A 121929-nucleotide genomic window follows, 5' to 3' on the forward strand; every position below is an offset into this window, starting at 1 on the left:
ACCTTGCAGTATTTCTAATTCGTCCTCAAGTACACAAGCGTCCCAGGCATGTTATATTTTCTATACTACGCAATCGCCCGAAAATAATTCAACAAGAGAGTGTACACCTTCACAAATGTCATTGATAAATATAAGAAATAACAAGGGCCTCAGCACACTCCAATGTCATGCTCCTGAGGTTACTATAGTCGACGAAGGTTTCTGGCCTTCCAGTACCAAACTTTGTTCAAAGGCAGACAAATACGTAGTCAGTTAACCAAGTTAACGAATTTTTGTTTGATACCTAGGCATATAACTTTGTCTAATAATAAATCATGTCGCACGGTATCGTAGGCTTTACGAAAGTCTCAAAATATACAATCTACGCGTTGTTTGTTGTCAAAAGCATTCGAAACAAAATTGGTGAATTCCGCCAGTTGTGTGACAGAGGAGTAACCGCGACGAAATCTGTGCTGGGTTGAAGAAAAGAAACAACGAGAATTCAAGAAACTGAGAAACTTACAAGCAATACACGTAAGTGACACTGGGCAATAATTTTCTACCGGGTTTCTTGAACCGGACCTAAAAATAGGAGTTGCAATTGCGTTCTTCCAGTCGCTCGGGACTAAACCAGTTTCTATACTTGTCCAAAAAAAAAAAAAAAGAAGAAAAGTAAATACCTATCAGTTTGTTCTCTGCAATCGTGAAAAAATATCGGCGAAAGTCTATATGGCCCGGGAACAGGCCCACTCGTCACAGCCAACAATTGTCACAGGCAAACTTGTCATAGGTCAACTGGTCAAAGAGGGCATCTTGTACTAGGTGAACTCGCAATAGGGAAAGTGGTCGCAATGACCTTCTCGTCACAGGAAAAGTATTCAATTTTTTTTAGTTCGTTCGTCGCATTTATTACTTTTTCTTTTATTTTGTTCGCTAAACAGTCTACCATCCCACAAGGGTGTATTGCCTTTCGCTGTGACCCCTCTTTTTCATTGTAAGCACTTTTGAGAGTACCTTTTAGAGAGCAGATTTTTGTAAGGGGGATGCCAAGGTTCAAAAGAAGTAAGTCTTTCTTAGTGACCCCTCTTTTCCATTGTAAGCATTTTTCAGAATTCCCTTTAGAGGGCAGACTTTTGTGAGGGGGATGATAAGGTTCAAAAGAAGAAATGCTTTTTTTGTTGTTTTCCGCTTCAAATCCGGGAAACCGAAGTGCGCACTCGGTAGAACGCTGGCTTGAAGGTATATATACATCAGGGTTGGGCAGAAATACTCAAAAATGTATTTGGAAATACAAATATTGGGATACATTAAAATAGTAGCTAAAATACTGATACTGCAATACATCTGAAAAAGTGTATCGCGATACGTATCGGAAATACATTTTAAAAAGAGTCAAAAAGTATTTGGAAATACAAATGCAGGGATACGTTTTAGGGAGGGCGGAAATACAAATACCGAAATACTGAAACTGCAATACATTTTTCACATTTGTTTGAGACGCCAACTAAGATGAAGCTTGAAGTGCAAGTTTTTGATCCCCAAATTACTTTCCCGTAGGCTTGGCACCTTGCCTTGAAGGTAGTGAATTCGGACGACGAGGAGTCTTCAATGGGCTCGAAAAAACGTCCATCAAGGACAGACCGCGGTCCCTTAGCTGACATCCTGTCTGTCTGACGAGGGATGCGAAAAGACTTTGACCTCTAAATAAATTTTATGTCATTCTAAATCACATCAAAGCGTCACCACGCCCTGTCCAATTGTGCAACTGTCAACATTTATCACATGACGTCACGGTGGGATGAACTGGCATTTTTTATCTGTACGTGTGGCCTTGAACATGAAACTTTACCACGCTGCTGTATGAAAGGACGATACGTACTTTCGTTGTAGGTTACCTCGTTGAAGATCGTGCAGGCGGTATCATTTGGAATTTTCGAGAATAGTAGACCACCTGAAGCATTCTGAAACACATGTCTTACCTTCTGTTACGGTTGAAAAAACGATACCGTGGCATCCTTGTTGTGAGGTCCTTCCTGCCGACCCTCCACCACCAACGCATGAATTGCAGTCCTCAAGTTTCGTCTTGCATACTCCGAATTGAAACCTCATGGATGGCGACCTGATATTGCAGGCACAGGTGCGAGCTCTCCGAGAAACGGCGCGCTCGAGACGAGTCGCAGGTGTATGAAGTCTGGGTCAGCACAGAGAGGCCACGTCTGAGCTCCTTCCTGGGTTCGGATCACCAGAACAGCAGGTCACTTTCTCGTCGGCAGAAGACGTACCCTTGAGCCGTGCAATATTACGGGCGCAGCCGCAGACGCATTCGAATATGTGTTGAACTTCACTGGGTAAGTCATCCAACTATTTCAAGCCAACCACCGCCAGGCTCGTGCTGCAACGGACTGTGACTCAGCTTTTCCGGCTGGGTGTACTGTGTATGCTAAGGCAAGAGAGACGGTTAGCAGCGAGCTTTGGGTGCCAGCAAACAATGACTCAAGAAACCTCTACCAAAAACCTGCGGCACAAGATGCTCTGACTCCACTCCTGGCACGCCACCTGGTTCGAGTCGCCGCACTACGCAACACTTCTCAGAAGAGAGAAGAGGACGCATAGAAAAATAGTTTGGAGAATCGGAAGGAACCTTGGTCAGCATGGTAACAATGCCCAAGCATCTCCCTGACCCTGGTGCCCTCAGAAGTAAAAAAAAGAGTTCTGATTTGTTTTGTTTTTTTCCGGAGGGGGGGGGGGGGGGATATTCCTCAAGAAATGCAACAAAATACATTTCACCCTGATTGTATCGCGATACAAAGGAACATTCAAAATGTATTTCGATACAGGAATACAGATACTGGCGGAGAAAATGTATCGCGATACAGAAATACAGATACAAAATGTATTTCTAAAATACTATCGCGATACATTTGTATCGCGATACTGCCCAACCCTGATATACGTATAAAAAAAAGTAAGCTAACTGCCAGACTGAACACCGGCAGGCTGTACGATGGAGCTAACGAAAACCCAGCGCGGAGCAGCTATGCTGCCGTACGAAGTCTATTCATATACGTGTAGCCGAGAAGACTCCGAGCGTTTGTACTGGATCTGCAGAAATAGAAAAGGCTGCAAGGCTAAAATCACCACGGACGAGTTGATTTCTTGTGTCACCAGGAGAACAGGGGAGCTCTCTCATCCGGGAGATCCAACCACCATCAATCTTCTAAAAGTCCGGAATACCATCAAAGAAAAAGCTGGTAAGTCATTTTGTTTTTGTTTCATCACTATCGGTCACGCTTTAACAGCATAAATTCGATGTAACCATTTACTTTTTTTATTTTCTGAAGTTGAAGGAACTCAAGGACGCCAGCAGATCCTGGTCGATGCGGGAGCGAGTGTGAGCGAACACACGGCTTCGCAAATGCCACCCACAACCACGCTGCGCCGAACCATAAGGAAACAGCGGCAGCAGAGTTGCAACCCATACTCCGTTCCGGCAACTCGCGAGGATGTCGTCCTTACAGGCGAATACACGGTAAAGAAATTTGTATTCACCGTTTAGTCTTAAAAAGCACTGTGCTTATTTCGCCTTTGTCTGCCTTCACTTGGAGTGCAAGCATTAATTGGTTTTCTGTTTGCAGGTTTCTCTCAATCAAGAAGCCTTCGCCGCCAACGATAGGGGATTTGGCGACCGCAACCGCATCTTAGTTTTTGCCGCTCAACGCAACCTTGATTGTCTGTCGAGGTCCAAAGCTTGGTTTATGGACGGAACGTTTAAAGTTACGCCATCCATTTTTGTCCAAGTGTACACCGTGCATGGAATGTACAAAGACGCAGTCATTCCTTTGGTGTACGCTCTCCTGCCAAACAAGGCCGAAGAGACCTATCAAAAGTATGATTTGTACTATAAAAAAATAGGACTAGTTCTGAAATTGGAACTTGGTAAAATCACGTGGCTGATTAGGGCGGCCGACATTTTTCCAGGCCTTTTGCAGTACTTTCAAGTCTTCTGACACAGCCTGCGGTGGAGCTGGCGTATTGTGACTTTAAGTCCGCCGCTGTCATCGCCACTGGCAACGTTTTCCCGCAAGCGCGTGTTCAAAGGTGTTTCTTCCACCAATGCCAGGCCGTGTGTCGCAAACCGTGCAAGTTTGGCTTCCAGACACGCTACGGAACAGACGAAGATTTCGCGGTTTCGGTAAGTTCGGACATTCGACTGCGTGGTATAATTACTATACTAATGAATATATTAAACTTCGTACGCAATCGCAGGTGAGGATGCTGCCTGCCTTGGCATTTCTGAGGTTCCAGATGCCTTCGAGGACCTCGTGGCATTGTTTTCAACGGGCGCGATGCCTCTTGCACTCTACTTCGAAGACACGTACATCGGACGTCGTCGACGGAACGGATTGTTGTCTGCTATGTTCCCGACAAGTGTCTGGTCTCTCCACGTATCTGCCCTGGAGGGCCTCCCACGCACAAACAACGCCGCCGAAGCTTGGCACCGAAGCTTCCAGGTTTGTGCTATTACTATACGCTGAGCAATTTTTTTTTTCATTTGTTGAGCTTTAGCCGCTAACCGCTATGACTATTTCCAGACAAGCATGAACTGCAGCAGGCCTAACATATGGTCATTCCTTAGTGCCTGCAAAAAGAGCAGTCTTTGCAAGAAATGAACATTGCGCAGCTGGACGCTGGTCAACCTCCCTCCGGCATGGCAGCAAAGTACCGGGCCCTCAATGAGCGCAGCTCACGAATCTTTTATGATCACGATGCAGCTCGGCCGCTCTCGACACTGAAATGCATCGCACGCAATGTACGTCCGTAAGTCAACTAGGGTCATTCCTTCCCAGCAAACCATTTGTCACATTTTGCAAATAAACAAAGTTTTGATTGACGTTTATTATAGTTTTCGTCATGTTCAAAACCCCTGCTGCTTTGTGCGCATTAAATGCACCACGTTTCCGAAAGGGTGCCGTCAAATTGGTATACTCGTCAGCCATGCAGACCCCATTTGAATGAACAGAAGCGAATAGCCACATACGGCTGAACAGAGAGCCCTAAGTCCAATACCACGAATTCGTTTTTCTACTTGTTATAATTTGTAACTAGTAGAAGAACGATTATGACCTATTATGAAATTGAAGCCTCGGAGAAGCATCCTGCGACAAACAAATTTTGACGAAATTGACCAAAGCCCAGTTCTCCGCCGATACGAGTTCCCCCTGCACGAGATGGCCTATGACGAGATGCCCGCTGTGACCAGTTCCCCTATGACGAGTTGGCTTGTGACGAGTTCTCCTAGAACCATATGGCCCACATGGTCTTGACGTGTCTATGTCTTTTAGTAAAGTCACAATCCCATTGACTTTGATTATCACATCCGACATAACCATTTCTATCGCCTGATCAGACACAAAGGATTAGAAACAGAAGGCGTGAAAATATTTCAAGAAGCGTCAAGAGAGACTCGGTTGATACCTTTTATAGGCACTGCGTTTACGTTTTATTTGTTTTTGCATATGGTAAGTAATCCACGGTTTATGTCTCTTATTTCCTTTGAGAATTCTGGATGGTATGCGAGTTTCTTAGAATAGAATAATTTTTTTTTGTTTGAAAATTTTCCACAAGTAATCAACATAATTTGAACTAACCCCGAGACTGGGGAAAAGACGAAGGACAACACAACATACAAAATCTCAACCACAGCTGAATTTTATTCCACAGTAGTTTGTGTTTATATAGGGTTTTACTGCTTCCACAAACTAAAAGATAAAGAGAAGAAAAGTGAGAAAACTCTTCAAACAAAGGCATAAGACCACAAAGAACTTGGCACGAAGCACAAAGTACTCAACATCGTCTTCCATGCCCAAATCTAAAAAGTAAGGAAGATGTAGTGGAAGTTTCCAGGAAATGCCATCAAAGTCACCTCGTCCGTATAAAAATCCCTTTTCGCAAGGGTATTGACACCTTTTGCACCTTACTCAAAATAACAATTCACAAACCACGGCACAGTGGTCGCTTATACCGGGAATTAGTGACGTTGGAAATAACGCTGGGATTATTAGCTAATAAAAAATCTAAAATTGAGGTTTTTTTTGTTAATGAAAGAATATACTGACACAGAGAGAACGAAATTATCGGGTCATTAAATGATTTATACAAGCTGGACAGGTTAGTTCAAGAAGAGGTATCGCCCCAATTAATATTGGCAGATTAAAGCCAAGCTTCCCCGATAATAAAAGAGTTAGCAGGAAATAAAGAGAGTATCTGACTAAGCTCAGCAATATTGTCTACAGTGGGAATATTTTATTGCTCAGCAAAGAAACATCGAGTCATGACTCGGTGCTCATGATTATGCTTGGGTTTATTGTCTTCACTAAACAAAAAGGTTCGTCAGCGTTATTTTCAATACAACAGAAATGTAACCACAATAGAATGGGGGGAGTATCTACATGTGCTGAGGCGCTACTAATACATTCTGTGGTAAATTAAATCGATAATTCCTGTAGCGTTGTACTTCTATTGCCACGTAAAAGAACCGCCTATTTTTACTCAGCATCCCCGATAAATGCTTCGCCGTTCACGACTATCATATCATCCGAAAGATAAACTTTCTGTTCTTTGTTTCGCATCATTTCTTGAGAAAAGTTCCATGGCATCTGTCTCCTTTCGCGCATTGAATCGCTAAAATCTTCGGACACATTGAATTTTTTTTTTCTAAATTTAGTTTTGCGAGTGTGAAATATCTTCTTTTTTACATCACGACATGAAGTTAACTATAACTGGCCTCTTGCCACCATCTATAAAATGACAAATGTGTTGTGCCCTCTGAATCGAAGTTGTGTTAATCTTTATGACTTCATCGCAAATTTTGAAGACATGATTCTTCGATTACTCCTACGATTCGTAGCGCTTTCATCGGGTATACCGTAAAACAGAAGATTAATTGATTTCAGTGGCTGCGCTTTTCGAGGTCGTCGACACGCTCCCCTAACTTCTTAGCGAGGCCCTCAAAACCTGCAACGCCTTTTTCTAAGTGCTCGTTACTTTTCATTATATTGTGAAGTTTCTTTTTTTTAATCATCTTATTTACTTTCAATCACTGTAAGCTGTGCCGTGATACTAATCATGCTGAATGTTAGCCCTTCCAGCATGGTTTCAATTTTAGCTATTTGTTCGGCTTTTGTCGGCTGGCCCGAATAAAGCCCCACATTACCCGACAATAACAACAACAACGAAAACAAGAACATCCGTTTTTTCCACTGAAACATTCGGAGCCTATGCCGCGACAGGCCGCTACATTTCTTACGACGTGTGCACATCATCATCAAAATCACATTGTTGGGTGGATCCGGCAGAAAGAAACAAACTTTAGGAAAGTTGTCATCACTGCAATCAGTACAAATCTGCAGAGGAAAAAAATTGCGATGAGCACATGGGTGGGTCCCTCCCATCTTCAAGACCCAAAGGTGTGGTGGCGTCTGTTGTCTTACATAACCTTTGGGATATTTCATTTTTGGTCGGGACGGTGGTCACGCGGACATGGAAGAAGTACCCCTGTTGTTCAGCCGCTGATGCCATGTGCGCGGTCATCTCGAAAGGAGCGACGACCAAGCTGCTGGTCGCAGCTGTCGAAGGCGCACCCTCTCCGAGGTCCGCGAAGCTGACGCTCTACCGCAACAGTTCGATGCCGTGGAAACCCGAGGTGACGAGCCGTTGGGCGGCGGCCCTTGAGAAGGGGCCCGAATCCCATTTCTCGCAAGCCAGCTCGTTGAGCGTGAGGCCGGCCACAGCTACCAAGACTTCCTGCTGGGTCAGTTTACAGGCACGAAGGTGCAGCTAACCCCTTCGTGCCTGTAAACTGTATGATAGCGAAAGGGGGGTAACTAGTATTGTGCGGTTACTTTAATTAAAGGTGAATTCTGCAGTCCATTTTTGCACGATTTTCATCGGTTAACACGTATTCTGCTTTAAAAGGAATTTCTCTTTAACGAAGGTGGTTAACAAACTGTCTTTATTTCCTATAAAGCTTTTAAAAACTGAACTATAGCCGAGAAAAAACAAAACAAAAATCTGGGGCCTTCCTCCGGGATAATAAAATATTCGATGAAGTCCTTTTGTCGATATCGAAAAAAAAATATCCACTAACACTGAATAGATAGCTACACTCACGACTCGTGCTCATATATTAATCACTAGGTAAAGGGCGGTACTTTTGAGAAGAGGCGCGGAAGAGACTGCACCTGCTGGAAGCTTTTATGTTCCGGATTGATCGCATTTCATGGAAGCGCTCTCACGTACACTCCAGAAAACTCAGAATCGAGGAGACACTTGAAGTGCCAACTGGACGTGCGAAGTGTACACTACAAAAATGCCCATGGCCCATGTTTGCACCGTGCTGCTCAGCTTTTTTCTCTGCCGGGGCTTGGCGCCGCGAAAGCTTGTAGCCAACTGGGAGGTGCAGGATCCGGTCAAAGATCCCAAGTACAAACGTCTGGCGATGTTCGCGTTGTCGCGCGTTTCCAGCGCTGACTTTCACTACGGCGTCCTACACGAACTCAAGGAAGGTCAGAGATGGGTACGTTCTCTTTCTGAATATTGCCTAACGTGGAGCCGTAGGAACAGGAGAAGTGACAGGGCACACGGTGTGGTACGCACGAATGACTGGGGAAGAAGGACGAGCAATACATTTTGTACTCGAAGAAATTCAACGACCGAGACAAGTTTCACTGAATCGCTTTAGTGACTAAGCGACGAGACGTTGGTCACTACGTATATAGCCAGTGGTAGCTTACAGCCGCAGTCAAACGGATCGTACATCACACAAAATTTCGGCGCTGAGGACATGATGACAAAAATTATCTGCGGTCAAGTATTTTCGAAACTTGTTTGCTTCGTACATATGTATGCTTCGAACATCTCTGCAGACAGCTTTTTTTTATATGACCAATGACGCAGGACCTTATACGAGGAAAATGTCAGCCTCATATAGTGTCTACAGACAACCTTTTGCATGATGTTTATAAGAAATGTGACCACGGCCTAAGAAACGCAAGGCGTGGTCTCAAGCTTCTTTTCGTGATTCGTTCTTCTGCATTGTCATCGGCTGGTTCCTATTGACTGTGTAGCGATAATGATATGCACGGAACTCGTCGCGTGATGTCAGTTAGCCATTTCATCGTTGGATATCCCGCCATGAAACCTATGGGCTCCGGGGTACATTACGTCCACGATGGTGCCAGATGAATCTTTCAAACGCTCGCCTTTCGAACGCGCCAAGGCAGCACCCTCCTAACAACAAACTGACGTACAGAATTAGACAATGAAAAACTCTCTACGGTCCGAGATTGAGCGGCTGCGGTGTTTGGTCGATTTAGGAGCGACAAAAACGGATTCTTTTGGCATGTGGTGCACAAACAGTTACGCGTAAAACACCCGGGCCCTTGAACACCCCTTTCAACCTCGATCGCATTCTTTCTCTCTGTGTCTTCGTCTCTCGGGCTTTGTGAAATCAGAGATATTACGATAGATCACTGCGCGCATTCCAATTGGAGTTGGTGACTATCATTTGAATGCGTGCCGGTTTTAAGCCTCCACCCTCAGAAGCTCGTGCACGCGTAATACCCCATCATGCAGTCAAACCGTAAATTACTCGCAGAGCCGCGGTCATACTTCAAGTACAGCAAACAAAGAACAGTCCGCAGATATCGTCTGAAGCGGAATTGTTCCTTGTAGGACGGTCAGATTGGTCATAGAGAAAAATTAAGGCTCAACCCACGAAGCTGTGATATCGCTTGCAACGATTGCCCACGGCACTATAGACCCTTTTTATAGCAAAGGCCACCAGGTGGTGCTCCAGTCTTTGACGTCCCAGAGCCGTATATTGTGACGTCACAGAGAACTTTCGGTTTATAAAATGAATGAACAAAGGCCACCTTAGCACTGCTGCTTGAAATGTAGATGAAACGTTCAACCACCAATTCTCCATGTGAACGCCAAAAGAACGGAGGAGTGCGAGATCTGTTAAAATGTTTCGAGTATTCTTGCAAACAAACTTGCTTCCTCCAATATGTAATATTGTACAGCCGAAGGCCCTCGTCAAATATCTAACTTTGTTGTCCGTGTAGCACTTATGCTTTCTAGCACTGGTGACATAAACAAGCTCAACAGGCTTGCAAAGACGGTGCGACCGGAAGTCGCTTGGGACGAAGGCGGCAGTTCATGTTTGCAAAGAGCAAAATGGTATATACTAACTGATTGACGAAAGAAAAGTAAATGCACTGTACCAAAACTTTTTTTTATATATGAAGGACTTCGCACGCTGCCGTTCCCGCGCCAACTTATGCAAGCCCAATATATACCGAGAAATGCATGCGGGGAGCGCTACGTGCTTCGCGTTGTTAGCGGGGCTAGTGACGTCACTCCACACTTCGTACTCTGCCGTTGCCACGGCAGCTTATGCAACCGCTATCTTTACTGCGAAACGCACGCTGGGAGCGCTACGTGCTACGCGATTTCAGGTAGTGCGTCCCAACCTGGGCGCGTCCTAACTTTGCTAGAAATTCGCGGTGCGGTTCCGCTTGGGAGACGGGGATTGGCTCCCCTGAAGCTCCAAAATGGTCGATTAAAGCCAAAAAAGAACAATCATAGCGTATGCTATCGATTGCAATACTCTCGAGCCAATACAAGCAGCCGTGCAGTTGCCCGAGTGGCCGCTGCGGCAGAAATAGCGGCGTTGCGATCGCCATTAGCTCGGTTCTCAAGTACGGATCGATGCCACTTTTTCAGAGCAAGTTTCTATGGCAGTTGTTCTAGTAACGTTGATTATACAACTGAGCTTTGATGGATCTGATAACGCGTATAAATACAAACTATACAAACTTTGCCCGAACCAAAAGCAAATAAAGGAAACAACACTTAAGAAGGACGACACATGTTCCTAGAGTCATTTGCGCGCACTGTTTACCGATATACAAAGAAACATGCTCTCCTTTACCGACAAGGCTACTAACACATTCTGACCATGCTTGTTCGATAGCGCGCGCTTCTACAATCTCCCGCGCGAGCTCGTTTTGTCTACTGATAACCGTGAATCTTTCAAAAGCACATCCGCAGTCGCGGAAATGCACACCAAGATTCCCCGACACAACCTGTGACACATTGTACCCGGCGTTTTTACGAAAGGTTTGATATATTCACCATTTAGCATTAGTGTAAGGCTGCAGCCAGGCTCCTCATACATGACCCAAAAGACATGGTGTCCGCTGCAGATACGATGACTGAAGTATATGCGGATACATTTGTATGACTGGACAGACAATTTTCCCATGACCATAGTGAAAAGATCTTTGTTCAAAGAAGACGTGTCTTCAGACTGTCTCTCGTACGGTAGCGGAGTCACCGAGGCTTGAGGCGCACGAAAGGTATTTCGATTCGACGCCCTGCCAACACACTTTCTTTATTTCTGCAGGTTGATCCAAGAGGAACGTCTGTGCTGTACAGGGTTGCCTTCACGACACTGCCCGCCGTCTGCTCTGAAACCGAGCCGTTCACCATCACAAACTGTAAAGCCACCGGGAAAGAGGTGCGCCGTCTGTTCGTTTGTCTATTACAGGCGCTGACATCCTAAGAAGCGTAGAGCGCGGCCAGCTTCTCATCGCTCTGCAGTGAAAAAAATGGCGGCTAAGTAAAAAAAAAAAAAAAGAAAAAGCCAAAGAACGAGTTGCGGAGCTGAAAGCTCGACCAAAAGAAACCACACCATGTGTTTCATAAGCTACCGGTGACTCTACTCTATGCGGAGCGTAAGTTCGTCTGCCTATTTGCAGGCGTTGCGATGATGTCGGAACGCCGAGCTCTTATTGGTTGATTGAAAAAAATAGTGGGTACACCTCAAGGCGTCTAGCATTGAGGTCTACCCGCTATCCTTTCAATCAAAGCCAATCAGACCTCTGCGTCGTTCTGACGTCACCACAACTCCTGTGCTAGAAGCAGACGACTTTCTCTCCGCATACTTGGTTTCACTTCAAGTACAGACGTAGCCGACGCTAACGAGTGGATGGGACCGATGAAAAAGCGTGAAAGGCGCTAGTCACCGTGTCTTTCCTGCACATTGTTGGTTCAGCGACGATGGAACACGTTCGACACTCGACAAACGCCATGACGTCGTACCTTTGACACTGTTTGATCGGTCCCATCGACTGGTAACGTCCGGCTGCGCCTTGACGCATAAGGTGAAACAAGGTATAGACCAACTCAACTCACCGACGTCACGCCCCTGAGGTGGCGCTGCTGTCGGTAGTGCTCATGCGCAGACGTTTCGCTCCTCCCGAATTCGGTTTCTGCGCACGCGCAGTGCCCACACCTGGTGTGGACAAGGCGGGCGTGTTTGGAAACACTGTGTTGGTGTATACCAACGGGTAGAAGGGCTTAGAGCAATATTCTGGCAGCTGAAAGTGACCCCCAACCGGCCGCCGCCATGTTGCACATTTTTGACCACGAGACACGTGACCTTATGAAGCCGTCTGCGATGTCATCACCCCTGAAATGACTCCTCGAACCGGTCAAAACGACGTCCCAAAAATACGAGCACTCTCGGACCTGCCTCTCTGTCCACCGCTCCCAGCTGATCTTGACACATAAATCAATGTTTTTTGTTGTTTTTTTATCAGTTTTTGCAAATTCTGTTAATAGGATTCGATAGCGGTGCTGTCTTAGTGGCAAAACGGTGTCACCCCATTTTGTCGCGCAGATTGCTTTGCCGTTAGATTATGATACCGATCGCCATTCTCGTATATTTTAACTGATTAAATGAAGACATCAGTCGGCGTTCCTGCTAAACCACGGTGCCGCATAAATGTAGGTACTTCTGTGAGTCCAGGCAGGTGCTGCATCACTTTAAAGAGAGGAAACTGTGACTGCTAATCTCAATTTCTGGCCTCAGATTGTCCGTCAAGTCCGTCATCGAGTTTCAGGCGGATAAATCAGTATAAACCTCATACAATCGTAGTACTATACCGTATTTACCCGAGTAATAGCCGCACTGTTTATGAAGAAAACCTGAGGGTTCGCTTTTCCGCGGAGCACGCGGATTGCCAATTACCACGATCGACAGCATGACTCCAGCTGTTTACAGGACAGAGATAACGTCTTCGCGCGAAGATACCATCTGTGAAGGTTGTATTTGTATGGAGACTCGTGTTCTTGATCTACACTCTAAAAAAAGCCCGTGCGTCTGCTTTCCCGCACAACAGTTGGAGAGCCAATCACCGCAACTTACGGAGGCAGCTAAGCGAATGACAATGCCGAAACATATGTTTAGACCAAAAAACGCAGCCTGAGTTGTGACATTAAGAAATGCAAGCGCGACGTTTTGCATTGCTTAATGTCACAGCTCAGACTGCGTTTTTCGGTCTAAACATATGTTTCGGCATGGTCATTCGCTGAGCTGACTCCGTAAGTTACGATGATTGGCTCTCCATGGGTTGTGCGTGAAAGTAGACGCACAAACTTTTCTTAGAGTGTAGTTATTCTATATGTTATTTATGAGCAACGCGATGATTGGCTGTATATGTGCTTTGCGGGAAAGTAGACACAAGGGCCTTGTTCATAAATAGTGCGGATATTACTCGAGTAAATACGGTATAGTCGGCCTGCGCAGAGTAGTGCGCATAACGGAAGGCACAGCGTAGTACTACGATTCCAACACGTCATCGTAACGGTACTAGAGCGGTGAGGTAAAATGCTTATTTAGCTGCCGTTAAATGATGTAGCGGATTTAATAGGTTGCTCGAAACTTTCCGCTTCAAAGAATAACGTTACGCTCGACTAACGTTTGGTATAGGCGTGGGGCTGGTCAACAACGTCTGGAAGACAATGCCCGCGTCTTTCCTCCTCTGACGTCATCACTATAGTCACTGACAGGTTCGGGGCGTGGCTTTTTAATGTTCCTGCATCCGGCTTCGTGATTGGCTCGTCGAGGTTCCTGTCGGCTGATGCCGCGATTTCATTGGTTGTGGAATGACGGCCATATGCTCGGCACGTATCGCCACGTCCTGCGTTGCTGTGGGCGACTATATACTGTGCAATTCACTTATAACGATATCGCGTATTACGATGCACCGCTTATAATGATAAATTTATAGAGGACCATGCGTCTTTGCCTGAGGTATCTATTCCAGATACAAGGTTATAACGATTGCGTTTTCGAGTTTTCTTATTATTGTCATAGGCGGATTGAACTGTATTGGTTCCACGGAGGGCTGTCCACCCCGGGTTTGCGTCGTTAGTGAGCGGCTCACTGGCGCCTTGGCGATGTCAAATAAAAACAACGCTAACTGGGTCTGTGTCTCGTCAGGAGTTTTATCTTTTCTACTAGCCCCTCTTTTGAACCCTGTCGAATAGAAAACAAAATGAAATAATAGAAAAAAAAAAAATAACTCGGCGCGACGCCATGATACCGACCTCTGGTCGATTCGCGACATGTTCTTGTCAGATTTAGAGTGTTTGAGACTCGCAGCTCGTTGAGAACCTGCTCTTGACGAAGAAGCGCGTAGAACGTTTCGTCAATATTCGTTGTGACATCAAAAAAAAAATATTCACACTATTCATGCGCGCTTCGAAGTATAGTTATTACACAATTTAGTTTTCGGAGGAAGAAACGCGTGGCGAGGAGCATCGAACCTAGAGTAACTGTGAAGGTTCTCCTTGCAGAGCCTATCGCGTTCCTTTTCCTTGTGCCGCCGAATCCGTATTTGACTGAAACTCCGCATTATGGTACGTTTACACTTGCGGATCCGCTAGCGAATCCGCCCAGCTTTCGCCGCTGGGTCGAAACGCTGGGCGGAAAACGCGGCGGCGAGCCGTTTTGGTCCAGGACCTATTTCTGCCGCCGAACGAGGCGTTTCGCAGACCGGAAGTGACATTCTGGCGCGGCGCGACGCTGCCTACGTCATGAGTACGCGTTCCTCCGGGAGCAGCAACGCCCGGGAGAGAGAGAGCCGAGGCGGGAACTCTCGCGCCTTCTCGTCATATTTGACGAGACGTTACGGGAACCGCTGCCGCAGCCGGCGCTGCCGCCACTGCTCGAAGGAAATAGATGTAAACACAACCAGCTCGCCGCCGCCGCCGCCGCCGCCGGGAGCGGATCCGCTCCCGCGGCAGCGGATTTCTTCTCAGGTGTAAACGTACCATTAGACTGACATTCAACTCCGTATTAGCGGAAAAGTGGTCACGTGCGCCAAGCTGGATCCAATTTCATGAGGGAAAGCGACCCTGCAGGCACCGAGTTTCGAGCGAAGCACCTTTCTCGCTTTGCGTTTGCGAAATATAAACCGCACACTAAAGTCGAACGAACTGCAAGGTTTCTTGACCATTGAACATTATGTGTAGCCACTGGGTACAGTATAATAGCGTTTTTTTTTTTTTTTTTTTTTTAACGCGAGCGATGTTTTAAAATATGTTTCCAAAGTCTGGGAAACAGACGACACAGAGGATGATCGCGTTGCTCGCGTCTGCGGCGCTCGCGGAGCGATACGCGACCTGCACATCCGGGCACCTCGAACCAGACAACAACGCACAGCTACGGCTTGCGAAAGGACGACGTTTTCGTCAGCTATTATGTCTGCCGAGGGCATAGAGAGAAACAGAAGACAAACGACGGGACGACGGCGCACGCGCGGTGTGTCGCTGCACTATGTTTTCTCTGCTCCGCACGCCGCAGCACGCCGCCTCACAACCACGCCATCCGCGCCTCCGGCAGTCCTTCAGAAGCGACGGTCGCTTCCCACAGTGCGACATTGGATTTTACATGGCCGCCCCGGGAGCACCATTGCGATACTCTGCTCAGCAAGCGGAGCATAGACGCTTTGCACAAGCGCCAGATTTTTGCCGTCATTGCTGACCTTGTCTTGGCCAGATGCCGAGCCAGTGAAGCAGGCGTTGACAAGCTTCTACAAAAGCCAATACTGAGCGAGGACATAGTATAATCTAAAATGAAATTAACCTGCCTCACTGTGTTTTTGATGAAGTGAAGTAAAAGTAATAAGGTGAAAACATTAATTGAAGGATGGTGGCTCCCATGCACACTTCTGCAAAACGTCTATATACACCAAGACAGTGTTTCCAGACAAGCCCGCTTTGCCCACACCAGGTGTGGGCACTGCGCGTGCGCAGAAACAGAATTACGGAGAATGAAAGCGTCTGCGCGACAGCAGCGCCACCGCAGTGGCGTGACGTCAGTGAGTTGAGTTGGTCTATATATTTACTCTACTCGAACCTAGAGTCCTATGCTCGAACCATACTTGTGGCGTCACGTCGAGGTGACTTTCGGAACCAGAGTGGATAGAGCGGTGGAGCCCCTTCCGATAAAAAGTTATAAGAAACAAGAAGTTTATTACAACTTGTTATGTAATGTTATATTGTACTTTTATGCTCTTTTAAGATTCTCATACGCTATATGATCTTATCTGATCATATGCTTCTATCGGACCGAGAAATTTCTTATACATATGAGATTTTCTACTGGGGATAGGATGCATCTAGAAGCGTTACTTTGTTTTGCAAATAAGGAAGAATGTGAGCTTTTTCTTGGTGGAGATATCAGTTTACTTGAGCAGTTACGTCTCAACGATCGATTTCATAATTTAATTATGTCTAACAACTTTTGTAATGTCACTCGTGTTACTCCGTCTTCAGCACTATTCGATGTGTTTGCGACGAATCACGAGGAAAGTCGCATTAGCGCTGGCGTTTTAGGTAATAGGCCTAAGTGAACACTTAGCGATTATTGTTTCTATAAACAAGACAGGGCCCCAGGTCACTGAGTTTGTCAACGAAACTAAGAAACGCAATATTATGACCCGAAGAATGAATGCTACTACACAAGAAAACTTTCATTCAATTATATCTTGCATATCGGCAACAAGACCTTTCCGTATATAGGGACCCGTAATCCCTGTCTAACTAGAAAGTGTTAAAAATTATTATAAAAAGAAACTATGTCCTTCACAACACTCTCCAAAAGACCTCGCTATATTACAAAAAAAAAAAAAATTTGAAATAATACATTGAAAAATGTCTTGAGTAAAGCAAAGTAAACATACCTTTATCATCTATTTAATGAGTCTTGCATGGATAGGACAGATGTGGTAAGGAAACAAACCAAATTTCACACCGGGATCCCTCTAAGCAAGCTACAAACATAATAAAGGAAGATGGTATAATAGTACAAGGAAAGGTTCTCGCTGAAGCTTTCAGTAGTTACCTAGGTAGACTTGTTAATAGCGTACATATTGGTTTATTGATGACGCATATGAAGGCTAAAAACAAAAATAGCGTTTTTTTTCTTTAGCGGATAAAAATGAGATATTTTCTATTATGTCATCTCTTAAAAATAGCAACTCCTGTGACCTCGAAGATTTGCAGATCGAAACATTTAAGCACGTTTAAGACGTGCAATCACTTGTATTAACAAACATAATAAATATTTTTTTGTCCAACAATATTTTTCAAAAAAAAAAACAAAAAAAAAAAAAACAGACCGCAACGTAATTATTTTTTTAAGGGAGGACACAAAAATGAATTCTCGATTTATAAACCTTTATCGATACTACCGTGCCTCTGTTTGCGAGATGCCTTAAAAAAATTATTCACAATGAAGAAACAAGCTTTTGTACAAAATTCGCATTAATCGCAGACTTTGCAAAGGCGTTCGACCGTATTACCGCACTGCACTAGTAAAAAAAAGCTCAGTAGTGTTGACGATTGGGCTAGTTGGTCATTCATATTAACGGAAAACAAACAGCGCAAGGACAAGGACAGAGTAGAAGGCGGTATACACACAGCGCTGACTTACAACTGAGCTTTATTGGCACTGACAACCTGTATAAATACACAATTTGCCCGACCCAAAAGCCAAGAAAAGAAACTTAGTCAAGGATAGCTTTAAGAATCAAGTAGCGAGGCTCACGGCCGCGGGCTACCCGTTACGCCTTCTAACGGCAGTCGCAGAAACTCTACTAAAGAGAAGACGCATTGAGAATGCTGAACAAGTTAACAGGAAAAACAGGAACATCACAGTACTACCGTACCTACACAAAATATCCCATAATCTGAAGAAAGTGGGACGTCGAGCTGGTGTTCACGTGGTCTTTTCGGCTCCAGACAAGCTATCTATGATGTGCAAAAGAGAGAGTCTCATGTAATAGAGAGACAGGTGTGCACCAAGAAACACCAAAGCCAGTTTGTTACATGCGTTGCGGGTGTTGTATACTCTATTCTCCTGCCCTGTGGCCGGAGATACATAGGGCAGACAGGACGTTGTCTTAACGAGCGTTTAAGAGAGCATCGTTATAATGTGTCTCAGGTTGTGTCGGGGCACCTTGGGGTGCATTGCCGCGATTGCGGATGCACTCCGTTTTTTGAACGATGCACGGTCATCAGAAAACAAAAAGATAAACTGACACGTGAGATTATAGAAGCCCGCGCCATCGGACAATCGGGCTCTGAGTGTGTTAGTGCCCCGTCACTTGCCTTGACGGAAAAGGAGTGTATTTTTCTACTCAGATCGGAGAACAACGGCGCCTGCAGATGACTCTAGGAACACGTGTAGTCCTCCTCTTGTGTTGTTTCTTTTCTTGGCTTTTGGGCCGGGCAAATTGTGTATTTATACAGGTTGTCAGTGCCAAAAAAGCTCAGTTGTAAGTCAGCGCTGTGTGTGTCTACCGCCTTCTACTCTGTCCTTGTCCTTGCGCTGTTTGTTTTCCGCAAAAGAAGCTCGAGTACTATGGAATTCGTGACGTACCATTAGTTCTTCTAGAATCGTATCTTTTTGTCAGCAATATATCATATTAAATAGACACAGTTCTTCTGCTCAACCCATTAGAGCTAGAGTACCGCAAGGTATCATTTTAGGCATTTTGTTATTTAATTTATATATAAATGATTTTGTTAACATCAGCAAAACCCCCTCCTTCATCATTTATGCTGACGATACCGGCTTATTTTTTTTTAAGATACCGAAATAGAAGGCCTTCTTAATAAAACAAATGTTTCATGACTGGAGTGAAGCTAACTCAGCAATAAACACAAGCAAAAGTAAAGCTGTCTTTTTTAAACCTAAGTACAGGCGCGTTTCCAATCCTGTCACTATCATCCTGGGCCTCTCAATTATAGAAATTGTCCCAAACGTTACACCACTTGGCTTCTATTTCATTGAACGAATGTCCTGGGATTACCACGTTGATAACGTCGTTAAAATTACTGTAACTTAGTGTGGGGTACCACAAATATGTCAAACATCAACATATTACATCTTCTTGAAACGTAAAGGCTGTTCGCATAATACTCAGTGTTACTTTTGATGCACATACTCCCCCACTATTTAAAGAGTTAGGTCTATTTGTCTCCAACCTATATGAGTATGCTCTACTGAAACGATACAGAACTGCACTCTGTTGTAGTAAGCCTTTCCTTGAACACATTTCAAACCTGACTTGTAAATTTAGGATATACGATGTTTATGATCGAGAGCGTTGGAAAATGCCATTATATCGTTCAAATTAGGGGTTCAAAATGCTTAGGCATAATCTTCCACTTGTCCTAAATAAACTTCAGAATAATACATTTTCAAATACTGAAAGAGATGATCCATGTGCAATTAGAGAGCTATTTCTACACTAAAATTTTGCATATATTGTGCGATTGAATATTGTGAGCATTATTTTCTTTTGTAAAAAGTGCTTTATCTTTACAGCGGCTTACGCGTATCTATTGTATTTTGTATTTTGTAATCTTCACTGGCCTGTTAACTGCAATACATCAGCACTTGAAATGTAGTATGTGTACATGTACATATATCTGCATATACATACACGTATGTGCGTACATAATATATATCTTTATATGTGTTATTGTTGTCATGGCTTTTTTTTTATTTATATTGTTTTGCTGTCGCCGTGTGGCAAATTGTAAGGCTGTAAGCAGTCTTGGGTAGTAACGCGTTACTAGTAACGCGTTACTGTAATTTTGTTACTTTTTTGGTAACTTGTAACTGTAACGAGTTACTTTTTTAAAATGTAACTTGTAACTGTAGTTCTATTACTTTTTTCTATGGTAACGATGAAAGTAACGACGTTACTTTTGTCGTTACTTTCCAGTGTTTTATGAATAATATATCACTGATCGAGTACCAATTTAGATTTTACTTGCACTTTTCAAATCGTCTATTCCGTCATTTCGAGTGTCAAGATGGCCTTGCACAAACTTGTGAATACGTTCTTTCTCACGAGCCACGACCCGAATATAGCCACGTGTAGATATCACGAAAAAAATCTCGTTATCGTTACGCACGCGCTTGTACTTCGTGACTGAACACTTACATCTTAGTGTCTTGAAGCACTATCTATTTTGTGGTTTTTCTTTATTCTGTGAAAACGCTTCTTAATCGGGTGAATCAACTGTGAAAAAATAATACACGCGGAGGGCACTGCGCATGTTTCGCATTTTGATTAGCGCCAGTACTCCACACTGCGCATGTTTCGTATTTTGATTTGCGACACTACTCTGGCGTGGAAATTTTCGAACACTAATTTCGAGAAGCAACTTTGCTAAGTTACAATATGAAGTAAAAAGCGTACTGTTTAATTTTATGGAATAAAACTTGGTGAGGGGCGTTTTCTAGTTTTTCCTATTTTTTGTGTTATAGAAAAGTAACTGAAAAGTAACGTCGTTACTTTTTAAAAGTAACTGTAACTGTAACGAGTTACTCTTCTGTTGCGGTAACTGTAACGGTAACTTCGCTACTTTTTTCTGAAAGTAACTGTAACTGTAACGAATTACTTTTTAAAAGTAACTTACCCAAGACTGGCTGTAAGGGGCTTGCCAAGTCAAAATCTTTTTGACTTTTTGCACCTGCAGCCTACACCAACTCCTGATGTGAAATAAAGTATTGCTTGATATATCTTAATCCATTACACAAAAGTGAAAATTAAAAACGTCCCGCGAGTAGTTGGGCTTCTTTAACTACGGTTCTAGAGGTGAACACGAGTGTAAGTGCTCTTAACAGGTCAGACTAACAGGCAGGAAAGTGGCTTCAGTGCGGCAAAACGGAACAGTGGGCTGATTATGGCGGAGACTGGCGCATGTTTTTTAACTGAAGAACAGAAAAGAAAATCTACGGGCAGTACTTCTGCTACGTCGTCTCACGCCAACGGGGTTTCATCTTAAATTACAACGTCTTATTTTCAGGAAAACTATTTGTGCCACGCCCAAATTTACGAGAATTCTGACGGAACCTTTTGGGACTCAACTTATCTGACATGCAAACCTCCCGGAACTAACATACCGTGGTGACGAGTTCCACGAGACCGTCCAGGTAATTCCGCTACAAACCATATAAAACTAACATTAGTGCCTTTTGAGTAGAAATAAAGAAAGGTATCTTTCTCAGTGCGACCCTGGTTTGAGACTTTCAAGGGCGCGTGTACTGCATCCCAATACATTTTGGAACGCAAATCAGTTTTGTCGGTGAGAAGACCTAGCGGAATCCATCTTCAATGGACATGCAGCGTGAGAGGCCAAAAAACGTAACTCCCCTTTCGGATGCCGAGTGCACATGGCTATACGGCAGTATGATGTCAATGACTCGCAGTAACCGGTCACTGTAGGGGTTTCTACTACATCGTGTAGCAGGATGTAAGCATCCGCTTCTAAGTTTGTACGGAAAACGTTACAGTCGCCGTCGCAATAAAAAACACAATTACAGAGTATGTTTAAAAAAAAAAGTGCCAGCACTTGTAAATTTTTTTTTATAGGGCATGTGGTAGGCTAATCAACGCGGTTTACGAAGCGGATCCAGCGAACGACGATGCTAAAAAGTGATGTGGCCGGAAAACAATAGTTTGCAGGACAATGACCATGTTGCTTCGCTTGATAACAGGTCCTTTGAAAACTTCAGTACCATCTGGTGGTTCCAATAGTAGTTTCTCCTTTGACAAGCTGATGGTGGTAATAAAACTACTTTGTCTGGCACCGTCACTTTCGCGTGCCAATAGCAGACGAGAATTGGTTCTTCGATCATCTTATAATTATTTCTTAATTTATTTGAGTTTGGATGGTGCGATTTGATCAGTAGAAAACGACGACCCGTAAGTGCCTCGATTAAATTTCCACCGAAGGCTTCAGGGCCAAACTTGTGCCAAGAGTTTGACTGGACCACACTTTGAAATAAAGGCTTACGCCCCTGTTGTATCTAGTTTGTGCGTCATTGTATTTGACCTGTCCAACGTACATGCCTCGAATATCATCTTATTTTCTTCCTCTTGACGTTCTTCCTTCACCAGCTTCAAGAGGGCCACCATTCATTTGGCACAGATGCCATACACTGTGATGATGGTACGGATCAAAATCTCTAGGTTGACTTTCAAAAAGGGTATATTCCTCCTGAACGAATGATATGTTTTTATTCTGACAGGTATTTGGCGCGTCGGCTTTCGTTGGAGAAGCTCCTTCGCAGACAGCACTGATTGGTGAACCACGTGCTCTATTGGAAAGAAGACGCAGGAGCACTTTTAGAGCAAAATCCACGACTTAGTTGCTGTTTACGTTTTCAGAATTAAAGAAATCATTGCAGCATTGAAGCGTTTGATTTGTGCAGGAGCTGCTATCGTCTCGATGTGTGTACAAAACACACGGTATTTGAAGAGCATTGCCATTTTATGAAGAAAGACAATAAATAACGAGAAGCCTTGCTCAAAATGACGCTGTACCTGAATTTTAATTTAAGAAGTTGTTATCCCGTTTAGAACAATCGTTCATGAGCCGGGAACGCCCAATTTCTGAACTTATATTTCTCAATAATAAATCGAATTAACGGGAGTTTATATCTATTGCTGGTGGAACAATGAGTTTAGATGGAGACAAAGTTGCGCCCCTTCTATCCTAGCAGCTTGGCTTAGAGTTTCTTGGCCAATAAAGCCATTCCTGGGTTTCCATGTTCACACGTTAGGCTAGTCGATTCAGTAGGCTTGCTTAACGTACAACGGCAATTGAATGGTAATAATAATAATATCAAATAGTAACCACAATAACGTTCTTAACATGGTTAGATTCATACTACAGAAAAACAGGCCAGTCAAAGCAAACTTGTGTTTCTTTGACCGCGTCTGGCAACACACAAATAAAGATAAATTCAGACAAAAGGTAACATCTCACAAGTAGTCGCAGCTAGAGAACACGTGCCGGTCAAAAAAGCTTATAAACATCTCCTGTGCTTGTAGTGGTCAACAAGTACAGAATAATAATAAAAAAAGAAAGAGTAAAAGCATTGAGAATGTAAAAAAAATTACCAATCTCCCAAGTTTCTTCTTTTTGAGTAATATAAGTATCTCCAGATGCCCTCAAAGTACACAGGCACTGTCAGAAAAAAAAAATCGAGCTTACAAAAAAGTCAAAATAAAACTACCATAAGAAAAAATAAAAATAAGGCATTCAATGAAAGCAACCTAATCAAAATGCCCTTGAACAATTCAGATTAGGACAGAATGCACAAATATGCACTCACCAGGTAGAATGTTAACAGAATGAAATCAAAAATAAATATCGAGTTCTCTTTCTTACTTTTTACTATACGAAGTAAGATTACAAAAGAATATCTGTTCTACATAATATGCTTTAGTGGTTCTGGACCACAGTGAGCAAGTTTCTAATTGAAACCAAATGTTTACTCTCGTTAATTAAAGATAATAGATTAACAAATATTAGTTAGTCATAAGACGTATTGTGACAATTAGCCCCCTATATTGCGTGCCCCTCGGTCGTCTAACTCTCCTGCACGAGCCACATTAAACTAACTTTTACGGCTTTTTCTTAAAGTTTGTTACGCCTAAAGAAATACTCCCATTATTGCCATTGTTCTCATCAGATCCAGCAATGAAAACGCAAGATGAATCGATTATTCAGTTCCAGTATATGCCCTATGCGATCCTTCAGCTCTCATTCCACATTGCCCGTATGGGTTCATTGCCCTCACTAACTAACCCCAGCATTTATATATGTATATCATTTTTCATTGTTGCAAACAATGTTGTTCATTGTTCCAAAATCCAAATTCGAGTTTTCCGCCAACGTCTGTGACGTAGGCCGCATAGTGGTACGCTCCTTGCCTTTTTCGATAACTTCAAACCGGAAATGTTTCAATTTCTCCTCCCATTGATTACGGCAATCACGAGCTCCTGCGTCTGCAACCGGCCAACCAAGCGCCGGTTCTGATGTGCGTTTGCAACGTGTTCTTTTTCCGCATACAGACGGCAAGTCATTTTACACTTCTATTTCCTTTTTTTAGCAGCGTCACCTTTAGAGAGTTTCAAACGCTTGTTAAATAGGTACAGCAGAGAAAAAAAACTGGCGTGCTGCGGACCTTGGCGAGGGTATGCGAGAACAAATATATCTCCCCAAAAGTAAAAAAAGGACGATTTTAACATTTCTTGTAGTAAGGTAGTAAGGTGGGCTAGTTGCTATGCATTAAACATGATGATAGACCGCCCACAAATAGACAGAAGAGACTAGGTAAGAAGAGAACGCGCTTCTCTTCTGTTTTTTTTTCCCTCATCTGTTCTTTTTATTTGTGCGCGATGCTTAATAATGTTTAACATTTCCACTTCCACTTGTCACTAACACTTCCGGGCTCTGAGCTTTTATAAAGTCAGCGGCGTAGTGCATTTGCCAGGGGGGGGGGGGGGGGGGAACTGGAGCAAAGTGCGGGATATCCTGGGCGCTGACATCACCGATCCCGAGAGAAAGAGCAAAACAGAGAGAGATACAGAAGGGCAGAAGAAGAAAGCAGGCGAAAGATCAGGCGTGTTCGGTTTTCCGCGACGAGTTTGAAGTTGGTCGAAACTTGATTGAGGTTCATACAGTGCGCGATTCCGGTGTTTTCCTGCAAAGCAAGCTGGAAAAGAAGCAGTTACAGACCTTATCAGTGACGTTTTGCTGTTTCCTTGTGCACATTAAGGCGTCGCCTGCAGTATGGACCACTCGGGACCACCAAATGGGACCGCCGACGTCAACGCCCACGCCCCGCCATTCCCAAGCGGCCCCGAAACATGGTCCTTTCCCTCTAGATCAGGAGTCTCAAGCACGCGGCCCGCGAGCCGCATGCGGCCCGCGACGCTTTGGGAAGCAGCCCGCAAGCATCCCACGTCTGCGAGTCCCCGTTCCCATGCCTCAAGAACCGCATGCACCATAAATAATAGTTTCAGATCGTGAAACTTTTTTGCGATCAATAGGAGCTCTGCTGATATAACGTGTTCACATATTTCGCACTTTTTTGATTATCTTATGAAAGACGTACTGCTTTGTCTAATAATTGACTTCTCATTCTCTCGCCATGCAAATCAACCGGAATGGCGATACCACTACTAGGCTGCACGCGCGAGCTCTTTGCACAAGGGGGCTGCCCGGTTGCACAAGCTCTTGCTCAGTGGGAGAACTGCCGGAAATAATAGTATGAACTTGGACTTCTAGCTGTCAAACGATACATTTAAAGTAAAAGGCCTTTCTTATTCGCGACTCCAACAAACTATAGGTGGCGCCACTCGTTTTCCAAAATGACGGTTATAGTGAGGGTCGGAGATGCGTGTCGCTGCTGAGCCTGTCTAGTGTGCTGGCTTCACAGAGCGAAACAAATTATATTTGGCAATACCAAGAAGCTAGGGTGTTATGAGCGCAGGTCACCATTTTATTCGGAAAACTAAAACGGTGTTTAGTGTAATACTTACTCCAGGAGGCATGTTTTTATTCTGGAGCGAAACCGAAACTAACCTCTATTTTGGATTCAATTTCTTGATGTGGGTCTTAATTTCGGATGCTTTCATAACTCCAGGTGTGTCTCATATCGTAATTATTTAGTTAAATAAGTTGTTGGAAACTTCATTTTGTGACATACATGTTCGATTCAGGCACTTCACAATATTTTGGAGATTTCAGTGTCCCTTTAAAGACGGGGTCTTTCATATACCTTAAAAGTAACATAGAATATTGTAGTTGATGAAAAAATCAGTGCTGATATTTGTGGGTTCTCGCTACCTTTTCTCGCTCAGATAATTGTAATGTGACTTAATGAACTGCGGGCCTTTTAATGTGTTTTGGGTATTTAAATTCCTAATTGCTTTAGCATTATTTCTAGCATAAAAATAGCAGAATAAATCCAATTTTTACAATATGTGCAGAAAACGTATAAATTAATAGGCGCTGTTGAGCCGCCTCGGTGGCTCCGAGGCGAGAGCGCTGGCCTACGGATCTCCATGTGGCGGGTTCGAATCCCGGCCGAGGTGCTCTGACGGAGGCTCATTGCGGAGAAGGGACCATGTAACCGAGCTTTCAGTTGCACGTCAAAAGATCCGCAGGTGGTCCAAATTAATCCCCAGTCCTCTGGGGCGTGCCAGATGGCCGCGGTCGGTATGATACGTAAAACCCCCAAATTTGAATAGGCGCTGTTGTCACTATAACAACCCAAATACGGAATTCGAGCACAGACAGCTGTGTGTTTTTTATAGCAACACGTTACTAATATGATTTGTTTCTTATGATCTAATTTCAAACGCGCGAACAAGTAGGACAATCAAAAGAGTGTTAATCATCATCACTTGTGCCAAATGCAGCATTTTTAATTGCCAAGTTATAAAATAAATATAGTCTAAAATAAATCAAAACATTCTCGCAAATGCGAGAAGACCATGTAAAATTACACTAATTATAGGTAAAGCATATTTTGCTATCAAAGTCGGGACTTTTGACAATCGGAAAAAGTGACAAAGTCGTCGCCAAAATCCTTCCAGACCAAACGCCGCCCCCCTCCCCCTCCCCCCCTCCCCCCAAACAAAAAAAGAAAAACAAAAATTTTTTTTTAATAACATTTAGCTACTTTCATTTTTATGCGCCGTCGTTTTGCTAATCTCAGCCTTTCCAGTTCGAGGGAACTCCTACCCGCTGGCACGTCTGCTCACTGCAGCACGCTTTGTTGGAGTTGGAAGCTGGTGAAAGAGTAGCGCGTTTTAACATTGCGTATACGAGCGAACGCAAGCGCTGCTGATTTCCGTTAACTTTCCGTGTTCGATACTGAGCGTGCATGGAGCCAAAACATTGCTGTCTTGAATTGGCGCAGGGCGATGAGGCGCGTGCGCTACGTGGAGCACGCAACTCTAACGCAAACTCACAGCAGTTGCTTCTATACGCAATGCTAAAACTCTATAATAAGGTACAATTCCATATCGGCTTCAGCACTACATTGGAACAGTGAGGAGTGTTGTTTGCATTCGGAAATGGCATTTCGGGAGCCATGATCGCGAGCAGTTCCGCCGTGCCCGAAGAACAGGAGAATCGGAGGACCCTCACTAGAGCGCTTCCCGTTTTCGCCGCGGGAGGGCGAGCAGCGAGCTGGAGACGCGAATAATGCTGCTATAAAAATAACCGGGAAAGCAAAAACTGGCGTACGAAGAGAAATATTTACATATGCCAGTTGTGCCTAGCGAATTGTGTGACAGGGCATGGAGACTGTTCTTGATCTCGTTCTATTGAAAACTGCCAGTAATGGTGTTGCTGTGTTTTAAATATTTTCATAACAGCAGGTGTGGGTTCAAAGTAGTCGTATATGCAAATGAGAGCTAAATATGCAAAACGGTGAGCTTACAGAAAGAAGACAGCACAAGGTTTTTTGTCTAGAATATCTCTGAAGCGTCACTGTAATAGTCGGTTGATTTGCAACGCGTTAGACGCATTAAAACTTTCTAAAGAAACTTGTTCAGGTTGAAGAGTACCGTTCCACAAACAAATTACTTGAGGCAGTTAACTTTTTTTTTTTTTTTTTTTTTTAGTGTCTGACCGCATTATACAGCTGCAACAGAGATGCTTGACTTGTAGCATCGCCTCTTTTGAAATCTACAAAGGCGAATATGTACACGCAAACGTTAAACCAAATATATGCTCCATCTTCCTAAAATTAAAAACTGACTTTTTTTTTTTTTTTCTTGTGCAGCGATGGTCTACGTAGAGCGCACCTTTGTCCCTCTGCATGTGATGTACCCCGATTAAAACACAGCTCATTGCTGACGAGTGTGGCGTTTAATGTCATATGCCCGACCTGCAGATTTCGCCAAGGAGTCTCTTGTCTTTATCCCAAGACCTTTTTTTAATATTCAATTGTCAGCTTTGTTATCATTCCCTTCACTTCACGCGTCAACTGTAGAGTAAGCCCCAAAGAGATAAGCATGAAGGCATCGAGCAATGAAGATCAAAGTGCCAAACAGGAATGAAAGACCGGTGCAGTGATGACGGGAATTTCGGCTGATGATACGGGAAATTTGCGACAGAAATTCTGCACTCGGGGCGGGCCAATTGTCATACACCACGTATGTATAAAAACATACTCGTAAAAATTTTTTTCTTGCGGTATTAGTCAAGTGGCGGAAGTCGTGAACATTAAGACCCCGCGAAATTTAGGTAGTTTACAGTGTTTTGTTTCACGCGCAACAGTAGGTGTATTAAAAACGCTCCCTTAAACATTTGACTTTCAAATGCTTTGGAACACTACTGTGCAGGTGGTCCGGGAACGAAAAGGATGTTAGAGAGATCCAAGCCGAATATGAAATAAATAAAATCAAAGTCTCTGACGTGGCTGAGTACGCAGCACTAAAATATACAGCTGCTTTCCGACCACCAGGGCGCTTCAGCTGTTAACAAAAATATCTCACAGACCGAATGCGTGCAACTCCACTGTAGAGGGGCAGAAACAGCACTCGTAGTAAGGAGCACTTCTTCGATCTTTTAAAATATAGCGTTTTAAGCTTCCTTTCGTACTTTCGTAACACAGGCACTTGCCTCGACTCTTTTGATCTAGGTGAAACTAAGCTTTGTTAATCTAGCTTAATCGTACCTAACCACGGCCTACCCCGCCAAGCCTGAACCGAAAAGGCCAATCTGACCGAGAGTAGTCTGAACGCAACTTAACATGGCAGTACCCAGTTCACCGGAGGTGCATGACATTGTGGTGACCTTGGACGACATCGAGCGTCTCGGAAGGGCCAAGCTGGACCCTGTGTCCGGAGACTACTTCAACTCCGGGGCTGACCTTGAGCAGACTCTAAACGAGAACAAGACAGCATACCTGAGGTATCGTGCCCCTGGAGGCGATCAGAACAACGACCAAAGGTTCTTTCTTCTGTTTCACCAGATGAAAGAGCTTCTACTCGTCGTTTAAAGGCCCGTTCACATTCTTGCGACCGAGTAAGACCGAGAGAGACCAGACCGGTTTTTAAGCCTATAGCGACGTCTTAGGGCCGGATGCGACGGAGCGGAGCTGGTCGTAAGACGTCATAAGAGGTTTAAAAACTGGTCTGGTCTCTCTCGGTCGCACTCGGTCGCATATATGTGAACGGCGCTTAAGTCGACAGCAGACCCTTACGTAAAATATTTACGGGCAGAATACGAGCATCGTAGCCAAGCGAAGCGGTCGAAGCTGGCGTCCCTCATGAGCATTATCTCTTCATTACAGAGTTTTAGAATAGAGGGCTCCAACGCTTTGGGTTCCCCAAACAGCTTGGGGTATTGCACTGCACATGCGCAAACTTTCTGCGCACGCTCTGTGCGATGCCCCAATCTGCTGAAGGTACCCAAAAACGTCCATATTCCAACACTCTCTATTTTCTTCGCTCCGCTCGAGTCTTGTTTCGGGTAACCTCTCCCTCTTCCATGTTTTCTAGGGAAGTTTTAACAAAGCATAGCGGCAATTTTCAGCACGAGTCCTTGAGCCTCCTTTCACGGCTTCGTCTTTAGACCACCAGCCGCTGCAGCTTCCTGTTTCAGCCGCTAGGTGCCGTTATATGCGCATGCGCTGCGCCGACATCGGCGCCACCGCAGCAGCGTGACGTCACGACCGCCACCGACGAGTAGCGCATTTCGTGCAACAACGAAGATATACTTAAAATGAACTCGTCTCGATCGTTCCGACGAACCCGGGGGGCACCGATTGTATTGCGCGTGCATCATGCGTGAGTGATGATACCCCATGCTTGGTTACGGGGGGAGCTTTGCGTGGTTTCGAATGCGCTGCAAACACGACACGAACTTTGTGACCTCCGGGTTCATCGGATGAATCCGGACGAGTTTAAATTTCTTCGGCAGCGGAGTGTCTCACGAGCAAGCTTTAATGGGAGTTTCCCACAGAGTCTGCTTCTTTTGTGGGTGCGTGCGGGGCCTGAATTCTTAGCGGTCTTGGGTGGCGAGAAACCCCTTGTAGTATGAATACTTGAAATAATAAAAATCGGGGCCGAGGACAGAAACAGGAGTTCTTTCGTCCTCAATGTTTTATTATTTCAAGTATTCATATCAATCCAACAACACGCTCACTTTCAATTATTACTCCCTTGTATTCACCGAAGTAGTCGCGAGAAGAGGAGATTGATTGCGCTCTTTATGTTGTCCATTGAATGCTGTCCAGTGTCTGATGATCGAACCTGCCTGATGTTCGCGAGTCCACGAAGAACGATCTATACGCTTCGTAATTCGCGTGCCAGCTGAGCGTGCCGACGGGCCTCGCCGCCTGGGCGCGGCGAGGCCCCGAGGAGCAGACGGAGGACAGCGATGAGCTCGTTGCGGTCCGTCATAATCATAACGTACGTCCAGGAAGGATCTACCAAACAAAACTCGAGGAGCGGACGCGATGCACGATGTGCCAGCTGTGCGCACCGTAGAACTGCGCTCGCTCTTTCCGGTCGGTATAAAAAGGTTAGATCATACGTATGTTCCTATGTTCCGCTATTCCTGCTGTTGAGACGTTCTTTTCCCCTGTCTTTCTTCTTCGACTCCGTTTCCTTGCTTTTACCACAGTCTCGGGTTTTCTACATTATGATCAACATCCACCAGCTCGCCTGCGCACTCAGTGTCTTCATCAATTGTATGTTCCTATATTCCTGCTAACTTTGTTTTAAGAATGGCGTGATAGTTTTGTGGATAAATTGATCTATAGGCGAGACCCTCGTATCCGCCCCATTCGAAGAGGCCGCCATGGTTGTTAAGTTAGTGACGTCGCTTGCCCACCGCGCGGCGTCTCCTTTCACGCACTCACAGACTGGGCTCTCTTGGCGTCTCGAGCTTAAACAGCCTCGTTTATCTTGCGCGTTTCGGGAGGATCATGTGTACGGCATGGCTCGCTTCGTCGGAGTCTTCAACTCTGATCGCAGAAGAGATTAGAGTGATTGTTATCAGGAGATGTTGAAGCTGGTCATTTTAACTGCGACCCGCTGGCAACCAGCTCCAGCGACGGGGAGACAGCCGTCTTTTTGCCTTTTAATGGCCGCCCCTCCCAGACCAAAACCTGGTTCGTGGCGTCTGAGCAAGCGCCTGCGCCCCGAACTTCTTCTCGTAGCTAAAGGTTCAAAGTCAGACATGTTCACCAAGTTTATGAGCTCCCTTCACAGAACAAACAGCGAACAGTCTCTAAGATGTCACATTTTGCTATTGCACGCATCTTTTGACTCCAGTCTCGGAGACGATTATCCTGCAAATAAACTATACCATCGAAACCTACTCGTAAAAGTACATAAAAAAACAAACAAAAGAACATAGCTTTGCTCAAAATGAAGAACATTGCTGATGTAAAAGTCAAGGTGTCTAGACACCACACGCTCAACACCATTTACAGAGTCGTCTCCGGAGACAACATTCTGCGCAACAGCACAGAGGAGATCCTTGAGGGCCTCCGTTCTCCTGCAGTAGTTTCTGTGAAGAGGATCATGTTCAGGAAAGATGGATCAGGGATTCCCACCAAACACCTGATAGTTATAGTTGAGCGTCATTCTCTACCTGCATCTGGAAAGACTGGCAACATCGATGGTCGTGTCCGGCGGTACATTCCAAACCACCAAAACTGCTTTCGGGGCCTGCGGTTTGAATACGGTTCACGCAGCTTCCGCTAAAGAAATTCTTGCGGAAAATATAGGAACAGGGGACACGTAGCCGATCTGTTGTTAACACCCATGTCTGTTGTCCTACCTGTATATGACCCCATACTGCACACTCACGGGCATGCCATCTGTGGAAGCAGAAGAAATATATCCTGACCATTAAGACGAAGGAAAGCATCAGCTACTGCAGTGGTTCTCAGCCAGTGATGTTTCGCGGACCCCTTGTGTATCGGCGGAGATGATGGAGGACCCCGTTCGGGGTGAGGGGAGGGAGAAGGTATACGTTAAATAGCATAATAATTGAATAAATGGATTTAAGTAAGGGCTAGTGTAAAGTAGATCTTTCTTATTGACATGCACACGAGGAAACTCGCCCAAAAACTGAAACATTTCTTTTCGACCAGTAAAAAAAACTTTTATTGCCGGGCTTGACAGATGAACGCGGACCCCTAGAATGCCTTCGCGGACCCCGAAGGGTCCGCGGACCCCTATTTGAGAACCACTGAGCTACTGACAGGCCAAGAAACGCTGCTTGTTTCAGTCCTTGGGCACCTATGCTGAGGCCTTGCGCAGCTAGGGACCTGCACGGCCAACTGACTCAAGGGGAACACAGACGTCCTTGATCTGTGCCTCCTTTTTTTTGTTCCCCTCGACCTGAACAGAAGCGGTGCCAGCAGCACCGCCCTCAGACCAAGAGGGGGATTCAGGTCCGTCGGGATCTACTCAAAACCAAGCACAGGGTACTGCGCCTCGTGCAGCCCCTGCAATCCAGACACTTAAAATCCGTGGCCTCCATCGTGCCTTTGGTGACCCCCGTTTACCTGGTAAGCTGCTAAGTGCAGGGACCCTTAAGGGTTCACCAGCGGCGGCTCCAGATGAACAAATGAACGAGTGAAGGCCCAAGTCCGAGAAGGACAAGCGTCACTCGGCCACCCGTGATTCTATATGTAGACCAAGAAGAAAATTGAACCTCGGATTAAAATTGACTTCAAAGTTTAGTTAGAACGGTTCTGACTACTACTATTTTACATACGGTGGACGAAGTCTTCCTGCAATGCTCCTGTCGAGAACTGCTACATCACTAAAATGTTAAGTGCTATTTGTTAGCCCATCATCACCCACTAGTCTTTTAGCTTCAAAAATCCAATTGAACGATAACCATTTTGGCGTTTTAAGGTACTTTCATGTTTTTTGTGAAGACCGTCTCCATTCTTGCCAAACTTCGCTACTCCAGGTATTGGTTACCCCTTAATACTACACTGGAGGCTGTTGCAGTTCGTGTTTTGTTTCCTTGAGTGTCTCTATCACGAGCTCCCACAAATTGTTTTGATCCCTGGAGATTTTAACGCTCATATTTTCATGTAGGGTAGTGGAAGATCTGATACTCGAGGATCACTGACTGAACGATTTATTTCTTTTACGGGTTTATGCGTACTCAACAACCCAGAGGCTACATACTTTCGCGCTACATCCCGCTCGAATTCCCGTCCATCGACCTCTGGCGTATACGACCGAACATCGTTTCCTCTTTCCTCATGGGGGGTCAACCGTAACCCATATAAATATTATATTCTTTCCATAATTTTAAAATACGTTGGTCGAACTGCTACTTTTCAAACACGAACTTCCCGTTGAAACTTTGACGCAGGTAGCAAACTGGACAATTTTTAAGCAAGCATCTTTGCTAGCCTATACATCTCTTCTTGATATCTACATTGATTACATAACCAAGCATGTCACCAAGCGTATGATAGAAACATCAATCATTGCACTAAACATGAGGTCAACAAATCTTCCCAATAAGTTAAAGCATGGTGGAATAACGACTGCCGCATAGCAAAAAAGAAACAGGACAAAGCATGGGAAAAGTTACGCCAATACCTACACAAATTAATTTCATTACCATCAAGATAATGAAATCTGGCGCACGGTCTATTTGTAGACGGTCAAAATGATAGACCTTCAGGGGATACACATCTTTTATGAACAGTAGTGCATAATGCAAGGAGGTATCAGACTGAGTGCATAATATCAATGACTGTTAGCGTGCATACTCTGTTCTTCTTTTAACTAGACACTGAATTTGCCCTGAAAGCATTGAAGAGCAGGCTAGTGTATTAAGGGAGCATGAGTCTGTATCGAGTTCTGATCATTATATACCAGCTTTCATCCGGCATAAACTCCATGCCGAGAAAAAGTTTGTAAGCACCTCAGGTAGCAACTAAGAGCCTTATAATGCACCATTTACAATACATGAACTTGAGGCGGTACTGCATAGTCCCAGGGATACTGCCCCTGCCCCAAATGGTATCCACTACATAAGATTGGGAACATCCCTCAACGCTCGAACTCATTTTGTGCTTATTCAACCGCGTTTGATCAGAGGGCTAGTTTCCGCCGTCTTAGAACGTAGCCACTGTCGTCCCTTTGGTCAGGCTAGATAAAGATGCTTAATGTGCTTCTATATACAGGCCGATAGCACTAACCAGTTGTATCTCAAAAACACTGGAGAAGATGATAAAGAAAAGGCGTATGTATCACATTAAAGAAAAAAAAAATTCGCCGAAGGTTATCAGTGCGGCTTCTGCTCAGCTCGATCTACGCTCGATCACCTGGTTCGATTCGTGCATGGATGTAGGAAGAAGAGGAAGCGACAGAGCGGCTCGAGCCAGAAAAACAATAAAAGTGAAGCCGGAAGTAGAGGTCGCGGTCAGTGGGAACGCCCCCGCTGGTGTCCTTGCCGTCCAATAGCGTCGTTTAGTTTTGTTCATTTTTGGTCATCGTTCGGGGTGTGTCCCTCTAAACCCGAAGTCTGCACCGGCTTCACCTCTGGTGGTGCCATGTCGCCTCCAGAAGCTTCCTACTTCCACTACTGCGTGGGAAGTATTTGTAAATAGGCAGCACTGTTTTTCAGTATTTTGTATGTAGATACAGCCTGGCGTTTTGGAATTTTGCAAGATTTGTTCAGACTTGGTGCCCGAGGTCGAATGATAGGTGCTATCCACAGTTACTTGCAACGTCGCACTTTTGACATGGGATTGGGAACATCCCTCTACAGAAAGTTTTTGCAAGAAAATGGAGTCACCCAGGGAGGTGTTCTAAGCGTAGATCTATTTAGAGAGCAGCTCTTAGGCTCCTGTTTCCGGCTCTAGCGGCGTCGCCGTCGGCGTAACCGCGCTTTGCATTGTGGGACGCTTTCCATATTGACGTCACACGTGACGTAACCGCGTGTTGCATTATGGGTAAATTTCGGTGCTAAATTTAGCGCAAAAATTTCCTCGCTAAATTTAGCAGATAAATTTCCCCGCTAAATTTATCGAAAAAATTCCCGGTTAAATCTAGCGGGAAATTTTTTCCGCTAAATTTAGCGGGGAATTCTTTCTGCTAAATTTAGCGGGAAAATTTTCTGCTAATTTTAGTGGGAAAGTTTCATGCAAAATTTATCGAACATTTTTCCGCTAAATTTAGCGCGGAAATTTTCCCGTTAAATTTATCGTAAAAATTAAATGTCACTCGTGACGTCACACGTGACGTCACGTGTGACGCCAATATGGAAAACGTGCCACAATGCAAAGCACGGTTACGCCGACGGCGACGCCGCTAGAGCCGGAAACGGGAGCCTAAAAACTGCGCTCTAAATAGATCTACGCTAAGAACACCTCCCTGGGGGACTCCATTTTCTTGCAAAAACTCCCTGTAGAGGGATGTTCCCAATCCTATGTCAAAAGTGCGACGTTGCAAGTAACTATGGATAGCACCTATCATTCGACCTCGAACACCAAGTCTGAATAAATCCTATGTAAAACCGATGTTATTACACAAATATAAACACATAAGCTTGCCAAACCAGCGGTTCATCACCAAGTAAAATGAGTAAGTGAAGTATGTTTTATGTCTTCAAAAAAGTTTTAAAATAATCTAGGTCGTACATGGGGCACTCATGTAGGATATGCAAAATGGAGTAGTGTTGCAGTACTCGCATCTGGGGCATCCTCTCCGCGCAACAGGTGCCCATGAATGAGGCGCGTATGACTAATTCGTAGCCGCCACAGGAACACCTCATAAGTCGGGAACACATGGGCACCAAGAGGTGCCCATGTGTTCCCGATGCCCGGCATACACTCATCACATAAAAAAAAAGGTTTTACAGCATGCAATTTGTTATGGGTTTAATTATTCCACACACGTTGCAACTGTGCTTGAATGCAACGCTTCAAGGAGGTGTGGCAGTATTTGTATAGTACTTGATGTATATTCACTGGTCTCTCATTAGCAGAAGTTGCAGCACAATCGGCCTTTTAATGTTCTTGCATGAAGCAGCCATAACCTTATTTTGTAGTTTTAGAACAAGGGGGTTTGAGATGCGCTTCACTGATGTATGTGTTCTTAATGAGCTCAAAAAATGTGTCTAAACATTTGAGTGGTGACGCCCTTTTTAGTTGCATATTCAACAGCTAACAACACACAATAGAGCTCTGCTGTTGTACGGTGGCTGCAGTGCGGATTCTATTGACCTGCCACACATAGGGTTCTATCATAGAGCAGCCAGCAACCGAGTTTGTTTCAGTCCCATCTGGATAAGGACTTATGACCTGCCAGAGTGTGCTAGAAAAACCGAGTGGGGCCACCGGAGTGCTTTTTTGGTACCTCCGTATGTGAAAAAAAAAACGGCTAATTCAAGCCACTTCGCTCGTAGCGCCCTCTCGGGCAATACGAGCGAAGCGGTACGGATTAGCCTCTTTTTATGAAAAAATGCGTTTCGTTCCAACGCCAAGCTCGACCGGCACACTGGTCAACGTCATAGAAACGATAGAACGCCTGACTATATCTTTTATACAACCTAAACATCAGGCGTCACGTACATAAAGTCACCGCGACCTGACTTGTCGTCAAAACACCACAACGTCGTCACAACGCCGTTGACAACGACGACGATGTCAACGTTGACGTTGATGACGACGACGACAACGTCACGGGACGTGAAGATGACGGCGTCCTTATCAATCCAACGTCATAAGGACGCTTGGTGCCAGTTCGTGGACGTCGTTGTCGACATGACGCCACTCGACGTCACGAAGACGTCCCGACAGCTTCACGACGTCGACGTCATCGTTGACGACGTTAAACGACGTCAAGACTGCATCGGGACTGCGCGTCGACGCTGATGCTGGCGAAGGCGACGAAGGCTTCGGCGTGACGTTGACGCTCACGGTGACGTCAGGACGACGTTAACGTGACGTCATAGCGATGTTTGACGTTGCGTGGGGCGTGGACGTCAACGTCGGCATTGACGACCACATCGTCCTCGATGTGGCGCGCGACGTCATGACCACTTTACAAGGGCGACTTGATGCCGCGTAACGGCGTACTCTTCAACGCGACGTCATGACCTCGTTAGAACGGCGACTTGATGTCACCAAACGGCGTCGTCCTCGACGCGACGCGATGTCACGACGGCCTTACAACACCATCTTGGAGTCGCGTAACGTCGTCGTGTCGTGGTGCTTTGACGTTACCTCTAACGTCAAAATGATAAAAACCACGAAATAGCCTTTAAGGGGCTATGTTGCCCATATGATCTTGAGCTGTGTCGTTGCTCGATCGCAGCGAAGGTGGCGCTGCGATCGAAGGGGCTTGGTTCCACCTGATCGCTTTCAACATTTTGAGGTACAACTGAAAGCATGAGCGGAGCCTGTAGCTCGTCCCACTCGTTCCTTCTAGTGCACTCAAGCCTGGCTGTCGTTGCATGACCTTCTCTATACTCACCAAACCTGGCAGTTCGTCGACGGAGCCGTAGAGTGCCCGGTCGCAGATTCAAAACGCGAGGATCTGGTAGCAAAGAGCATTCCTGGTGGCAGAGAGCATTTCGGACGAGAAGCCGAAACATGGTTTTCAAACCCGACCAGAAAAGAAGGTGTAGCGCGAAGAACGCGAGGAGCACGAGCGGACATTCCATCGCTCGGGACAAGTGTGTTTCGGCGTCTCGCCGCAGCGGGGCGGCCGTCATGTGGCTCTCCACTCATCCGTTGTCTGCCGCACTATCTTTTCACTTTCGGCGGCCGCGTCTCGTGGCAACCTGCCAGTAGTGGTGCAAAACTATCGATAAATTGACAATCGATAGTATCGATAGTGTCGCAGAACTATCGATAGTCGACAACGTTACTAAAACACTCAGTTGGGAAACTCGCCGTCGAAACCTGGGCCGCTGGCGTCCACCGAGACCGAGCTAAATGCGACAACAGCGCCACTCTTTTTCGTTTGTCTGTACTATGGTCACCTCGAGCTTTTTGAAAGCCTGCTTTTTGCGTAAAAACAAACGGAAAAGACTCTTTTTGTATGAAATTTATTGGAGTTTAGTACCAAATGATGGGCGCGTGATGTTTTTATCATCTTTAGTTCGCAAGGTTTTGCGGAACAATTAATATTGTTTTTATAAAACCATGCCTCAGCGGGCCTTTCAGGTAGCGCGTCCCGACCTAGGTGCATTTTAACTTCAGTGGTTCAGCGCGGCGCGTCCGCCGGGGAGACGGGGGTTCACCCCTGTCAAAGCCAAAAATAGAAGTCACGTGCAGTTTCTCGAGTGGCCGCTGCAGGAGGAATGGTGGCGTTGTGTTCGTCATTAGCTCGGTGCTCGGAGACAGATTGGGGCCATATTTTTAGGGCTGTCTCTATGGGAGTTTCCCAACTGAGTGTTTTAGTAACGTTGATAGTCGACTATTGATAGTGCTATCGATAGTTTTTCGCTGGTTGACTGTCTATATTACTATCCATAATTTTTCAATAGTTTTTCGATAGTCGACTGTCTTAATACTATAGATAGTTTATCAATAGTACTATCCATAGTACTATTGATAGTTTTGTATTCCTAATGGTGAGTGCTTAAGCTAGTTAATGTTTCATTTGAAAAAAAGCCAGAAAAGAAGAAGGGGCAACGCGAACTACAAGTGCCGCAAAACTATCGATAATTTTTCAATAGTCGACTATCGATAGTACTAGTGATAGTTTATTACTATCGATAGTCAAATTAATGGCGACTATCGATACTATCGATAGTTTTGGCACTACTATCTGCCAGGCTTTGTCATTATAGAGGAGGCTATGGTAGTTGCTTCCACCGCTCGTGGCGACCGCATGAAGGCGCCAATTAACAGGGTGCATCATCGTCATGACGCGTAGTGTGCCTAGATTTGAGAGTGTTTACAACTGCTCGATTGGGGTCACATAGTCGCGATTGCAGATGAGCAACGAAGAGGGGAGCAAAGCGTTGGTCGTCTGCAAGCGTCTCCACCTTAAGTTTCTAATATGTGGAATAAAAATCAATTTCGAATCAAATACGAGTCCCGGAAACGTGTGTTCACTTTTTTGTGGCTACTGGTATTTCATACATATTTAAAGAATGGTCTTGCAGAACTTCAAGCCGGTGAGGGAAATACACAAAGGCTGTTTTTGTCTGGTGATAATTTAATACAATTTGAGTGAGCCCATCTTTGTAAATTGTTGATTGCAAGTTGGAACCGCGTTCGCATTTTGACGGATTGCAGGACGAAACACAAATTCCAATATCACCCGCGTGTGCGGAATATTGCATGGGCAATGAATTCATCTTTACAATAAAATGAAGACGTTTACAATGCCCCGTAGCGACGAATTAGAGCGCAGCTTACGAGAAGGAGGAGGGTACGCCCCTCATCCGTACCCCTCCTCCTCCTCTCCCTCTCCCCTCCCATTTAGTGGGAATCTTCCGCTATATTTAGCAGGAAATGTTCCCGCTAAACTTCGCTAGGAATGTTTCCTTTCAATTTAGTGGGAAACTTTTTATGCTATATTTAGCGGGGAAATTTTTTTTGGCTAAATATTTTGCGGGGAATTTTTTTCGCTAGATTTAGCAGGAAAATTTTCCCACTAAACTTAGCAAGGAATTTTTTCCTTTCAACTTAGTTGGGAAAATTTTTCGCTAAATTTAGCGGGGAAATTTTTTATTTAGCGAGGAATTTTCTCGTTAAATTTAGCAGAGAAATTTTCCTGCTAAATTCAGCGGGAAATGTTTTCCGCTAAATTAAGCGAAGATTTTTCCCGCTAAACTTAACGGGGGACTTTTCTGCTAAATTTAGCGAGGAATCTTTCTGCCAAATCTAGCGGGGAATTTTCCCGCTAAATTTAACGCGAGGTTTTTTCCGCTATATTTAGCGGGAAATTTTTTTCTGCTAAATTTAGCGGGGAAATTTTCGCTAAATTTAGCGGGAAACTTTTTCTGGTAAATTTAGCGAGGAAATTTTTTTCGCTAAGTGTAGCAGGGAAATTTTTCAGCTAAATTTAACAGAGAAATTTTCCCGCTAAAGTTAGCGGGAAAAGTTACCGCAAAATTTCTGGCTGCTTCCGCTAAATTTAGCGGGGAATTGTTTCCGATAAGTTTAGAGGGGAATTTTTTTCCCGCTTAATTTAGCGGGAAATTTTTCCGCTAAATTTAGTGGGAAATTTGTTCCGGTAATTTCCGCTAACATGAGTTCACACTATTAACTCATGTCCATCCCGTATACACTAATACAATCTAATGTATATTGTTTTATCACCATCATCAACCACTGTAGCTCTTTCTCCTTCCAAACCTTTGCTTCCATATTAGTTTATGCTCTTGGTGCATCTTGGCTTTAGCAGCCCTAGCGCTATGAAACCCCAATTAGTCTCTCAGTCAATTCATTCACTCCACACTCTGTGGTTGTGCACGTTTATGGACCGCGTCAGCAAAAACGTAAATTCGGACCCGTTGATCTCCGTATCCGATCCGCATCCGTAGCCCCTGGCACGCGGCCCCGGTCCTCAATCCGTCAAATATGATTATTTTTTTTATCGGCGTCGACCAGTTATTGTCTGCGGATATCCGCGAATAATCAGTGGCGGATAAGAAGGGGTCTAAAGATGTGTTAGCAGAGTGACCGCGGTTTAAGAAATGCCTTATTCCAAATATAGTCATAATAAAAGCACGTTTTGGATCGAACTCCCTCCTGCCGTGGAACGATATACAAGGCACACTCGATTGTGTCGTCACAGTGGCTGCTCTTTTAATCTATAGATAAACGGAAAGTCAATACAAACAGCTCGTCTCTTTCGTGGTTTATACTTTGAAACATTTTTCGATCAAACAAGGAATATCCTACCTTATAGTGAAACAGTGAAATCCGTTCTTTAATAGTGAAACCCGTTCTTTAAAAGAAAAGGGTAATGGCCTTTCTGTCCTTTAATGATTCCTGTAAATTTAGGGCTTCTTCCTGATTGTCTGTTTTGTTTAGGGAGCCCGTGCTGACTTTCTCACACCCAAAGAACACATTCTGTAATACACGCGATGAAGTGTTTTTTTTTTTTTTTTTAAGTGCTTTAGATAAAACATCGTGCCATCGCTTTGTTTTTAAAGGTTACGCCTGAGGCCGAGGGTACTCCGGAACGTGGCTCAGAGAAACATGGAAGTCACTCTGCTGGGAGATCAAAGGCTTTCCATGCCGCTTGCCATCTCACCAACGGCATTCCAGAAGAAGGCGCATTCAGACGGGGAATTAGCCACAGCCAGAGGTAAGTCTGCAATTCGGGAAGTCTAAGACTCCAGTTATGATTATAGTTACATACAGGCTATGGTTTAAAAAAAAATACTCGGAAATTCCAGGAACGACAAAGCTGATGAAGCTAACATCAACTGTTAGCTTCAAGAGGATTTCAGGAATTACAACTGTTACATGTTCGCTTCAATGTGGCGACAACAACAAAACGCATTGGCAGATTTCCGCAAAAGCAAACAAATTTGAAAATATCCAAAAGGTGCAGATGTTCTTCGAGCTCGTCTTTAAGAACAAAACACGATTTATTTTTGGTGTTGAAACATATTTTAGATCAAGAAAAAACAGAGTAGAGCAGAGGATAACATGAAAATATTAATATAACACTGAGTGACACGAAACTTTTACAAGGTTGATTCAGCCTTTTGCAAAAGGTTTATATATTTTATAGAACAACAATGAAATTTAAGAACTGTTAAACAATCGTCACAAGACCTATATATATATATATATATATATCATCCCATTGCTTTGAATAGCTGATACTTGGAAAATCACCAGCTGTCCAGGAATCAGGTGTACCATCTTTCATCCTACTTGAAGAAATTAGTTTTTTTTCGATTTATCCTAAACAAATAAATGATATAAAAACCGCTTCTAGGTTGACGGCATAATAGACTGCGAAAATCCTCAATGATTTTAATGATCGATTAGTAAAAAAAATCAATGCCAACAACAAAGAAAATATTTTATTTCTGTCCAATTTATGTGATTAATCTGTAAGCCAAAACAAAATATGGGAGAGCTCTCAGTGTCAACAGGTTCTGTACTGGAACCATGCATCCAAGGATAGCTTAGAGAAGTTCCTAATTTATCATCAATAAACTTAGCAATATTCTGGCTTTGGCATACCTTCTCGGTTAACAAGAGTACTAGATGTCTTTCATACGAATATTCAGATTTTAGCGCTTTAATTGAAGTGGCAATTTTTTTTTATTTGCCACTGCCAACGAGGTTATGTGCAGGCAATCAGTAAAGTATTCTTCTTTTTCGTTTAGAATTGCCTATAGTGAAGACTGCCGGATGCGACACACCTCCTAAATGACGCGATACTACAAAAAATAATATATTTATGAGACTTGCTTTGCATATCCTATAGCCAATGGCCGGTAGAACAGTCTTGAACGACTACGATTTGGGGAAGAGGAGGAAAATGGCAAAGGACCACACAAGGTGTGCCGCGATTGGCAGCGGGAGCTACTACGTTATGGAAAGGCCCTTTCGAGCGTGGAAGTCGTGGTCCTGCGTCCTTTGTAACTCTCGTGCCGTTGAGGACCTTTACCTAATTTGTCCAGCGCGACGCGCCTGTCATGGCTGCTCCTCGGACGCAGTGCGACGCTTGCGTGGCTTGGCCGTAAGTGTTGGAAAGTTAGCAAGGGGCACCCGTGACCGCGGCTGCGGTGGGCGAAGCGAAAGTATGTAAGCGGGCTGTTCTGTGGAGGCGCGGAGTGCACGCAGAACGGAACCTGGCTTTGTGAGAGACGACAGTGAGAGGGAGGTCAGTGCCTCTGCTGTAGTGTGGTGATTTGCGTTCGTACATGAAATATGTTTTTGCCAGGAAGTGGCGCTAACCTCTATCACTCCAAAAAAAAAAAAAAAAAAAAAACTGCGGTATTTGAATTTTTATCCGCCATGTTCCACCCACAGCGGCCCTGAGAGCTGGTACCCTGATGGTGCTGAGCATCTACAGCACCACCTCGTTCGAAGACGTGAGGCAGGCTGCACCAGAGGGACTTCAGTGGTTCCAGCTGTACATTTCCCCCGACCGTGAAATCACCAAGACTCTCGTGATTCGGGCTGAGAAGGCTGGCTTCAGGGCTCTCGTAGTCACTGTGGATACACAATTGTCTGGAAAGATAAGCAGCAAGGCCAGGATCGGTTTCAAACCACCCAGAGTACCGAAGTGCGTTGGGTTCTGGCATAAATGTAGTACTTTGTTTTTTTTTTGTTTTTTTTTTATATCTCAGCGATATCTCTAGGTAGTGTTTACCAGCAAATTTTTAAAAGTTCAATAAGTACTGTTCAGAACATTTAGGAAGCACGATTGATAACCTAAAACACCTCTTACACGCCAAAAAAAATTATTTTCATGCTAGGCGTTAAAATGGTGCATCAGGACATCATCAAAAATTGTTTCACTTTAGAGTTGCGTAGTTTCTTTCATAAAAAATAGAAATACAAAGCCCAATTCAGAGTGCCCGCCAGTGCCCTGTGACGCAAGAATGTACCGCAAAATGTCGGGTTGGTTAGAAGGGAGGCATCGCCGGAAGTTACGAGAAAAAGACGAAGTCAAGCGCCCTGTTCGGACGTCTTTCTGCAGCTCTGCGCTCACCCCTGACCAGCTCCGAAATCTTCGCCTCTTTGTGGGAACGTTCCCCTTACAAGGACACGGAACGGTAGCCGTACCCGTGGATACAATTCTTACCCCGGTCAGTCGTTTTTTCTTCGAGACCTAGGACTTTTCCTTCCTGACAGTGGGGTAAAAAGCTAACCCTAACGCTTCGAAGGTCGCCGGTACGGATCGGGACTACGGCCCCATGGAACTGAACACGGGAAACGGCCCGAACAGTACGGCCAGTCAGCCACCGCAAACCAAGGGAAACAAAGCTCAGGCGGGAACTGGAATGGAGAACGCCGAAACTTCGAGGACTGCCACGTCCACCGAGCAAGTCCGAAACTATAGCCAGCAAGATGTTCTTGGAGACGTAAAGAGCACACCAATACTAGCACTTGAGGGTGATCCCAATTTTTCTTGGACAGACATTGTCGGGAAGAACACTAAGAAGAAGCGGGCCCGCGCCGAAAGACTACAGGGCAACGACCCAAGTACGTCAAATCGGCAAATCGAAAACAACAAAAAGGCGACCGGCAAGGGCGATGGCGTGAAAGATGGCGGCCCTCCAGCGATTCCCACCTCGACCTACAGAAATGGCGGCCACCGGAAATCGAAACCCAGGAAGGAACTTCTACCTCCGCTTCCGCTGGATCACCACAAGATAGTGATAACACCCCAAGAAGGATTCACCGTCTCGAATTGGTCCGCTCTCAAAATATCGAAAGCCGTAACCACAGCAGCAAAACTAAGTCCCGAGGAGCTTGCAACATCCCGAGTCCGGATTTGAAAGGAGCAGAATATTATCGTCCTAAGTACGCCCGACATCGAACCGGCGAACAGAATGGCCAAGGCAAAGACCATCACACTCAAAGACCGACAATACGAAATAGCTGCGTAGAAAGCTGCCCCCGACAGCTCCTGCAAGGGAGTCATCTCCTACATAGGAGAGAAATTCGCGCCCGAGTATTTCACCGAAAACATCCGAGCAACCAGCCCAACGGGTCCCGCCGTTTTCTACGCCAGGATCATGGGACAGAAGGACTCCGTTATCATCACCTTCAAGGAACTTCAGATTCCTCGACTCGTCCTCCTGGACAACGCGGAATACCATTGTCGCCCCTATCTACCTAAGGAGCAGGTCTGCGATGCCTACCTCGGCCACGGACATGGGAAAGACGTCTGTCCGCATCCAGAAAAAGGCAGGGGAACCGCGAGTGTTCCCCTCCGAGGGAACACTCGCGGTTCCCTCGGAGGGGCCATGGAGGATCACGTTCGCTTTCCTCACTGTATTCATTGCGAAGGGTACCACCCCTCCAACGATCCGCAATGCCCAGCACGACGCAAGGCGCCGCGTACAACAAGACCTGGGTTCAAAAACAACAAACACAAAAGAGAAATCTGCAACAGGCGGAGATCTCCATCACTCAGAACATCCGACCCGATACAGTCTCGCAACGCAGAGAACTCCTACCACCGACAAGAAACTCTCAAGCCCACTGGCCGGCACTGGGAGCCAGGGGATTCGAGACTCCGAACCCATACGCTCTCATTGGCTCGGGACTAGAAAGTTACACTCTAACTCTTGCCCGAGCTTCGCACGCAACGCAAGGACCCATCGTTGACCCGACGGACACAGGACCGTCGGGCGGAATCCGAGGAAGACCCCAAACTAGGAAAAAGTCCCAAGTGAAGAATCAGCAACAGCCGCAGCAGCTGCCCCAACTATTGCCGCAGCAGCAGGGAGGAAGCCACCGGCAGGGCCCCTCAGGACTCGCCGCTGTCAATACTCAGGTGAGCTGGGACGAGCGGCCTCCCAACCCCCCCCCCCCCTTCCCCCCCCCCTCCCCCCGCTCCCCGAAATTCCTTTTCAACCACCCAAATTCCTACTGCCCCGGTAGTACTCGGTGACTCGAAAACTCCTCGTCCGCCGCCCGCCAAACGCGCCGCGCTCGACTCTACGGCCGAGAAAGACGATCTTGAGAATCGCTTAGAAAAATACATGCACCAAATCCTTGATCACACTCGAAACGAGATGCAGTGCAGGCTCCAAGCCTTCGAAAAGCACAGGGAGGCAAAATTTCAAAGGCAGATCTAAGCCCTTAGTGCCCAACTAAACAGCATGATAAGAAACTAAATCCAAGCGCTGGGACAACGTCTCTAATCACGTTTCGGCGGTCCTTGTCCAAATATGTGCGAGGACCCTCAATGCCCCTACCCCCCGCCCGGGCCAGGAGGCTATGCCGGGCGTAGACCAGAGCCGATTGGCGACGGACCCCCCATAGATCTGAGACTTAAGCCAAACTCTGAAAGCCCTCCTCCCCCGCCTGATCAAAACACAATCAACCAACAACACTTCCAGCAAGACCCTGCACCGCAACCGACTCAAAGTCTTAATTTTCAGCATGGACAGGGCAGCCCCCAGTAGATCCGATCAGGCAAATTCTAAAACCGCGCGAACCGGTGCGGCTCGGGTGTGGCAGTGGAACTGTAGGGGGCACCGCCGCAAACGCGGGGCCCTCACACGGTTTCTCGCCACACAAGAGCAGCAGCCGGACGCTATTGCCCTACAGGAAGCGGGCTGCGTACCGTCACTGTCGGGCTATATCGCTTTTTGTCAAGAAACAACAAGCGAAGAGGAAAAACTTACGAGTTTCGACCTTAGCATCAAAACATATCCCGGTAAGAGAAAATTCACTAGAAACCTCAATACCATACGTCTTCCTCGAACTCCTGCCGCAGAAGAGGGGCCACTGCAGTTTATTCCTGCTGAACGTGTACAGCTCTCCGAGCAAATCCAAAGACACGTTCAACCATCTCTTCCGAGATGCACTCCGCATAGCCAGCCTCAAAGACAATAATCTCCCCATAGTAGGCGACTTTAATTCAACACATACCACCTTAGGGTATGCCAAGGCCTCTGCAAAAGGGAGGAAGCTGATGAATGCCATCGACGTCTATCGGTTGACTCTCCTGAGCGAACCCGACCAGCCGACCAGGATCGGCAATAGCATTAGTCGCGACACTTGCCCCGATCTGACGCTTGCCAGAACCCGAGATAGTTGCATTTGGACGAACGATGGGGAGAGTTTGGGCTCAGATCATCTCATCCTCGAGACCGAAGTGCCCGTTCAACTAAATTGAAAGCGAGGCAAACCGCAACGGCTCGTGAATTGGGACTGGTTCCGACAACTCCGATCGGCTGCGGCTAAAGGGAACCCCATAAGGGGTGATGAACGAGCGTTGGAGCGATGGGTACAACAAATCCAGGAAGATGTCGAACGGGCGACCAAGACGATCCTAGCGAGTGACAAGGCTCCCGTGGTCGACCCTCACCTTCTCCACCTCTGGGAGGCTCGTCGCAGCCTTACGAAGAGGTGGAGACGACAAAAATACAACCGGAAGCTTTGGACGCGCATTGCGAAACTCACGCAGGAGGCCAAACAATCCGCCGAAGAGTTAACTCAAACCAATTGGCACAAACTCTGCGACCAGCTGCAGGGTACCCTATGCACGAATCAGACCTGGAGCCTACTTCGTACCATCCTTGATCTGACCAAAACCAAAGTCGAATCGAGCAAAGCGCTGACCAAACTTTTACATTCCCTGCCCAGAGAAGGAGACCGACTCTGGGAAACTCTAATTGAGCGGCATATCACCGCAGACCCCAGGCCCGAGTACCCATCGTACCCGCACAACGAAGGGGATAGCCCTCACCCACTAGACGAGGACATAACCGAGCAGGAGGTCCGGAACGCTATCCAGAAGATCACTCGAAACACTGCCCCAGGCAAAGATGGTGTTACGTACAGGCTTGTTAAGAACCTGGATGACGACTCGATCTCAACCCTGACTGGAAACTTCAACCAAGTATCGACCACTGGGGAGCTCCCAAGAGAGTGGAAGCGTGCAGACATTACGCTAATCCCCAAGCCGGGCAAACCTCTATCACTCCAAAACCTCAGACCGATCTCTCTCACCTCCTGTATTGGCAAATTAATGGAACACGTCGTGCTCCGTAGACTCCAACCGCATCTAGAATCGATTAGCTTCTTCGCAGATTCAATGTTCGGCTTTAGACCGAACCTCTCCACTCAGGATGTTCTTCTGCAACTCAAGAAGGACATCCTAGATTACCACGGCACGGCTCAGACCGGGGCCGTGCGGACTCTGGATCTTAAGAGGGCCTTCGACAACGTATCGCATGACACAGTACTCGAAAGCCTAGCCCGTGCCCGATATGGGAGACGAACGTACGATTACGTAAGTTCGTTCCTCAAGGACAGGATCACCAGCCTAGGGATAGGAGACCAACGTTCCGGTCTCATACTACTCACCGGCTGAGGAGCCCCTCAGGGCTCGGTCCTCTCGCCCACTCTCTTTAACATCGTCATGGCGGGGCTCCCCTCGATCCTAAACAACATCCCGAGAATTCTACACTCGCTATATGACGACGACATTACGGTCTGGGTCGAGAGCGGCTCGGACGGAGAGATCCAGGACGCGCTGCAGACAGCTGCGGATGCTAGCCAGGAGTACGCCAGAGCGGCCGGACTGTCTTGCGCTGCGGACAAGTCGGAACTGCTTCTGAATTGTGGTATGGCTAAGATCAAAATCAACGAGGAGATTACTGTCTCTATCGACGGTAAACCCATCCCGAGCGCAGAGAGACTCAGAATTCTAACCCTCCAACTACAGACAGACGCCAAAGCGTCGTTTACTGTCCAAGTGCTGCGCAAACAGTGCCGGCAGATTGCCCACTTGATCCGAAGAGTCACCAGCAAACGTAGAGGACTCAAGAAGGAAGACACATTTAGGATAGTTCAGGCTCTACTGGTGAGTTGTATAGTCTACCACGCGTCCTTCCCAAATTTTCGCCGAAAAAAAATTGACGCCCTTAACGCCACTCTTCCCATGGCGGTCAAGACGGCCATTGGCCTCCCGCAACACACTTCGACCGAGCGCCTACTCCAACTAGGCCTTCACAACACGATAGAGGAGCTGACTGAGGCACAGTCGATTGGACAGAGAACCCGGCTCCGCCGAACTAAGGCCGGGAGGGCTCTACTTCGTAGACTGGGCTATCGGTCTCCGGCATCCTCCCTTGACGAGGGAGGGCAAAAACCCGCGCCTCCGGCAATTGCTGCAAGAGTTCGGGTAATGCCCATCCCCAAAAACATGCACCCGCAAGTCAACGCTGGCAGGAGACTCGCAAGGGTCCAGTACCTACGTAGACAATATCACGGAGATCCTGACGTACTCGATACGGACGCTGCTTCCTATTCTTCACCCTCGGGCGGTAAATGCACCGCGGTGTGCGACTCGGACGGCAGGAAATGGACTTCGGCACCCCTGAGGGGCTCTCCCTCCGGCGCTGAGGCCGAGGAAGCGGCGATAGCTTTAGCCATATCGACCACCCAGTATAGAGCAGAATTTGATTGCAATACCACCGTTACCATCATAACTGATTCTCAAGCCGCGTGCAGGGCCTGGGCTGGAAACTTGCTTTCTACCTGGAGCAACCGAATTCTATCCAACGTCGATCACACAAGACTGCCTCTGGTCCGGATAGTCTGGACACCCGCCCATGCCTCCCTCCCCGGCAACGGGAGTGTAGACGCCCTAGCCCGAGGATTAACTATCCGGGCTTTGCATAGGGAAGGGAGGAAAGTTGGGTACAACACTAGCCGCGAGGACGAGCAGGAACGCGAACCAGAGACACCGCCCCTAGAAACCTTCAATCATGTCATCGAGTACTACCGCTCGATGACATTTACCGCTCACTCTTTCCCAACCTCCTTCACCTTCATCGATTCTTTTCTGACAGGAACCGGAGTGTATGCCCGGGCTGTCAATCACCTGAACCCTCCCTCTACCACTGTACTCGGACATGTCCTTTCTATGTCGGGGTAGGAGTCCTGCCCGTTCCTAACCCCACCACAACCTCCTGGGAGGCCGCACTACTCAGCTTACGGCCCGAGCGGCAGCGAGTGCTGCTCGAACGGGCTAGACGGGTAGCGGTGGCCTGCGGGGCCTTGAACTTGAGGACCTGACCCGGGGGGCTTAAAGTTTTTACCACCACCACCACCACCGGAAGTCACGTGAGTTGTATCGCTCCCCGTGCTTACTGTGACCGCATGTAATATTTTTTTATATAAAAGTATATCTCTCTCTCTATATATATATATATATATTGTTTTGTATTCTCCGCACCTCCGCGAGCAATCCAAGCAGATAGGGTTTCTTTTATTTGCTTTTCATCACCTAGTGTTGCTGTAAAGGTAGAAGAAGAGGAGTCAGTGAACCTAGTAAACAAGTTCTACTCATGTTCTAGACAAAACGCGTACTTTATGCTCGACGTTTACTTGTATGTATACACTCACCAGTTCGTATTCTCTAGACAGCAGGCATCTTTAGCCTGGAGAGTCTCCAATGATTCGACGGCCTCGGTGTCTGAACTTTCAGCAATGCAATTGGGCGTGTCGTATGCTAGCATTCCTAATTTCTGCGAGCGTTCTAAAATATCTTTTTTTTTTTAGAAGTCGATAGCTTGTCTTGTGCCCAGCATGGCTCTGTAATATCGGACTGATGGCATGCATTCGTACACTGGCCTATACTCGCAACGCTTTCAGCATTGATTGAACACTGTACCATTGACCTCCATCACGTTTATCAACTGACTCTTCGTCCTCAACTTTTACAGTACGCAAACTGACCAACGGTGAGGCGATATAAAGCTGGTGGAACTGAAACTTCGCTTTCTACAATGGCTCGTAAAAAAAAAAAAATTGGAATAAAACAAAAGTCTTAGGCACGGTCGCGGGGAGCACGAGGAATGAAACTCGCGTGACTTCCGGCGAACACAGTTTTAGTGACGTAGGTCGATGCCTCCCTTCTTACCGCCCCGACACCTTGCGGCACACTGTTACGTCACAGGGTACTGGCGGGCACCTTGAATTTTTTTGGCGTGTCAGAGGCACTGTAAGTCCGCCATTTATGTTTCAATGAAACTGACGATGCCTCCAGAAATAACAGGGCAAAATGCATTCATCGGTTGTCGATTAACATTAAAGCGTTCGTGTACCATTATTAGGCTATTATTAATCAGAATATTATTTTAAAATCTTCATAAAAACACGCCACAGGGCTATCTAGTTCTGCATCTGAACAAATACATTGATTTCATTTTTGCTTATTTACATAACTGCACCACTAATAACAACAAAATGCTAAGGTGTACACTCCATTCTTCCCAAAAGTTTGATGACATTTCCCTAATTTTTAGGGAAGGCTTTTTGTTTCAAGTCTTCTCACTGCATTAAAAGGTTAAACTTAAAAAAAATGTAATTAAAAGTACACTATGAGAATAATTTTAGCCCATTTATCAGTTCGCTGTTTCATCCTTAGCTTTATAAGTTTCAACCAGAGCTGGCCAAATTACTCATATTTTGTAATTAAATTACATTACTAATTACTTTGCTGAAAACTGCTGAAATGTAATTAAATTACATTACAAATTACCACAGCCTGAAAGTAATTATTTACCATTACAAATTACTTTTAAAAGTAATGACATTACTTTCGCATTACTTTTGTATACTTTTAAATATAAAGGAGCTATTGATAACTTCCTTTTACAGATAACTTTATATACATTATTTACACAGTTAATGGCACACAGCTAGAACTCTGTTGCATGTTTACCGATGGACAGAGGAACGCACGTGACTGATCCGTTTCCCACCCCAACCCGGACAACTATTTTTGGAGATGACTGAGGACCCTACGCGGATTATCTCTGGGTGGGGGGAGACCAATTGTCATTGTTCACAAAATAGCGTCGAGGCCGTTCCACCAGGGGCCTTAGTTCGACCTACTTCCCGTCCTTCGTTTCCCGAGAATGTCAAGCAGAAAAGCTCGAATCGCAGGCACTTACCAGCCCTATTTCTCACAGTGGAAGATAACACAGAGAGGGTACGCAGCATGCATCAGAAAAAGTAAGCGGAAACTTTCAAGAGTGGGCCAGAAAACGTCGAATGCAAAACCGCAAAACATAGGTAGAGAATCGCGCTGAGCGGGTTTTCACAGTTCAAGAGAGTGGCAGAAAATGTCTAGCTGATAGCGGGCGCGAGAGTCGCACCAGCCGCATTAGCATCAGCAACATAGCGGCGGCCGAAGAGCGTTTTTTGGACAGGTGTAGAGGAAAAAGAAAAAGTAAAATAAAAAGAAAAGCGCTCTTGTGTATTGTGGACACAAAAATATGCCTGGTGCGAAAAAGTAATTAGGTAATTTAATTACAATTACCGTCGCTGGAGTAATTCATTACATTACTAAATTACCTGCTACAAAAAGTAATGAATTACATTACCAATTACTGGAACAAGTAATTAAATTACTGTAATTGCATTACAGTAATTACATTACTGCCAGCTCTGGTTTCAACCTAAACCAACTTTCGCCCTCTCATATTTTTTTTAAAGACAATGGCTTAAGATATAACTTGGAAGTTTGTTGCGCCTTGGAATTTAATAAAGTACCGGTAACCAGTTTATCTGAACTAATACCAAAAAAAAAACACAAAAATTTAAAATCCATAGTCCCTAAGTATTTCTTTATTTGTTTACAAAATCAACCTGCAGCGCCGAAGCATCAAGGCCGGTACAACCTAGTATTACCAACAACAAATTGCTTGTGGAATATGAGCAGGTAACAAATAAGTAAATGCTGTTAACGAAACGCAAATGCAATTTAAAAATCAGAATATCTACCTGAAAGTAGCGGTCCCATAATCGCTAGATGCAATGAACATCTCGTTATTATGAAGGCTATGGACACTTACCACCGCTCAGATGTTTGTGTATTAGGGGGGCAGAAAAGCCAGCGACAAGATACATGCGTTCATTTCCGGACGGGCCTTTTAGCCTCTTTACACCCCAGTGATCTAGGGGATGTTTTGTAATGCCCACGAGTCTGGGACATCCGTCCCTTGGACACTCTCTCGGCAGTTTCTTTGCAAAAACGTTGTAAATAATTATTTGAGCACAGCAACCCGAGGTATTGTTATATGCCTCTGGATAATTATTGACGGCAATAATAAAATATTGAATAGTGCTAACTGGAACCTAAGGGACGCGTACACTTTATTAGATGACCCGACATAATTTCAACGCAATAAACATTTTTTTCAAAAGTTCGCGCCACCTAGTAACTGCTGCGCCGATCATCAGAGACCGCCATTGTTCGGTCACGTGGTCAGAGCATCTGTTGAACACGGGGGCTTCGTTAGCGTTTGACGTGAGCTCGGCTCAGCTCGGGTCGAGGACGAGTGTTACGTCATCGTTGTGGGAACGCTCGGATCTAATCACACGCCTCGTGGCCGAGAAATGGCGACAGCCAGTGTTGCTTGATGGGGTTTTCAAAATGCTCTATTAAGGGGAGGATATTGACGTCACGTAACCTGACGTCACGCGACACGTGGTCAAGTGGCACCGTGACGTCCCACTAGTTTACCACGTCGTGTCACTTTAAGTCACTTGACGTAATCGTTTCACGTAACACCACAACGTGAAAGCGTGGCGTCAGCTTCCCAGCTAAATAGAGCGAGGAAATTTAAGACACGTGGATTGACGTCGTGTGATGCCCGATTACGTGACGCCGTGATGGCATGGTGTTGTGTTTTGGTATCATGTGATATGATGATGTCACGTAAAGTTTTGTCACGTGACGTGTATTTTCTTGCAAACCTTTTTTGGGTAAAATAATACACAAGAGGCTTCGTTCTCCAAATAAAACATCTTATTGTTTTTTTAAACAAATTTAAATGATCGCTCTTTTCAGCTTCGAAGGTACAGCGGTGAATCCATCAGATGTGTACAAGGAGGTCCTTGATCCTTCACTGACCTGGGACGCCATCTCGTGGCTGAAGAGCATTACGGAACTGCCGATTATCCTCAAGGGAATAATCACAGGTACAAAAGCTTAGTAAGGAACCGCCGGGAAGTCTAAACAAGTGTGAATTGTTTCGTTCGTAAAACACGGCCTATTATTGTTTACACATTGAGAAAGTTTGTCTGGGTCCATTACCCGTCCTCACTGGACGATGCCTATTCGCAACTCCAACGCCACATAGATGGCTGGGCGGAGGAGTCGGGGACGGTTTTTCTATGCGCTTGTTCGCTGACGTCGGTTAGTGTGCTTACATGCATATACTGTATCTGGCTAGAACAGCTAAGCGGCCAGAGCAAGAGCAGACCCCAGATGACGAAGATGTTGACATCTGTTCGAAGGACGAACAGGTTGACACTTAGAAAAGGGTTTAAAAGTTTTAAAACTTGACAGAACTTGCGAAGCTTATGGACGTCGAGCGTACTTTGGACGTCGGCAACGTCATTGTGTGTTCTAAACAATTGGAGGGCGATGAACAGATTGCGGTGTTTGTGTTGCGCCTGCACTGTAAAAAAATAGCTGTGAAATAATATACCAGTTATAGAAATTATATATTCTTTCTGCAAAAAACTTGTGTAAACAGCCCTACATTTTACACTAATATTGAGCGTATCCGCAGTTAAGGGTGCGTCGAAAGCTTAAGCTTGTACACATATACTGCTCAGGCCGTAATGTTTGAATGTTCATAGTACTCTATTACCCTCAGATTTGGTTAAGTTGTCTCCTGATTGCTTACAACAGAAAGAAGGAAACATTCTAACTCTGGGTTGGTAGAAAAACTCCACCTGCTGATAGCTACCAATCATCTGGGCGCCGTTTATATGCATACACTGCATGCCAACGGTCGTGTGCTTAGAACGAGTTTTCCCCACGTGATTCCATATAATCGCAGTTGTTCTTGACAATGCTCACGCAAGCGGCCACTTGTGAAGTTCAGAATATTTTGTATTGATTGTGGGACACGTTGTCAGCAGCATAGATGTTTTTTTTTTTTTTTCAATCCGCGAAATACAATGCTTTTGGGTTACCTTGATCTCTCCGATGTAGCACACTAAAAAGCATGAAGCGAATCGCAGTGGGAAACAAAACAATAATGATAGACACGTGTGTAATCACGTGAAAACGGAGGGCATTGCGCATAAGCATAAGGTAAGTTTTTGTTACACGAAACACATTACCAGTAACGTATCTGGTTTTATCATGCGTGCGAAGCGGAACATCAGGCGGGAGGATTCTGCGCTAAACTACTCTTCCAGTGAACAAGTGCACCGTTCAAAGCATGGAGCTCGCTTTTATAGCTTTTGGTGCGCTCAAACCTTTTAAAAAACAATTACAGTGAATGCTATTATTTATCTATTTTTAAGAAATGCGCGTATGTTTTTTTTTGTTTTGTCTTTTGTGTTATTGAGTCATTTTCTTAGTTATACAATATTTTACCCGAAGTCCGACAACTGAGGGACCATGGGCATTAGTGGTACAAGTCTACTTGTACCACTTTGTTTTTTTGCGTACTGAGGTGTAAGAGAGTTCCGAGTTACTTTTGCTCTAAGTTTGATGACTTGGGAAGGCTAATTCGCCTCAAGAACTGAAAGTAAGCCACCACAAGTCGATAAAAGCAACTTTCTCCTTTTGCCGTGAGATGGCACCACCTCCAAAAGATTTCGCGGAAACGCGTTTTTAGCAGACGTTCAAACGTACTTTTAGCAGTCGTGTCACACCACCTTAGCAGACGTTCTGCGAGGCTTTGAAAAACAATTAAATGCGGCGTGAGCAGATGCTCATGCTGAAGCGGACGTATAAACGCGGCTTGCGTTTATGTGCAACTTTAGCAGGCGTTGAAATGCGGCGCTGGCGTCTAAACGCGGCTTACGGATACTTTCAACATTAGCAGACGTTGGAATGCGGTGTTAGCATAATGCTCATGCAGAAGCAGACGTAAAACGCGGCGTACATTTCCGTGCAACCTTAGGAGAGTTTGAAACGCGGCGTCGTGATCGAATGCGGTCTACGTTTACACCCAACTTTATCAGACGTTCGAGCAGCAGTTTCAGAAATATTTGCATTAAACTTAGCAGACGTTCAAGAACAAAGAAGACATTGACGCGAAACTTTCGCAGACGTTCGTTTCCCTGAGGATGTTGAACTACCAACCCTTTGTTGGTTTTCGCTAAATTAACAATGCAGTCGGACAGCGACGAATGCGTCGAACGCGATAACACAGAATGGGCACACCAGACGGAAAGGGGCCGCAATCGCCGTCGAAGAAGTGGCAAGTGGAATTGAAACGTGAGCAAAAGAAGCGAAATCAAGTAAGCTATGCCTATTTTTCGAGTATACTGCAGTTTCATGAGTAACATATTTGTCTCGTTATTTTTAGGGGGACGAGTACAAAAACGCCGCAAAAAGGTCGGTCAAAAAAAAAAAAAGATGTTTAAAATGACCACGTCGTGCTGCAAAAAAAAAAAGTGTCATGGAAAAGTGTTCAGCAGAATGCAGAAAAAAGAGTTCAATACATTTTGGAATCTCGACGATTTCCACAAGCAAAACATCCACCTTGAGGGTAGAATGAAAAGTTATGTTCCTGCAACTAGAAGAACGAACTCTGTCCAAGCGAAGAAGTGCACTTGGATTTATAAAGTCCGATCCGGCCAACCTAAGTGCGAACTTGTTTGGAAGCGGTTCTTTTTGAAGCTTTACATGATCACAAATGAAAGACTGCCGAGAGTACAAGAGAAGCTGCTGGAAGGTCGCGAGCTCAACGACGGCCAGGGAAAACATGTCACGCGGTTGATCAAGTTGACTGAGGACGTGAAAGACCTCATCATGACTTTTTGCAAAAGCCTTCCACACAAACAATCCCACTGTAGTCGTCGTCACTTCGACTTGTTCTACTTCGAAAACAGCGACCTTAATCTGACAGTACTATATTCTTTTTTCGATGACTATTTCCAGAGCGTCACTGGCGAAGAGCTCTCTCTCTCTCTCTCGCTCTAGCTTCTGTAAATATTTTAATCACACAGTTCCCTTCACCTATCGACAACCTCGGAATGACGCACGCGACTTCTGCTTCGAACAACGAATTCAGGGTGGTGAAGGCTCAGTGGAATACAAGTAGCATCTGAAGGAGGCAGAGAAACAGAAAGAACTCAAGGAAAGGCCTTATCGATGACGATACAGCACTTGTCCTTGATTTTGACTACAGTCAAAATCTACCGCTTCCACAACAACCAGCCGCGGATCAGTTTTACTGCCCCGTCCTACTTTGGTTGTATCTTTGCACCATTCATGTGCATGAAATAGACGCCTCCTAAAGTCCAAAAAGAGCCAAACACATGCACGACGAAAGGGCCGGCCCGTCATATAATTCTGATTACATTGAAATATGTGTAATTGAATTCCGAGATATCCAATAACGGCGCGCAGGCAATTTTATATTTTTTTCAGCGCGTCGGTTGTTCGCCATTTGGCTGAAGACAATTTTCGCGTTTTGTTCTGCCCACATTTGCTGGAGACGTGAGCTCGAAGCGTAGGCAACTGGCCCCTTGCACGAGAACTGGCGCGGCCGTGCGCGTTCCAAAGAAAGCTCGCGCCGAGGAAAACAAGCGAAGGACCAGGGATGCTAATTTCAGGATATAGAAAAAATACCCCACTGTATCTAAGCGCCACGACACACGATTTCTCGCATTGATGTACAGGCCTGGAAGGCGATCCCACCGCCATCTCTTGGTTCAGAATCACACTAACCAATGTTGGGGCTGCACGTTAAGGGCGGACAGGGTATATCACTATAGCCTCCTATATCCTGACCAAGACTGGCAGCTCGCTCCAAGAAGCGGTCGCCGAAATTGAAAAGGTGGAGCGGTAGACAACGAATGAGAGGAGAGCCACGTGACTGGTGCCCCGCTGCGGCGAGACGCCAAAACACGCTTCTCCCCAGCGAACAAGTGTGTTTCTGGTCCTTGTCACTGCAAAAGCTCCGCGCTGATGTCCACGTCCGCTCTGGTGTCAGAAATGGCATTCTGATGCCCTGTGCTGTCACTATATCACACGCTTTATTTTATTTCTTTATTGAAAGACCCTGATGTTTGTTTTCAGGAGATATGATTATCTTTATAGTATCGTAAAGGTTTAATCGCGTGAATCAAAATCTATATTTTTTTGCACCATTGTGGATCCTATTTTGCTCGTGTGCTATATTCAAATCTGCTAATGTATTAGTGGGAATGTCCCCATGTACTACTTTTTTTCTCAAATATTTTTATGTTACATCTACTGTAGATGCTTTGTTAAATTTTACATTCATGCTGCACAGCACGTTCTTGCCAATAGGTGCATTTTTTGTAGGCTAAGGGCTGTTTAGCGGCACCGCAAAAGGTAAATAAAAAAATATATGACTGCACATTAGGAAACATTTATACCGTAAGCATATACAGCGATGTCTCGTTAATGTGGACACCTCTGCCCCCCCAAAAGCGTTCATAATGTGAGTTATCTATAAGAAAGAGGCAATTATTAATGCATTTATCCAGCCCGTCTCTGACAATGCAGTCGATATGGTGGTGTATCCAAATTAACGGGCCCATATTAACGAGAAGTGGCAGTATTAGGTCATTGTAATACCTTTCCAGGTGCTACTTATCGCTGTATGTGTTAATATTGAACCCAAATTCTCCTACAATAACTATTCACTAGGTTCTTGCTACGCTTTCCTTCTCTTCCAGCCGAAGACGCGGAGGAGGCCGTCAGTCGTGGCGCTTCCGCCATACTTGTATCCAATCATGGTGGCCGGCACCTGGATGGTTTGCCAGCAACGGTAGGTTCATTTATCTACTCGTTCGTTTTTTGGTTCGTTCGGCCTTTTCGAAAAGAGAGAAGAAAGTGTTCCGTTTTTTGTTTCTGGACTAACAACTAGCAGACGTTGTTTTGGCTCAAGGATGCCGGTGTAAAAACGCGGGGGATAACACCACCACGCGCATATTATCGCGTGTTTTCGCAACGCCTTCCTTGCGCTTGTTATGCATCTGGTAATTTTAGCGCTCCACCGCTCTTCCCAAACACTCCAAAGTTTTTTTGTTTTTTTTTTAATTTACTGGTTCAGGAGATTTTTATGACATTCGACACTTTCCTTATAAAACCATATATTTATTTTAAATAATTGAAAAGCTCACGAGCAAATCTTTCCTCATCATTCCACCAATCGTGGCAATTAAATCCTCATATTGTGTCTCCCTGGCCGTATATCTCAACGCAGAAATCGCATTAGTGTAGCTTTCACGGCTTTTTAACGATCTGTAAAACCTGAGAAAAAAACAGACACTTTGTATACTCAGATGAGGTGCTGTTCACCCGTGTTGTGCTATATGAATATATCTAAAATACTCCTTAAGTCTTGCTGATAAATAATAAAATCATAGAGATTGGAAGTCTAAAGATTTCCTTCGAACATTAAAGAAGTGTTTCTTCAAAAGTCTGAAGTTTGCATAGGTCGTCTCTTGCGCCTGCCCTCACATATATTTTTGTTGCCAGGTTCAACGGCGCCACTGAGCTCGTCTTTAGCTCTCCCGTGACAAAAGTGATCAGATATGTCAATGATTTTCTACTTATTTTCGACAATCGCACTGAAACAGAGAAAGTCGCCAGTGTTATGAACATTTTTTATAAGTGTAGTTTAGCCTTAGATTCACCTATAAAGAGCCTAAGAAAGGCGTCTTAAAATATCTAGGCCTATCGCTCTCACTTCACTACAACTATTTATTCTGGCGCCTGTCCCAGCTCTTAAGAAAAAGTGTATTCGATACTCGTCAGCGCACTCTAAAATTGTTAAGAGAAGTAGAGCTTTATCATGTCTTGGATCAGCTCTAAAAAAGTGATGTTTACATCACATTAATGACAGCTTCAAAGCTCAGTTTGACAGACTGCGGTCCGGTTCCCGTGGCAGGTGTTAGGTGAGGGTGTGTGATCCCTGACTAAAAAAGAAATAATAAAAGGAGGAAAAAGTAAAGGCCCGTTCACATACTTGCGTACAGCTTGACCACTACGCTTACAAACGAATGGAATCGGTTGGAACGACGAGTTGGCATGCATCGAAGCGCCAAACGGCCGTTTCGTTCGTGTTCGTTCGCAACGCACGGGAGTTGAGACGGGCTGAAGTTTTTCGCTGAGAACGAACGGGGGGGGCGGGGGGGGGGGGGGGGGGCGAAAGCACCGACAGACCAATCACAGGTCGAGGAGAGCTCGGTCGCGCCCGTTGCATGCCGGTCGCGGTCCCTTGTTTGCCGAAAAACATGGCGTCGGTGGTGATCGTCAACGTGGTCGGCGCTGTGGAAGCTCATCGTTCCGCGCGCAGAGCACTTCTTGACTGTGAATACTCGTCGTGTATAGCGATGATAACCCAGCACATACTAGAAGGGAAGATCCGTCTATTCGTGCGGCGATGTTGTGGCGGCACTCTCAAGACAGCAGAAATCCTCGCGCCGTCGTGTTTGATTACCTAGATTACAGTGATGCTTTCTTAGCGTTTCAGTCCTCGAACGTTGCCAGGATCTCTTATTTTGCACAATACATGCGTGTGCTCAAGTTCAAGGTATTACTGGTGCGTACCGCATTTAAAGGCGTGCATGAAGGAAGCGAATATTCACGCGTTTTCATCACCCGAGAAAAGCGATTAGTGGTAGCATTGGTGAACGCTCGCAACGAAATCTTAGTTCTACGTTGCCATATCGCTGCTAAGAGTACATCGTTTTTTGTAATCGTAGAAAAGGCGTGTCGCGAGGTGTATAATTTTGGTAAAGTCGTGTGTAAAGTTGTGATCACACAGACTGCTTACTGCATCTTTTTCTTTTCTTTTTTTATGCACTCCCCTGCGTGCCTACCCAGGGAAAAATAGTACTGAACAAAGCTTGAGGCCATAGAAAACTGTCTGCCCATTTTCTGCTACGCCACTGAGTGGCAGCGCGTCCCCTTCTTCTTGGAGGCACCGCGGAAACAGCTGACGGCGGAGAAGCGGCCGCCGTGCTGACGACCTGCTGCGCTTGTTGCAGTGGTTGCAGGAGTGGTGCACGCGCGGCGCAGAACGGTCGATCCGGATAAGAACGTTCACAACGAACGCAGTCGCAGCTAACGCGCTCGTTGCAAATTTCTGAACCAGCCTTAATACGCGCATGGTTGAGAAAATATGGGTGGTAGTGGTACCTTACTTGCACAAGATATCGCATAACTTAAAACAAGTAGTCCAAAAATAGGGGGATCTAGTTGTATTTTCAGCAACTAAAAAAAAATGGCAAAAACTTGTTTCAAGGTATACTTAAATTTGGACAACGTTTCCCGACAGAACTGTAAAAAGAAACATGCTAACAATTTTGTACCCTGTACTTCATGCATAGTATACTGTATCCATTTGACGTGTGGTAGAAAGCATGTAGAACAGACTTGACGGTATATCAATAATAGGCTACGAGAGCATAACCTGCTTTTAGACCAGCGGTGGGGGGTCATCTGCCCGTGCACTGTCAAGCTTGTTCTTGCAATCCAACTCAGGCTAGTACCACTTTCATCGGTAGATATAAGAGAAAAACTTTCCGGAGAAATTCACGAGGCGCTTATTTTACGATGTTTGAGAAAGCACTGTGATAGCAAGCCTTCAGTAGCACTATCTGAAAAAGAAGCATCGTTTTTAAACGCTTCTATGAGCATAAAGCCATCGCCTCGCGCCCTTGAGTTTTTGTGCAATGAGCAGTACCTGTCTGATATATGTAATCTTGTTCTTCTCTTGTGGATGAAATATTGAGTTAAGACTTAAACGTTTGTCCTGTCTTCTGTATTCTACAGTTTCCTACCTTTTTTTGTGCTGATTTTAACGATATTTAATGCTTACCAAATAGCCCAGCTCTCTAAAGATATGTATTCTACCCACAAGTACGAACAAACGCCTAATGATAGACTCTGGTAACGCAAAGCCACTATGATATGATTTTTTTTTTTCAAATCAGGGTTTGGTTATAAATTCTAGCAGAACAGCAAAATGTTCAAGCTTACGTGCACGTAATTTTCTTAACCACATGGAACCACCAAAACTTTTCTGCTGATGATGTGAACATTTTATGGAACAAGTTTAAGGAGCATGTCAACTATTGCTTACGAAAATTTATACCCGACAAACGGAAGCGTATTTGGGGTAACAACCCGTGGATAACTCAAGAAATTATTCAGTTAAATCGTAGGATTAAGCGACAAAGGAAAAGACAAAACCCAGATTCGGGTGTCATTTTACAACTAAGTAACACACTAAAGTAAAAACTGCAAGACTCAAGATCATTTTATTTCACGAATACGCTTCCAAACTTTGTCCGGGAAAACCCACAAAAGTTCTGGCAATATCTGTCTAACTGAAATAAGAAAGTTGAGCGGCTTAGGGAAGGCGGCACGATAATTGAAGACGCCGTAGTTATTGCCGACACATTCAATAATTATTTTCAGGGAGTTTTTACGCCGTGTAGTGAAATCTTGTTGTGTAATGCGGATGATGAAAGCGATATGACTTTTGAAATTTCATATCATGGCGTGGTATCTATGGTATTAAACATTGATGAAAGAAAGGCGCCGGGGCCTGATAACATACCGAGTGCCTTTCTTAGAGGGTATGCTGAATCACTTGCTCACTTCCTAACAGTCATTTTTCAAGTCTAATTTTTAACAACTTCTCTACCCAATGACTCGCTCAGAGCACGCGTTGTACCCGTTCATAAGAAAGGAGATTACATGTTGGCCACTAACTTCCGTCCGCAATCTCTAACCTGTCTATCATGCAAGCTTATGGAGCATTATAGTGGTAAAATATGTTAAAACATTCATAGAACGAAATAATCTACTTTCTGATCAGCAACATGGGTTTAGACAGGGGTTTTCTACCGCCACGCAACTGGTAACAACGGTATATGAGTTTGCAACAGTTCTTGATCATGTCGGCCAGGTAGACATCATATTCTTTGATTACTCGAAAGCCTTCGATAAAGTACCCCACGATAAATTACTATTTAAACTGCATCAGCTTGCCATTAGTCATAATATACTTAAGTAGGTATCTGCTTATCTTCGTAATAGATCCCAATTCGTAGACGTTAACGGAAGTTACTCTCGCATTTTGAAGGTTACGTCGGTGGTGCCACAAGGTTCCGTGCTGGGACCATTGTTACTTTTAATATACATTAATGATCTAGTATCCCTCCTGGGCATGGACTGTTCAGTCCGCTTATTCGCCGACGATTGTGTTATTTTTTCCGCTATCACCTCTCCCGTAGATCAAGAAGTTCTGAACAATAAACTTAATGGTTTGGCCAGTTGGTGTGAACAATGGAAAATGGCAATCAATTATGACAAAACTGTTCACCCCTGCATGACAAATAGGAAACACCCTTTAAAATTTCAATACACACTCGGAGAAACACCCATCAATGAAGTGTCAGAATACAAATACTTAGGTGTAACACTAACTAGTGACTTAAAGTGGTCAAAACATATTTATAACATCTATTCAAACACTCGCCGAAAGCTTGGACTACTAAGAAGAAAACTCTGCGAGGCACCAAATGAACTCAGAAAACTTGCTTATTCGACAATCGCCCGACCCGGTATAGAGTATGCTAGCATAGTATGGGATCCTTATAAAAGAAAGATATAAGACAACTCGACAAGATACAAAACGTAGCACTGAGATTTATCTACCGACGGTTTAATAGATTCGATTCCCCAACAGACATGTTACGTCTGTCCAACCTTCCCAGGCCGCCTCGGTGGCTCCGAAGCAAGAGCGCCGGCCTACGGATTCCCAGGTGGCGGGTTCAAATCCCGACCGAGGTGCCCGCAATATGACGGAGGCTTATTACGGAGAAGGCGCCGTGTAACCGAGCTTTCGGTTGCACGTCAAAAGACCCCCAGGTGGTCAAAATTAATCCTCAGTCCTCCGCTGGGGAGTGACAGATCACTGATGCCCGTCGTAGGTTTGGCACGTAAAACCCCCAAATTTGACTTTCCAACCTTCCCACCCTTACTCAACGACGAAAAATAGCTCGGTTAAAATTTCTCTATTCTCTTTATTTTCATAGATTGAACATTCAGCCACAAAGTTATATTTCACAACTTGACACGCGCTCGACAAGGCATCGTCATTCACTCACCTTAACCCCCATATTTGCAAGAACTAATATGTACAAGAATTCTTTTTTCCCTAGAACCATTGAAGATTGGAATAAGTTGCCAAACGAAGCCTTCGAAACTCAGATATATTTTTGTCGGGTTTTTTAATACTAGCACCGTCATCACATTACAACCTATTTTCGTTTGCTGCTGTTGTTTTTTGCTTTTTGAAATTTATGCTTTTTTTCTCTAGGGGGCAGTCTGGTCCCAAACTGCATTTTTTTTTGTTTTGTTTATGCGCACATTTCAAAACCTCTGTGACAAAGTGTTGTTTATGCTGTTCTGATAAATTGTATAACGCAGCCTCATGTGTACGCGTTTGTGTTCATGTGTTTTGCCGTATGTATTACTATTATATTTATTATGTATGCTATCCCTCCTGCTTGGGCCCATGTGGGGCCTGCAGTATATGTAAATAAATAAAAAAAAATAACATAGATGATAGATCCACCAAACAAACGGAGTGTTTTCGTCAATATGGGGCATCTAGGTTTCAATTGCCATGCAAGGTCTCGACCATTTTCTGACGTTAGGTGGAGGCCCTCCCCGACATCGTTGCTGCAGTCCGAGGCCGCGTCGAAGTCTACGTTGATGGCGGTATCCGTCGCGGCACGGACGTCATCAAGGCCCTGGCACTCGGGGCCAAGGTCGTCTTCGTTGGTCGCCCTGCCATCTGGGGACTGGCGTACAAGGTGGGACGTTGAATCGCCTGTCACCGTCCTACACTCTAAAAAAAAAAGTGCAAAAGGGTGTATAGTTACACCCTTTTGTCCCATATAATACACCCCAAAACTTCATTTCGACGTACAGCGCCCTATAGTCGAACAGACGGCCCCATATTTTACGAGGGGCTTAATAACGGTGCGATATGTTTTTAAATAGGTAAAATACGTATCAAAGACTACGTGAAGAAAACACTGAGTTTTTACAGGAGTAAAGAAAACCCCGATTATTTTTTTTTGTAGTCAGTAAAACGTACATTAGCTATTTTATTAAGGTGTACCACACGGCTATCAAGCCCCTCGTAAAATGTCGGGCCGTCTGTTTGACTGTGGGGCGCTGTGCGTCGAATCGAAGGTTTGGGGTGTATTATATGGGACAAAAAGGGTGTAACAATACACCCTTTTTTCTTGAGAGTGTAGCCTAAAAGTTAAACCTTAATGACTGTCTTTCTGGACTTTTAACTCTTGCTCATTATCTTTTTCTTGGCGTGTTAGTATATATACCACGCATAATGAAAATGACATAAAAATAAACCGCCCTTGTACATTCCCCAAGTAATAACGATAAAATTCTTCAACGTTAAAATTTCTTAAAGGATCTCGGTATTGAAATTTTTAAATAACCTCAGCTAAAAAAATTCCTATAAAACAAATTCTGCAATTGGAAAAAAAAAGTCCTTCATGGGGGCGAGAATTCATAAAATTGAAAGAATAACACACTGTGCTTGTCCTCTGTGTTTTATTCTTTTAATTTTAGGTATTCATGTTCAACCCGCTCGCCTTCACCAGGTGAGAATGAGTTAGGAGGGAATCAGACACCATCGTTTTGCACGGCGCAGTGGTTTTGTACCCACAGCAGGCCTTTTCTGAATTTGACACTGCGCACATTTTAGTGGGTTGGTATCTCGATGAGGCCGCAAAATGTCAGTTTTAGCGGCTCAAATCTGGCGCGCGGGAGAAGGGTATGTACACTGCGCGGCACTGTTTGCGCGAGCACGACTTCGGCGCTGCTTCGCGGTTTACTTCTGAGGGGTACTGGCGGGAACAAAAATATACCACATCTATCACCATAGGAATTTTAATGGCAGTCCTTCAATGCTGAAAAAAGAAAAAAATCCAGAAGACTGAAAAAAAAAAAAAAAAACAGATTGCAGGGATTGGCTTTTTTACGTGCTTTGAGGGAGGGAAGGACCTCCAGGTTGTTTTCAGATTGTAGGCTTGATGCAGTCGGGATATTTTTCCATTCATTCAACACCAAACACCGCGCGGTGTTCGCAGGAGCAAATCCACGGACTGCGGCGAAAATTATTCGGCGCTTCATAATCTCGCACCTTCAAAAATCAAATAGAATCTTGTTGTTAGGGACCACGACAGTGCACCGATGGCCAGGTTCACGTGAGCCATCCATTCCCGTAAAAGTAAGGGTGAGGGAAAATGAAACACGAAACATGAAATTGATTAAAGGAAAAATACATACGCAAGCTGGTAGAATCCATCATAATAATAACGCGAGACTAAAAAGTAGTTAAGAAAAAGGAAACATATTACAACGTATTCAACGCGTTTCCAAGAAAGCTGCGTTGATGACATGTTGGAAAAGTTGAATGTGGTTGTCCATTTGTTTTTCCAGTCTCAGGTTATTATTATTCTGAAACATATGTCACCAATATCGTTGCTGAAAATGATAGCCGTGTAAAAATATGTTTTCGAAACAACGTTTTGAACGCTATCGAACGTTATTTCCGGAACCCCATAGCGTAAACATTTCTTTCCAGGGCGAAGCCGGCGTCAATCAGATGCTCGAAATACTGAGAGAGGAGATTGACAGGACGCTGGCACTCATGGGTGAGTTGCGTCACACATTTCCGTTTTGGCTGACCTAGCTCATGTACGGTCAGTGACTCCTATAGGGAGTATTCACTGGCGGCCATAGCTGTGTGCGCGAATTCTAAGCGCGTGCTGACGGCGAGCTTCCAAAGTTCTTTTGGAACGTGCATTTTGTACCATGAAGAGTGCCGGTCTTAGCAGCCTATTGATGTGAGCTCGTTCTGAGCATGCGCTTTAAACAGCACCCACAAATATGGCGTCCAGTGAATACTTCCTATTCGCGACTCCAGCAAAACGGACGCCGCCAAGCGGGAAAACCGGGAACCAGCCGGTCCAGGTCGATCCGCGCCCCGCCGCGTCTCTGATGGCTTTCGCGGACGCGTGCTGTCGGCGCGGCGGCGAGCAATGTAATTTGACGAAGGTCCAAAAATTTCTTAAGTTTGCCTGAGTGTTCATTAGTGTGGTGAAGCCTCGATCAGTAGATTGTTTCTTTCCATCACGTGTTTGACAGCCCGTTTATTTCACAACACACGGTCGCGTGCTTTCAATTTTTTGGATGGGGAGGAATCACAGAAAAACGTTTTGATTTCTTGTCTGTCTCTAATGACAATCAAAGTGACGACTGCTTGGTAACTGATAAGCGGTTTCTTTATAAGGATGTAGAACAGTAGACTGAGGTCGACAGACAAAGTGTTTTACTGGAGGGGACACCAATGTTGCAGTCAAGTGAATGGGAAGGTTCGATAGCTGCTTTCCTTGAGTTTGGTTGTGCTGGATTAGCTTCAGGTTAATTTGAGCCACTAACGCCGGCCGGTGCGTTGGCTATTCATCTTGGCGGCTTTTCGCCGAAAAAGACCACATTGAAGGAGTTGGGCTAATTTCGCAATTAGTTGATTCAGAAAACCTGCTTGCTGCATATGATTAATGAGGGAAATTATCTGCTTTCAAAAGGTGGGGGACGTGTCTCGCAAAGATAGAAGCTGTCACGTCATTAGGATCTATCGCGCCTCCAATACTTATAAACTTATAACCCCTGTCGAATCCAGCAGCAATATACGTCTACATTGCTCAGGTTGACCGGCCACAAAAAAAAAAAAATACTAATTTTATTTGTTCAGGATTCAAAGTCAAGCTCAATGCAGAGAGGTCTGAGTGAATCTCCGATGAATACTCTCCTCAGCTTGTCGGCATCGTCTCCGTTCTACCGGCTAGAACCATTTGGCTGAGTTTAAGTGGTATCTCTCTGTCTGTCAAATATACTTTTATTCAGCCGTTCACCCTAATAGTTAGTCAACTAAGTTCATATTTCAATTCGAAGAACATACTAATATTGCTTTAGTGGGACCATAGTACGTAATATAATACATAACCGCATATTCATCAAAATGACTTCTCGATTGCTTCTAAAACCTGAATTGAAATACGAGTATCAGCGGCTTAGTGAAGTGCCAGCGAGTTGACATGCTCCTTGGCTCAAGAAGCGCTTGCTTAATTTTCGTAATTTTCCTGCAGCCTGTGTTCTTGACCGAACACATGACTGCAGCTGTTTCTTGAAACGCGGACAGGCACAAAAGCTCAATTTCGCGGACAGGTAAGTCGCATGATCGAGGCATGCGAGTTAGCTAAACATTACTCTTGGTGGAACAATTTTGTAGTCATCGCCGCTTTCCTTAAATGATCAAAACTAATTAGTCTATTACCGTTTCTCCGGAGCCCATAGTTTCGGTTTTGATCGGTCTCCGCAGCGAAAGTTTGACATGAAAAGAACAAAAAACACCGGCAAAACAAAACTATGCTCGGCAAGCTTATGCGCACCGGCTAAACTTAACTGTCTCAGTTCAAATACCCATAAAATTGGACATTCAACAAAAGAATAAGTGTTAAATTGAATGCGCCACCCATTCAGGCGGCCCGGCCGAGCCGACGCGACCTGGACTCAGCCGCCATGTTTGTTTGGTGGTGGCGCCCCCTATAGGTCGCTGGAGTCGCGAATACAGTCACACAATAACCTGTCGACTCCTAGCAGTGGCATGCGCAAGGGAGAGGGCAAATACTACGTACGGCTGCCGTTCAGAGGAGCCACCAAGACTTTCAGAAGAAACCTGATGTGTAGTGAAGCGAACCATCTGTTCCGTAGGAGACTTAAGGCCCGTTCACACTTGTGCAACCGAGTACGACCAGGAGAGACGAGACCGGTTTTGAAGCCCCTTGCGACGTCTTAAGACCGGGTGCGCTGCAGCAGAGCTGGTCCTAAGACGTCGTAACAGGCTTAAAAACCGGTTTTGCCTTTCTCGGTCGTACTCGGTTGCACAAGTGTGAACGGGCCTTTAATGACGTTGCCCCAGGAGCACCAACAGCAAGGTATTTGAATGTCCTTGATCGAGAATCTAAAGCTCGGCACTAGCTCGCGGGTTTTAGCGGAATATTATTTCTTGTTTTGTTTTCTCTCATTCACCTGCAAACCAGTCGGCGCAAACTATTTCTGTGCGCGTGATTCATGGTAACCGCCAAAGCCCCAACACGTCGCCGAAGCAGACGGCCCAGCGGCAAAGCGTTCTCCGCGTTCCCGCTACACAAGCGCCGCCTGGCCGCGCTTATTTCGTGGTTGCGGTATTTTTGTCTCACCCACACTTATTTGAGTAAGGATGGTCATCATCCACAAAAATGTTCCACATGTTAAAAAACAAACACACACACACACACACACACACACACACACACACACACACACACACACACACACACATATATATATATATCTTAATCTAAATAATACATGCTAGAAATAGCATAAAAACAAACGGCCGCTTGGCAACGCTACCTAGCCGTTCGTGCATGTTGTGAAATGGAGCATTGGCACTGGACATCTCTTTGAGAGAAGCCGACCGGCATAATGTAAGATACGTTATATAGGAGGCACCGCTACGGTATCGGGAAATATCAATTAGGGAGCTTTAGGGAACCGTTTTTGCACACCCGACACGGCACCGATGGGCCCTCCGGTATACGAACTGCGCATATTAGAGTCTTCTGGGGCAGCGCATGCGCAGTACGCACCGGAGATCCCACCGTACCGTATCGGACGTGAAAGAGACGATTCCCTAAAACTCCCTAAGAGAGAGTTTTAGAGAACTGTATTTGCACACCCGACACGGCACCGATGGGCCCTCCGGTATACGAACTGCGCATATAAGAGTCTTCTGGGGCAGCGCATGCGCAGTTTGCGCCGGAGATCCCACCGTACCGTATCGGACGTGAAAGAGACGGTTCCCTAAAACTCTTTAACAGAGAGTTTTAGAGAACTGTATTTTCCCATCCGGTACGGCACGATGGGCCCTCCGGTACGTACTGCGTATATGCTACCACTGTAGACTCGCAGATACGCAGTTCAAACCGGAGGGCCCATCGTACCGTACCGGATGTGCAAATACAGTTCTCTAAAACTCTCTCTTAGGGAGTTTTAGGGAACCGTCACCATGTTCTGCGTACCGCACTACTGGAGCCTTTGAAGTATGCTTTTAAAGGACACATGCAAAGGAAAAAAACATTTTTTTTTAAACGGCTTAGATGGAAAAAGGACGCCATAAAACGATTTACAACGAAGAAAAAAAATTTGAGAGCTCTATTTACGGCGCAAAACGAATTTGTAGTTGGCGCCCGCGGGCACCGCGGAAAAGTGGTCCGTATTTATCACGTGACTGGTCCTTATTTATCACGTGGTGCTTGCGCTCTTTCGGAAGCTTCCTATGGCCTCTAAAGGTAACTTATTAATCTTTGTTTGAAGTATAACAAGAAACTAAGATGAATAAGTAACTTTTAGAGCCCAAAGGAAACTCCTGAAAAAGCGCAAGCAGACGTGATAGACCTGTGCGCCGGTTAGACGAAAGCGGCGGCGCCCCGAGGCAGACGAACTTGTGCGGCGGCGGCGACGGCGGCGTGGAGAAACGCGTTGAAGCGGCGTTCGCACAACGCTCAGCGTGCGGCGGCGACGCAGCGCGGCGGCGCGCGGGCCTACCACGTGACCAGCGGCGGCTCCCGCGAGCGCCAACTACAAATTCGTATAGCGCCGTAAATATAGCTCTAAAAATTTTTTTTCTTCGTTGTAAAATCGTTTTATGACATCCTTTTTCCATCTAAGCTGTCTAAAAAAAATTTTTTTTTCCTTTGCATGTGTCCTTTAAGCGCGCGTCCGCTGTCACGGTAGCACTTGTGCGCTCGCTGGAAAGCATGCTGCAAAGGCTCTAGTATTGCGATACGCGGAACACTCTAACGGTTTGCTAAAAGTCCCTCCCTATACTTAATCTCACACGCATCTGCAGAGTAGACAAATACACGGGCATGAGCTCGTGGCTTTTGAAAGTGACTCCTATGCACGAGGTCTCGTACAAACAAAAAACATTCTGCAGCGCTAAGCTATACGCGCCTGTGCTTTTTTTTTCTACTGCAGACATTTGTGAGACGAAGTCAAATTATCTGAATGGATCACACGCGTCGCTGTAGGTGAAATCGGATTACCAACGGCTGGTTCTACTGTCTACATCACTAAGGCAATAGGGTGCCTCAAGGAACCTGCGTGCAAGGAAGAAAAGATTTCCTTTCTTGCTGATAAGTCTGTTTCTCTGAAATAAATGCCGGAAGCGCCAGCAATTAACTTTTTTTTTGACAAAATAATGCTTACTGGAAGTTGGTTAATAGAGAAATTTCGTCTTGACGTTCTATTCCGGTACGGTCATTTTCTCAAATTTAGAAAACCTATCCGCTACGGCTAAGGTCACATTCTGACGGAGTACCAGCCTTCTGCAAATCCTAGTATACTTGTGTAAGCCCCCCCCTCCCCCCCCCCCAAAAAAAAAACAACAAAAAAACAAAAAAATACATTTATTTGTTTGGTCTAACCCGGAATAGGGTAGCAATGAAACGAAAACTTGAAAGTATAAAACAGCGAGGACGAGGACGGAAACAGGACATCTTTCAGCGAGAACGGGAACAGGACAAAGATGTCCTGTTCCCGTCCTCGTCCTTGCTGTTTTATGCTTTCAACTTTTCGTGTCTATTAACCAACACGCCCGTTTTCAATTGTAGCATTGAAACTGTGCGGCGGTCTTCGTTGCCTCGCTTCGTCTGTAAATGCGTTGAGCGTATTAGGGAGTTTTATTTGACTCTTTTTCACTTTCTAATCTCCCCCGAGTCTGCCCAAAAGTGCATACGCGGTTTGCTACGCCGTGATGACAAACGGAATTTGCAAAGAGTTTTTTTTCTACATTATTTTTTTTTTTTAATTATGTTGTGTGTATGTTTAGACAGTCGGACGTAAGTAAAACCGCTAGCCCGGGATCTTTGACGTGCACCATGGGCTCTGCAGACAGAGCCGCTTTGCACAGTTGGTCACTATTTTCCACTGCTGCTACGCGTCTGATGATCCCGAGATATTCCGCTGTATCACCGCTAAGCCTAACCGGGAAGCCTTGCTCCGTTACAATGTGCTGAGCTCCGCATGATGTTTTGTTTTTTCGAAGCACTAGAAGAATTGTTTTGGAAGCTTGAGTCTTGTGCACAAAAAATCTTTTCAAAACGCCGGTACATGGTTGCGCTTCTTCCCCAGTCACCTTCCGAAATCCAGAGGTGATGCAGCAAAAGGGTTGATAACTGGGCTAGTTGGTAGTTAGACATATTAACGGCATTAGCGCACACGTATGAGGAAGGAAACAGACTTTTTAAGACGGACAATGCAGACAGAACTCGCATGAGTCACGGGTGCCGCGAGACATCACACACGACCCAGCGGCAGCCGACCATGGATGATGTGTTCGTCTTCCCCTCTGACACGGGTGACCAGGCGCGAGCGAAGACTGATGCAAACACACCTTGCACCACGACAACGAAGGCACAGCCAAAAAAGGTTTTAGGGTTTAATCAAAGAACCAGTGTATCAAGCCTGTGCGCGCGAGGGAACACCCGACTTTGTGTTTTATATTCCTGTTTTATATTTCTGCTTCCTCTTCTTCCTTTTTCATCTTTATGGGGAGCTGGGCGATGTTCTTTCTTTTCTTCATCTTTGTAAATACAGTCGTGGGTAGCGCTCTTTTCTGTCCCTTCTCTCTTCCTCATACGTGCACACTCTAAAAAAAAAGGTGTCGATTTAACTCTTTCTGGAGTGTAACTGGCTTGTCACAGAATCCACTCTTTTAAAGAGTAACTATAACTCTTCGGAGGCAAGTGTATGTTTAACTCTTCCATACAAGTGTTCATTTAACTCTTCTATAGAGAGTCACGCCAATACCTTTGAGAAAGTCAGGGCTACTCTTTTGATTTGTAAGTGTAAGTGTTACCTTCACTCTTTTGTGTAGAGTAACTATAACTCCATGACAAGTGTTGCCTAAACTCTTTGATGAGAGTAAATTTCACTTTTTTTGTGTAGAGTGACTATAACTCTATCAGAAGTGTTGCCGAAACTCCTTGTTTACGAGTGAAGGATACTCTCCAGGAAGGGTTACCTTCATTCCTTCGTGTAGGGTAACTACAACTCTATTACAATGTAGCCTGAACTCTGTATTCAAGAGTTACGCGTACTCGCCAGGAAGAGTTACCCTCACTCCATCGTGTAGAGTAGCCACAACTTTATTAGAAGTGTTGCCTAAACTCTGTATGCAAGAGTTAAACATGTTCTCCGCGAAGAGTTGAATCCACTCGTTTGTGGAGAGTAATGACAACTCCATTAGAAGTGTTGCCTGAACTCTATATTTAAGAGTTAAGCACGCTCTCCAGGAAGGGTAGTTTTAACCTTATTGTGGAGTAAATACAACTCCATTTGAATTGTACCTTGAGTCCGTATTAAAGAGTTAACTCTGCTCTCTACCAAGAGTTAATGTCACATAGCAGCACACTTGAGCAGTTTGTATGACCCCTCCTTAGATAGTACTTAACTCTTTAATACAGAGTTTAGGCAACACTTGAATGGGACTGTAATTACTCTACAGAAATAATTGTGTACAGTAAGTACAGACCCATCTGATGTGTTCCCTAAACTCTGTATAAAAGAATTAGCACCCTCTTCAGGAAACCCTAAAATCTAAAAGCAGCTATGTACATGTTCACAAGGAGATGGGTGCAAAGGAAATGTGGAACTGCAGCTGAAAAATGACAAAATATAAAGCATGAGCCTGCACAGAGGCTATAGGTTCTCATAAAAAGTCAGCACTGAAATAAAACAGTAGAATAGATTTTAATAAACCAAAATTTTAATTTCAGCACATGGCAAAAAAGGCAAAACCAACACACAAATTTCCTCTGGCTAACAGATTTTTTTAACTTCGTGATCAAGTCTAAAGCCAAGACGGACTTTATTTGTACTTCAAACTAATGAAGTGCCCAATCACTGCGAGTGACTGGCTTGCTTTTTGACGGTAAGAAATGTCGTCGACTCCGTGCGATGCAAGAACGAGCGCTGCACCAGCCCGTCACCTCAAAGGAGTGGTCCTCCAACACCACAGTTATGGCACTTGAGTCCTCTTCGTCAATTCTCGTCACCGGATAGGCCGTGTCCCTCCTCCTGTGAAGAATGAATGCTTAAATGCAGAGTCAGCAATATTAAAAGAGAGGAAACAGCTCGCGAAGTGCTTTTAGTTAATACCAGTGCACTCATTTGCGAGACAATAGACCATTTTCGAAAATCCCAGGAGCCATTCATAGGATGCGCTCCAATAATTGGCTGGGGCTCGCTTTCTTGCCGATTGAATAAGAGTCCCAACCGAACACTAAGGCAGCACTGATTGCTAGCTCGCTCAGCCGCAAAAATCCAAAACCGTTCGTATCCCCTGCTATGAACACCTAAGAGAAAGATAAACCACATCCCTCGCTCTCTCTCTATTTGTTTCCTTTGTATGCAATAGCAGCCATAAGCGGTTGCATTCATTTATGGTATCCTCAAGTTTGCACCCCATCAGAAAAAGGGGGCAAGGAGAGGGGGCAGTTCCCCTCCCCCTTCTCCCTGACCTTTGGAACAATTATAACAGGCAATATGGGAGTGAGGGACAGAATTTAGCTTCCTTGCACATCACCCCTCCACCTTCCAAACAGTAGCAAATCAGCTGGCCTCTGCCCATAGCGGTGCAAGACATAGCTTTATTATATAGACACTAGACTGAGGGGTAGGACAAATGCAATTTCTTAACATCTGCATTTGTCCAAGTGGCATACAATATGTTAGGAACATTTTTATAGATAAATTAGTGTAAACAACGTATTGCGTTTAAGTGCTGACTGCCATATATTATAGTTTATTTCACAACTTTAGAAAGGAAGCTAACGAATGCAAGTAACATCTAAGTTTGGGGAGACCAATCATTAAATATTGTAACTACAGCTCTACAAGGGGATAATTCACCATAAAGTACCATTGAACCTTAATAAAGAAAAAGTTGTACCTACTAAAATTCACGAATTCTAAACAAAACAAAACAAGAAGAAAAAGAAATTTAAAAGTAGGCCATACCAAGAACATACAAATTAATATTGGCGAGTATTAAAATAACTGATAAATATGCTACATGTCAAAACAGAACATGCATCGCGGCGAGCTTAAGTTCTACCACAACCGACACTACTAGAAAGTCAGCGAGCTGCTCATGTGTGCCAATTCATCGTGCTGCTGCGCAATAGATGTGGGCTCTATGTTTTTTATTGCATGCGGATGAACTGGTTGCACCACTCTGAATGCAGGGGCAGCCACATGCATTGAAAGGTCGAATTTAGAGCTCTTTTTTTTTTCCATATAATAGAAAGGTTAATCTCTAAATTGCTTAGCCCTACTCTGGCAGCATCACAGCGTCTCTCAATCCTTCATCTAAACTTAAAACATGTTTATTGCAATCTCGACATTTAAGTTCACACCTATATTTCTATGTTGATCTGAAAGAAAAAAAGAAACAATTTTAAGGAATTGCGGTGTTTGCGTCGCAGAAATATGTAGTTATAAATGTACGCATATGGGGGGGGGGGGGGGGGGCCTCTATATTATTTACAAGTTATAAATCAAATCGCTGGCCTCCCCTTCAGCTCACCAGTGTCAAATGTACTTTTAAATTATCAGTCCAATACTGTTATACAAACAAAATATGACAGTTCAACGGAACATGATGCTTCAATCAATAAATCACTCACGTAAAAAAAAAAAAAAAAACTTGTCAAGTAAAGACTATTACTGGCAAATACGCTCGCATAGCGCAGTGACATAGCTGACACTCCACAACCACCCGACTAGCTGAATCTTGGCAAAGAAGGACTACTCAACGCCCCGTGCGATTCGGCTTTGGACATACTGGGAGGACTTTACTACAGCACACATCTACCTTCAAGAAGACAGCCATATTTTAACAGAAAAAAATGAACTAAATGACTTCAAACACGAAAATACCCAATCAGAACGTCTCTCACAGACTATTGGAATAAAAAGCATTTACAAATAACGCTGTACAGGACCTTTCAGGCCGATCGCTGTGGACTACACGCGGGACTCGTCGGAGACTCCCGGCTTAGAGTTAGACACGGTTCAAACGGATCGGATCATGACAAAACGTACATTACGTAGCAAGAACACATCTCTCCGATGGTCAAGAAGTAGGAGAGGATCCTCTCATTGTCACTCACGTGCAAAAGAAAGTGGTCCGTCGTGTCTTCGGTCCGTCGAAGCTGGTGGTGACATGTATGGCCACAACAAAGGAAGATCACCGGTGTGTAGGCGCTGCCGAGAGAATATCCAAGGTCTTGACATTCCGCATGTTGAAGATCGCTCTTGGCAATAAACCATCGTTCTTACCGGTTCCAGTTGGGGAAGCGTGGATAAAAGAGATGCCGAGCCGGTTCACCCGATAAAAAAAAAGATAAAAAATAAACGTCCGCTAAGCAATCAAATGAACCTAAACAACTTAAGAAACTGACACCACGGTGTCCTGATATGAGCATGTTCATCTTGCCATTCTTGAAAAGAGCTATCTCTGCCGGAAAAAAAAACTCCATAAATTGCGAAGCGCCTCTGCCCCTTTCCAGTTCGCGGATGCGCGTGTTGGACATTGAGGGGACCGTCCCCACCATCGTCCAGTCCCTACCTTATCGTTAGGCCTTGGTTCACGCGACTCCACTTTCTGTGAGTGTGTGTGTGTGCGCGCGCTTCGCGGGCTGGACTCCGTAACTCCTAAGCTGAAAGTGAAGAGGAAGCTAAGGTGTTCGGTGAGCCAATCGTACATTTGGCTTTAATCACATGATCACGCTCCCTCCCGTAACCACGCGCAGAGAGCGGAGCACGCGATAACTGGCGTGGCGGGCTCGACGGTCCTCCGACACTGTCAGCTTAGGTAACAAGGGAGCCCTCCTCCTTCAAGGAAGCGGACGCCGAGTCCCCTAGGCTCACAAGAGATTTGGAGGGATTAGTGATGGTGGGTGGGGAAAACGGGAGGGAAATTATTTTCTCAGCACCTTCTCTCGCCCTTTTCGAGGGAGAGATAGAGCACTTGCGCCAGGCCGAGGGACCTTCGTAAGCAACCCGTTTCGAGGCCATCGGCGCGCCCCTCCACTACGCTCTTCCCTCTCTCGAATTCGTCGGTTTGTCTCAGCTGGTATTTGCTATCCGGGTAACCAAAAAAACAATATAGTAGAGTTTGCTTACACATGATAACTCTAGAACAAGGGGACAAAAAGGAATTGACAGACACGAAGCACTGAACTCAGCTCAAAGCCTCGTCAAAAAAAAAAAAAAAAAAAAAAAAAGATAATGATAAATTAAATGTCTCCCAACGAAAAGAAAAGGGGTGATATAAATTGCAAGAAGATTGTCGGCCACTTGGCGTTCCCTCAGAGCACCAGTGAAGCTAACTAGCTTATGCCTCAAAATAAACAAAACAGGAGAGCATGCGCTCAAAGAGACATGCACACAAACATGAAGAATGCGCCACATCGGTAGTCTAAAATATCAACGACATGTGGGCGATCGTACGGGTGTAGTATTATAGCCCCACGTGCAGAATCTTTGTACACGGTTGAACCGCCGTTGTTTCATGTCATAACCTAATATCTTGAGGGTCTACAAATGACGGCATGATTACCTTCCACGCGCTCGCGTGCACACTAGCTGTCTCTTAATTAAAAGCAGAATGCTCCGCCGTCACAGTGAGGACCAGGCCACATGATCTGGGAATTCGCGTCATGGGCTTCTGATAAAACTAGCCCTTTGAAGGCAGGGCAAAAGGGCGGGTGTCAGTCGTGGGGCATTTGATATCGGGTGCTTTCATGCACCACCCGATCGCACATAGAGCATGAACTTTCTATAAAGCGGTCTTCTTTAGGGAACTTGGCAGTCCACTGTGATAAATGTTCGTACGACCCTTTGCTGGATAAACCACAGATTCCGGGCAAGTAGGAACAGAAAACAGAGGGGAAAAATTTCGAGGTGTTCAAAATCAGTGTAAAGGAAGATGACAGTTGCATCAGTGCGTCGTCGCTCGTTTCATCAAATAAGAAATTCAGATTCATTTGGCTTGAGGTATAATAAAGTGTGTATCAGTGGCGTAGCCAGGGAATTTTTTTCATGGGTGTTTTTCTTTGCTTAAGCTGTTTGAAAGACAGAAAGAAAAGAAGAGACCGGGAAAAGAAACTGCCCAAACACAATTTTGTTTGCTATTTTCCTGTTTCTTAGACGACAAAAGTCCAACCTTCTTTTTCACCATCTCGTTCGTCCAGTATTTAAAAAAGGAGAATTTAATGTTAAACGACGAAAGAACGCAGTCAGAAAATATTATAATTGACTTCGAGCAAAAAAGTCTAAACAGGCTCACAAAAAATTACGGTGCGTGCACTTCAATGCGGAACACTCGGGTATCCAATGACTGAAAACTTTGGAAAAGTGCCAGAGAATAGCGAAGTTTATAATACGATTAAACACAAAAACTGCAATGCGCAGAGGGGCAATGAGTGAAGTGAATAGTGAAGCGTCACTCTCATTGCTCCTGCGCGGATCACATTTTTTCAGAAAATATTGTTGTATAGTCATGTTTTAGGCTATTTACGTTCTTCGTTGTTGTTTTACGAGAAAGTGTGAGAAAAATACCAGTTTCGATCATTTTGTGGGGTCTAAACATTTAGTGGAAGCCGCCGTCGGTCGATTGGAAGAAGGGAGGCCTGGTTCACACTTACAGCTAATGCGCTGTCGCCGAAGCGGAATTGGCCGCGGCAATGCACAGGGGACGCTACGCCCGGCGGCCGAATTCTTGCAGATTCGCCCGCCGATGCGCAAGTGTGAACCAGGCCTGAGAGTACCCTTTCGGTGCTGATTTGCATATTTCGGTGAATGTTCAAAAGCGCAGCCCCTATTAGCGGCGAGATATTTTGGTGACGCCCTCGTATACGGTTTCCTCTCGTGACGTCATTACCTTACGGACAAGTTCGACGGTGTTTATAATTAGCATGGTGGAAGCTATTGCGCTCTGAAACCAACACTACCAACACCGTCAAAATTGAAGTTCTTTCATTACTCTTATTTCTGTCGATGAGAAAACCTTTGCTGACGTCATAGTCACGATTCGGCCAATCGTAGAAGGCTGACCACAGCGACGCTTTTGATCGCACATGTCGCCATCTTTCTGCCCTTGCAAAAACAAGTGTGATCGCGCAGGCACGCGCAACCAAAGCACTACCGAAGCCAGCGAGCTCGCGTTGAAGGCGGAGCGTCTGGTCTCAGCTTGGAACGGAGTAGCAAGCGCCCCTGGGACGTTGAAGCACTCAGGTGCTTCAACGTCCCAGTATTCGGAGTCTAGAAAACAAACGTTCCGATTCAGCGCTGCTAACGAGCATGGTGGCCAGGATTGGCAGCAGGCGGGTTACATCAGGATACAAAGCCTCTGGGAAATGCAAGTTGCCTGTACCGCCGAGACGCGCTACGTGGTGCGGTGCCTCCACATCTCTGTCAAAACCAGTACTTCCCCTGCGCGGATCACATTTTTTCAGAAAATATCGTTGTATAGTCATGTTTTAGGCTATTTCCGTTCTTCGTTGTCGTTTTACGAGAAAGTGGAAGAAAAAAATACCAGTTTCTATCATTTTATGGGGTCTAAACATTTAGTGGAAGCCGCCGTCGGTCGATAGAAAGAAGTGAGAGTACCCTTTCGGTGCTGATCTGCATATTTCGGTGAATGTTCAAAAGCGCAGCCCCTATTAGAGGCGAGATGTTTTGGTGGCGCCCTCCTATGGTTTCCTCTCGTGACGTCATTACCTTACGGACAACAAGTTCGACGGTGTTTATAATTAGCATGGTGGAAGCTATTGCGCTAAGCAGGCGGGTTAAGCTAAGCAGGCGGGTTACATTAGGATACAAAGCCTCTAGGCAAATGCAAGTTGCCTGTACCGCCGAGACGCGCTACGCGGTGCGGTCCCTCCACATCTGTGTCAAAACCAGTACTTCCCCAGGAAGTGCATTTAACAAAACGAATGCTCCGCACAGGCCGCCGATTTGATCGAAGTCGAGGCTTGCGACATAGAGACCGACGTCGTTGGCCACAACATCGCTCTCGCCTAAGATGCTGCCTGACGTGAATGTGCCGACTCTAGCTGTTGGAGACGGTGATGACACGCTTCAAGTTGTAGGCCAATAATCATTCTTAAAAAAAAGAAACAAAAAAAAAAAGAACGTCAAGAACGGCTTGGCTTTTGAACTCATTTTTGAAAAAGTTCCACGACTCACGTGCTGAACGCAAACATGTAAACATTACACACTTCGGCGATTAAAGAAGTCAACTAGATACGCTTTCAAACCAAGTGATTATGAGCATTACAAATATGCTTCAACAGCGCATATGCTGTCGCTTTTCTCTGTTGCTTCTTTTCTTCTTTTTTTTAACGATGGGGATGTTTGTGTGTGTGTGTTTTTTTTGCATTTTTGTGCCATATTGAAGCTAAATAAGCGCAGGCGAGTGAACCCTAAAAAAAAAAAAAACGAAGCAAAAAAAGGAAAGAAAAAAAAAAACGCTTAGCTGTTTGTTATTTTGTCGTCCGGTTTTCTCCGCATTGTAGGGTTCGTAAAGTCAAATCATTGCTATTTTGGAATTTTGTTGTGCTGCCCTGAGATTGTCGTCGAGTCCTTGACACTCAAAGGGTAGGGGAACTTTAGTTAAGCCGCCTGTGTTCCCCGAAGCGAGCCCAGCGTCTTTCGAGGTCAGGATTTCGCGGCTTTTATGACGTCGGGAGCTAAGCCATTCGCACCTGCGAGCCTGAAGAAAGGCTTCGGTTACAAACGTGGCCGAGTTTGGAGAGGGCTGTTCGAAGAGCCGGAGCCGGAGATGTGTTTTTCACGCAGTCCACGGACAGCGTCGTCTTTTTCGTTTTGCTTCGGTATGTTGTGGGCATGCACCGCCCCTCGCCGTTGTGGATTGTCGAAACGAAACACACACACAAAAAATACTGACATTGGAAAAGCGGAAGGGATAAAGGGGGACAACCATGAAACTTCGGCGGTGTTCCGACCCTTCAACACCCAACACCCCGTCCCCTGGCTACGCCGCTGGTGTGCAAATATGTTCGTGTTTTCCAAATAAAATTGAGCTGCCGGTAGCCGCTCTGAGTTTGCACTACTACTTCTTTCAGTTAGATTGTTTGTTTTTTCTGGCGCTTCTAAGTATACGTTTGTTGCAGCTGACGTCACTTCCGGCTAAACTGTAGGTCAAAACCAACATTGTCGTCTACTATCAGTGCCTTGTCACCATGTTGGAGGCAAAAAATGTTCTTCTCCTGACACGAAGTGCAGTCCATAAACCCCTAGTTAGGGTACGAAGCTTTTCTATCAAGATCATAAGTCTACATAATAATCTAAAGCGAAAGTCCCATGCGTTTGGCCGCGACGGGAGGGCGATGCATAGACGCGGACATCGGCGGCCTCGTTTGGTGGTCCCTATAAGCTCGTATCGCTGGCGACGCATATGCACAAAGGAGCAGCAAAAAACCACCTTAAATTCTGCGTTTTTTTTTAATTAGCAGAAAAAACATTTGAATTGCGCGTTGACAAAATTAAGTAAAGGTAGGCTGTATCAACTCACTTATTAAAATATCCTTGCCCATCTCCCCCCCCCCCCCCCCCAAAAAAAAAAAAAAAAAAAAGAAGCGGCTAGGGAAAAAAAAAACCTTCCCCGGAAAAAGAAAAACACAACAACAAAAATCTGCGCCGAGCAGCGTCGAAAATGCGCCGACCCCATAGCGGCGCCATCTGTTGACAGCCCGTGATATCGCGAGGAGAAACTAACTCTAGCTACAGTTACTCTAGAGTTCGAGTGATGGTTAAGGGAGAGTATCATCGAAAGAAGCGGTCGCGAAAGAGTAACTTGGATGAAGATAGGGTTAAAGGAGGGTAACTTAGGGCAGTTACTCTCCCTTGACACCTTTTTTTTTTTTAGAGTGTGTGCGCTAATGCCGTTAATATGTGATGCAGCAATTTGCTTCCGTGTCCAGCTTGCACTTCACGGACGTGCCTTTAATCTCGATCGTGTCTCGCCAGTGATGCTTTTGTGAGACGGCATGTAATGTCAGAGTTTACAACCAATAGTTGATTTGATAAAGAAATCAAAAGTTAAAATAGAGTTGAAGTTGAAACATATTTTAATAACAATTTTAGTAAATTTAAAAGGAATCTCAGAACATTCATGGTGGGCAGTGATAACCCCTTATTATCTGAATTTGTATGTAATAACTAGTTGTTTTTCTGGTATATTCTAAAAATGAATAATGTCTTGTTTAGTACTAAGCGTTAACTCTGTAAACTGTGTGCTGCTGGAAAGCCCTGCATTGGGGAAAGAGACCTTGTCAGGCTTCGAGCCTTTAGTCCCTGTCTCCATTTCGGTTGATTGCGGCAACAAATAAACATGCACTCATTCATTCATTCACAGTCTTCGTCTACGCTAGCCTCCTGTTGACGAAGGTCTTTCTTTGTGCACTTTTCGCTCATATTCGCTTGAACGTTTGGCCAGACTGTCGCAAAACGGTTATTCTTTCGGCATTTTTTTACAAGTCTTACCAAGCGCTCGGCATGCGGCGCCGAAATGTTTCCTAATCCGCTCTTCGGACATGAACGCGTCATACTGTCATCAACTAGATTGACCGCTGACGGTTGGCTTGAAGCGCCTGGTATTTCCTGACACTGCTCTCTTTACGTGCTCGCGCGTCATGCAGATGTCAACCGTTTTCGCCTACGAAGGGTTTTCAGAGATTAGCCGTTCTTGCACTTTCTTATCTCGGATTCCTAAGATGCGGTTTCGGAGCGTGAGTTCTTGGTGGTCCCCAATGCCGCTAATTCTTGCCAGGGTATGAAGGTCTGTAATACCCCATTCACACGGTCACCATGAAGGCACCTTTAACATAGGTCCCTTTGCTATCGGCTGCAAAGATAGTGTGTTCACGATCAGTGCCAGCAGCAAGAACAACTTCTTTATTTTTAAGCGCGCGCTCCTTTTGTCTCTTCGCGTGCACGCGGTGATCCTCCCGCTAGCATATGGTACATCCTCCTTTCTTTGAGGGAACAAAGATGTACACAACAACCACAAGCAGCGCGTGAAGCGGGCTGTACTCGTTCAGATTAGTTCTGCCTGTTGGAAGCCTTTTATGTAGCCCAGGCGTTGTGGTAGCCTTCTAGGTCTCTTGGACTGAGGTCCTGCTCCTGATGACGCCTGCTCAAGAGCGGGTAAGGTCGGTGGGTGAGGCGACACCTGGTTTCGAGGAGGCTCTGGTGGTGAGGGAGGCTGTGATCCATCTCTTGATGGTGGCAAGCAATCGCCGTTGTCGTCCTCTGAGTCGCTGTCGTTGATGGAGATGAAGAAACCTTCCGGTGTCTTTCGAAGATGCTGTCGGTTACGGCGGAGGATCCGGCCGTCCTCGGTAAGCACTGTGTATGACCTTGGGGCCACCAAGCCTTGCACTTGTGCTTCACGCTCCCATCGCCCGTTGTTAAGGATTCGCACGATGTCTCCCTGCTGAAGAGGAGCTAGCTGTCTTCCTTTCGTCTCGTTCTGGACGTGCTTTTTGACCGGAGATGCGGGAGACGCGGTGAAGTCGGGAAGTAGGGTTCGTAGTTCTCGACCCATCAGTAGTTCTGCGGGTGAGCGGCCATCTTCAAGGGGAGCTGCCCGGTAGTTGAGGAGGCCCAACCAAAAGTCTTCTTTGGCACTCTCCGTTTTTCGTAGTATACGCTTTACAACTTGTACACCTTTTTCAGCCAGACCGTTGGACCTTGGAAATATTGGACTTGAAACAGTATGCCGAAAATCATAGCGCGCAGCAAAATCCTTAAATTCTTTCGAGGAAAATTGTGGGCCCCCATCCGTGCAAACTTCAAGAGGTAAACCATTGCGGGCAAATATTTGAGCTAACTTGTCAATGACCACCCTTGCTGTGGTTTCTCGAAGGTGTTCCACTTCTGGAAAATTTGAATAGGCGTCGTATACAGCCAAGTAGTGTTTACCGGAGTGTTGGAAGAGATCCGCAGCTACCCTGGACCAGGGATGGTTGGGAACGGTGCGGATCGAGAGAGGCTCGTCTGGCTGTCTGTAGGCAAACTTCTGTGCAAGTTTCACATCTGTCGATGAAAGCGGTAATATCGGCGGTCATTGCTGGCCAATACATCAATCTTCGGGCCTTGGACAGGCATTTACCCAACCCCAGATGGCCTTGATGTAGTCGTTTCAGCATCTCTCTTCGCATAGCTGTCGGAATGACTGCTTTCTTTCCTTTTAGCAGTACTCCGCTAACCACCGAAAGTTCTGGTGTAAACCGCTTCAGCTCACCTTCCACAGGTTTCAATGATTGGAGGCAGGTGATGACTCGCTGGAGAGCGAGATCGCTGACTGTCGCCTCCTGTAGGCGAGCTAGTGTGCCTTGGCCCACTACTTCAGAGAGGACGCCCACCGCATGCACTTCTACATCCGTCGTGGCCTCTCCCTGAGATAGATCTGATGGAATCCTCGATAAAGTGTCGGCAACCACCAACTTATTACCTGGGACAAACTGCAACTCGAAATCATACTTCAGTAGTTGTAAAAATAGTCGTTGGAGACGAGGAGGCATGTCTCCTATTTCTTTTTTTGAAATGGCCAACAGCGGATGATGGTCTGTTTCGATGGCGATATGTTTTCCCAGTACGTAGTCGTTAAACTTTTCGCAACCGAAGGCTATGCCCAAGGCCTCTTTTTCAATCTGAGCATACCGGCGTTCAGTATCGGTGAGCACCCGAGACGCGTAGCCTACCGCACGCCAGTCCATTCCATGCTGCTGAAGCAACGCAGCCCCTAGAGCAAATGCGGACGCATCAGTTGACAACTTGCTGGGCAACTCGGGATCATAGATTGCTAGAACTGGGGTTTGCGTCAGCATTTTTTTTAGGTGCTCCCACTGACGTTCATGTACGCTGGTCCATTCAAAAATGGTGTCGTTCCTAACTAGACTGCGTAGGGCCTCCGTTTGAGCCGACAGGTGTGGTAAATATTTCCCGAAGTAGTTCACTGCACCAAGGAGGCGTTGAACTTCCTTTTTTGTCGTTGGAGTAGGGTGCCGTACAACGCAGCTTATCAAGTCCGGGTGCGGTTCAATTCCGTTGGAACTGATTCAGTCGCCAAGAAAGTTTATTTCTTTTTGGCCAAAGGTGCATTTGTCCGCATTCAGCGTCAGTCCCTCAGCTTGTGCTGTTGCCAACGCCTGGCGAAGCCTTTTGTCATGTTCTTCTCGTGTGGCGCCCCACACCAGTACATCATCTATGTACACACGCACACCAGGGAGATCGTCGAGTATCTGGCTCATTGTGCTTTGGAATACTTCCGGAGCTGAAGCGATTCCGAAGGGTAGCCTTAGATATCTGTAACGACCAAACGGACTGCTGAACGTGCAAATCTCCGAGGTCTGTTCATCAAGCGGAATCTGATGAAATCCACTGTTGGCGTCAAGGCGACTGAAATACTTGGCACGCGCTAGCTCGCTCTCGATTTCCTCGAGCCGTGGGAGCTGAAAATGTTCTCTTTTCAGTGCCCGATTCACGTTTCGAGGGTCCATGCAGATTCTTAATTTGCCATTTTTTTTTTCCGTACGATGACTAAGGGACTCACCCAGTCGGAGGCTTTCTTAACCTTTGCAATAATGCCTGCGGCCTCCATGCGTTCCAGTTCTTTCTTGAGGGGTTCCCTAAGTGCGTGCGGCACTCGTCTGGCGGGCTGGACCACTGGTACGGCGTCATATCGGAGTACCATCTTGTACTCCCGTCGTGTCTTGCCAATACCGGAGAACAGCCCCGGGAATTCCGACTCTATGCTGGGGTTGGAGGCCTTGTTCTCGACTGAACTTACTCGGTTCACGAGGCCCAGTTGCTCGCATGCACGAAGACCTAGGATAGCTTGGTTCCTTTTCACCACAAAGAAATCGAGCTGCACTGGTCGCTTGTCGAGCTGCACCAACCAATCAATCAATCAATCAGTTTATTTTTTTCTTTCAAGGGGTACACACTCCTCGAAATGGTACCTTGGTGCACAGACGAACCTTTCCGCTGTGTTGAATTTCGCCGCCCCCGTAGTGGCGAAGAATGCTTCTGGTTGGACGGGGTTTCTGCTTCGTCCTGAGCTTCTCAAACAACGCTCTGGGCAATGAGTTTGCCTGCGCTCCCGTGTCGACCTTGATTTTCACCACGGTTCCCTCGATGCGTGTGGTGACAATCCAGTCGCGATTGGAGGAAGAGCGCTCGTTCCCGGTTGCCAAAATTTCAAGAACGTCGGAGTCACCATCGCTTTCGTCCCCTTCGGCCACGTCGTGTACCACTGCCCTTTTACTCCTGCAGCAGACTGCGAAGTGATTCCGTTTGGTGCACTTGGCACATGTCTTTCCATACGCTGGGCACTTCCTCGGCGGATGAGATAAGTTACAATAAGTGCATCTTCTCTGCTCACGCTGTTTGGCTTGTCCTTGTTGAACGGGGTCAATTTTCACAGTTTCGCCATCCCACGCTTTGTTCTGTGCTTCGACACGCTCCTCAGCCTTGCAGCACTCTACTGCTACTTCCAGGGTTAGGTGTTTTTTTTTCGAAGCAGCTTTTCTCGCAACATCGTGCTCGAAATCCCGTAAACAATCTGATCTCGGAGGAAAGATTCTTTCAAACCTGCAAAGTTGCACGTCCTTGCTTTCAGTTGCAGGTCTCTAAAAAATTGTTCAAACGGTTCTCCTTGAGCTTGCCGACGCGTGCGAAACACGTAGCGCTCGTACGTTTCGTTACATTTGGGCAGGCAGTATATCTTCAAAAGTCTTGACTAGTACGTCATAGTCGGCTTGCTCCTCTGATGTCAAATTCAGTGTGTTAAACACGTCTATAGCTTCCTGGCCCGCGATATGTAGAAATATGGCGGCCTTCTGTTGCTTACTGCGAGGCTTCGTGGGTTCCGCTGCTAGGAGGTAAAGCTCAATGCGCTGCTTGAACCTTAGCCACGACTCCGCCGCGTTGTCGCCAAGTTGCAGCGGTTCCGGAGGTCGAAGATCTGTCATGATGCCGTGAGCTTTTACCTTTGGACTTCTGACACCATGTAAAGATAGTGCGTTCACGATCAGTGCCAGCAGCAAGAACAACTTCTTTATTTTTAAGCGCGCGCTCCTTTTGTCTCTTCGCGTGCACGCAGTGATCCTCCCGTGCTCTTGGGTCGCGAGCACACCCCACGCGCGGAAGATCGTCAATTGATTGGCCGCAGAGAATAAAGGTCCCTCAGCTAAAGGTCGTGTGAATTGCGTATTAATTACACGTTAAATCCTTCCACCTTCTTTCTGGCCTCTTGTTCCGGAGCGATACTTGTGGTACACTAGGTTTGTAAAAACCTTTGAACTTTTTTTGAAGTACTTCAGCGTCCTGCCGCTCCTCGTCTTCTTCGAAGTGGAACGTGCTATACATGTTCCTTGCCTCCTCTCCAATTGTGATTAAGAAGATTGCCGCTTAATTGTACCTCTTTTGGTTGGTGGTTCAAGAATGTAGCCGTGGAAAAAAGTTTGAACGCACTTTGCCAGACGTCTCCTGAGGGGTCCAGGAGTTTGGGGGCCGGTAATAGCGCCGGCGGCACTTGAGCGATGACTTGCTGGGGTATGGAAACTGCGGGTGTATCTCAAAACGTCCCATTCGCATTTGAACCTTGCACATTTCGACCCATTCTCATTTGGTCCTTCTCGTTTGAACCTTCTCATAAGATCCGAATCGTGTTTTTCGCAACTGGACCCATTCTCATTTCGCCCGTTCGTGCTACGACCGAATGGCACTAGTTCGGCATGGTTCTAACGTCGTTATGCCTTCGCGGCTTTGTTGATGAGCCTTGCCTTGCTTGGGCACCCAACATACCATCAGACATATGTTATGTGTAGAGGTACGCACTGAGAATCGTAAATTGACGCCTGCTTCCCTTCCTCTAAGCAAACGAGAGAAAAAAAGCGATGAACATTTAATTTGGAAACTTTGTCTGAACAGAAATAGCTTACTTAATAGCAGTGGTTCTCAACCATTGATGTTTCGCGGACGCCTTACAGAAAGGCGGAGATGATGCAGGACCCCGTTTTGGGTGAGGGGCATAGAGAGGTATAGGTTATCATGATAATGATTTAATAAATGGATATAACTAATTGCTAGTGTACAGTAGACTTATCTCATTGACATACACACGAGAGTATACTCTCCCGAAAATTAAAACGTTTCTTCTCAACGTAAAAAAAGACAACTAATATTGCCGTGCCTGACTGATGAGACAGGGTTTCGCGGACCCCTCGGATGTCTTCGCAGACCCCCTTTTGAGAACCACTGCATTATAGAAGTGGTGGCAGTGTCCCAAGTCGAGAGGCCTCAAAACAACGTGACATTTCGGAATATGATCGGGCTGCGATAAATAGTGGGTCTGTTTTATTGTCAGCTAGTAGCTTTTCACGGCGACCTCGACGCACTGCTAAAATCCTTAGCAGAGTATGCCTGTAGTGTGACACACACACACAACTTATATCAATATATTAATATTACCCCCCCCCCCCCCCCCCAAGAAAAAAAAAACGATTTTGGTGTAGAAAGAGTCAAGTGGCGACGGGTCAACGCGAGATATTTTTGAGAATGCCTGTTTTGAAAAGGGCGAAACGAGAACGGGCCCAAATGAGGAGAGCTGGAATGCGAAAGACGAAACGGGAAAGGACCAAATGCGACAGGTCCAGAAGAGAAGATCTTTTTGAGAATGGTTGTTTTGAGAAGGGCCAAGTGAGAAGGGCGAAACGAGAACGGGCTCAAATGATAACCACCCGGAAACTGCGGCCCACTTTGCGTCAGGGTTCACGGGTGGTTGTCGTGGCAAGCAGCCCCGCCGACAGAGTACAGCCTGTCGCGGCCATTTCTGACACCATGTACGACTCTCGCGTGCCAAGAGGTGAACAACAAGTTTGTTTGAGGAATTTGAGGAGCCAGTGTTATCAACCGCACAAGGACGATGCGCACAGTGGCGAGGCACTTTTGGTGCTGCTGGATTGGCTCCATTGGATTCTAGCGTCTGATGCGACGAGGCTGAGAGAGAAAAGGAGTATTGGTGACTTTCACCACCTGTTCTTAAACCCACTTTCGCGGCTTCATCTTTAGACCATCGGACGCTGTGAATACCTGAGTCGCTCGAGAATGCTGCCAAGCGAACAACCTGCCGCAACAGCTTTCTGTTCTAATCGCCAGGTGCCGCCGGCTTCGATGAAGTCGCCAATAGATTAAGGAAATACAGAAGGTACCGGATATAAACAATTATGAAGAAGACAAACTCACACACACACGCACAGGAACACAAAGATGCGCGCACACACACGCACAAAAACAAAAAGAAGTGTCTACTAAAAATATCCATTGACGACGCTGCAGTATAAATTAGCGAGAGGGGACAATTGACCAAGATATAATAAAAAAAAACGTATGTAAACGGTATAACTATGTTTTGTGCATTCCAACACGCAGGGTGCTCTTCTCTTGACCAGCTGCGGCCTGACATGGTTGTGCACGAGAGTCACTTTTCGAAGCCATCACGACTTCTGCCCGCAACTTCAAACGGGAGTGCCTAAGCTCTTCAAGATTTACTGAAGGGGCCATGAAACGGAACCTGCCCGTCGAACACCGGTTGACCTTTCTCTTTCCTGTGCGAGTGCCGAGCACCAAAATCGAAAACCCCTTTACAGTTGCCTTTTAAATAGAATCTCCTGTGTTTTATCAGCGGCACTCCACTCGAAAACTGTCGCGAAGAAACGCCACGTGAATTTTCCCGCGAAGTTTGCCGGAAAAATAATCGTCACGTGACGTCAATTTTCGCTAAATTTAGCGGGAAAAGTGACGTCACGCGACCACGTCATTTGACCAAATCAGGTGACGTCCTTATCTCACGTGATGTCAATTTCTGCAAGGTGGTAGTTTGCACATAACGCAATCTGTGCTCCCCGGTCTTGGTCAGCACGATCAAGCTGATGTAGTTTTTTCTTTTGAAAACGCTTTTTATGAATGTTCATACTCTTGTCGACAGCGAAACTTTTGAGAATGATGTGTCACGCATAATTCAGCGGTGTAAAGAGAATAGCTTGCCACTGAACCCTCTGAGCACAAATGTCTTGTCCGTGTGCAGACGTCGAAATGTATTACATATCGATTATGTATTAAACGAAACGTCAATCAAACGCATCTCTGTTGTACGAGATCTTGGCGTGAGCATAATTAATTGACGTTTACTCCGCATGTGTCTTCTATTGTTGCCAGTGCGACAAAGATGTTGGGACTAATATATCGAACCACGAAGCAATTTAAAAACCCTCCCTGCATTGTTCGTTTATTTTGCTCCCTTGCTAGGTCAAGGCTTGAATTCATTGTGTATCTTGGAATTCTTTGTCTGAAACGCAATCAACAAAAATTGAAAGTGTGCGCAAACGCTCACCGCCGCTATCTTCAGCGCCTTTTATTTTGATTGCAGATTTCTTCTAGGTAAGTTCTCGCTGAGGCCATTGCTTGAGAGTACAAAACGCGACGATTTCTTTGCACAAGATAGTAAATGTATAGATAATGATTCGCTTCTATTGAACGTTAATATCCATGTCCCTTTCCGTTTGACTAGGAGTCACTCTACTTGTTATATCAATACTAATGCAGATCTCCACCTTTGCCACGCATGCAATCCCTCTTCAAATGCTTTGACAATCCAGGTATTGAAATATTCAGTGACTTTTCTGTTTACAGCACAGCAAGCATTGCAAAGGATCGCTGCTTATCTATGATGTGTGTTTTATTTCTTTTGCATTAATTTGGCTTTTACTCGTTCTCTGTGCACCAAAGTGAAGATCTCACGTTGTTTTTTGTGCACACGAAAATAAAGATTATTCTTCCTCTTTTTCTTCTGCGTGTTAGCAGTATTACTATTATTTTTTATTATTAGAATAGCCTCGCCATGCCAATTTGAAACGCAGTTTGGGCTCGGCACATGCGCATGGGCGACGACGCAATGTTTAGCTTAGGCAAATATTTTGGGTACGCTGTTCTAAAATTTTATAGTTATATTACTAAAGATAGCCCTATTAAAACTAACCATTAAAGGGGCCCTGTAATCCTGTTTAAGCGCCTACCTTTTTTCCGGTTTCCACGTCTCTTGGGGTTCGGGCAAGCCAGCGGGCACGAAGAGAGTAACGGAATTTCACTGGGCGTCCTATTTTAACCGGACGACGTTTGGGGGGGGGGGGGGGGGGGGGGGATAATTCAAAACGAAGCCTTAAAATAATACAATTTTATACGAGCCAGCATTGTGCAGAAAGGCAAGTGATTTCCTAATAGCCTAGCAACCATCGGAATCTGTTCTTGAGCATGCCTATTTGCTGTTCTACAACATCAGCTTAAGCAATTATTTTTGTTAAGCTTGACCTCGGGACAGCACAGCATCCACTGGGGTTGCGAGGAATCGTTTTGCGACCGTGGCTTCAAGGGTTAGTCACTGTTACCTGCACACAACGGTAAGACGGTATCCGACATAAATGTTTTATGGCCTTTTCACTTGTCCAAAAGAACATCAAGGCAATATTGAGGCTTTATATTCTAATGCAGCCTCTGGCTTTGAGCAAGTACCATGTCGGTTTTCATAACATCGCAAAACGACTGCAATTAAAAAGCTGTATTTTCAACAAACAAAAAAAGAGGAGAAAATGGGGAGGGATTTTACTTGACTTACGGAATGCCAAAAACGATGTCTTGCAGAGTGAAGAGGTCTTAAATGAAGTGATAATAGGAATTTAATACTAAAATCAGCTAAGCAAAGTGATGTATCAAGTGTAAAGTGAAAACGTGCACAACGTGTTGCAGCTGAACAATTTCCCGACTTTGAGGCCCTAGACCTTTCGATAAATGATGCACAAGCAATCGCGAGAGGAACCTTGAATGCGTGCGACGATCTCGCACGACACTCATATCGTTGAATGAGGCGCCCGATTTCTAATGAGAGCCTTCGTGCAAGCGCATTGAGAAAATGCTCTATTCAGACTGTATTAGCGTAAAGCGTATTTATACGCAAAAGAGTATTTACCAAGCTCACCGCAGAATTCGCATCGCTCAACTTCTTGGTTGTCGTCTTTCCGTCTCCCGTTTGCGCGAAGCCTACCTACCTTGATCCACGGGCGATCGATTATCGCCTCTGTAACATGCAACAGAACGCGACACACAGCGCACCGATGCGCCGCCAGCAACGTAGAAGCTGAGAGCACCTGCTGCTCGGCTGTCAGCACATGGGGTCCCTCGCGACGCCGCCAAAGGCGTATACGCAACTGCCAGAGACAGTGAGTGTCGTGGAGGACTCCCGGACCTCGTACCTGATGAGTTTTGGACCCAACATATAAAAAAACGTTGCGATGGTCTGTGGCTACGTTTACATGGATGCGACAGCAGCGCATCGGATCCAGTTAGCGAATCGGATCCACTTCAACCACAACGTTTACATGGATTCAGATCAACCAGTAGCGGCACCTCGTGTCGAAGGATCACAACGCAAACCTCGTGACCTTCAGGTTGTTTCCGAAGTGTCCGGTTTGCCTAGCAGCATGCAAAGATAAGCTCCCGTAATCCCTCGCTCGAGCACTCGATCCGATCCGCTAGCGTATACATGGAGAGTCTCGATCCGGATTGACCATCTCAAACCACCCCGTCCCAGCGGATCGGATCGGATCCGATCCGATCCGATCCGAGTTGTTTACATGGGCTACGTTTACATGGATGCGACAGCAGCGCATCGGATCCAGTTAGCGAATCGGATCCGCTTCAACCACTAAGTTTACATGGATTCGGATCGGCCAGCAGCGGCACCTCGTGTCGAAGGACCACAACGCAAACCTCGTGACCTTCAGATTGTTTTCGAGGTGACCGGTTTGCCTAGCGGCAGGCGATGCAAAGCTCCCGTAATCCCTCGCTCGAGCACTCGATTCAATCCGCTAGCGTATACATGAAGAGTCTCGAATCGGATTGACCATCTCAAACCACCCCGTCCCAGCGGATCGGATCGGATCCGATCCGATCCGATCCGAGTTGTTTACATGGACCGATTCGATTCGTTAACTGGATCCGAAGCGCTGCAGCCGCATCCATGTAAACGTAGCCAATGACCGATTCGATTCGTTAACTGGATCCGATGCGCTGCAGTCGCATCCACGTAAACGTAGCCTGTGAACGCTTGCTTTGGCTCGCCCCGTCCTCGAGCATGAACGTCGGCATCTTCACTAACTTCGGCAGCTCCGGCTACCTGACGACTTCAAAGCTATCTCAATCGCCAAACTGAACCGTGAGAATATTCTGACGTCACTGCAAACCTTATTATTCAACCATCCGTCAGTATACCTCGAACTTCATCGAACTTCCTTCATGGACAAAAACTCCATCGGAAGGTCTCATCACGTGACCGAAGAGGGCATCCGCTCAGCGATAAATTAAGTCAACTTCATTCCTGAGTTTGCTGTCTAGCATAGGTACGCAGTTTTGTTCCACAAAAACTCTGATAAACGCCGAGTTTTCGTCAGACCCCGAAAATGGACACCGAATATCTGGAGAAAATAAAACCCGAAATCACGAAACCTTCCTCATTACCAATGGTTTGGCTGCACGCAAGCACACCAATAGACGTTGCAATTGAGTTGAATTAATTCAAACTGCACCTATCGCCAGGAAAGCAACCGTTCAGTGGCCTTGAGACGAGATTAGGAAATGCCGAGCGCCATTCACAAGCGTGAAAGGCAGCTTAACTGTGCGCACAACTGGACTGTCTTGCGTCAGGTTCCTCGACGGCACCATGAGTATCCAGCTGGATTTCATCAGCGCGACGTGACGGCAGTTTCTCATCCCGTACGGACGCCAGCGACGGCCAATGTGGTAACCATGGCAACCGGCTCTCTCTCTCACGACGGGGCGACAGATACCAATCAATAACAAGGCCGCACAATGCGCAGATTAATGCCTTATCTGTCTCGCCTACTCTCCGAGGCGGGCAGATGTCAACTGCTGTCGTGGACGGAGGCCTCATTGTCTTTTCACCGAACCCTCCAAGAGTATGGATGCCTTTCGGGTTGTAGATTTGCGAAGTGACACGGTCACCCAGCCAACTCTGGAGATGCGACAGGCCATGAAAGACGCCGTCGTTGGGGACGATGTCTTTAAAGAGGATCCCACAGTGAACGGTAATCGTTTGCGCTTCTCAAAAGAGCGTTACAAAAATTGTACCTTGTTATTTTTTTTTCAGAGCTTGAAAGAGTTGTGGCCGAGTTGTTCGGGAAAGAAGCTGCGCTACTGGTACCTACACGGACGATGGGAAACTTGGCTTCAGGTAAGGTAAAATACTTAGGGTTTGAAAGAGAACAGAGGGGGCCTTCCGTCTTCTATTGGTCGCGTGTGCGACCAAAGGCGTGACTGTGGTCGAACTTCCATAATTGACCAAGCCATTACTTGAAGTCTGGAGTTTTATGAATTCTATATTTATTGATGGAGCTAAGAGGGGAATGTCAGATGTCAACGTCGACGGTGTTGGTTTAAGGACGCGACAACTCCAAGCTTCCATCGTGCCTTTTACACAGACTGTCTAAATTGTGGCTTGAAATAGAGATTCCTGGTTGTGACGTCGATTATAGGGACCATAAGAGGGAGCCACCGAAGCATCTCGTCGCTAATAAAAGCAAGCGAAAAAGTCAACTCATCGGAACACCTGAAACGTGTAAACGACAAATGTGACTGCGCAAAATGTCGACTGCTGCTAGCATGTGCACTATTTTTTTTTCGACATTCTTAGCACTCCTCCTTGGCCGGAGGTCGTAATGGTACAGACCCGGATCCAGTCTGCGATTGCCACTCTTGAAGCTATTCCAACTGCAGAAGGATACTCAACCCTTCCGAGCATAAGCGAGAATGTTTCATGTGACACTAATTTTCCCGGCACACCTCGCGCAAAAGCAACTTGACGTGGCTCGCGTCCACTCCTGCAGGGAAGCGGATTTTCCCCCAATGAAAACAGGGGTAAAAGAGAAGCTTTTCCCGCCATTCTTCATACAGTCTACCGCGGATCACAGATTTCCACCTATTGCAAAGGATCTTTCAACCTCGAAGCTGCAAAAAAGTAATCTCCATCGCTAACGACCTGGAAAGCCGCTTCGCGGCTTTTCGGGTCGTCGTCTGCTTTCATGTCGGTGACACCCACAATTCGAAAATTTAAAGGGGCGGTGCAACGATTTTATGATTAAAAGAATTTGCATCTCGTCATTTTTACGTTGTTTATCGTGTCCCGGAGGATAGAGAAAACATTTCCTTCATTAAAAATGTCGCGATTCCGCTGCATAATCGCAAAGCAAAAGTCGAGCTTTTTCCCCCACCTGCAGCCCCAAGTGGCAGCCGAAGGAACTACTGCGGAAAGATTACGTGACCTCGCTCGGCTCTAAGCTGCAGCATAGCGCCCGCTAATGTACGCAGAGAGAGGGAGGGGAAGCGTCCTCCGAGATAGCACAAGGGAAGCTACACGGAACTCCGAATGACGTCACTGGGAGTGCGACCAGGTGTGACCCTGAAGACTGGGAGTGAGTTGAGGGGTGCCCGAAATACCAATCTTTATCTTTTTTTTACGCAAAAACTAGGACACGCAGGCGAAATCGGTTTTCTGTTCTTTACTTCAGAAGTGTCAGGGGGCAACTTCCAGAAATCTTTGACCGAAGTCCGAAAATCGTTGCACCGCCCCTTTAATAGCTTCACGGAAAAATTGTAGTGTTATAAAATATTTTCGCTAACAGATAAGAAAGGGTTATTACGCAAATGTGCCAATTTCCAGTCTAATCAAATGGCGAATTTCGGTGATCGCATCTCTCTCCTCTGACCTTGAGTCCATACAGCGCTTCCTCCTTGCCGCCAGAGCTGCTCAGGGTCCTTTTCAACCGATCTCAGCTGCTGGGCTCAGAGCGCTCCGAGATTCTCGGGCCAGACACGAAACTACTTATCGATATTGGCGATGGATAAAAACCAATTTCAACAGCGCACGCTCGATGATTGAGTAAAATTTACACGTTCAACGTCATAAAGTGGCTGGCTTTGGTGGGCTAGACCGTTTTTCGTAACAATGTAATGGTAACAAAAAACAAAACAAAAACAAAAACATTAAAGGGATCTGCAGAACGGAGCAAACGCCAATGTCTGGAAGTGTGTTTCAACTCATCGCATTTTCGACAGTGAACATGATGTGAAAGCAGTCCTGCAAAACGATATCGATGAACCAAGGGTTAAGGCGCAAAATAGCTGGCGGTAGTTGAAGACAGTAAAAAAACACCCCGAGACTGGAAAAAAGAAGGGGCGGACAAACGCAGGTCTCAAGCACAGGTGATCTTTTTGACAATAATTGGTGTTTATATAGCCTTCAAGCACAAACTATTGTTAAATAAACTCAGCGGTGTTTGAGGCCTGCGTTTGTCCGTCCTTTCTTTTTCCCAGTCTTGATATCGGTGATGCGTACGGCAGAACGGGCAAATAACAAGTGCTAAATAAATCGCAGTTTCCTCTCGGTGGAACGTAGTGAAAGCATCACCCCCAGGACATAACACGCATCGCCATGTGAGAGGAAGCACGGAATTAGAGCCGGACCTCCTTTCATATCACAATACAAATCTTGGAACCCACTTTTACCAAACCTGAAAATTCCTCGAAGAGTTCACAAAATCCGATAAGGCAGCCGGGATCTCTGCGTGCTCTTGCTTCGTCGGTTAGGCTTAGTGGCCACCTTGAGACGAAGGGTCTCATAAAAGTTAGAAACTAGAAATACTTTTCACGCCGATTTTCGGACCCTACCACAAGCGAATTTCGTCCCGTCCTGTTATGCAAACACCATCGAACGCACAAGCACTTTGTAGAACCAGATTTTCACCGCCGTCTTGCCGCACCCAGCATGCGCCTCATGCCACTGTTGCCGCCATTGCCGCCATTGTCAACAAAACCACGTCACCAGCGTCCAGGTACCACGTGACGCCTGCGCCGCTTCGCGCTCCGACGGCTAAAGTGCGCTATAAAAAACACACAAAAAAAGAACAAAAACAGTTGATTATTGCATTTTCTTTCCACCACCCGATTTCGCACGCACTGAAAACAGTGCTCGAGAGCAGAGATGGCAGTAATGACATTACTGTAATGGAATTACAGTAATTAAATTACTTTTTGGTTTTTGGAGTAAGGAGTTATGTAATGAATTACTTCTCTAGGCTAGTAATTTAGTAATGTAATGAATTACTTGCAGGCAGTAATTTTGAGAAAATTACTTATTACTTTTGAAATTACTTTCGTCGTAAATTAGAAAATTCGTTTGGAAGCTTTAAGAAAGTAGAGAAAATTTATTTTTCATGGTGAAATGTTGTGAAAGAGCATCAGAGGAGATAATCGACGGCCAACTGAGCTCAAAGCCTTCTACGACGAGCTGGACAGACGCACAAAGAAGGGCTGGAAAGGCGAAGGAGAAAAGCTTCCGTGTAGACATCCTTGGAAGGCAACGGCTCACGAACTCCAGGCATGACAGATTCACGACGTCGCGTCATCACGACGATACTATGCTTCGTTCATCCCTAAGCTGACAGTGCTGTGGGAGCTGCAAGCTAACCAGAACCAACCAAACACCTTATTTTAATCACGTGTCCCGTCCCTTTCTCTGCGTGTGGGTATGAACGAGAGCGTGCCGTGCTTTAGGTGATGCTGTGCTGCTTCCTAAATTGTTCTGGCGTAGACGTGCACTTTCACGGAGCACAGGGGTTGCAGTTGGTATTGAATCCGCTTGCCTGTCGCACGTTTCGTCGACACAAGTTTAATCAACACTCGGTACGCGAATTGCAAGCTGTATGGACATTTCCTCGCGCGTGTTACCTAGCCAGTCCACCCGTTGACGCCGCTTTGCGACGAGTCTGCAGCGGCTCATTACCAGAATTACGTGGCGAACGATAGACGTGTGACTACTCCAAGAAAAACGTAGCTTCCACCGTTCATTCCTAATCTGACAGTGTGTCAGTTTAGGTATGAACGGCTCATTGGCTGCAAGGCAACGGGCACATCACCAGTGAGTTAAACATAATTTAAAACACGAGATGACAGGACAAGCAGATCCCCAGCCTTGTACTTTCGTCAAGCAAGGTCAAGCCGTAAGCTTGAACCATTGTGAACAACAAACGACAGGAATAAATAGTTAATTGCAAATGCCTTGTCCAAGCCCCACAACGTTCTGTGCGTTCTCGAGGAAAGCATGGTGCCGCTCGCGGTACGCCCCGCTGCCTTCCCTTGGGAAGTTTATTCGAGAATAAGCATACAAGCAAATATCGTCCACCGTTTGTTGGTAAAGTACACAAGTTAGGAAGCTGGTGCCATTCCTCAACTGGCGACGCTTCTGCTTTGCAATTATCCGGGCCCTTTGTGTTACAATGCGCAAAAACTTGGACTCTTGGTATGTTTCGGAAAAAGACTCCTTGAAAGTAATGATCGAGAATAGGTAACTATACCCAGAGACAACCTTTCTTGGAAATGCAGTGGAGGGTACAGACACGCGTTCCCTCTCCCATTTCGAGCACTCAATAAAGCCAAATACCTTACTAGGGTAATAAAGCTGTGCGCGGGCTCTCCTCCTCTCCACTGCATTGCCAAGAAAAGTTATCGCCGAGTATAGTGCTCTCGGGAGGATAGAATTAGATTGCGTCCGAGCCGGAAGGGAAACGTTTCACGTGACGGCTCCTTGTAAGAACGACCTGCCATTGCCCGACTTAACAAACTGACACGGACTATAACTTCTTCGAAAACAGGAAGACGGGAACGTCACTTTTTTTAGTGAGGACATTCACCGTTGAATGAGCAGCGAAACCGGTGAGTCGACAGTCTTTCTGAGTCACGTCTAAAGAAGCTATTCATCATGGTTAACACTTATGTTATGTGCGCCAGCAAAACCGCTCTTCAGTATGGTTAATTTTGGGGCACATAAGGTTGTTGCAGTGTAAACAGAAAGATCTCAGTTTTGGTACAATAGACCAAATCAGCTCTTTGACGTCACATCAATGCGGGGGCGCTGCTGTCGACACTGCGCATGCGCAGCGAGTCGCTTTTCCCGGATCTGGTTCCTGCACACGCGCTGTGAGGGCAAACGAGGGCTTGTCTTGTTAAACACTGTATTGGTGTATACGGTAAATAAAATGAGCGCGAATTGCTTCCTCAAGGTATTCAAAAGTAACCTCAAATTAATTTCAAAGTAATTTCATTACTTTTGGAAAGTAATTGTAATGTAATGTCATTTCCCTTTGTCATCGGTAATTTGTAATGTAATTTAATTAAATTTTTGGTTTTCAGAAAAGAAATTAGTAATGTAACTTAATTACTTTTCGAAAGTGATTTCGCCATCTCTGCTCGAGAGCGCACAGAAAGCACCACTTGTATTCGCCAAAGGCGTATAAAAATTCGGGTTCCCCTTTATCAGAGCGAGCGGTGGAGAAAAAGCTAGGTTAAAAAAAAAAAAAGGAATATAAAGCTTCAGAGTTTTTTTGTCCTTTTTTTCTTGCCTCAAAAATAGAATGAGTAGTATTACGCTTACGCCCGAATTCAGACTCCGCGCAAATCGCTAGCGGCCCGGACCAAACGCCAGCTTGGCGTTATCATATTCAGAAGTCACAAGTGATTTTCTGAAACTTTAAACGATAAAATGGGCCGCGTTCTGGGTAGCACTATTGATCTCTATGTGTTCGTGGGCTTTGAGGGCCACGAATTTCCCATTAGAAGTTTCTGAAAATGAATTATAACTTACGAATCAGATAGCGGCAAGCTTTGAAATTTAAGCTTGGGTTCGGACAGCTTGGACTATTTATTTAGGCGAAAATTGAGCATATGGCTGAGCATATGGCTGAGTATATGGCTGAGCATATGGCTGAGATTTTGGCTATGCATAGGGTAATTTTGCGGTGAAAAACTTTACTTTTTTTTTGGGGGGGGGGGGGGGGAGCGGACTTTTATTTATATTTTTATATTTTTGCCAATGTTACACAGTCAAACTCCACGATACACAACCTTCACTTTTATCTATTTTTTATTGGCTTGGCACAATTTTTTTTTACGCGAAACTAGAAGGGCGTTATTCAACGAAGCATGTGCCTGTATCATCCTTTGAGGAAAAAAAAAAAAAAAAAAAACAAGGAGGTAGAGTTCTGCATTCCCATTTAAGAATTCCTCATATCGTTTATTTTGCGCGTTTTCGCAGCCATCATCGTTGGCACTAGTAAAATACAAATTGCATAAGGAGTTTCCAGAAACTTCAGTTATTGCAAACAAGCGTACACCCCATTGGTGGTTAATATACGGCAAAAAACACACAAAAAAATACGCAGGATCAGGGGGTCCGAAATTGTTCGTCGGCTCGTGAGATTTTTTTTTTTTTTTTTATAAGATGAACATAGTGACTTTGAAATGTATTCTTAAGCGTAATGGTATGAAAGCGGGTCACTCGCGACATTTACTCCTTTTTCACATCAATGCTAACAAGTTGTGACGGTCTTACACTTATACCCTGTTTGCAGTAATGACCCACTGCACCAAGAGAGGTCAAGAGATCCTTGTCGGAGACTCATCGCACATTTTCCGGAAAGAACACGAAAGCGTTACCAAGGTAACATCTCAATTTTTATTTTAATTCTTATAGGGCGGTTTTACATGACGTACTTCCGGTTTGAACTCTCGCGCTAAATATAATTTAATATATTACATTATATGTCAATATGATTTGGCGGGCTGCTAAATATAATTAGCAGCCCGCCAAATTTAATAAAAAATCGACCTGAGATGTGATCTTGACGCTTTCATGAAAAAAAAAAAAAAACGCAAAATGGCTCAACATGTTTAATTTCATCAAGACCGATTCAGAATAGGCACACAGACATGGACAACGAAATAATGTGAAAAGACGGTGAGAGTGCAGGCGAGCTGGTGGTAGCTAATCATGTCGTATTACACCTGAGACTGCGGTGGAAGAAATCGGAAGAACTTTCGGTAGAAGGCAAAAGTCACGGAAGAGTAGCCGACAGTCAGGAAAAACGCTCATTGCAACCGCGGCCGATTTTTTACTCCATAATCAAAAAAAAGAAAAAAAGAAAAAGAAATCCGCACCCGCGGCGTTTAGCCTTTTTCTCGGTAAAATATTTCCTACAAAATAAATTTATTTGTTCAGAATTAAAAATTCGACCTATTTTGCTTGCACGTTTTGACATGATACTCCCAGATGTATTTTTATGAGGTTCCAGATGTCGTTACAATAATGCTGTCGGTAGCAGAGAGGACAAGACAAATGGAAGAAAATAGAACGGTGTGTGAAGGCCGGCTGAGTACTGTGGGCCTGGCGCGAGCTGGTTTGGCACGCCACTGTTTCGTACTCGTCTTCGTTTTCCTCACAATATATCCGTACCTTTGTTATTCCAGAACCTTAGCGACTAGTGCCTATCTATTCTCCAGATGGCAGAGAGAAGAGTTCGACTTTCTTGTGGCCGATTTGTACATGATCTAAAGAGAATGTTTGAAGTAGCAAACGGGAGAACCTCGGATAACTGCAAGTCGGGTTTTTATAGCAATATTAGATCTAGAAATTTTAAGTATAGCGTGTTGGCTGTGTAATAAACGGTGCGTCGTGTTTTGAGGTTGTACTCAAATTCAAGACATCTAAGAATAATTAATCAACGCTAGCTGAACTTTTTTTTTATCTTCGCCACTTTTTTGTTTATTTCCGTATATGCAATAAATCATTTGTCGACTGAACTTCTTTATGGATTGGTAGCAAGAATGCAATAATCGCGTACTCAGAATGTCTTGAGCTGTATAATTAAGAGCGGCTCAAAAACATAGAAGCTTTCAGCAGCCACATTTAATTGGATGGAAAAGACGAAAGCCCGCCAATACGTTGAGCAGAAGAAATATAAAAAAGCATAAATAAGCCACGCCTTCTTGGTAAAATGTTTCATCTTCCAGGCTTGAACCAGGAGAAAGTTGAATGCGAGACGTGTTTTGGCTAAACGTATCGCAGAACGAGTAGATTCCAGCGCTCAACTAGCGCTGCTCGTTGCATGACTGATCAGACGCTACAGTCAAGTTTCTGTAATTGTATAAACAAAAAAAAAAAAGGAAATTCGCAAGAAATTCGATATTATAATTTAGCAGCTTTTAAGGCGGTTTCATGAAAGAGCAAGGAATCAGCCATTCTGAGCTTCATCGGTTCTCTGACAAACATCATATAAAGGCTTGTCTGCACTTCCTACCAACTTCTTAAAATCAGCCTGGTTGTTTCTCTGTTGGTATCACCATGCTGGTGGCCTGCATTGCAATGCAGGCCACCAGTACTGAAGAGGCATTGCCTCTTCAGTACTGATAACAGGCAAGGCTCGAAAGTACGCTCTTATCTAAATTGCGAGCACTACTATGATCAGTGTCTGGGTCGACATGGGTGCGATAGTGGCGCATTAAATCGAACATGGACAAGTCACACACAACCTCTCTCCCTGTTTCTTTCTCTCCTACACACTTACTACCAATCAAAATAGTCAAATCTCGATTCGATGCGCTATGGTCGCATCCAAGTAAACGCAACCACTGGCAGCGTAAGTTAAGCCGGGCTGTAGTGATTTCGCGTCGTTTGCGTCGTCGTTCTTATCAGATAATGCTGAAGTCTCATTAGAAGTTCGGGGATAATAAAAGTTTAGAGAAATCGCCATGCCCGACGTTTCTTAAGCTATCACTGACTGTACGGACCGCAAGTTCGTCTTCTTCTTTTGCAGGGGTTGTGGTGACGTCAAAATGCCGAGCTGTGATTGGCTCTGATTGAAGGATAGTGGGTAGATTTCAAGGCGGCTTGCCTAGAGGTCTACTCCCTATCCTTCAATCAGAGCCACTCAGAGCTCGGCGTTGTGACGTCCCGAGAACAACTGCAAAAGAGGCAGACGAACTTGAACTCCGCATAGAAAACGTATGTGTTATCGTACAATAAACCATGCTTACATCTTGACTGAGTTCTGGTGCTTTAAATTCCTCGTGTCCGAAGTAAAAAAAAAATGTTTGAAAAAGTGCAGGTCCCTAATTTATGAGTAATGTTGACAACAAGATGTACGGAAATGCATTTTTACTCCGTAAATATATGTATTTCAACACGTCCAAAACGACGTTGCAGATGTTGCGGAGTTTACACTGTACGCAGCTTGTTTCAGATTGCGGGGATGCAGACTTGGGCGGTACCAACTGAGGCCAACGGCTCGCTTCGCATCGAAGACCTGCTATCCAGAGTGCGGCAAAGCGAGCTTCAACAACGTCCCCTACCTTCCTTGCTTTGCCTGGAGAACACGCACAATGTCTGCGGTGGCACGGTCCTCCCCATCGAGTATCTCAACAAGGTTCTTTTTGGAACCCCCTCTTTCGGGCATCTAATAGGGAACACTCGCCTTTACCGTGTTCGGTTGCAGGTTAAGAAACCAGGACAATATCCACTTTTTTTTCTTTAGCAGGATCACAGCCTCCTTCATACTAGAAAGCCTGAAAGAATCTGAAAAAAGGCAGTAACGGAAAAAAAGATAAAGGAGAGGCGGAGAAAGAGGATGCCCAAAGCATCCTGGAGGGGATCTCTTGGTGGCGCTATCACAGCGCAAGCGGTAAAGAAAAAAAAAAAGAGCTTTTGTTATTTATTTATTTATTATTTTTTTTTTGTGGGGGGGGGGGGGGGGGGGTATGACGTTAGCTTATACCTTTCTCGAAGAATGGTTGTTTGGGCGAGTTGGTTTGACATCTTATACAATCTTGTGCGCAACAAAGACGAGGACAAAAGCAGAGAAGAGGACAGAACAAGGCGCCTTGTTGTGTCCTCTTCTCTGCTTTTGTCCTCGTCTTTGTTGCGCACAAGATTGTATAAGTTATACCTTTCTCCTCTTCCTCTGTGCCGCCACCACCTGCAGGACTTTTTTTTTGTGTGGGAATGCGAAAGCATGATGGACGCATTATAGGCTCAGCTTTAGTCAGGCGGAACCGTGCAGCCGCCGCGGCGTCGGAGAAGCGTACTCGTCTCGCACCTCGACCGAAATGTATGAAATTTTATTTTCAAACTATTAGTTCACTTTGTTTACAAAAACCTCCCTGAGAAATTTTTGACGTGTGTTTACTCTATGCGCTGTGCCGCCAACAGTTCGGCTGGCTCCTTAGCAACGATGACGCCGTTGCTATAGGGCCACAGGACGCGTCGCAGCCAATTGAAATCTGGGTACCGTTTGCCGGCTTCACTCTGAGACAAGTAATGCTTACGCATTAAGAAAAATACAAATATGATTTGGCGAGAGGCCGCTGGGTCCGATGTCGCCCCATGCGCAACCGTTGCGTTCGCCGTTCTGCCGCTAATCCTCTCACTTTTCCGACGACCGGGCGGCGGGCGCTTTGTTATTTCCGTCAACAATTCGACGGGCTTTCCAGTGTGTAGGAAGCTAGGGCAGAGCGAACACGGGGGTGCGGGCGAGTCTCTCCTCACCCCCTATCTCGGTTTAAGCGGAATGAAACGCATTTTCTCAGCGGCGTTGTTTCTGCATGAATGGATGTAGACCTTGATTAAAAGCAAAATAATAATAATGTTGTCGAAATTGCTGCGCAGACTGTCGCTTCTATCCGATAACAATTTGAATTGTTTTGTACTGCGTAAACGTTCCTCTAATCAACTGCCTAAGAATTCCCGTGAAAAAAAAAAAGCGCTTCGTCTGTATTTATGAATCATATTACACTTAAAACCAATTTATGTAATTTTCTGATCTGTCTTTCATAGTAATTAATCCCGAGAGAAATGAATAATTAAAAACAAAACGGACAGGACAACGAAGTCTATCTTCAATAGCTGCCTTCTCGCAAACCGGCCTCCCATACGACCATCCAACTATACTTTCCTTAACGAATTATTGCAATTAAATCGTTTCTTTCTTTCAATATTGAAATAAACAGAATGAAACACTTGGTAAGGGGACTTGCCGTTCAGAAGCTTGCATGTAATAACACATTCGACGGCCGCATTCCATCCCTGTACTCATAACTGAGTAGGCATATAACAGATGTCGTTTCGTTGGTTACAAACCGGGCCATGGGCGCGATAATGCCGTAGGGTTCGCTCAAAAATATTTTTCATGGTGAACAATACTTGCTCCATCCGCAGGCATCACAGTTCAGCAAACACAGCAAAATCCCTATTCACATGGACGGAGCGAGACTCATGAATGCTGCCACCTACCTCGACCAACCGGTAGCCGAGATTGTCAAGGGGTGCGACTCGGTCATGATGTGCCTAACTAAGGTAAGGTTCACGTCAGGTCATCGTGATAAGAACCGAATAGGAGACATTAATTTCGGGTTGCAATGATCAAGCGTGTTCTCCGTGTCGCATGACCTGGATGAAAAAAAAAAAAAAAGAAATCTTAAAAGGAGAAGAGTGGACAGACGCTCTTTGTTGAAAAGGACACAATTAAGTGCAATATCGAAAACAGTAAAGAGAGAAAAGCGGAAAAAAAAAACATGAGGAATTTGTCAAACTACTTACCTTTTACGATGACAGCTTGATGTTTTTTTGTGCTTTTTGCTTTCCAAGTTGTTTTAAGCCTCTTGGGAGGAATTTATTAAAAAAACGCACGTTTGTATAACGTGCGGTCGTTAATATTCAACCGAATTGTGACCGAAGCTTAGCAAATATGTGAGCAACTAGAAATGACGGCCTACTTACTCGAACAAAGTGCGCCTGTTCCGTCTTTTAGGAAAAGTCGGCTCTCATTGACAGCTTTTAGGTGATTTTCATATCAACTGTATTAATGAACAAGTCTTCACCAAGAAAGTCGTTAACGTAGAAAAATGTTTGAACAGCAGTAGAGGCTTTAATACACGACGTTTCGGGAAGAGACTTCCCTTCTTCCAGTGTCATTTTTGTTGAAGAAGGGAAGTCTCTTCCCGAAACGTCGTGTATTAAAGCCTCTACTGGTGTTCAAACATTTTTCTTGATTTTCATATATGAAGTCTTCCTGGATATTATCCAGGTATTTTTTATTATCTAAAGGAAGCGGGACATATCTTCGATGTCAAGTAGAAGGCACTCTTGCGAGACCCTTCTGCGTTTGCATAAGACTTCGGTTTTCGTCTGCTCAGTCGGCAGCGAGACGCCATTGAATAAGGTGGAGCGCTGTGCGATCGTCGGATTTACAATGACTGAGCGAGTTGATAAGTGAGTTTTGCTTCAACCATCAATGTTCATCGGCTGATATATGGTTCGAATTATTCAGAACGCTTTCGGAAATGTTTCGACGAGTGATGCCCATTTAAAACTCTGGTACGGCTGAAGGATGCAGTAAAAAGAAGACGGGAGTTTGGGGCAGCTGGCGACTGACAGCATCGCTACGACAATGCGCATGCCCATTCGACACGTCTGCTAAAGAGGTTTCTGGCAAAACAATGCGTCACCGAGGTGTGCAAACCCCTCTAAAACCCAAACATGACTCCCTGTGACACTTAGCATTTCCCAAAACAAAAATGGCACTTGAAAGGCAGATGATTGGAGACCGCTGACGAGATGAAACAGAAAACAACAAGGCAGATGATGCCGACCCTGAATGACAGCTTTGCATGATGTTACGTGCAGTTGAAGGAACGCTGGCATAAGTATGTGAACTTTTGAGGGGAGTACATTCAAGGAGATTAAGGCGTCATTGTCTTATAGCGCCTACACTTTATAGGACAATATATACTTTCCAGACATACGTATATTTTGAGACAATTAAATTGCTTGCTTGTTTGTATTTTGGAGCTACAGTGTACACAGTGTGATATGCGACTATTAACCAGCTTGATCAGTGTACAAATGCATGCAGAGAGTTACATACCACCAGAGTTACCTTGCCAAACAAGGTAATAAAAACATTTTGCCATACAACATAACACAGGAATTTTTTCCCCTCTATGAAGTTGTTTTTCACCCAACGCCACTCTTAGTACCTTACTGCGGGTTATCTTTGTGCAGGGACTGGCTTGCCCCGGTGGTTCTGTTGTTGCTGGTTCCAAGGAATATGTGCAAGGGTGACTAATATTTTATTAAAAGTAATATGACCTATAATGTCCCTTCCAATTTGCCAATTGCACCGAAGTTGAAAAAAACTCTTTGTGCATGTTACGTAACTTTTCCGGAAAACCTCTACAATGCAGCAGCTTTTAATTTTTCAGATTTTCTGAAGTGATATACCGTATCCAATATTCCTTTTGATAAATGTGTCACGCCACCGAAATACGTGGGGAGATTGTTTTTTCTCTATTGAAATGTCCGCATATGCTTAAGAATATCAATTTTATGTTAATTTGTCTCAGCTTCGTTCTTTGTTGGCGAATGCTGCCCACAGGCAACAAACGAAATAATATTTTTTGTGCGTTTAATAGTTCCGGTCTTATCTTTTTTTTAAAATCGAGTACTCTGGCAATAGTCTCGAAGATCTAAACTACAGCGTCATCTAGTGCGAAAATATGCAATAGTGACGAGAAAAAATAATTTTGGTGCACAAATACGCCGCGACCGAGAACGGTGAAATGGCGAAAAATATAAATAAGTGTTTTTTTCTTGCCACTAATCCTTGACGACACGTGACCATTCTACTTGAGGCTATCGCATGCACAGATATTATTGACATTTTATGGTGATCCTTATAGGTTACCGAAGGGAGCCACCTTCGGGCTTTGGCCTGGTGTTGCCCACAAGCAACTCCAGTTTATCTTACGATTTTTTTTAGTTCAGCTATGTTCTTTTAATTGATCTTGTTGAATATTCATATGTTTAAAAAATGTTTTCAGCCATTTTTGTATATTTTGTCAATAAGGGGCTAATCAAAAGGCGTTTTGAACCCATCATCTGCATTTAAAAGTTTAGTGTATGGTTCAACAATTGACTAAAAGCTTCTCGAGAATTGGATTTTAAGAAGCCACCTCAAAACAAGGTTCTGTCATTTTATGACGGTGTGTTATTATTGCTAAAAACTTAATTCGTGTTTCATATTGTCATTAAAAATAAATAACAATAAATTTAATATTACAAAGAAAGGAGCACATTCCCAGACAAGCAACAGTATGGCTGCACATGACTGCTCTTCTCGCTGTAACTTTTTTTCTCTCAGTCATCAAAGGTGTGACGGGTTTACCGTACAGTACAGTGAACAGGTGACATTTACGAAAGGTTGAATAAAACGCAGCTGTCTCTCGATGCCTTCAGCCACGTTCTATTGACCAAAGTCACAGGCTGGTCTAAAGAGGCATCCTACCGCGGAGACCAATATTGCATAAATTTTCAACGAGTCTCATTGATTACATATTATAGCACTATGCCTTGAACGCAAATAAATATCTACGTTGTGAAAAAAATAAACAGGTAAAAGTGGACCCGTTTTTTTAATGTCGCTGCCATGTAAAGGTTTAATTAAACAAGACGAAGCTGTTCGGAAGTTCAACATGGTTACCCGTACTCATATGAGCCCTTGTTCCTTGAAAAGAACAGCGGGGAGAGAATGAACCTGTAAACAAACCGTGGGACACTGATGATGGTCCCGATCCCAGAACTGATGAATCAGACTCGTGCTTCTTCATGAATTGCGCTAATTCACGGCAGTCAGAATCATCTACGTTCTGGTTAACCTCTCTGTTCTTCCGAAATAAGCCTCCCTTTTTCTCTCCGTGTCCGCGAAACCGCCAGCGAAATGTGAAATGGTGCTTTCGATTTTTGACTGATTCGTTCGAACCGTCTAAGGTGTGGGATGAACAACGATGCCCGTTTTTCACAGCGGAGCTGTTAAGGGCTAGGTTCCCCAGGATCATGTCCGTGTGTGTCGACACAAACCTACCTGGACAGCTACCGCTATCTATAAGCGACGGCGGCAAGCACACAACCAGTGTGGTTTCCGCCGTCACTCGTAGATGGCGGCAACCTTTCCAGCTATAATACTTGGGCGCGTTGGTGGGAACTCATCGTAGGAAACAGCGCGAAAAACAGACGACGACGAAGAAGCACACAGTGTATCAAGTACAGCTCCGCTGGTCTTCCTTCTTCACGAGAGTGAAAAGGCTGAACGATTTCGGTAGGATTTTCGTACTGATGTTATATCTAGAAGAATGGATATGTGAAGTAGGGTTGTATATTGGACCATTTGGTAGCTCTTAAACATTATAAAAAAAAAACAGCCTCAGTAAACACGGACGACGAGGAGGAAACGAACACGACAGGCCAATGGCTGAGTCGCAACTGGAGTTTAATTATTCTATGAAAAGGAAACAAAAAAAATTTCTTAAACGTATTACACAGACAGAGATTAAAACGTACGCCTATAGTAGACACCAAGAGACCGCCGAGGTATGGTGGCCCCTTGCCTATCAATGTTCAAGAAGTCTGTTTTGTTTCCTTTTCATAGAATAAACTTCAGTAGTGAGTCAGAGGTTTTCCTATCGTGTTCGTCGTCCGTGTTTACTCAGGTTGTTTTTTATAATGATCATTTTTTTACGCTAGTTATTCATCGTCACATAGGTGTCAGTCAGTCGTGCTTCTAGCGTGATAAGGTTGTGCTAATATTTTTATTGAGATGTTTCGTAAAGTAAAAAGCTAAGGTAACGATTACTCTATTATATATCCTGTCGTATTAGGGGGATCACAAAGTATGGGCAGCCTCGATTTTGGTACTAAAGATCATACCTATGGTTTATTTCTTAGAATTGTCTAAATTGAAGCAAAATTGCAACATTCAATCATAAGAATGTTTGGGACGGATCAATACCTGTTCATGTTAAACTAATTGGATATTTTTACTTTTGCCAACTCAAGGGCAGGGTTGGGCAGTATCGCGATACAAATGTATCGCGATAGTATGTCAGAAATACATTTCGTATCTGTATTTCTGTAACGCGATACATTTTTTTTCACCAGTATCTGTATTCCTGTATCGAAATACATTTTGGATGTTCTTTTGTATCGCGATACAATCAGGATGAAATGTATTTCGTTACATTTCTGGAGAAATACTCTCCCCCCCCCCCACCCCCCCCCCCTCAAGAAAAAAAAAAGAAACAAGTCTGAACGCATTTTTTTTTTTTTTTTACTTCTAAGGGCACCAGAGTCAAGAAGATGCTGGGGTATTGTTACTATGCTGACCAAGGTTCCTTTTGATTCTGCAAACTATTTTTCTGTACGTCCTCTTCACTCTTCTGAGAAGTGTTGCGTAGTGGGGGCTCGAACCAGGTGGCGTGCCAGGAGTGGAGTCAGAGCATCTTCTGTTGCAGGTCCTTAGGTAGGGATTTCTTGAGTCATTGTTTCCTGACATCCAATGCCCGCTGATAACCGTCTCTCTTGGCTTAGCGTACACAGTACACACAGCCGGCAAGGCTGAGTCACACACAGTCTGTTGCAGCACGAGCCCGGCGGTGGTTGACTTGAAATAGTAGGAAGACTCACGCTGTGAAGTTCAACACATATTCGAATGCATCTGCGGCTACGCCCGTAACATTCCACGGCTCAAGGGTACATCATCAGCCGACGTGAACGTGACCCGCTGCTCTGGTGATCCGAAACCCAGAAGGAGGCCAGAAGTGACCTCGCTGTGCCATCCCAGACTACGTATCTCCCGCGACTCGTCTAGAGACCGCTGTTTCTCGGACAGCTCGCACCTGTGCCGGCAATATTAGCTCGCAATCCATGAGGTCTCTGTTTGGATAATGCTAGGCAAAACTTGGACTGCAATCCGTGCGTCGGTGGCGGAGGGTCGGTAGTAAGGACCTTCAGAACAGGGATGCTACCGTATCGTTTTTTCAACTGTAAAACAGAAGATAAGACATGTATTCCAAGATGCTTCAGGTGGTCCACTATTCTCAAAAATTCCAAATGACACTGCATGCACGATCTTCAGCTAGGTAGCCTACAACGCAAGTACGCATTGTCCTTTCATACAGCAGCGTGGTAAAGTTTCACGTTCAAGGCTACACCTACAGATGAAGAATTCTAGTTCATTCCACCGTGACATAATGTGATCAATGTTGACAAGATTCCGTCGTCACACAGACAGGATGTCATGGAAGGGACCGCGGTCAGCAATTGTTGGAACGTTTTTTTGGGCCTTTTGAAGACTCTTTGTCGTCCGAAACCACTACCTTCAAGACAAAGTGCCAAGCCTATAAAGAAGTAATTTCGAGATCGAAAACATCCACTTCAAACTTCAAGCTTCATCTCAGTTGGCGTCTCAAAAAATTTGGAAAATGTATTGCCGTATCAGTATTTCTGTATTTGTATTTCTGCCCTCCTTAAAATGTATTCCTGTATTTGTATTTCCAAATACTTTTTGCCTATATTTAAAATGTATTTCCGATACGTATCGCGATACATGTTTACAGATGTATCTTAGTATCAGTATTTTAGCTACTATTTCAATGTATCCCAGTATTTGTATTTCCAAATACATTTTTGAGTATTTCTGCCCAACCCTGCTCAAGGGTGTCAATTATCTCTTTCCTTCTGGAGATATTGCTCGAGTCTATGTTTATTTTCGAGTCAACAGATAAACATAATTCTACTGATTTCGACAGGGACACAAATGACTCGGTAGAAGACAGAGTGAGTTGCATGAATCAGGTAAAATCAAGCCGCCTTCACATAACTGCTGTAGATCGTATTGCCTAAGGAACACACATCTCAGCTAAATTGCACTCATTTGGTTTCCTTATCACCTTATCCACAATGAATTCGACTGTTAAAGCAGCCAAAAACTTCAGTCCTGGGAGCAGTGCTTTTTATAGTGGGGCAATATTTGAATTGGATGAGACGAGCCATCGAGTATTATATCTTCAGTGTAATGAAGTCTAATCAGAATCGCAGCTCCAAGCGATGCCAAAATAGAATCCGCATATGTGTGAAATGCTTGCCTTCATGAAAAGTCAGCACCAAGTTTAACACATTCCCCCACCATTCTCTTGATTCGTTTCCGGGGTGATGGCGTAGTGGGTCATCCAGATATAAAGCATATTTTCAAATTTCGAAAAAAAAGCATTTGGACTACGATGAGAAGTGATGTAGCCAATCAAAACATTTATGTATGCGTCATGTTGTTTAAAGTACGAATCCCTTGCCGTACTTTAGTGAGAGAACAGGTCACACCAAACTTTATAAATAATGCCTGTTTTAGAATTTGGCGGTCTACCAAATACCTTCTTCCGAGTCGCCAGATCAAACTGGACTCCGTGGTATACCGACGCCATTCTCTACATCCAGCCACACAACTCGCAGCTGTGGCATTTCACTCCAATAAACGCAACTTCTTGAGAGGCAGTGCGACGATTTTAACGCTGAAAGAAGGGGCAGCTTGCAGTGTTGAAGGCGTTACCGAAAAAAAAGTAACGAAATACGTTACACGTTACTTGCAGCTAAAAGAAACGCGTTACCGACCTATGTTACCTCAAAATAAAAGGAACGCGTTACCGTTACCGATAAAAGTAACGCACGTTAGTTTTGCGTCAATTTTTATTTATAAAATGAAGGTAGCAGCGTTTCTTGGCGACTACGTTTTTCGGCACTGAGACAAGAGACATGCGCATGGTTTTTTTTTTCTGCTGAAATTAGAGTTTTGGCGTGGGGAAAAGACACGCAAAGAGTTTGAAGGTATGTGGAACGAGTGCGATATTTAAAGAGATTGCGCCTATACTTGGTTTTATCTGAAGTCTAGATGCAGCCGACGCTAATGGGACCGATCCAGTAGCGTGAAAAGCGCAAGTGATTGGGCCTTTTTTTGTTTTGTTTATGGTTGATTCAGCGATGATAGAGCACGTAGAGAAATGATGAACACCATGGCGGTGCCCGCTTGACACAATCTGATTGGTCCTATCAGCTCTATAGCGTCGGCTCCGTCCGGACATCAGATAAAATAAAGTACTGCAAAACGACTTAGGTTTTGCGAGCACGTAATTTTCGCCAATTTCTTTAATCTTTTACACTACGCGAAAAATAGGTCCCGCGGAGAATTCCGGTAAAATGTAAACACATTGGAATCTATATTGAGATCCCATCGCGTCGCGAAAATTAGAGCCCGCGAATTTTTTCGAAACTTCAGCTTTGACCTAAATCGCGAAATATTGAGCCCCCGAATAATAAGTTGTTTACAGTATAAAAACACGAGAAAAAAATAATTTAAGTGTACCTTTTTTCAGGTTTTGGGAACGTGTAACGAGTAACGTAACTATAGTTACCCGTTATTATAAATAAGTAACGTAAATACGTCACCCGTTACTGTTTTAAAAACATAACGAGTACGTTACTAAGGTACCGAAAAAAGTAACTCGTTACCGGTAAAGCCGTTACTTGTGGCGCGTTACCGCCAACACTGGCAGCTTGTACGTTCTTTATCCTTTATCTTGGCACAAGTGAGGAAAAACGCGCCACCTTCCTCTGACATACCGCAATTTTGATGCTTAATAGCAAAGAGGGAAAAGCGACTTTTTTCCGGTTTGCAGCCGCGTGTGGAGGTCATGGGATCATGTCATAGGAAAAACAGATGTTTTCGCGGCGCCGAGGTCAAGGAAACCATTTTCTATATGTCACTACCCCTCCTCCCATCGTTTCCGCGGCGCCACATGCGGCAAGTCGACAATCGCGGGAGGGCGGGGGACCTGAAGACAGAACCAGGCGTGATACTCCCTTTGACATCACTGCGCAGCTCACTCGAAAGACGGTGACAGTTTAAGGCTACCTTCGATTTGTTTAATTTTGTTTATAAACTTGGCGCACACGAGCGAAAATGGTGCTTGTTCCTTATTTTGTACGTACTAATTCCCGCAATTAATTGGCCAAAATCCCAAGGTTGTTGCATCGCCCTTTAACGTGCTTCGTACCTGGTTTAATTTTTTTTAGAGTGAGAAAATGGATTTTTGAAATGATACAATCGAGTACCTACATTCAGGAGTAAAATTCTGCCAAAGTAACTTTCGTATTCAAAACAACCTATATCTTTGAATGCCACTTTCACATAAGTGTTCGTTCAAAGTGAACTCAAATTAATTGCTTTAAATTTATTCACCCGAAGATCTCCTTTCAGAAGATGCATAGGTACATAAATATAAATGTAAGTATTTTTTCCGGTTTAGCTGAACCATGCGAATTACGTCCTTTTTGGTAAATTGACAATATTACTAGCAAGAAAATTACGTAATCACTCTGTTTCAAAGAGGTTATAGGCAATGTGTGGGGTTTTGTGTCTTTCAATAAATCTGCTGAAATATAAAAACAAAAAAACACACTTGCTATACTTCGTTTCAGCTTCGGTCCAGACGCAGCCGACGCTACAAGCGCGAGCATGTGGCCCAGAACAGTGCTTGCACTGCACGAGCGCGCGTGCTTGGCAGGGATGCTGAAAGCCCGGAGCTCGCGCTTGCAGCTTTGGCTGCGTCTGGACCGAAGCTGAAACGAAGTATAGTACAAATATTGCGGATACAGATTTATTCGAAAAACTCCGAATTTGGGGACTACCATATGTAAAAGCTCTACCGGTCCCTATATTTTCTTGAGATTTTTAAAGAACCCTTACGACATTCTCTATTTTACACCTATCTTTCTAAAGGTAACAAAATGATGCCTTTTGGCCCTTGATCAGAAAAAGAAGGTAACCTTTCCACCTTAATAGTCGAACACGTATCGTCTTTTCACTTCGGACCTATATTCCGACCCTTCTCTCTTTTAGACATTCACTGAATTTTCTCCTGCCTCCTTATCCGGTATAATAAACTTGCTCGTCACCCTCGTTCACCAAAAGATGTCGAAAAATTGAGAAAGGCTTTTCAGTTTAGTTGCGCAATTGGCAAGAAGCTAAGGGTATATGGTAATAAAATAAAAGATACCTGGTTTTGGAGTAATTAGCCGCGAATTCATGCTGTGAAAGGCTCACCTCCAGGCGCTTTGGCTGTGAAAATGCCGTTTTCGTAAACTCGCAAACTCCTGCTGCTCTCCCGAGCCTACGACATTAAACTTGAGAATGATAACTCCGAATTCTATGTATCATCAACTTTGGTTCATAGCACGCGAATTTATCATATACAAAATCTCTGAAGTTTTCAAGAAAACTTAGTTGAATTTTTGCTGCGTGATTTTATTTTCAGATGAGAAGCTAAAATTGACGCCTAATTTTGAAGGAGTTGACGCACACAGAAACTCCCATAATTAATATGGGGTGGTTCAAGTCACCAGGTTCGATCTAAAATTGACCGTAAAAATCGACGCCTGCACTTAGCCATCTAAACTTTTCGTCGAAGGTGTATTTTCCAGGTCGGTTTTTTCTTGTAAACTTACAAAGCGTAGTTCTCTTTTAGTAAAAAATAAGGCCAAGAAACTTGCCAGGGTCTACGGCGGGCCGCGACCCAGATGACCAAGTCCAGTAGCGAGTGATGTCTGGCGTCCGTATTGATAGATGGCGTCGGGAGCGGCGTCTGATGGTGCAGCCGACCAGCGAAAGATAGCAGACGACACGCAGATGAAATCCGTTGGCAGCAAAAGCGCCGCCGTTATGCAGACGCGTTTTTTGTTTTTTACTTTAAGTTTCGCTTTTATTGTTCGCATTTATTTTTAACCGAAGGTACAATTCAAAAAGATTATATTCATTTAATAAACCACAGTGGTCGCGAGCCGTCGCGATAAGGAGGTAGCGCCATCTATCAATACGAACGCCAAACACCCCCCCCCCCCCCTCCCCCCTCTACTGGACCCCTGTCGTCAGCGTTGCTGCCCGCCGTAGACCCTGGTAAGTTTCTTGGCCTTATTTTTTACAGAAAGAGAGCTACGCTTTGTAATTTTACAAGAAAAGCCGACCTGTGCATTACACCTTTGACGAAAAGTTTAAATGGCTATGTGCAGGCGTCGACTTTTACGGTCCATTTTAGATCGAGCCTGGTGACTTGAACCAGCCTATATATTGTTGAAGAACAGCTCATAATTTCACGGTATGTGCAAACGACTTCATATCGCGCTTCAGCTCAGAAAGCACTTTAAATTTGATGTTGTAGTACATAGTTATTTTATTGTTGTACTAATTTTGCACTGATTAATGCTTTTAAATGTTTCCAGAATTGAATATCAAGTATTTGAATAACACCCTCAATAAATTAGGTACTAATTTTGCACTGATTAATGCTTTTAAATATTTCCAGAATTGAATATAAAGTATTTGAATAACACCCTCTATAAATTAGGTAGTAGCAAAAAAAAAAAAAAAGAAACGATTTGGATTTCTATTTATCAAGCCAGCGACATGATGGTTGGTCATTAAGACAAGAACCAGCAATGTCTTCGCTTGCACTTTCAGGCGCCTTTCAGTAAACACTTTTAAGTACTTGTTAGAATTTATCCGAACATGTACAGTGTGACTGGGGCTTTAAGCTCCTCAATGTATGGACATAAAAAAAAAAAAAAAAAAAAACGCAACGCGAATTACTAAGTGAGCACGAAAATTATGATGATGAACGAATAGCCCTGCGGACGCCTCGTTGCAGTGTGTCTCGAGCGCGCAAGGTACTCGGAGGGGCCATGACTCAAGTTGGCATCTTGGCTGCTGCGGGCCTCGTGGCCCTCAAGACAATGGTGCCTCGGCTCCGCGAAGACCACGAGAACACTCAGCGACTTGCCAGAGGTAGGAGATGAACTCCACTTTCGCCGGTATTTGGCCCGCGACGGCAGAGGTGCCTTGGTGCGTAGGAGTCGGGGATGGGGAAGATACGCGTAAAAATGCGTCCTAACACAAACGCGAAATCTCTATTGAGACTTGGTGTTTGAGCTGTTCATTAATTTTTCCTAATCTCGGATTTTTTTTTTTTTGCCACATCATGTTTTGTTTGCACTAGCTCGTTTACGCGTCTATACTTTTTGTGCAATATACAGCCACAAGAAATGTTCAATCAAACATGCAATTCCCCTTATCGAAGAAAAAATAAATACGAAATGCAAATACATAGCGGAATTTTGATCTTCAAACATTTTTCTTTAAACACAACTGCTGCTTGCGTAGCTTAATATATGTGCCTTAAAAATATCATACGCATAAAAATAAAAAAATAAAATTCCGAAAAACAGTGGGGTTTATATGTTGACACAATGCAGTGCACAAAAACAAAAAAAACGAAAGTTAACTACATTTATTCAAATTTAGGAGAAGAGACCGATGGAATTATATGCAGTAGCAAACAATTCCTGCAGGTCAGCGTGTTCCTATTTTTTTTTTTTATTTTACAGGAAAAATACATTAAACTTTGCCGAACGCTCAGTCCGGACCAGATACCAAAGTTCCACAGGTTGCCGTTATCTTGTTCAAGAGTTGTACGCGATTTTCTGAAACCTTATTTCAATGAGAAAACAGCGCCCGTTTTCCCAGTAGTTGACGCCATTCATCCACATGTATTCGGGGGCTTCGTCAGCCACCGTTTTTAATGTTGAAAAAAAAAAATCGCTTAGAACGTTTTAGCGAGATAACGTACGGCTAGTTCAGAAAGTTTCGCATGCGGTCTCGACCGCTAGCGCTACATTTTGGCACACTGAGCGATCGGCGATACGTAGTTTATTGTAGTTTATTTTTTGAGGTAAAAAGAACACCAAGTTTGTTTGTTTTTTCTTTCGGGATACCATTTATATAAATGGTATCCAGAAAGAAAATACATAAGTATATGTCTATTCAAATATGAAAAAAAAAAAGTGTTCCTAAAAGGCAAGGACACCATCTGGTCACTTGTGAGTCATTCACCTTTGACCGTACGAAGACTGCAGGAAGCAGCACAAATATTAGGTAAGACTTCGGAGAGAACTAACTAGACTAACACGACTTTATTAATTTAAGAAACCTAACTAAATTAGCTAACTTAATTAACTAACCTAACTGATTGTGCACCTTGATAAAATCTCTAGGCGGATTGATAGTGTTTCCAGTTGAATAAATAAAGAAAATGCCTGGATTCTGGCTAAATAGAAGCGGTTTTGAAACCTTGACTTTTGACCTGCATCTTCAGAGCCTGAAGAACCGGGAGCGCATTGTGTTCGTTTCTTGACGAACGACTTAATTATTTGCTATACTTCCAACATCAACACGTAAAAGAGATTTTTAGTGACCACCAACAAATGCATATAGAAATATATACAGCTCTGGACTTCTGACGCCACGGTCCATCTTGAAAAAAAGATAAAGGAATGCAACACATTATTTTTGCGAAACATCGTTTCCCTGACAGCTGCCGAATATCATAAACGTAATGCAAATTTTCTCAAATTGCGATAGCAAAATAAATTCTTGCAATTTTAAGCTTGCTGCTGGAAATAACACTGAACGGTGTATGCGCCTTTTTAGCCGGGAGAATTTATGCAGAGTAAAAGGGGGCGATATTCAGAAAAGAAACGTTTAAAACAAATCCCCCATATAAACAAATTGAACAAGCCTGTCGTAAATAATAACGGAATAATATATGAAGTACTTATTTAAGAGATTAGGAAAACTATGAATGAATCAACCGCGATGTCATCGGTTTCTGAACCTGTATGTTCTATTATATATATTTGATTCAGGTAATCAAATACCTTTCTCTTGTAGATTCCTTAACACGTTCTACCGAAACAGTTGTACGTATAACACTAAAATAAATTATACCGTACAAAACAAAACAATTTTCCCCCGCAAAGAACGAGGTGTTTCTTGTTGACATAAGACTTAAGCGTTTCAATTACCCGTAAACGGTTAATTTTAAACCAACGTGTTCTTAAACGGTATAGAATATAAATGCCACAAAGTTCAAATGGCGCCTATCTTTTTCTCTGCAGGTGTGTGCCTTGAGCAAAACCCCTTCATCAGCATTAATTTGAACACTGTTCAGACCAACATCGCTATCATTGACTTCACAGACGATCTGTCTCCCGTCACGTTCTGCGAACGTCTCCAAAAGGCACGTCAGCAACTTTTAAAAACATGAAAACAATTCTCACCCTAACAAGACGATTCAATTTCAAGGATTTGTATTTATGTCCTTCAGGTGAGCCCCAGAGAACTCGAAGATCTCGATGAAGCGATCGTCGTCAAGATGCTTCCCTACGGCCCAACCAAAGCTCGAGCTGTGCTGCATAAAGACATCAGCACTGACGACGTGGACGCAGCCGTCACCAAAATACGTTACATTCTCAACGAGTTGTGCCGCCATGTTCCTGCATACTGATCTTAGCCGGCATGAACTGTACAGTCGCTTTTAAAGCTGTGTTCTTCAGTGCAGATGTGAAAGCGGTGCTCTGGAGTGTGCCCCACAGATCGCCCCTCCAGAGCCAACGGATGTGTTAACCCGGGTACAGGGGAATTAACCATACATCGACTTTGAGCCCTTCTCGTCTCAGGGAGTTCTTTTTTACCTCGTGAAAGTTCCAAGAGGCACTTGAATGAGTATGTAAACAGACCTAGGGCTTAGCAACCTCACCACAATAGTGTACATAAAATGAACCGAGAGCTTGGATGAGGCACTTTAAGGGTGAAGTAGTTGACACGTTGCTTGACCGTTCGTTGAAAACCATCTGTGCAAAGCTGTTTATCTGTGGGTTATATTTGTGACTAAAATTGCGGGTTAGTAGCTTAAAAAAGTTACAGGTTCTGACGCTCTAACTTATGTTTTATATGTAATCAGTATAGTATAAATGTGCCAATTGCATCGCTTGAGCACTGCCATGATTGATACGAAAGTTTAGATTATGAAAGTAAGATAACATCAATAAAATATATTATATTTTTTTATCTATATAGCTCGAACATTAACTGTTTATTATATGACAGCACTGGCACAAACAGCGCGAGAACCAGAAAATAAGCAAAGTAGATAAAGGCTTAACATATTTAAAAATGTTATCTCAGAAATTGTCAAAAAGATTTCAAAAGCTACAAAAATTGCGAGTTCCCTGCAGTATCCTGCAGAAAAACTGAGGCGATAGCCGAGGCACTCGCGATTTGCTGCCCATATACAATAGTGGCGGTCCTTCTCCATGTCCATTCACAATTTGACGACAGGGAAGCAATCCGGTTGTCACACGATGTCACAATTTCCCCCTAAGTATAACGTAGCACTGACGTCACGTGACATGGTGACGCTACTTGACTCTGACGTCACATGGTCATGTGACGTTACAATGTAACGATGCGTCATGTGATGTCAGAAATTCCCAGCAAACGTTTAGCATACGCTGTGCCCCGACGAATACAGCGAGAGATCAGTCTCACTTGACACTCCAAAGGCTCGCAAAGCGTTTCTCCGCTAGATTTAGCGAGAAAAGTGTAGTCACTTTACACTGACGTAACGTAAAGCGTTTAGGCACGGTGGTTCGCCGCCAAATCTGGTGATGTAATGAATCGCGTGACGACAAATATTTCAGGATAATCTTGAAGAAAATATTTTTTCCCGCTAAATGTAATAATGAAACGTTTTGGGCGATCGCGTCACAGCGTTGCATTTCACACTAAATGTAGCAGGCAACAAAATGTACCATACACATCAGGATGCGCAGTGATACCTCGCCTATCGTGAATCGCCGCAAAAAAGAATAGCTTGGTATTCTTAGGGTACGAAAGTGAACAAGTAAATCTAGCCAGATGTAAAGCACATCCATATCCACTCAGTCTCTTAAAAAATGAAAACTGACAAGAGGCCTCTGAGACCTGTGTGAGGTCTGCGTAAACGTAGCTTTACATATTCTTATGTCCGACGTAGTAAAAAAAAAACGTTCCTTTGGAAGCCCTCACCAGAGGGCTCCCAAGTCAAGATGACAAAAGAACTAGGCAGCCGGCACCGCAGGCACCACAATTAATATAAACGCCACCTAATTTCTTTTTAAACACCTTGAAGTCCAACCACCAAGAGTAGGAGTGGAAAGACAGTTATCATCCACGGTATATTTTGTTTTTCTACACATAAGGTCTAAAAATCGCGGTGAACCAGGCGCTACGAGGGCTGTGTTACTAAAAAGTCAGAAAAGTTTTATATATATATATATACAACACGGGCACTTCACACCATCGTACGTGGTCTCCGAGGAGGATATAAACAAATATGTGCAGATGAATGCTCATTCATCTACACACATCTGTTTATATATATATATATATAACGGGCATGGTGGCGGGAGGCCGAAGGCGTGGGTATAAAACTGAGAAGAAAAAAAACCCTTAGTGAAAAACAGCAACAACGGACGATTTAATCTTCGACGTTTCGGCCGGAGTCCGGCCTTCGTCAGGATGAACTTTTACAGATGAACGCGGGTGGTATTTATACAATGCTACGGTCGAGTCCAAATTTCGGAGGGGTGACGGTTGAAGCTTTCGAGAGAGGGACGCGGAGGGCAGTTCTTATCCGGGTGAAGAAGCTTGACGGTCGGTGCCAAGTTTCAAGGACGGCGGGATGACGGTTGGAGCTTCTTGAGAGGTGGCGCAGGGTGACTTTGTGTCCGGGCCGGCAGCGGTGACCTATATAGACGATAGCGTACAATAGACGAAAGTTACACGCGCAAACTAAAATGCTGACTCAAAAAAAAAAAAAAAAAAAAAGGGGCGGCACGGTCATTTGTGTGCATGCAGGCATGCATGAGTCAAACCTGGAAGGGAACAATGTTAAACCTAGAAGTAAAAAGAAATACAATAGATATCAGAACCTGGAAATAAAAGAAAAGTTGATGGTCCAGTTCCGGCCCCAAACACAGTACCACTGTTAACAACAAAATCTACAAAAAAAAATGTTTTTGGATTGCTGTTGCTATTCGTCTGTTAGC

General features: G+C 44.9%; 2 protein-coding genes across 2 annotated transcripts; both read left to right on the forward strand.

The window, feature by feature from the left end:
* The first annotated feature begins 28975 nt into the window (after positions 1-28975).
* On the forward strand, positions 28976-89653 carry LOC115325839 (hydroxyacid oxidase 1). The gene is made up of 8 exons (XM_029986552.2): positions 28976-29136; positions 41338-41492; positions 43181-43436; positions 53703-53833; positions 58532-58623; positions 64535-64693; positions 66499-66568; positions 89550-89653. Exons 1-8 carry the CDS (start codon positions 28976-28978, stop codon positions 89651-89653), a joined length of 1128 nt encoding a protein of 375 aa, XP_029842412.2.
* A 4404-nt stretch (positions 89654-94057) lies between these two features.
* Positions 94058-119906, forward strand: LOC8033899 (probable low-specificity L-threonine aldolase 2). The gene is made up of 9 exons (XM_029986560.3): positions 94058-94273; positions 94336-94419; positions 100649-100737; positions 103316-103498; positions 105286-105423; positions 107131-107186; positions 116652-116788; positions 118957-119078; positions 119166-119906. Exons 1-9 carry the CDS (start codon positions 94147-94149, stop codon positions 119343-119345), a joined length of 1116 nt encoding a protein of 371 aa, XP_029842420.2. The 5' UTR covers positions 94058-94146; the 3' UTR covers positions 119346-119906.
* The last annotated feature ends 2023 nt before the right edge of the window (positions 119907-121929 follow it).

The sequence above is a fragment of the Ixodes scapularis genome, unplaced genomic scaffold (genome assembly GCF_016920785.2).
Source record: "Ixodes scapularis isolate PalLabHiFi unplaced genomic scaffold, ASM1692078v2 PGA_scaffold10__122_contigs__length_95168666, whole genome shotgun sequence".
Lineage (NCBI taxonomy): Eukaryota > Metazoa > Arthropoda > Arachnida > Ixodida > Ixodidae > Ixodes > Ixodes scapularis.

Bases quoted from the DNA above. Each gene is read 5' to 3' on its own strand.
- LOC115325839 (XM_029986552.2), top strand. From the start codon at position 28,976: ATGGCAGTACCCAGTTCACCGGAGGTGCATGACATTGTGGTGACCTTG. The intron at 64,694-66,498 runs GTGGGACGTTGA...ATTTCTTTCCAG, and splicing joins TCTGGGGACTGGCGTACAAG to GGCGAAGCCGGCGTCAATCA. The intron at 66,569-89,549 runs GTGAGTTGCGTC...TCCAACACGCAG, and splicing joins CAGGACGCTGGCACTCATGG to GGTGCTCTTCTCTTGACCAG.
- LOC8033899 (XM_029986560.3), top strand. From the start codon at position 94,147: ATGGATGCCTTTCGGGTTGTAGATTTGCGAAGTGACACGGTCACCCAG. The intron at 105,424-107,130 runs GTAAGGTTCACG...ATCTTTGTGCAG, and splicing joins TCATGATGTGCCTAACTAAG to GGACTGGCTTGCCCCGGTGG. The intron at 107,187-116,651 runs GTGACTAATATT...GCCTCGTTGCAG, and splicing joins TCCAAGGAATATGTGCAAGG to TGTGTCTCGAGCGCGCAAGG.